At 46.4% G+C, this 124,108-nt stretch overlaps 1 protein-coding gene across 1 annotated transcript; it reads left to right on the top strand.

Annotated features, from left to right (window-relative positions):
• The first annotated feature begins 27,751 nt into the window (after positions 1-27,751).
• ncanb (neurocan b) lies at positions 27,752-120,228 on the top strand. Its single transcript, XM_018728090.2, has 15 exons — positions 27,752-28,192; positions 56,606-56,685; positions 64,165-64,557; positions 67,120-67,294; positions 70,153-70,280; positions 71,345-71,638; positions 72,164-73,057; positions 75,876-77,336; positions 87,488-87,604; positions 102,545-102,658; positions 112,211-112,369; positions 114,232-114,314; positions 114,833-114,977; positions 117,608-117,790; positions 119,764-120,228. Exons 2-15 carry the CDS (start codon positions 56,613-56,615, stop codon positions 119,883-119,885), a joined length of 4,341 nt encoding a protein of 1,446 aa, XP_018583606.2. The 5' UTR covers positions 27,752-28,192; positions 56,606-56,612; the 3' UTR covers positions 119,886-120,228.
• The last annotated feature ends 3,880 nt before the right edge of the window (positions 120,229-124,108 follow it).

Raw genomic sequence — 124,108 nt, 5'->3', positions numbered from 1 at the left:
TGCCTAGTATCCACTGAAAGTTCCTTTGGAGAAAAGCATCCAATAAATAAACGCAAATGAGATTCAGCATTTTTGAGTTTTATATACTGCGTTCTGAAAGCACTCTACAACAACTTCAAAGCAAGGCAACTTACAATGAATAAGACCATTTAAAAAAAATTCATCAATTAAAGCACAACAGATTGCATCCACTATAAATAACCGATTGTCCAATACAGGGCGCAGTGGTTCCAGATCCTCTCCTGGAAGCATAGCAATGAGGCAGAGTACACCCTGGTACAGAGGACACCAGTGCTTCGCAATCACACTCATTCACTCATACATTCACACACTTCGGGCATTTTAGAGTCACTTTCTCACCCGAAACACATCTTTGGACTGTGCAGGGAAATCACGGCACTCTGATGAAACCCGGAAGAGCACAGGTATAACATGCATACTGTATACAGGTTGAGCCAAACTCTATCCTATTCTTGATCCCACTGCCCAGGAGAACAAGGCACCCACTGCATGGCCCTGCTGCCTAGGAGCTTCGGAAAAATAACTAATTAAAAGAAAAAATCTGGTAACACTAAGGAAAGGGAAAGGGGGAAAAGGACCACACAAATTTATTCTATTTTTTTATTTTATGTTTAAATTTATTGGTGATTTTATTTTATATTTAAATTTATTGGTGACTGCGAACATGTGGGTGTTAAGCTTAGTTTTAAAGGTGTATGGAGCATTTCTGATTTCTGGGCTGTTGTGACGGAAATTTTCTTCTGCGTTTGTATGTATGCATTTATTTTATTGTTGTTGAATGAAAGTATTTTTATTTTGCATAGCAACTACTGGAACTAAAGAGAATTGACAACATGGAAACGGAACAAGGTAAAATCCAGGTGATAATTTTTCAGTAATATTGTTTGCCTGACCCTTCAGACTAGGCTTTAATGCGTTTTCAACCATTTGTTGAGTGTTAGTGAAAATGTTTTGTTGTGAGCCAAGGAAATATTGTCATCATTGTTCATTATATTCGATACACTGGCTTCTCAGCTTGTGAATACAACTGGAACTCCACTTGTTTTGGTCATAAATCCTAAGTCACTCTAACCTCTAAGTCACAATCAAAGCTTTGCAATACTGACGTTCCTTCGTTTATTTGTTGGTTAGGTTCTGTAAAAATCTTGGATGTAGCTATAATAAATAAAAATACATTGTAAGGCTTTTTGCACTGAAATTTTTGGTAACTTTGAGCGACATTCAAGTACTACAACAAACCATTTGTAGAGGTTCAAGGCAAGTCCGTAAAAGATAAATGAATAAACCGGAAATTGTCCGTATCTTCAAAAACTGTGCCATTCAGAAACACTAGGAGCCACTGAGCTTACGTTTATTAATATTTTCATCACAAACTTTTTAGTTATAGCTGACTTAATGTTAGAAGTAGAAAAATTTGCATGCTCTGAGTTCTCTCTTCTCCTGCTCCCACACAACGTACAAAATTACTTTGCATTTTTGCATTGTCTGCAACCATTTGTCCAGAGCGTAACCTGGCAACACAGGGCGCAAGGCTGGAGGGGGAGGAGACACACCCAGGATGGGACGCCAGTCCATTGCAAAGCATCCCAAGCAGGACTCAAACCGGGGCCCCACCACACAGCAGGCACAGGCCAAACCCACTGCGCCACCACACCACCACACCCCCTGCCATCATGTAGGAAATGAAAATACAAAATGAACCAATAGTCAATAGAGTGACACCCTGGACAGTATTCCAGAAGTACACACACACATTGTCTGAAGCTGCTTGTCCCATATGGGGTTGCAGGAGCCTAGCAACACAGGGGGAGGGGACCAGTCCATCACAAGGCACCCCAAGCAGGACTTGAACCCCAGACCCACCAGAGAGCAGGACCCAGTCCAACCCCCCACACCACCGCACCACCGCACCACTGCCCTCCCTTCCAGAAGTATGTTTCATTTTTTCTACATTTGTGTCTCTTCACAAAGGTACATCTACCTTTAACCTCTAGTCTTTATGCTACTCAGGGAAGAAGCAGTTGAGAGATCAGCAAGCTTTAAATGCCAGAAATCCATATTCTCTATTAAGAGGCATTGATTGATTGATTGTAAGGTTCTGATTGGTTACCCTCTTTTCTGAGTGCTGCGGATGAGGCGCTGAAAGTGTTCTGTTTAGATTGATTCCCGCTGTTGCATATGGTCTGGGCGTCAGCGTGGTTGTAAACATGTCCGTTGCTCTCCGGCGCGAAGAGCAGCTCCGGAATGAACTTCCGTCGACCAAATATGTTCCAAAATTTTATGCAGTTGAACATGCAAATGAAACGACAGAAACCTGCCCAAAATACACACGCGGTGACATTTTTCCTGGACAATGACGGAAAGCCCAATTGGGCATGAAATAGCCCAATCTGGCATCGCTGCAAGTGGCCGATAACGGTCCTTCTGGCATTGGCCTGTCATGCCAGCTTGCTTGTCTGAAGAGACTTAACACCGTGTTGAAATTCAGGTAAAGAGGCTGAGCGAAGGTGCGAGGAAGCGCGAAAGAAACGACGGCACGCCGAGCTCAGTCCGAGGAGAGTACGGGACGTTTCTGAGCGGATGCGCACAGTGGGGCGTCTCAGACCGTACTCTGCTCCGAAGGATTTTTAGCAGACAGGAGTGTTTGTGCCTACTTCCAACAATGCGAAGCAAATAAATCAATAAGTGGACAAATAAGCTTTGGCAGCGAATGCGTCATGGATTGTGGGCTGTTAGCTTGCACAAGTGTATGCCCTTAAATCTTTCTGTCTACCCACTAATCCCCCCGAAATTCTTCTGAGCCATCGCCTGTACAGAAACAATTAATCAGTCAGTCAAGATTGCGGAGCCTCATGTGTGACTAACAAGATCGCGACTGTAAGCATGAAATGATGACAAACACTTGGATACAAAGTGGGTTGCATGCTGTTTATCTGGATGCTGTAGGAGGAGAAGCCCTGCATTGTCTCCACGCGGTTCGATCCGAATGTTGCCTCATGGCCGAGTGCACTTGCTGCGAATATTCGTGGATTTTTCCGTGACGGCGCACGTTGGCGCCATCGCTCTGCGTGAGCGTGGCCCCATGAGCCCGTGAGCGTAGTGATTTGTCTTTCAGTCAAGCGTCGTGTTGCCATAGCGCTGCTGTCTTATCTCATCGTCCTCCCGTGTGCTCATCTGTTAGCGAGCCTTTCAAGAGACGCACGGTCACTGCCGCATTACTCTATCGCGGCGACCACCTTGATTGTGTTACCTTTATTAGCGCGGCGATGGTCTGCCAGTCCTCGGTGCTGCAGGGAAACGTTGAATCAGCAGCGCCAGTTGAGTGAATCTGCTTCGCTTTGCACCTAACCGCTCAACAATGTCTTTGCTACGGCTAGTAAACCCATTAAAGAAGTGGATGTCAACAAAAAAGGCGTTCAGTAGTGTGTTTGCAAAGTATGTTTGAGTCCATGCAGTTTGAATAACTGCTTTTCCATTTAGAATTGTGTTACTGTAGAGGGTATCGTAGGAACCGTGGGGGGGAAGAACAGGGCACCCAGTATATAAGTATATACTGTATTTATATAGGTCATGCATGGCGATATATCTACTAGGTAGCAGAGGGCGGTAGGTGGTGTTGTGGTTAGAACAGCTTTCTCAGAACGTACACATAAGACATTTGAATCCCATCTCCTGCTGTAACACCTATGAGCTCTACCCTAAAGGACTCTAGTAGGTAGCATGGTGGCACAGCGAGTAGCGCTGCTCTTTCACAGGGCCTGGGTGGGATGAGAGGCTATGGGTTTGATCCCCACTGTCTGTGTGGCGTTTGCATGCTCTCCCCATGTTTATGTGGGTTTGCTCTGGGTGCTCTGGTTTCTTCCCACAGTCCAAAGACATGCTGTTCAGGTTCCCCCATAGTGTGTGAGTGACAGAGAGAGCGTGTGTGTGTTTCACTGGTGTATAGATGAGTGACCCAGTGTAAGCAGTGTATCTAGCAGTGTAAGTCACCATGGTGAATAAGGTGTGTGGGCTCATAACACTACATAGAGTTCATTGGAAGTTGCTTTGGATAAAAATGTCTGCAAAATAAGTAAATGAGTTTCTCATTGTAAGCTGCATTGGATAAAAGAGTCAGTTAAATGAAGTTCAAGTCCAACTTACTGTTATCTTTTGTCTTCAAAACCAGTCTTCGGATACTTGGGCTGGAGCCTTCCGTGACAAAAACACAAGAACGGAAATGGGCCAGATGCAAACCCACAACCTTGGAGCTGTATAGCAGCGGAATTACCTGCCGAGGTACCACGCCACACTGAGCTTGGCAGCATTACAGCAGCTCTGACAGCGTTTATTTGAACACGCGCTGCACGAGAGCATGTTAACCGGGGGTATGAAGAAAAATGTTTGAATAGCCGTATTATACTGCACCTGGGTGCTATAATAAGCAAATTGGGTCATAATGTTGAAGCCTGCCTTGGCCTAGTAAACTGTTGTAAAACCTATTGCCCATATCTTGGGATTATTTCCATCCATGGTAAAACAAAGTGCTGGCCAGACACCAACAGTACAATGGTTTATTCTAGTGCTCCCTTCAGTTCTTTATGAAGTCAATGTTTGTTGAAAAATAGACTTCTTTTAAAGTTAAAGAGGCAGCGGTGGGGGCCGCTGCTCTTAGACTAGAAAAACCCAGTTTCCGCTCTCGGCTCCTGACTAAAGCATCAGATGGAAGAATAAATGTATCCTACCGTATATCCTGGGTGATACTACACTGTACCACCACAAAGGCATTTCTCTGCATTTACAAAGACCAGATTTGGATTTTGCCTGCCTCCCGATGACTGAGTGATGCAAGACTTTAACATTTACATGTATCCATTAGTAGATGATTTTCTTCAAAGTGTCTTACCATGATTATTCAGTATTTACTCAGCACTCTTCTCCAAGGGGGCTAACAGTGCTTGATACACTGCATGAATTTAGGGTAAGCAATTTGCTCGATTGTACTACAGCCAGAGGTGGGATTCAGACCCGTGACTTTTGGGTCCAGAGGCAGCAGCTTTAACTACTACACTACCAGCTAATCTCCCCATAGTGTGTTATGATAACTACTGTTAACCATTGATGTAATTGTGCCCCTATTAAAGGATTTGGTGGTAACTGAGCATGAATGGGTGTCACTTTTGGGGCTCAGGAATTCACAAAAAAAGTAACACTGAAACATTGTAAGTACATGTTTGATTTGCAATTTGATTTGGGTTTTTCATGGATGCATTACCATCACAAAGTGAGGGAACGATACTGAAATATTCATGGCACCACTATGAAAAGTTCCAGGTTCCCCCATAGTGTGTGAGTGACAGAGAGAGTGTATTTCACTGATGTATGGATGAGTGACTCAGTGTAAGTGGTGTATCTAGCAGTGTAAGTCACCGTGGTGAATAAGGTGTGTGGGCTCATAACACTACATAGGATTCAGTGGAAGTCGCTTTGGAGAAAAGCATCTGCTAAATAAATAAATGTAAATGTGACTGGGGGGGGGGGGGGGGGGGTGTAGTGTTAGTGTTGCTGCTTTGGCTCCAAGGATAGCAGGTTTGATCCCCCCTTTGTCTGTAGTACCTTTGAGCAAGGTACTTACCCTAAATTACCCAGCTATGTAAATGGGTAAATAATTGTAGCCTTAACACTGTAAGGTGCTTCGGAGAAAAGCATTGAATAAATGTGGTGTATGTTTTGTAAACCTTAAATGAACATATATTTGCCCTTGAACTTTCAAAAAATGAAAATGTGCTTTAAATGAGGTACAGTTTATCTCGTGAAGCTCAAGAAGAGTTATCCAAGCGTACAACATGCTTGGTCTCCCACCGTTACAAAGTGACACCTTGCTTGGCTTTTCAAAGTTTCCATAGATCATCAGTAACAGCATTTACTCATGGATTACAATAAGGTAGAAAGTGGAAATGAATTATGGTCAAGTTAAAGTAGGGAAAAAGCTTTTGCTTCAGAGTGTACAATGAAAAGTGGACCTTGGAAGTTGGGGGAGTCAGAACAGTAAAAATATTACTACTGAGAGCTAGATATCCCTATTATAAAGTAAGTAAGAAGGCATGTACAGTGCCGTGAAAAAGTATTTGCCCCCTCCCTGATTTTTTATTTTTTCATATTTGTCACAGTTAAATGATTGAGATCATCAAACAAATTTTAATATTACACAAAGATAACCCAAGTAAATACAAAATGCAGTTTTTAAATGATGATTTCATTTATTAGGGGAAAAAGGCTGTCCAAACCTACCTGGCCCCATGTGAAAAAGTAATTGCCCCCCCCCCCCCCGTTAAATTATGAATGAACTGTGATTAACCACATTTTTTGGAAAGCTGAGTTAAATTTCACTTGCCACACCCAGGCCTGATTACTGCCAGACCTGTTGAATCAAGAGATCACTTAAACAGGACCTGTCTAAAAGATCTCAAAAAGCAACACATCATGCTGCGATCTAAAGAAATTCAAGAACAGATGAGAAACAAAGTAATTGACATGTATCAGTCTGGAAAGGGTTACAAAGCCATTTCTAAGACTTTTGGACTCCAGCGAACCACGGTGAGAGCCATTATCCACAAATGGAGAAAACTTGGAACAGTGGTGAACCTTCCCAGGAGTGGCCGGCCTACCAAAATTACTCCAAGAGCACAACGGCGACTCATCCAGGAGCTCATAAGAGAACCCAGAACAACATCTAAAGAACTGCAGGCCTCACTCGCCTCAGTTAAGGTCAGTGTTCATAATTCAACAATAAGAAAGAGACTGGGCAAAAATGGCATCCATGGGAGAGTTCCAAGGCGAAAGCCACTGCTGACCAAAAAGAACACAAAGGCTTGTCTCACATTTGCCAAAAAACATCTTGATTATCCCCAAGACATTTGGGCAAATATTCTGTGGACTGATGAGACAAAAGTTGAACTTTTTGGAAGGTGTGCGTCCCGTTACATCTGGCAAAAAACTAAGACAGCATTTCTTAAAAAGAACATTATACCAACAGTCAAACATGGTGGTGGTAGTGTGATGGTCTGGGGCTGCTTTGCAGCTTCAGGACCTGGACGACTTGCCATAATTGATGGAACCACGAATTTTGCGCTCTACCAGAAAATCCTGAAGGAGAATGTCTGGCCATCAGTTCGTGACCTCAAGCTCAAGCGCACTTGGGTTATGCAGCAGGAAAATGATCCGAAACACACCAGCAAGTCCACCTCTGAATGGCTCAAAAAAAAACAAAATTAAGGTTTTTGAGTGGCCTAGTGAAAGTCCGGACTTAAATCCGATTGAGATGCTGTGGCATGACCTTAAACAGGCCGTTCATGCTCGAAAACCCTCCAATGTGGCTGAATTAAAACAATTCTGCAAAGAAGAGTGGACCAAAATTCCCCCACAGCGATGTGAAAAACTCATTGCCGGTTATCGCAAACGCTCGATTGCAGTTGTTGCCGCCAAGGGTGGCACAACCAGTTATTTGGTTTAGGGGGCAATTACTTTTTTCACATAGGGCCAGGTAGGTTTGGACAGCTTTTTTCCCTAAATAAATGAAATTGTCATTTAAAAACTGCATTTTGTATTTACTTGGGTTGTCTTTGTGTAATATTAAAATTTGTTTGATGATCTCAATCATTTAACTGTGATAAATATGCAAAAAATAAAAAAATCAGGAAGGGGGAAAATACTTTTTCACGGCACTGTATGTGTAAACGCGCTAAAACGTTACTTTTTACACCCACACTCACACCTCTGAGTTTTGTCACACCTGTGCATATCTGATCTCGACTGGTCATGTCAGGGTCAGAATCAACGGTGGAAAACTTGGCCTGGGATTGGAAAGCAATGACTCACGCTACATGTTTACACTCTAGGGCAACTCTGGTAACACACGCTTCTCCATTACAAATTGCTCCAACCTGCACAGCCATATCTCACTAGCATGTTGCACACATCTGTTTGGACACATTTTTGCAGCAGTACTACCAAACTTGTTGCCTAGGGTGAAGTTTTTAATATGAGGCAGAAGTCACAGCGGCCGTCAGCAGGGGTTAGCGCTCAATGGGCTGCAGGAGGTCATTCGGGGCCGAAACTTCTTGTCTGAGCACGTTTCCCTTTTTAACCCCGGGATCGACTTTGGGTAAAAGTACACACAGACTGGCTGAAACCACTTGTCCCAAGTGGGGTCGCGGCGAGCTGGAGCATAACCCGGCAACACAGGGCGCAAGGCTGGAGGGGGAGGGGACACACTGGGTGAACGAACCAGGGTGAAAAAGGCTTTATAACAGAATAGAACGCCCTAAATTTCCCATCGGCACGTATGCATTCTACAAATTACTCTAGTATGAAACACTCTTTGGCTGGCAGATGGTTCTGAAACCTCTGACTCTGGGTAATTTCAGAGGATGGCTACAGTTATGACCACAGTTATGGAGACATCATTTTGTGTATGGAGGAAAACAAATGCTTTCTGCTTTAGGTAACAATAACAGTAGCAGTAATAAGTTTTACTGCACAATATATGGTAATTTATTTAATCAATTAGAGAAAGCGTTTCGGCCCTTGTTTTTGTAAATATGTAATTATTTAAACAAATGTACCGTTTAAATACTGAATGGAATGGACTGGGTATCAATACTGGGAGCAGACAGAGAACATCTGTGTTTTCAGTGTTTGTTTCTCCTTCCCCACCAGTATCACCGGTCATAACAGGGTCATGAGTGTGCAACTGAAGGGTGACGCAAGACACGTATCCACCCGCAAATTTATTCCCGACTCAGCTGTTGTCTAGACACCCTAACGGAGGCTCTTGGTTTATCCCTGCAAATTGCATTTACAGCAATTATTGCAAAATAGCACCTCCAGTTGAAGGGGATTCATTCTCATTAGCTGTGACTGATGCGGAGAGCGACGGGACCCGGCACCTGAGCCTCTCCGCAGGCTTTGCGCTCGGCAGCGCGGCGCGCCGGGAGGTGGCGAGGAGGGAAGTTGCGAGGTGGCGATGGGGTCAGGCCGCGATGGGGTCGGGTGTATTGTTATGCAGGAGCAGAACCGCTGGAGGGGAGGAGTGAACGTGTCCACGGCCAACGCTAGTCAGCTCTTTAATCAGCAAAGACAGCTCCGTAACAGCTAGGCTGCGCAAAGGGGAAAGGCTCACCGCTGACAGCACTGCACAATTTCTGGGAAATACCATCTCAGGGCTATCACAGCCCCATCACCGTCACAGGTGCTCCGTGGCTTTCGAGTCTTATTATTTACTTGCTTAGTAAATGCTTATGTCTAAAATAACCTTGTTCTCAAGTCCAGTTTTGCTCTATAAGGTATATATAGTTTCCTCCCACCTTATTAAGGTAATTTGTTCCTGAAAAACCCTTAGCAAGGTGAATTCTCACAAACTAATTGCAGTTAGTTTCAGTGGTTAAATATATATATATATACATCTTTTTGTAAAGTTCTTACTCCAAAATACCTTACTTCTAAAATATTACCAAATCCGATTAAAATGGGCACAGTTACTTAATGCGATAGTTATTTTAACACAAGATAAGGCCCTTTATTACTCTGTAACGCTGTATGGCGGTCCGCCCGCTCTCACTCAGCTCTTCAGTAGCATTTACACACCATGCGCTTAAGAAACGCACACAAACAAAATATTTCTGCGTTCATACTCTGTGTTCATGTGTTAATTCAACACATCATGCAAAAAACACAGCAGAACAAGGCAGTAAAATCAAAAGAAATACACACAGTCCCCGAGTTACGATGGTCCGACTTACGATATTTTCGACTTTACGATGGTGTGATAGCGATAAGCATTCAGTAGAAACAATACTTATAGTTTTGAATTTCGATTTTTTCCCGGGCAAGTGATATGCGGTACGATTCTCCCTCGTGATGCTGGGCTGCGGCAGCGATCCACATCTCCCAGTCTGCCACACGGTCGCTGGTGTATACAACCCATACTCTACTGTGTTCTGTGTTGCCAACGTTTTTTTGAATACCCCCCCATGTCTACGTTGTGTTTTGTGCATCCATCATGAGTACGAAACTCCCATTTTTGTCTCCTGCTACTGGTGGGAAGAAGAAGAGGAAAGCAATTACCGTGGCAATTACTATGATTGCCCGGTATGAAGGCGGCAAGCCGGTTACGGCCATCGTACATGAACTTGGACTTTTGCAGTCGACGATCTCGACCACCTTAAAGGATAAGAAGCAATGATATTCCATAGGTTAGGTGTATTAAATGCATTTTCGACTTACCATATTTTCAACTTACGATGTCTTTATCGGAGCGTAACCCCATCGTAAGTCGGGGACTGTTTGTACATGAAAACATTGCAGATGAAGTTACACCCCCTGCACAAGTTGACATTGTTTGGATAGTCCGAACAGAATTACCAAGGTTATGAAAGGTGAAACTAGCTAACAATGGGCAATGGAATTTGAGAATTTAACGTAGCCCAAGACAAACATAATTCCAAGAAAGACCACTTGGTGGCATTAGTCTTGTGGAACTGAGTTGCTGGTCACATTCTGGCTTGTAAAGTCAAAGAAAGGTCTCTTAAGAGGAAATAGGACATTAGCTAAAATTCTTAATGAATTAGAATTCTCGTCACACGAATGGGGATATATCTCAGGGTACGACTGTATAGCTGTGCTTTAGCCTGTAGTTCAGCTCCTTTATGATTTTAAAAGTGATCAGCACTCCTCTTTAGGAGGTCAGTGTTGTAACATCCGGTAGACAACAGTGTTTAGTTCTTCCAATTGCTCTCATCGTTGTGCCAGTACACAGTCCAACATAACTCCAATATCTCTAGCCTCACTCCAGTCTGAAATGACATTTGCCCTCATGTTTTGTAAATCATTTTTCCTGATAGAAAGATGACAAGTCTTTCAGACTGGTAGCATTGCTCTGAATATAAATTTACCCTCGAGAACAAATTCGCTCACAGTCCTTGAATTCGTGCTTAATTCTCCGAGGATCATCAAATGCTGATGTCTTGAAGTTGTGGAAATTCCACACTTTCTGTTTTACCTTCCCCAAGTTTTTAGTCATAAAACAAGAGCTCGCATAAGGACATTCACTCATGATTAAATGAGTTCTTTGAGGCAGGATTTACAGCATCCTCCCGATTTGCTGAACCACTGTTGAGATTAATCCTTTTTTAACGGTGGAAATATTCACGTCTCTCTGTCAAGGTTCACCACTAACAAAAGCTATAAGCTGATGTGTGAAGGCCATGCCACACCTGCAGGACTGCAGGCTGCGTGCCGGGGTGTTTCCGGCACACCAGCACCGCGCTGTCCTATTTTCCGCTCCATGCTGTTCATTACAGACTGAGATTTATTGCCTTCCTTTGGCGTGCCTGGCATTCGCAGGGCTGTTTTCGCAGGGCTAGGTTGCCGGCAGCCACGGACCAAGCATTCGTCTTGCTCCTTGAGACAGCTTCAGTTGGCTTGCGCGGGTTATTTACGATCTCCGAAGCTGGCTGGTTCTGCGTCATCAGATCTCACCGGGTTTCACATGACCGGGCAGCCCGCACTCTATCAAAAGACAACATTTGTCTCAAATCTGGTATTAAGGTCCAACGAGCGCACATCACCGGGTCTGTAATAATTAAGCTCAATAACCTCCGCAGATGAACAGTTCTGACTTCAAAAAAATTGATTTAAAGTGTCTAATTTTCGACGTACATAAAGGGCTAAGGTAGCATCCTGAGCGTAAATAAAAAACACTGATTTACAATTACACGTCAGAACAAAGGATAAAGGTGGCCTGTTCCCTTTATGTTTTTTGCTGGATTATTTTTTGATAATACATAACAGATCTAAGAAACCGAAGCACCACGGTTTCTACTTCTGTGAACGTGATGGGAAACCAAAGTGTTAATATTGAATAAATGTGTTTATTCTTGGCTTGCATTTATGATGAACTGTTCCATTCCTTATCTTCCAATAATTTTAACATTTTTAGAAAAAAGCCATAGACGTTACTGATGAGAACATCACAGGCAAACATGTGGGAGTGAAGAGTGATCGTGCTGTTGGGCTCAGTGTTCTGCAGCCATAACCTATTTTCAGTAGGATGTCGCCGTTCATACAACAGTGCCAAAACTCCGTGCAATCCTCTGAAACAGCACATTGCTGCAGCTCACTTAGAGGCAACCACCTACACTTTCCTCATCTCAGAAACATTTGTTTGTTGGATCGAATGGAAAAATTTTAAGGTTGCATAAAAAGTCGGGGAAGGCCAAGCGCCGGCTCGCGGGTCCGGAAGGGTCGATCTCGGAGAGAGTCTTCATTTCGGCGGCTTCCGCCGCTTAGGTAACGTCTGCTTTCCCCCTCCCTGCAGTGCGACATCCATGCATTAATAACCTGTGTAATCTCCGTGCGCAGGAGAAGCATGTCTCTGTCGGCATTAGGGAGCAGCGTCTTTCTAGGCCGAAGCCCTTCCTGAGCGACGGACTCCAGCGATTTCGGTAGCTTAGCGACGCGTTCTCACTCCTTAGGCTCGCAGTGGGAGATGAGACTTGGCTGCCCATTCGCTGAATTTACATGGTGTGAAGTGATTGGATTCCCCCCGTAGTCGCGCTGGATTGTGCAGGAAAGGTGCAGAAATGTCAGCCGGATGACAAATGGGGCTGTTATCTGCATGTGTGTCTATGAAGCCGCTTGGCTGGCGTGTGATTGAAATACCTCTTTTTCTCGGGGAGGCTATCGAAAATGATTGACTGCTTTCTACTGTATTTGACACAAAGTAAAGCCCTTTGTCAGTTCTTGCGAACACCAACAGCTTTCACCGTGCACGCTGAAAATGTCTCCTGCTAAATATATAGCCGCTACAACGGCCTCTCAATGTCCCATTTACCGCACAGCTGAACGATGATAAACAGGAATATAAAACAACTGTCCGTTTCAGACGTTTTAACAGAACCCAGAAATATGCCGTCTTACCCAGAAATGACCGTCTGGCATTCGGCGGCTGTCGTCTTGTATCGAATCGCTAAAAAACAAATTAAGATCAGGGTCGGGCGGCTCCAGTGACCAAGGGCCCGTGCCTGTATTTTGGCCATTCTACGTCTTCCTTGAGAACCGCCGTTTGCTTAATGCCGTTACTGTGAGCAAATATCACTTCACCTTGACTTTTGGGTACCAGTCAACTGCCATTTGAAGGTAACAGTAAAACTGCTAGCCCTTGAGTACTAAAATAGCTCAGGCCCTGATCTAGATCCTGTACGTATCATTCCCCGAGGTACACTGAAAACAAGAGCGGGCTATTACTGCACCGCACGCTCGCGCTTGCACACATACACACACTCATCAGCGGCATAATGTATTCACTCCGGGCTATGCACCGGGAGCACTTGGTGTGCTTTTCTATTTACGTTTACCGTAGCATCGCCAATTAATCGTAATCCATGTTTGCTTTTAGCATCCTGCTGTGAGAGCTACACTTCTCTGCTTCCCTCCACAAGTGGCCTTGTGCGGAACAAAAGGACCAATCCCTTTCATTAGGTGGTAATGCATTTACATACATTTACATTCTCCCACGAAACATAAGTTTCTAATGTGAAGGTTATTGTTGCTCTGCAGTGTGTAGACAGCCCCGGCATACATTTAGAGAGTATAAAGGGGCTGACGTGCAGATATTACCGGTGTTTTTCATTAACGATTAACCGTGACCATGCGCTCTATATATGTGCGCGGATGAACGTGGATTGAAGCATTGTCCATCCACGCACTTGCAGGCGTCGCCAAACTGAAGTTGCAGACTCCAAGCTTGTCTACGATTCCAGCCGTAACCAAGGAAAAAGGCAGCTGCTCCTAAAGACAGAGCCCTTGTGCGCCGTGTTGTCCATGACGGCCTTTTCGCCGCTGCGGTGGCGGGGGGGAGGGCCCCTCGACCGATTACCGCGAAAGACGTTCCATTCAAAAGCACCTCCAGTTATGTTTTCCTTCGGGTCCATATGTCTCCCGCTGCTTTGCCTTTTGGGAAATTAAAATGCCGGTGCCAAGAAATCTGCAACGTGTTGGTGTGTGGTTGTGTCTGTATCTGTGGGAGAGTACGTTGAGCAAACAGGAGAAGAGAGAGCAAGGCAGTTAGAGTAAGTGTGTCGCTTGGAAATGTACAATTTTCCAGGAAGGGGCTAACTGCTTACATCACCGAGAAAGAGAAAGGGTCCAAGGAAATTCATGTTGGCCTCATGTCTTCTGAAAATTAGCAAGGCAAGGCGTCAGGTTCGTGAAATAGTACGTTGCGGTTGCCTCTTACGGTACCTTTAGGAATCGTGGAATTTGCAGAGTCCTGCAACTCGCATCCACCCTCAAGCTATTGTGGACAGGACACATCCCCTTTGGAGCACAAGCGCCTCTCCCTGGCCAATCCTTTGCTTTGTGTGAATTAGAGCCTTCTGCTTGCTGAGCAAAGCAAGCAAAGCCTTGGACATTACATTTATTCATTTACCCGACGCTATTCTCTAAAGCGACTTAAAATGTTAAGGCTACAATTATTTACCCAACTGTATAATTTGACTGTAGCGTTTTAGGGTAAGTGCCTTGCTCAGCAGTACTACAGGCAGAGGTGGGGATTGAATCGGGGACCTTTGGAGCCAAAGCCATTACGCTACCAGCTCTCCCGTTGTTAGTCCCCTTCTTTAAAACACACCACTTTGCAGCGCAAGTGCAACAGCCCCCTGAAAGGCAATTCATCCAGAGCTCCAAATCCTCAAAGACGGAGCCATACGCAAATAAAAAAGTGAATTATGTGAGGCAGCGTGATAAAAAAAAAAAAATCATCCGTTTTCTCGGTCGTAGGACCACCACTTTCGCCTGCAACCCGTGTAGCCGAGCAAAGCCGTCTGCGATAACACACAGAGGCAGACGAAAGGCGAAAACAATGCGTTCTGGCCATGGTTCTTTTTCCCATGCAAAAAAGTGTTCTTAAAATGCCTGAATATCATAATCTGAGAAATAAAACCTCCCGTTCTTCCCCAACGCAACCTTTTGTTACGGCTAATCCGTAATTTAATTAGCTCGGTGCCGAAGCTTTTACGTGAGCGTGAGCGTGGTGATTTCGTGGTCACCATCCTGAAGGACTCACTCCAGTGCAGACAGAGAACAAGCAACACTGGCATGCATTAGCCTTAAAATAACGCTCGAATGTGACATCCCTCCAACTGAAGACACGTAGAAATGCTGGGTTTTCAATTTGCAGTTTGTTAACTCTGATAATAGGCAGTACACGGCTTAGCGTAATTACCTAAAATGCAGGATATCTATGCATAAATGTGGCCGTGAAAAGCAAAGGTTGTGCAAGGTCATCTGAAACAAGATGATCAGTAACAATTTGTGGTTTAATTACATAGAATTCAAAGAAGGGAGTGGCGTGCAGGCTGTGCAATGTGACGCGCTGCCTACGGAGGTACGGCAGCTATGGTGTCTTTGGCGTGAGGTGCGAATGTTAAAATGTGAATTAACTCCCCTTTGTATATGTATATGGGCTCTGAAAATGATTACCTCTGGGACTCGAAAGGGGTCAAATTACTTTCACCTAGATGTTCATTTTAGAGAATACAGCGCACTCACGACTACTGCTTATATTCAAATATGCTACTTCTAACTCCTAAGCTGCATTTACGGTCTAAATATTTGTACGAATCACTGAATAAATGTATGAGTTCCTACCACGATAAATCAAGCTGTTTCCAAAGTGTTTACCGTCAGACATTCGAGGCTGAGTTTTTCTGGCCAGACCATTAAGATATGTATGGACACCTTGATTGCTTTGAACAAAACGCAGTGCATGTGCAGCGCGTGCGAATGGAGGGACGGTGCTGCTCCGCATTAAGTTGCGGGATGAGCGGGAGCTGCAGAGAGGCATTTGCAGGCAGGGGATTTTGCGGAAAGACCTCGTCTGAAACATCGGCCGGCTCTGTCTCCAGAGTGTGGAGGTGGGGGGAGGTGCGGGGAGGTGCGGGGGCGGACAACCGGAGAGAAAGCAAAGGAGAGCCAAGGGGGGATGTAGAAAAGGCGGCGCCGGGAGCACCATGGGGACGGGGCCCCAGCTGCCGCTCGGGGTGAGGTTCATTACTGGAATGGGGATGAGAAAGGAAAGAGAGAGCTGTGACTACATGAATGCAGTGGAATCCAAAATGTTGGCAGCACAACAAAGGGAGGGTGGCCTTTTGCTGTCCAGGTTATTAAAGTCCAGTTTAGGAGAACATCTATGTGTGTGTGTGTCTGTGTGCACTGTACATATATAAAACAGCACATGTAAATGAGAGGAACGAAAAAATGAATGAAAGGGAGCCATTAAACACTGATTGTTTCTGAGGGTTCTCATGTCAAAACTTCAAACATCACGCAGCGATCTGTTTCCTGGGCCCTTAAGACTTTTTAAATTTTTAAATTAATATTCCATCCTTTGATTCACGTTATTAATGCTGCCCTCTTTTTATGGTGCTCAGAAATCATTTTAAATCCATGTACATAAATATGTATGCATGTACTCCACTGATGTCTGAAGGAAGAAGCTCATTTTCTTATTTTACGGTGGCTAATATCCAACGACTGTTGCCCGTACTGTACTCTATATTAGGTAGCGTTCAACAGCTAGATGTGCACTAAGTGAGGCGATGAAAATGCAAAAAGAAACGACACGCCTCTGGTGGGACATGCTTTGGGAAAAGCTAAGAAGGGGAAATATCCTCATTCGAATCCTCTATACGTAACTGTAACGAGAAAGGCTGCACGCATTAAGACTTTGCGTTTAACCGTTTCCCGCGATACAAGAATTACTGACTCAAAAATTAAATGCGTTTGTCTTCGGGCCTTCATTTGTTCATCCGAAGCTATGCAACAGTTGAAGATCACGCGGCTGTGGTGCTGAGTCGCTCTGCTGTGTTTTTGTGATTTCTCCGCGCCCCGGGAAGAGGACTGACATTCTCAGTGCCGACAGCTCCGCATCTCCAGTGTCACTGCAAACATCTGGGCCTTAGAAGGCCACCTCATAAATTGAGTTTGACCCTTGTTTTGTACCAGTCAACCACTAGACTCTCTTTTCTCCTCACATCCTTGTTGAAATAAGAATAAAAGCAGCAAGTGAGTCACCCCCCTCCCCCCCCGCCCATCCCCAACCCCCTCGTGCCCAGGTATGCCCCGGAGGGGGACCGCAATGTGAATTGGAAGATTTTGAAGTCACGGCTGTGTTGCGGCCCCCCTCCACGCTTCGCTGTGAACAGTTTCTCCACAAAGAATGGGATTCTCAGAACAGCTTGTAGAGCAGGAAGCAGCCGTGTAAACAAAGTGTGCTTCTTATCACCAGGGCCTGGCTGGAAGCATCACCTTCTCGCTCCGTTTTCGTGCATCTAAACTGGGCCCCCGCAGAAACAACAAACACAGAGCTATTCCAGATGTACAGTAAGACCTTGTGTAATTGCGAGCACGCAACCCGGTCGCTTGCGGAGGTATCTACGAACTCGGAGCAACGTCCAGCGCGAACAAACCCGGCGGCGTGTTCGAATTAAAGATCTAAGTTCAACGTTGCCTCTACGGATGGCTTTGGATGCAATCGCACTTGAGCTCGAGCCATTACCGTTGTTGAGATTTGGCGTTCGTGTCTCCGCAGCGTTTCTTCACTGTTTACTAACACGGTAGAGCACGTTGGAACCGAGGGTGCTGTTAAGAAACAGTGCGCTGCGGAAGTACCTTGGAAACGGAAACGATGAGCGACGATGAAGAAATCTGCAGAGGGTGCGAAAACCTCGTGTGCTTTCGGCGTGCTTCGCCTGACGGTTGAGAATAATTGCTGCTGTACTAGTGCGCCGTACCTTATTGTTTGTGAGAGAAAAGAGCACATTGATTTATGAACACGCTGAGTTCCCGTCAGTCTCCTGTGTTGCGAATCCGCTACAAAAGTCATCTCTGAATTTTTTCGTACGTTTCATTTCGTTTTTACAATTTGTCACCATCTTTTTTTTTTTAATTTCACTCTATCCTTTCGCTGCTTTATAGATAACGTATCCTTCACGTTGGAGGACAATGTTGCTGTGCTGTGAAGAGAGGATCACAAGCTATAACAGATGGGGATAAAAACAGGTCTGAGAAAGTGTCGCACCTTTCATTGTCCCAGCGTGGAAGTGCATATATGACGGTTCGGTGTAACAAAGCACATGGCAGGATTTAAACTTCTGACTCCTATCAATAGAGGAGACAGATTTAGCCTCCAAGAGGCGAGCTTCATCCGGTGACCCTGCCATCTGGAATGGGAAAGCCTAGCTGTTTTGTTGCTTAATTACACGCGACCCCCACCGCTGGCCTGGGGGAGCGGGAAGGGGACTCGTCCGGGGCTGTGCCGCACACTCTGCGCGTTGGGTTTGGCAGCTCCCGGAGAACGGATCGCTTCCGCTCCTCGTCTTCCGCCTGTTTGCTGTCAACTGGTCAAGAGCACATGGCAGGGACAATCCTTATCAGGTTAGTGAACACCTACTCGCGTGCCATCAAGACATATGCGGTGTTGGGGCCCAGGGGCTTCCTCCAGTTGCTGGAAGACCCCGGGGAGAGACTCATTTCTGATGGATCCTCGGAAGCTTGGCTCCTTCCATGAGGGCGGCTGTGGGAGTACTTAGATGATCTATACTGATCAGGGCTGCGGAACATCGCGTCGCAATCTAACAGACCTGCTGCTTGGACTGAATTAAGAGCCACTTATTTATGATAAACACGTTACCAAGATGTTGATTCCTGCTGAGCAGGAGAATTTATAACTTTGTTTATGAAAAACAGCCTGCTGAGCGAAGGTCTCGTGGGGTTAAGAATTGCTATTTGTTGCAGGGCTTGTTATTTGCTTAACTGAGGCTTTTAACCAAATTGACTCACAGTTTTGCACATTTATGTGGCTGTATACATTTTAATAAAGCAATTTCAGATTAAGTTCCTTTATCAGACGTCCTGCAGCAGGATCTCTTCCTGCACTCGAACCAGAAACTCTCAAGATACGATGAGGTCGACCGCTGTGCTGTCAGCGGTGAATGTCAGTCTGTGCTGGTGATGGTAATGATCGTCGTGTGCCGTCACTTCTCTTCCTTCTCGCCACGATTTCCCGACCGGGGCGAGCAAAGAGTTACCGGCTGCGTTTTTCCTCAGCGGGAGTGACAGCCATCACTCTGGCCGTTCCGGGGCTGCAGGTCATCGGGGGAGCCCCGGACATTTGTAAAAGTCACCATGCTCGAGCGGCGGCGCGGCCCCCGCTGAGAGCGGGCCGTGCGGATGGAGAGGCGAGCCGGAAGGCCCTGGGGAGGCGACACATGCCACCGAGATGCTAAATAATTCATCGGTTCCCCTGGAAGCGGCGCGTGTCTACTTATTAAGAACTGCAAACGCAACGCAAGTACTGACTCAGGGGCTTATTGTGTGGCAACTTCAGGGAATACAAGGCAGGGGTGGGAATGAAACACTGTATCCTTCTTTGCTTTTATTTGTTTCTTAAGGTCGCTGAAATTCAAATTTAATGAAGCGACTCCCATGTGTTTGGCACCTCCATCCTGGACGCTCAGCAATGTGATTGCTGTTCCTGTGTTATGTGGTTACACGTCGGGAAGAGGTGAAGGCGCATAGTTTGGACAAAGCGAACATCAGTAAGTGTGACTCGTACGGTCGGGTCTATCGGTATCTCCCTTAAGGATTGCAAGAGGATAAATTAGAACGTTATTGTCAAGCGGCGCTTACGGTTTGGTTTTGTTCCGACCGCAGCGTGAGTTAAACCGATTTATTTTTTGAACGTCCTTCCGTCGTTGCGTCTTCCCCTTGAGACCTGTCTGACCTGCACACTAGAGGATATTTAAAACCTCCAGGGTTTGTCCATTTTAGCGCAGGCGTCTGGCCCGTCAGGAGTATAAAAAGTGAGCTGCTTCCCCCTTCGCAAAAGGATCACATACACCGGACTCCATCGGGAGGGGATTGGCAGAATGTGATCCAATTCTCCAGCCGTTACGTGGTTGAGGAACTGGACCAGAACACGGCGAGACCTGGAGTGGGTGGACGGCGTTGCTATTTTTACGCAGCCAGCGTAGAGAAGGTGTCAAAAATGTTACATCGCACAACGTAATTTACAGCTTGATTTTACAGCAGATCCAAAGGATTTAACAGGGCACCTGCTAAAGTATTTTGTAATAGCAGCTTTCTAAATTTCCGGCTCTCTGGTTTTATAGGATCCTGGTGAGTGAGTGTAGGAGAGGTGCGTAATTGCCTCTATTAAGGGATCAATTACAAGAAGACAGTCATTTGGAGCGAGAGATAAAACAAAGAATACTAACAACCCATGAGAAGGCACTAATTCTTTATGTGGCCAGCTTCACAAAGCACGTTGAAGTATTTCACCCAGCCTGGGGTGGGGGAGGGGATGTCCGGGAGACCAGAGGCATGGCTTTCCATATCTGAGCTGACAGATGCTGTTGTTAAATGTGTCTCTTTACTCGTAATAAAACCTTGCCCCGGGGGCAGGAATTATTTTGTTCTTCGTGCCCAGGTGAGATGTATCGTGTCGCTCCGAGGAGACGCTCGTTTTTGCAACGTGTCCGTCGGCACGAGTCAGAACTGTCAGTTGACACTAAATGAGTCCTTCACGTACGCAATTAAGGGCTGGAGACAAAGGGACAAACGGCGAGCAGTCCTCACCGAAGGGGTACGGTGACAGCGCACTTCTCGTCCCTATATTTATTTCGTTCCGTTTTTATTCCGCAAAAGAGCTGACAGCTGTGTGCAGGATGATAACTCAGTATATAGAAGGTAGATATTTTAAGGCTTAAACCTTTTCCTTTGATTGGTAATTCTGCTTTCATGTTCCGAGGCAGCAAAGACAGGAAACAGTAATCATTTCAAAGTGCAGGGTTCCAAAAATAACCGAAGCAAAAACACAAACATTCGATAGTATTTATAGCACTAATGGAGGATACAGCGAACCGATGGCACCAGAAGGACAATTCTAACGATTTTTTCTCTATGTTTACATTGCATGCGTGTTTCTATGTATGTGTACACTAGCGTTCAAAAGTTTGGAACCAGTCAGAAATCGTCGCGTTTTTCAAAGAATCGGTACTATCTTGAGAGATGCACAAAAGGATAAGTACATGAGAGCCTAGTTTGAGAAACAGACGCCTTACAGGTCTTCAGTTGGCTGCTTCCTTAAATAGAACGCGCCAAATACCGGTGTCATGTACCACAGCGAAAAGGTGACTCCGGGATGCTGGCTGCAGAGGCAGAGTTAGAAGAAACAGCCATATCTGAAACTGGGAAAAAAAGAAAAGTTTAAAGTAAGCAAAAGAACCCAGACGTTGGATGCTGGATGACTGGTAAAGAGTATCGATGAGTCTAAATCTTCACTGTGGTACATGACACTGGTATTTGGTGTGTGTCTCTTTTGGCACATGCCTGCTCTCTGGCGGGTCTCGGGTTCAAGTCCCACTTGCGGTGCCTTGTGATGGACTGGCATCCCGTCCAGGGCGCGTCCCCTGCGTTGCCGGGTTAGGCTCCGGCTTGCCGCGACCCCGTTCGGGACGAGCGGTTTCAGTCGATGCGTGTCTGTGTGGTCCAGTGATGACTTGTACTTTCAAATGCACAGTTATTGCTATTTTAACCTCACAGATTTTATTTTTTCCTTCAGTCGAGAGAATAAATGTACATTGGAGGAGCCGGAGACATGTAAGAATGGCCCTTCTCAGCTGAACACTATCTTGAGAAGAGAAAATCCTTAATGCCGTCCTTTATGGAGTTTACCGAAAGCTGAAAACAGTCATTTATCTGAGTATACGGCACTTAGTGTTTCATAAGACCATAGAGTTTTCTCATTTTCTGCCTATTGCTTTCAGTATTGACTCCTAGGTCATTGCGAGCGAGTTTTAAAAAAGCCGTTTTTTTTTTTCGAACGAACATGAGTTTGGGTAACAGGTCCTCCTTCTTAAAGTTAAATGCGGCTCATGTAATCGGGTGTAAAATAACCGAAAATAACCTTGGGCCCATATTCGACTTTCATATTATTTAAATTCAGATCCCTGTACGTAGTCCTGCATCCCCTCTACATTCCATGACTGCACGCAGTCCTCGTGGTCAAGCTGCCAAAGAGCTCTTGTCCACTTTGTTTTGTTTTTTCCACTCCCGCTCGTGTTGATGTAAGCGCACACGCACACAGTCACATGTGGGTTTGTTGATTGCCGTTAAGTGCCCGTGTAAGTAATTTCTTACACGGGTCAATGAGCTCCACGGTGGCTCCATGCCAGACATCTCATCTGCAGTGACCTCGTCTGCAACGAGGTGCTTGCGCGGGGTGTGCGGGGTGTGCATAGTGGGGGCGTTCGACTCCTTCGCCACCTCATCCGCTCTCACAGCCGTCCCTCTTGAGGAAATGGGCCAGAGATTGACTGCGTTCGGTCAGGAGGCTCCTTGCGTCGCCCTCAGCGCGCTCTCGTGCGCACGCCGCACGCATACTGTCCTCGCAGCCTCCCATTTGAGAAAGGAGAAGAGGCTGAGCCCTGTTTCATATTCTTGATGTGCTGCAAATTTATGATCGGAAAAGCTTTCTAGAAGGACGCCTGCAATGCAACTGATTCACATAACTATAAATGAGGCCCCGGATAATACAGGCCAGTTCAGCATTCAGGGTTAGGAGCTTCTTTTCCAGGTACTTCATCCACACTCTTCTCTGGTACACTAATAAAAGGTGAGCTGACACGTTATATGTGGATACCGCATGCAGGGAGTCAATAAATATTAGTCGATGATGCGCTTCCATGGTTTCATAACAAAACGGAGAACAACTGCAACACGGCTTCTTTCCACAATACTATTTGTAATGATTCATCATTTTGAATTACGTTTGTATTCTCTGAAGTGCAACATAGCAGACGAATGGCAGTGATAGATGCAGTAATGAGTAAGCTGGCGAAAAAGATGTCTGATATAGACCGAAAATGCCCACCTACCCAGGAATATTGCGAGGCTTTGAGAGTTCCTCAACCACGACACAGCCAGACGTGCTTGTTATTAAACTGTGGCTTCACTTATTTATATATTTCAAGAATATTCCTTATTATTAGACTGAAGAGGCACAACAGATGTTCCAGTGTACACGATGTGGCGTCAAAACACTTTACAACCATCAGATGAAAGCAGGTTGTAGTTTTCGACTTGCTAAACAGAAGTTATTTTTAAAGTGCCCATTTCAGTGTCTCTCTTGAGTTATTATTGGAAGTAGCCCCTTCTCCTCTGGGATATTTTTTTTATTCCCATTTCGTGATCCATCAGCTCATCTTTATTCTTGGTCTCATTTCTGCTGTGGAAAAGGAAAAGGGCTGAGAGACGTGCAAAAAAAGACCATAAAACGCTACACTGCAAGCGCTGTGTCTGTAATCCCTGCGGCTGCTGTCGCTTCTCAGTTAAGGACCGTAGAAAGAGCTCCGCAATATTACCGTCAGTTCATTTCGTGCCACGGTGTCACACACTTTCAGACCCTCGTTTCTCTTAGTCTTGCTTTGTCGAGTGAAAATTTGTATCAGAGCTGTACAGCATCTGCTGCCTCGCATTCTAATTTTGGCTGGTTTTTGAGGATGCGCTGTCTCGTGCTGGGGAGGTACTAGTCAAGAACAGTTGTCTATAAAACAGAACGGAAGAACGATTTCGTTTAACTTGCACTCACCCTGCTGACAGACGGTCTTCACTTTGCATTATAACGGCCACCGCGTTCATTTTCTTTCCAGTCCTTCCTAGGAAATCCATAGCCACAATACCATAATCATCTCCTTGGCCTTTCTGTAGCAGTGGTCCTCGACTCCCAGGGGGCGAGCGCGCGGTCTCTTTCTCGTTTAATGTTCATTAATAAACGTTACTCGCAAGGTTACGAATCCAAGACCTTGCTGTCATCATAAAGTACAACGCAGAGCAGAATTAGAAGGGAACTTTCCTCTAATTGTCCTTGACATCGCACACAGCAAAATTCAAACTGTCGTGCTCTGTCGGCTGCGGTGTTTGTTCAAAATTTCTAATAAACCTGAGCGCTTTTTCTACATTTGTATAAATTTCTTACCTGGAGGTACATCTGGAGCGTGAATGCATTTCTCTCATGCCAAGCTGACTTGTCTTTCAAAACAGCTGGCTGTCAACTGATCCAAGTCCCTGACTAAAGGTGCTGGTGTGTTTTTTTTTTGGTTCAAAGCCACTAAGCTTGTGAGCTTGTGCTTTGGGGCCCTGAGGCTGTTTTAGGTAGTTGTGTTATGATAATAAATGATGTCTATCCTGTCTTTGCTGAAGCACACATCAAATTCCAGACTCCTAGCTGTATTTGAGTATTGGAGGATGTGCTTCTCCTGCTTACTCTGAGAGCAAATTCCTGCAACACCACTGAGAACGTCAGCATACTAGAACTGCACTAAAACTTGTGAAGTGTGTTTTATGCCATTGTAAGACATGCTTAGTCTTCATGTTAATTTAGAAAATGTTTAACCAAAGTAATTTTATTGCACTATGCAGTTTGTTTACCTCTTTTTGTGGAGTAAAGGTGGAAAGGGTGCAGGAGTAGGTGACATAGTTCTTTGAATCCTTGCGTTGAATTTGAAGGACTTGAGTTCGATTCCATGCTGCTGCAAGACCCTTGAGCAAAGCACTCACCTAGAATTCATCCAGCTCTTTATACAATTAACTGTAAGTCACTCAATACGCACACTGTCCGAAAGCGTTTGTCCCATGCAGAGTCGCGGCCAGCCGGAGCCTAATCCGGCAACGCAGGGCACCAGGGGACACACCCAGGACGGGATGTCAGTCCATCACAAGGCACCCCAAGTGGAACTCGAACCCCAGACCCACCAGAGAGCAGGACCCAATCAAACCCGCTGCACCACTGCACCCCCCGTCACTCAATACATAAACGTGACATTATAAGTTGGTTTGGCGGAAAATGTAAACTTGAATGAATTAAAAGTAGTGATAAGCAATTGATCAAGTAGCACAGAAACTCAGTAGGTACCAGAATAGTTACCATTTGCTTGAGTGTAGGTTAGAATCCAGCTCAGGGAATGTGGACTTTTCATGTCTGCAATCCCCACACATGCATGGATAAAGTTAGTAACCACTCCTGCACTCTCCCTTTACAAGAAAACCATGCAGGTGCTCTGTGTACGATCCAACTCGATGGCAAATTCCATAATAAATGATGAGGCCCTTTCCAGAACTACATCTCCCAGAGGGCCACAGTACATTTTCATCACAGCACTTTATCATGTGAATCATCTCAATCTTTTGAAATAATAAAGAAATATCACCAGGGGCAATGTAGCAGATGATGGCAGACGTTTCTGAAATAATACTATGCGCTACAGTTGCAGAGTTTTCAGTTTTTTCATCAAACTGCCTTTTTAAATAAATATTTGATTCTGCCCATTGGCTTGTTTTATTTAATAATTACATTCCTGAACACCTTGTCACCTGCCTGAATGATTTTTTGCCTAAGACCACCTTTTGCTGTGTTTAATATTTAACACTTCTCAAATATTCTTATTCAGAGCAACCAACAGTGGGGCGTCATGTTCATCAAAATCACGGATTGAGCTTTATTGCCAAGTATGTTTACACACATACAAGGACAAAACTTCCACAGCACAGACAGCGTGACAGTGACAAGACACAGATAATAAAAAATACCATCTATACAACGCTATATTTTCAGTTTTCAGTTATAATTTTTTGCACAAAAATGCCATTGTCACAAACCCCTATACACATATAAACATGACTGTATTGCTCAAAATTACGTTCTTTAAGGTCAGTGGTGAAAACACTCAAAGTTCATCACAGTAATTCAAACAAGCAAGCAAAACACAAGGCATCATACTTCTACACAGTCCGTACCAGTGGTAAAATATTTGTAATATCGTACAGTACTGTAGAAAACTATTTCCTTTTCTTGGTTGGTTTATACAGTCTTAACTACCATGTAACCTGGACCACTAAATCTTAAATAACTGTTATTTAGTCGATGGCTTTACCCAAGGTGTGCAAAGAAGTATTTCACTGCTGCTGTCTCTGGGGTCCAGGTTTGGACAGGATGTGTTGCAAATGTCATTCTTTCTCATTTTGACCCAGTCTGACCCAGTCTGACCCTGGTTACATCTATTAACAAATACCACCGAGCTGGAGTGTCACTTGAAATTTTCATGCACTTCATTTCTAATGCTCTTCCCACAGTAAACATTCATTTTCATTTCGCTTTTACATCCGTCCAGGTACTTCAGTTGGGTCTCTAGGGAAGATGCTGACATTCAGGACCATGGACAATGACTGTACTCGCGTTTACTTGGACTGTACGGCTCTTTCAGCTCAACTCCCAGCCTTGTGACAATGTGTCGCATACTGGGGGGAGCCATAATGCAATCGGTAATGCAGAAAGGAGTTAAACACAAATGTTAGGCTGGGGGGCAGGTATTTTGGCTGTAAGAAGAGTGCAAATGTATCAGGATTGTGTTTGAGCTGATGTTGGGAAAGGGGCAAAGGTAGCAAATTAAACGAAAAATTAATCCACATATAAAATACGATTTAGGGTGGCGGTGACAGATACTGCCACGGATTGGAATGCAAATTAAATGACTTTAATCCCCAACCCCAGCCGAGCGCGAGTTTCCACTCGGGAGAATAACGCCGGGCGGCGGTGACACGCGAGGGGTTTGTCGCGAGTCTGTCACGAGGCATCCGTCCTATAGGCGTTTTAAAGCGCGTGTCAGACACCTCCCGGCGGGTACCCGCGATGTACAGCGCTGTGTGATTCCACTTCGGAGTAATTAATCCCCGTTTGTGGTCGGTTTCGAGTCGCAGAAGTAGAACCCGAAGAAGAAGAACACAGTCTGAGTGGCACTGAAGGAAGCGAGCTCCAAAGCAGATATAAAATATATCTCTATATAATATATATTCCACAGCAACGTTCTTTCTCGAAACGTTGTCAGGGCATTTATTTATCTATTTATTTGAAAAAAAAAAATAAAATATGGGGAAATAGCCCACGAAACAGTGAGGATCATGTGTCTAGTTGATCTTCCCGGGCTGCTGTAGAATAACAGTACCCGCACTAGAGTAACAAAGCGAGTGCTGTAGTACAGTTATTCCCTGCTCGCACCGAATCAACATACAGTATGACAGGCCCACATTAAATGCTTTCACTGACAGTAAAATGTTCTATCGCTTTAGATGCTGAATTAATTAAAGTAAAAACACCGCCCGGCAGCCCAGGACACACGGCTACGGTGGACTCTTTTTTCCGTCTTGGCGTCGGAGTTAGAAAAAAAATGTGAAGTTCGCACCATCCCTGATCTGTCAGCCTCACCTGAATTGTTTAATTCCCTCCCTGCCGTCTTACAGGACATTATGATGATGCGTAAATGATGCGAGCTCATTTCCCGAGCACACAGAGCACAGACAGAAGAGCGCGCTACTAAAAGTTGTGCACAAACGCACGCGATGTGTTTCAGCCGCACATTAGTTGTGCTGCTGTGCGTATTGTGCGCGTGTCATTTCCTTCCATTAATTGTACTCGAGAGGAGGAGCATTGTGGTGGGGAAGGGGAAGGGGAAGGGGAAGGGGGGGGGTGCGAAGGAGACGATTAGAGATCCCTCCCCCTCCGAGTGTAGGCGATCGCCCGTGCGCCCCCCCTCCGCCCCCCCGGTACCGCCGGTGTGAACAGAGGGGCTGAGCGGAGACGAGAGCAACCCGTCCGTCCGTCCGTCCGTCCATCCGTCTCCCAGCTCTTTTGTTCAGTAGCGCTCAGCTGCGCGCCAAGTGCACGTCGCGCTCCCGGCGTCCTGCTGCTGCTCTGCCCTCCTCCAGATCCGTGATCCTACGGAGATCCCCACTTTTTCCAAACGTGTTTCTTCTCATCTTCCTCCTGCGCCCAAATCGCACCCTTTGGGCATGTGACGCTACTTTGCCGCGGTGCTCAGTTTGACCCTCGATCGCTTCGCCTCGGCGGCGCGGCGGCGGTGGAAGCGGAGCGGTGCGGAGCGGTACGGAGCGGTACGGGGGACACCTGCGCTGAACGGCGGCCACGGCAAACACAGCGGCACCGCGCATCGGGACCGCGCACCGGGACCAGAGCGCTCCGCATTCCTCCAGACCCCACGGCTCCCCTCTGCCAAAAAAGGTGAGAGAAACAGCGGCGTGGCGCGCGGTTTCTCCCCCCGAACAGACCGTCAGAAAACGGTACTGCGACGAACATCCCGCTGCCCTCCTCCCGATGATCTGTGTGTGTTGCGTTCGGCGTTTCGTGTCCGTGTCCTTCTCCCTCTCCGAGGGATTCTGTAACGCCGTACACTCGGACGGGGTACAACACACACAATGAATGTAACACACTGACTGACTGACTGACTGACTGAGATCGATTCGATGTGTTGCCGAAAACAAAGAAAGAAACGATTCGCAGTCCGACATTCGCCGCGTAAATTACCGCGCGACCGGCGCCCTTTGGAGATTTTAACGATGGATCAGAATGATCAGTTTTCGCTTTGCTACAAGTTCAATCCATGTGTGCTTCTTTTTCGGACAGCACAGTGAGTCAGTGTAGCAGCGGGTGTTACACCCTGGTGCGCTCGCCGTGTGTAAACCTCAGTGTGGCACAAGTTCCCCGCGATGTGATGCGAATGAAGTGATGAGTGATGCGATGACTGATGATGAATGGCCGTTTGCCGTCACGCTGCTCGGTTGAGCACCTTTGTCCTTCGTGGGAAGGCTGGTCAGAAACTTGCCATCGTCTGTCCTTCTGGAACAGCCCTGTCCGTGCTTCTGAAGTAGCAGGTGGAGCTGCTCCTTTGGATTGTCATTGAAAGGTGCCTTTAATGTGGTAAAGTGCCTCATTCATACTTGTAGGATCTTACGTGCCATAGGGGCGCCTTTGTGAGGGATAGATGTGCCTGATGTGCCCTTTCAACTCCTCCCAATCCGAGTGTTTTTACATACATGTACGGTTTAGTCACGTGTGGCTAAATGTGGTTTTCCGCTGTTTGTCGGCTGCCAGGTAATTGGGTGCCGACAAGACAGTTGAAACAAAAGCGTGACAATGAATGGAAACCCCAGCTCAGACAATAGGATTAGGGAGAGTGAAGGTCTACTTAGCCAGCAGTGAGAAGCAGCCGAGAGCAGCTGAGAGGAGCCTGCTCAGTTGTTCGGCTTTACAAGGGGAATATAGGAAGAGCCAGCTGGGAAGACACACGCCAGGCTGTGTTTGTCTGATGGAGACTCCTTGACACCAGACACAGAGTGGTGAATGACAGCTGGTTTTCTTCTGCGGTGGTGCGCTGTCACGCGCGTCTTCAGGTCTGCGCGAATTTCAGAAAAAACCCAGGAGTCACAGCTCCTGTGTCAGCTGACGAAAGTGTTCCTGGAAGCTTGTGGGATTCTTCTTTCACAGGCATGCGGCGTGCTTTTGTGGAGAAGACACACACACACACACACACACACACACACACACAGAGACTGTGGCTCCTAAACACCCTGATGTTTTGGCATCATTCTCAGAAAGCATCAGGCAGACAGACCAAGGTCCTTAGTGGCATGATAGACCCAGGGGAAATTCATCAGGGATTTGGGGTTGCTGGTGGCTGAACGGTGGGGCTGCTGTGTGTATGTGAGCTGATGGAGGGGCAAGGGGAGGGGGGAAGTGGGTGCTTTTCTCTGCGGTAGCATCTACGTGTACACACTGATGCGCGAGTGTGAGCTGACTGTGACTAGAAGGCTGGCTCTGGACATCTGTGCACTTGGGCCCCTGTATACCAAGAGGCGCCAACAGGATGATGGATTCGGGGAAGGGGTGAGCGATGCAGTTGAGAGACATGGAGACAGAATATTTGAACAGCTGCATGATACATTGCATTATTTACAGATGATTTTTGTCATCCTTTAACTGAATGGTCATGTGTTGCGGGAAAGCTCTGCTCTTCCTGTCACAGATGTAAGAGTGGTACAGGACACTGGTGGCAGTGGTAGAACCGTTATAGATGAGATGTAGCCGGTCAATTGTATGCTTTTTTACGACCTCAAGTTTGCGTCAGATTTCCCCTTTTATTCAAAAATCATCCATGTGTGTGCCTAATTACTTTCCCGATGGTCTTGTCCATACATTTTTCATTCTTTTATTTTCTCCAGGAGATATATTACTGTACTCCAGTGCCATATTTCTGGAATATGTGACATGGGCAAGGGTCCAACAATGGCGAATGGAAAACGGCTTTAAAATTTAAAAAAAAAAAAAAAAAAAAAACTGACATACAGTAGGATAAATGCGCAATGTTCTTCACTTTGCCTTTTCCTGGTTCACTGCAATACATTTTAATAACAGGAATTTCTGCTCTGCTGAACACAGCTTGGCCCCAACACTTGTGGCGAGAGATATGAACAACTAACACTGGAGTCTCCTTATCAGCAGTAGTCTGAGACAGTGAAGGTTTTCAGGTAAATTGATGTTAGTCTGGGATCGCTGTATAACCAAACTATTACACTAAATTAGAAATAGATGAATTAATAACTGAATAGAGGGAGGGAATGGAGACTGGGAAATATCTTGGTGTGGTCTCTAGATGACCATTGGCTTTGGAAATCCAGCGTTAAGCCGTGCCTCCAAATGGCTGTAGGATCCTGTCTGCGAGCTTGTGACGGGGGGGGGGCGGGGGTAGGCAGCTCTGGTTTTCAAGCCCAGGGAAATGGTATCAGCACAGAGAAGCACAAGCCAATCCAATTAGAGGGTGAGAGGCCTGACGGCGGCGCACCCCGCGTCAGTGTTCACACTTGGAGTCCTGCTCTGTGACAGTCATCTAGGACAGACCAGAGGGATGCTCTCCTGCCCTAATAAAGGCAGGGCCACTGGAGGGATCATCTGAGATGATGTGCTGAGTGTATGCAGTGCTAGTGCGCTCACATAGTGCTGGCAAACAGCTTTCACCGCCCCACCACGGTGACTAAACATGTCTGCTATTGGCCATGTGCAAGAAGAGGTAACCCTTGGCAGCTGGATATACAGGGGGTTACCAAGTTCCTCTCTCAGCTTTTGAGTAGTAATTGCTTTAGAAAGTAGAAATATATTATTCAAAACCAGCTTTCCTCCATTAAATCCATAAATAAATTATGACATCTGGTATCATTTTTCTTGGTTGATTTTTACAAGGGGGTGCACAGGGTTAGCCTCACATCTGTGCTGTGCTGCTTCGCAAAACCGGCTATTTCTAGGGCCCTCTTTTTTATTTGTTTGTGTCGCATTGTATAGATGACTTCTGAAATGCCCGGTGTACTTCTGAGCGGTGTCTATAATTGAAAAGCTATTACTGCTTTATTCTAAGCCATAATGAAATGTCTAAATCAAACGGCTGGATAATTGGTGCACCGTTTTCCACTTAATATGTGTGTAGCGCCTTGCGTGTTGTGCGCTGTGTGAGGGAACACCCCGGCTGTGCCTTTCAGCACTGGACAGCTCCAGCCCACCAGGACGCACTGTGTCGGGTACCTGGCCGTGCCCCTGAAACGTATATACATTTGCATTTATTCATGTAAGGACTGCTGCCTTTTGGTCCGTAAGAGTGCAGTTTCAAATCCAACCTCCAGCTGTAGTACCCTTGAGCAAGGTACTTACCCTAAATTGCTCCAGTAAAATTACCCAGCTGTATAAATGGGTAGATAATTGTAGGTAGACTAATATTATAAGCTGCTTTGGAGAAAAGTGTCAGCTAAGCAGTTAAATGTTTATGTTACTGGCCAGTGTCTGTGGAGAGTAAAGCCTGTTTGTTTAGATCTGCACTTGTAAGAATGTTATTAGCGCATGTATTTCACCCTTATGCTTACCCTTCATTTACACCAATAAAGTAACCAGTGGTATAAATCGATTAAAAAAGCTCTTGTTTTTCTGAAAACGATGCATTACCGTAATTTACTCACCTGACACCTTTGTCCAGGTCACCTTACAATATTAGGCTGGTAGTCTAAACTGCTTACGACTGTTCACCCATTTTACGCAGCAGGATTTTTCTTTTTTTCTTTTTCACTGGAGTAACTCAGGGTATTTACCTCGCTCAAAGGTCCTACACTTTGAGTGAGGGATTCCAACCTGAGTGGTTCAGTTTCAAGGCTATGGCTCTAAAAAACTTCAGTGCTTGCTGTGTGCACCAAGTCAGAATTCGGTAGACTTGGTCTACGTCTCCGTTGACCATCTCGTCCAAAGGATGCGTTTTCTGTTGCGGCTCCCATGTTTATTTCATAGCCCCTTCGGGAAGCTGATGGCCTAAGACTGGCACTAGCGACACTCGAGCAACTAGCAGGTTTATCGGGAAAAGCACGAGGACCTTAAGTGCGTGTTACAAACAATAATTCCAGGTCCTTATTTCTGACACAGAATCGTTGAGCGAGCATACTTATTAAACAGCTGCTCTCAGAGCTGCTCGGTACAAATGAGAAGCACCGAACCCATGTCGGCAAAGTGTTTGGGCCTAGGGAAAAAATCACTCAGATTTATTAAACAATGAAAATCAGCGGCTTCCTCACCGTAATGTGATTCCTGCCAAATCCCAAGGACTTTGGTTGCGGTGCTCCTCAGTTTTTAGTCTTCCGCTTTCGTGAAATCAATCTCCCAGCGATATGAGCTATCTGCTTTTGTCGAAAGATATTAAACCCTAATGACAATCAGTTTCGCCCTCTCTCACGTAATTTCAAAGCCACGCTCTTTAACATGTTAATCAATTTTATTGAAGCTCATATTCTTGGCCTTGGCCTTGAAGTTAATTTATTTGTGTCTTTTTTGTTGCCCTCAGAATTTTTATTTAACCACCGCCCCCCGGGAAGCGATTCGGTGAAATGTGCCATTCATTTTTCCAGTGGAACACTTTGTGCACTTTTATTTTCGCGTTCACGTTTGTTCCTTTTCGACTAATCTCGGTTCAGGTACAAATTATCTCGCGTACGCGCTCATCGCGGAGCCCACGCCTGTCAGTCAGCTCAGAGCTGTAATGGGGTCCTCTCATTCTTACTGTGACTCCGTCACGTACGCAAATGTGTGGGCGCACACCAGCGGGTCATCGCCATAGAGGCTGGCCTCTTTGTCTGCACGCTCTACCTCGTTCTTCTAATCAGCTGAGCAGCTCCCTGCATTCGCTCATTAAGCAGCTCGCCGCGAGCATCCCCCGGCCTCAGCAAAGGGGTCCGCGGCGCGTTCGGGTCGGCGGGATCGCACGAGATGGACGGGCGAGTTCGAACCGGAGGCTACCTTCCGCTTGCGGTTACGCCGGAGGCCAGAATTGCCTCTTCTCCCCAGTCCCCAGAGGGCCGCCAGAGTCACCCTCTGACATCACAGGTCGGATTTAACACCGGCAGGGAAGTATGGAAAAAGTCAGATTGATTGATGGAATGTTTAAGTCTCTCAATTTTCTGAGTGCATTGGGGGTTACATGTCCTGGTGGCTGACTCTCCACTCCTTCTGTAGTCTTTAATGAGCTTTTCCATTCCACACTTCGCTGGTTTTACACTCAAAAGTGAATTGCTCACCCAAATTTCGCAAGCCATTCGGTGAGGATTAAATGCGCTGGCTATGATGAGAATAAAAATCATGGCACAAGCTGTGGCACGTAGTGTTTCTTTCGAAAAGGAAAAAAAAGAAACATTATTTCAGTCTGGGAAGGTAATTTCATTAAATATCGCTTTAAGCTAAAAGAGGCACATTTTGGATGCCAGTTATGGACATTATTTATCTCTAAACAACAAGCAACATCGGTCTTTTCATTTAAGGAGCCAGGTATGTGAAGGAAGTACAAATTAAGGTATAGCGAATGTGCTTTTTTTAAAACGAACACAGAACATCACGTTTGTGCTCTCTTTGGGTGGTGGAAATGCGCATCGTTTCACGTATGAAAACGCACACCGCGCAGGCAAAAGTGCAGAAACGGACGTGTTTTTTGACACCGCGGCTTTGCCGCATCCGCTCTTGTTTACTCGCGTTGCTTTCGAACAATTAGCGGCAACACGCAAAACTGTGTGAGCCAATTATTCTCCGTGATTCGAAATGCTGTTTCAATTTTGCTCGCCGCGTTAGGGCCAAACAGGCAGGGCTGTAACCCGTTCCTCTCCTTAATTAACTGTCGCACTATGATAAATAAAGCAAGAGAAAGTGGTGAACCTGGGAGTAAGTCAGGGGTATGCGATGATGAAGGTGCTGGGTATCTGCCGCACGCAGAGGTCATATGCACGAGAAGCCTCGGGCCGTACAGCCGTCAATGACACACAACAGGCCAAAGGGCAGCGCTTGATCGATTCTTTCCCAGCATCCTCCTCACCTCTGCCTTGAGCGGGGGGGTTGGGCAATCATCTGATATCACCAGGCTATCTTCCCTCAATCCCCTCCGTTTTAATTAAAAGGCCCGTATTCGTTTTTGCTCGGGTTATAATTAGCCTTTTCTTCGGGGGGTCCTGCGATACGGATTTGGCAGTCGCTCGCACACAGGGTCTTCGAGACGCCCCATACGAGCTGAAGACGTGCCTTGATCGGTCCTTTGCCCGCTAAGACGGATTGAGGAGCTTTTGCCGTGATGGATGCTGATACGGCTCCACACCGCTGTCAGAGAGGCAGGGATTTCGGGCTCCGCATTACCGTGGGTCCCAACACGTTGCTGGGCCGCACAGACGTGCCACGCCGGTGGCGCGGGCAGCAGCAGCCACGTCTTCCAGAGTAACGGTGACCATCGGTAGCATCGGCATCTCCGGGCAACAGCAAAACAGGTCTGACGGGAGCGGAAGCGTTCGTGCTCCGTCCCCCGTAGCACATAAACGCCGCTCATCGGCCGTCTCCATCCCAACCCCTAACAGGCGTCCCGCACGCAGCCAGTTGCTGGCCCTAATTGGCTGTCGTCGTCTGTGACCTTCATTGTTTTGACAGGGAGAACTCAAGCAAGTGCCCCTTTCACATGGCCCACACCCCCAGTAGTGTTCGCTGAAGACAGGAGGGAAGAAAATAACGAAGAGCTATTAGCCAGCGTGCTTTAACTTTTATTCTTTCCCCTGCAGTGTGGGGGGTAAGTAACCGGACTGCGATCTCTATCTCCGGGTGCGAGGGGGAGCAGCGTTGATGGAAGAGAACCCTCCACCTCCTGGCTGGAATTTATCGGAATGCCGCAGAGGTGATTACAGAAGGGCCAATTAATCTACATCACCTCCGGCGACTCCTCGGCTTTTTTCTTCTTCGCGGATATGTGTGGCTCGGGCGGAGGAGGGGCCCCGGGGAGAAAGTGCTGAAAGAGCGGTTTAACGTTTCCTGTTGGGGTGCAGGGTGCTTTTCGGTACGACAGCACGGATCGGAGGCTCTCCGTCCCAACAGGGGCAGCCGGCTCTCGATTCCTTACGCGGAAACAGTCGCGCGGGAAGTTCTCGTGCCGTTCCCTGCACCCTTACGTTTATATATGCACTGTCATTATTTGCTGGAATAGAGCCTTATTAAGTTCCTTCCTGTTATGAAAGCAGTCAGTCCCCGTGACTTTAATGCTTGACTTAAAGGTCAGAATTACCCTTAGAGTAATGTGGAATCATTTTTCTTCTGTGTTGCTGCGCAGGAAGGACGGAATATAAATAATAAAAAAAAACTAACCTAATTTAAAACTAGGAGCTACATCTATCAGCAGGACTAGTTATTTTATGAAAACGAGTCCCTCTTTTATGTGTATGCACATATCATAATACCTTTAAATATGTAGCACGGCTAGCATGCCGATTACTCGGGATGTTTTCCTTAACTACTTCCCCGCTGAAAGGCGTGTTTGCGGTAGATGCAGAGACACATGAATTTGCTTTAATGAGGCTCTGACATCACAGTTTTCCCAGATTTTCTTGAGGTTTTTGAAGATCAAGGAGGCAAATATGGCAGCATCCACAGGGAGAGATTTGTCACAGAGAAAAGAATCTGTGTTTGATGTCAGACTGTCTGTCTGACTAAATAATCGCCCGAAATTGTTTTGACTTGCAGTGCCGTCGTTCTTGATTACAGCAGCTTTTACAACCTTTAAACCAGGATCTTCCGCAATTAAAGCCGTTTCCGGTGTGTTCTGTGTGGACGCAAGTGACGACTGTGTAACTGCCACAATTATTTCTGACACCGGAGTGACATCAGACAGAAAAGCTAGAAGAGATCATTGACAGCGAGCGGTGATGGCTCCTACTCGTGGGCCATGGGCCATGATGGCACCTTGACCCCATGACGCTCTGCCCTGTGACATGTACACGTCCTCATGGGAGCAACACTTTGCTCACTTCTGCAGAGAAGAGTGGTGCTTGCTTTTTAGCGACAGGACAGAAACGTTAGGAGGTCAGCAGGGCGATGTTCTGGGGTCGCAAGGGAGCACCGTGAGCACCTCACAAGCGATGCAGTCGTCTCCCACATATGGCATGGGGGATGGTCACGACAGCACCGAGCGTGTCAGGGCGGCAGCTCTCCGTAGGGGTCCGGATGCCTCGACGCGGGCTGGCGGGGGGGGGCCGAAACGAAGCGCCGTGGTCCGTTATGCCAAGCCGACCGCCAATGCCACCCACCCGCCTTCATTGTCCAAGATGCGCGAGAGGTTGGCGTGGCCTGTTCCTCCTGCCTCTGCTCCTGCCTCAACAGCCTCCTCCGCTTCGGCCCGTTCGACACGCTGCCGTTTCTGCCGCTTTAATAAGTCCACAGGGAGGTGCACATTTCACCCCGTCTGAGGCGGATTACGCCTGCTTGTGTCAGGAGGAGCACCGGGCTCCTCTCATTAATTGCACACTATGTCTCCATCAGCTCTGCCGCCCAGCTGGGACAGTAATAAATAAATAACGGACGAGCTCCAAGTTCGCAGAAAAGAACAGGGGATCCGCGCGGTGTTCTTTTTTTTTTTTCAGTTCGCCTTCGGATTTGGCTCCTCAACGCGGTCTCTCGAAAAGGCTTTTTACTTCTGTTAATTCTTCATGTTTCATCATCCTTTTACTTTCTCTTTTGTAAGCAAGTGGGAAAAAAAGGAGCAGCCTCCGAGTAAGTTTAAAAGCCTTTGCAAGAAAACTGCAACGAGCCTTTGTGACGGTTCGCGAGACGTTCCTTAAGTAATGAATTCCCACCTTGCGGAAATTTCGGCCGTCTTCTAGCCTCAGAAAAAAGTGATCATAAGGAGAAGTAAGTGACTTAAGTGATTCGCCTGCTGGTGAACTGTGACCTTCCTTCCTTTCACCTTCTGGCCACTGTAGTTTCATTGGATTTTCCCGAGGACCTTCTTTCGACTCACTTTAATAAGGTTCCGATGATTCGGTTTTGTTCTGCTTGTAGAAGCGACCGAATTGGGGAACGATCACGTCCAACTCGTAGTTTCACGCTATCTTACCAGTGTGCCTAAGGACACGTTAAAATTTTCTTTGCTGCAAGAAAATACCGCAAAGCGAAGACTTGCCTTCTTTGCCAGCACGAACTGAAGAGCGGTATGAAAACACCAGAAGAGCCGTTATTGAACAAACATTTCATTGCACTTTGGCTCGAGCATGACGGGTTTAGATCAAAGTCTGTCACAGGGAATAAGTAAGCGGCAGCAACACACTCTAACATTGTAAGGTGTCTCCGTAAACATACGCACTCTTAAAAAACACCCACAATCATTAGTTTGTAATCCTGGCTTAATACTCTTTTCATTGGTGCTACTAATATATGTAGCTTGTATTTATTTTCAACTAATACATTTAGATTTTTCTCGACACACACAACTGAGAAATTCACTAATTGGCACATTTTCGCTCGGCGTGCAATGAGTCTTTTGACGTGTTTAATTGGAGAAATGGAACACAGAAAGGGAGCATTATTATCAACAGAGCATGTGTGCAGCAACAACGAAAACAGGGGCGACGTTCATTAAGTGTTAAAGCTAGACTGGGCCAAACAAGACACACATACATGTACGCACACGTACGGTCTTCGGGTGACTGAGAGAAGAGGCATAAACCCCTGTACTGATGAAGGAATTAAAAACAATAATACTGAAAAACACGCATTTCAGATGAGCTAGTGCTGAGGCCTTTTGGGGAGAGTTCAAGAAGATAAAGAAAATAGTTTACGCTTATCTGATTTGTGCTCCATTTGAAATCTCACTTGAGCCCGTAGGAAAATAGAGTTTTCAGGTCCGCTAAATGCGGAGAGAGGCCGCACGCCTTATGATTATGCTCAGCAGACTAATCTTTTCTCTCAAGTGCATACAAGAACAAAATTAATAGCGATGTCAATGGAAATACAGGCAGTCCCCGGATTACGAACGAGTTCCGTTTCTAAATCCGTCTTTAAATTGGATTTGTACGTAAGTCGGAACAGTTAGGTACGGTTCTTATCCAACGTCAGTTTGTAAAATGTTTGTCTTAGTATATAGTATATCATGTACCTTTCTACGGATAAAAAACATTAAAGAAACACTTCCGGATACACTAAAACATCTTAAATATAACAATACAATAATAATGATAATGATACAAAATAAAACTAAATGTAAGTACAGTTTTTATAATAGAGAGACATAGAAAGCGATAATAAATGTAACTACAGTTTTTATAATAGCAAGAGTGAAAGGAGGAGGAGAGAGAGAATGTGTGTGTGTGTGGGTATAAAAAACATTAAAGAAATTTTCCAGTGTTTGTTGGTGTTTCACCTTTTTTTTGCTTTATTATTTCCACTTTAGTTTCAGTTGTGATCGTTTTCCTTTTTTTGGATGCATCACATCACTTGCATCACATTTACGCTTTGGTGCCATGGTTACAAGGGTAAAACAACAACAAATTAAAGCCAAATGCAGTAAGACACGAAATGCTGTTAACAGCAACGTGGTCCGACTCAAAAGAAGGAAGTCTTAGTCCTACCTCGGGTTCACGCGCCCACGAGCCGATGAACCGCTGTAGACGCACAATGTTTTGACGTGCGTCGCAAAGTAGTGCCCGTTTATTACTATGAACCATTGTAAGTAACTTGAATTTTTAATATAATTGGCTTTACAGTAGGTGGTTCGTAACTACTACTTGTTCGTAAGTCGGGTGTTCGTAACCCGGGGACTGCCTGTATCAATTGTTTTTCAAAGAAATTAGTGTCAAAAGGCTGAACATAGCCATTGGGGTATTTGCACAGCACGAGCAGCACATGTCTACCACTTTAGGAGTTACTGTAACTATTTGTTACTATTATTGCTTGCATTGTAACTGTGTGCAATTGTTAGTCTAAATTATGTGAGTTTATTGGAAGCGCTTTAACACTCATCACATGGCCCTTCTATTCATTGGTGAATTTCCATGTAACTAATTCACAGAAACCTCCTTAATGTATTTTTCCACCTCACACAGCACAAAGGGACCTGAGGAGAGATACCAAGGTGGGAGCTTTGGCTGTGTAGCAGTAGGACAGGGAAGGAGCTGGTATATGAGATATTGAGAAATAACGGTTCATACTTGCACGTTGTTATGCAATACTCCTGTGCATCCACATCGAGATACTCAGATCAACTTGTGTCGAACAGTTCTGGGTGGAGAAACCACCAAAGGGGACCGTTATCGCTGCAGTTACACACACGAAGAGGTCATTTCCATAGAATTCCAGCTTGACCGGCAATCAGTCCTTGAGCAGAGTCAATATTTCAGCAAGCAGGTTGATATCCTTGCAATGAATCAAAATGTTAAGGAAGATGAAGAATGTTGCCTCTACTAATCCCTCCCTGCCTTATGGTAGCCCTCAAGCAGGGAGTGATGACAAGACTGAAGAGGCAAGGCTGGGAGATGCAAAGCTGTGAAAAATGGAGGGAAAGTATTCCACCGCAGAGAGCTCCCATACATTCATGTTTAATGCTTTTGGCCAAGCCAGAAGTTCTGATATCATTAATTCACACTTCCCGCAAGAATGAATGCGTAGTCTACTGCTAGAAAAGGGCAGAGGGAGAATAATTAAATGCACAAAGAGTTAAAGGCCATTATTTACAATCGCACTTGTTGTCAGGGAGCATTAGGCTATTAATATGAATGAATCCGCCTGGCCTCTTTTGCCACTGCAATTAATAATTATGTCCTCTTACCAACACATGCACATGTGGTCTTGTGTTCGAAGTGGCAGCAAAACACTTTAATTAGGCTGAGAGAATGAAAATTCTTCCATTCATCATGCCCGGAGTGTTCAGTGGCATTCGTCCACAAGCGGCATCATGGCGAGACAGACAGGATTTTTAGTTTTTCTTGTGACTGTTATATATTTTCCTCTTGAAAATATTTGGAGATCTGTACTGTGGCTGCATAAAACGTGAAAAAAATGTGGCAGTTTTTCCTTACTTTTGTTTCAACATTTCAAAGTGAAATTACATTTAAAGAAGGGGACTAAGGTACTGATTATATTTATATTCTCAGTTTTTGCATTACAGTTACAGCAGTACACAATCCCTACATTTACACACACACATTTTCAGAACCGCTTGTCCCATATGGGGTCGGGGGGAACCGGAGCCTAACCCGGCAACACAGGGCATAAGACTGGAGGGGGAGGGGACACACCAAGGACGGGTCGCCGGTCTGTTGCAGGGCACCCCAAGCGGGACTCGAACCCCAGACCCACTGGAGAGCAGGACCCGGTCCCACCCACTGCGCCACCGTGCCTTCTGCATCCTGCATTTACTTTAAATGTATTTGTCTGCAGTGAAAAGCAAAAGAAAAAGCAGATATTTGCGTAGTGATTCATTCGTTTCCATATTCCCATATTTGGTACATCTGGATGCTGTTGTCAATTAATTTCCTAATGGTTGTTATCATGTTGGACAGTAAATGGAGTGAAGATGTAGAGCGAATGAAGTGAAAAAAACACACATCGCTGGAACACTGCACACATTCGTGCTAAACGCTGCCCAAGTACCTTTTTTTTTTTAACCGTATTTCTGTACCGTGCTGTACTTTCAGGTGTCGCCTCTTGGGGTTGGCAGCCGTGAAAGTGAGATTACAGGCAAACAAGGTCGAACAATTAGAAGCTAAATGAAGTTTTTGCACTGAAAAAAGGCAAATCGGATCATTTGAACAACAGATTTATCAATTACATGTATAGCTCATCTACTTCACAGATGATCTGTACTAATATATTACATTAATGACATGTCTATGTTTTGCAGCATTGGGAAGCGAGAGAAAGTTATTGGAAAGGACAGTAGAGTGCACATGGACAAATAATTAATTTCTGTTCCAGCCACTGAGAGTGGGAAATATTTCTGGATTCCCACACATCATTTTAGATGGCTACTACAGGTCCTGTCATGTGGAGACAACTTCCCCCCCACCCGATTTCTTGCTCACGGCATCATGGCACGCCTGACAGAATGATAAACATGCCAGAGATTGCATCTAAATTCTGTTCCCTAATTAATTTACAGCATTATTTGAACTATCTGTTTAAATCCAATTACGCAGCTTCTTGCTGAGCTTACAAGTTGGGGGCGGTGAGAGGAAAGTGAAAAGGGGCGGGGGTTGGGGGATTCATTTTGGGCGTAGTCTGAGCCGAGCCGTTAAACGGAAAGCGCGAGGAATAGAAGTCGTGCAGATTTCGTGTTAGCAACTGGGCTCGAAACGGGCTCCGTTTCAAAGCTCCTAGATAAACGGGAGTCAAAAAAAAAAAAAAAAAACTCGCTAAAGGGAAATGAGCAATTAGCAGTAACTGACACTTCAGAGTCAGGCAGAATCATGTGCAATCCTGTTGCTGGAGCTGAGGCCTGCTACCAGCAAATGCCACCGATTCACTTTGTCTGTTCCTTCGGAATCCAGTGGGGTTTGAAGGCGCCGTTGTTCAAAAACGAGATACGACTAACACCGAGCGGCCAGAGCCGATGGCAGCGATGACGCTCATTACTGGGTGCCATCGAAGTGGGATGATTTTTTCAGGAGCACAGCAGTCTCATCCACGCTGTGTATCCCAGTAGTCTCTCCTCTGGTCTCGCCCAGTGGTCTCGCCTCTGGTCTCCCCTGCAGTCTCTCCTCCAGTCATTCTGAGACTCACCGCTTTACCTTCTCGTCTCCTTTCTGGTCTCCCCAGTGATGTCGTTTGTAGTCTCTTGAAATTTGCTTGTCTTCTTTTGCTCTCTCAAAGAGGTCCACACATCTTTTGCTTCTGACAGAAAGTCCACCTCGCTTTTCTTATTGTTTTCCGGACTGCAGGAGTTCAGAAGCTGGAGGCTGTTAGTGGATTTACGAGGCTTTGAGCTGTGTGTGAAGGAGTAAATTAAGTACCATTCCTTCTTTGTCGGAGAAGACTCTGGCGAAGACTCTGATTCCTACGAGCATTGTTCTCCCACCAAACCATCAACGAAACCCTTCCCCCCGCCTGGCCACCCTAACCCGCAACGATCTGATATTTCTCCAGTGTTGCCGGCTTGAAACATCTGCATAATTTCATGGCTCATTAAGCACTTTAAGTGTGATTATTTGAAAAGCTCACAAATTTTCAAAAGGGACGTAAGAGGAGCATAGACTGGCATCCGCAGGAAACTGCAGCGAACATTGTTCTCGTGACCGAATGATGCTTCTCTCAGGGTCCATGCCCTGTTCGGAGTCACTTTTCCTTCCTCTTTCTCAGTCCCATCGCAGAAACCCTTTACTGTCTGTCACCTTTAATAGAGAGTGTATCCACTGTCACTCAGCCACTTATTGACTTCTTCACTTTGTGATTCTTGGCTGTGTCTTTGACCCCTCTCTCTGGACCGGATCCTCCGCACATCTCGAGCCAGAAAACTAGGGAGGAATGCAGTGAAACGTCCCAGCAAATTATTGGCAAGTAGTGAAAAATACATTTTTGAAGGATACCTCTAAGTCCTCCTCATCTTCCATGGCTGTGCTGCTGTTTTCACCATGAGACTGCAGAATAAACAAAGGGGAAATACAAATAAATCCACAAGACCTAATGAGACTTGTAGAGCCCAGTGACATGTGCATAAGATATTTCTGCCCAATTATTTTCAGATGTTTAAAAACCAAGCAGCAACTTATCCTCAGCTGCATAGCAAATGAACTTAACAGCCTAGAGGTGCGTCTCAGATTTTGTTCCTGCAGACAGAGGCATTAAATCTAAACTAAGACATTTATAACATTTTTAATGAGATGGGTTTTTGCCAGACAAATCTTATACTATATCATAACTCTAATACAGTAGACATATATGATCGGAAGTGTGTTGTCAAAACAATACTTATGTAAAAGTACTGTTACTTTGAAAAAGTCATTCAAATTCACATCTAAAAATGTACTTGATTAAAAGTAAATATCGGGTCAAGAAAATACAATAACAAGTGTTCTCAGGTATCAAGTTACTTATACTAAAATTAGGCTTTTTTAGATGTTCCATAACCACAAAAAATCTTAATAGCTTTAATATCTAGTTTTAAATCATACAAACATATATTTATGTATCTCTTTTTGGTTAATTGCATCTGCTGTGCCAATTAAAGATATTGCCAATTAGACTAATCAAATAGATTCAAAATGAAAACAAAAGAGCACAGTCCGATAAACATTATTCAACATTATTTGTCTGACACCTTTATACAGGGCAACTCGTTCTGTCAGGCTGGTATTCTTAGTTGCTAGATATTATTTATACTTTTAAATAGCTGTGTAGCTTTTACTGGAGCAATGTCAGGTATGTGCAATGATCAAGGGTGCTATAGCAGGAGTCTGGATTCAAACAAATATTTTTGGATTACAGCAGCTGTAACTGCTAGAGTCCCCACTGCCCCGAAAGAATAGTTCTGTCATTCATCCTCATTTAGCTGATACCATTATCCAGCGTAATTCACAACTGGCAGGAGTGGGATTCAAACTGACAAACTTTAGGTTAGAAGTCATTATCTCTACCAGCTCTCCAAATAAGAGAGCGGAAAGAAGTGATGCTGTAAAAGGCAAGTTGATTGAGATGTTCAAAATCCAAAGAGAGGTAGAGCTGGATTAGTCACAGTCGGTCATCTGTCTTTATCCAGTCAATCTAGCTGGTTTCATAGTTCTCGATGGTTCATTTAGGACATCATAATGACACTACTTGTTCTGTGGCTAGTTTATACAATTATCTGAACGGCATTGAGTAACTTGGTCATATCACATTGCTATTCTGTTTAGAAAGCATGCAGAATCTGCTACCTAAATACACACACAGACAGACTGAAGCCACTTGTTCCAAGCAGGGTTGCAGTAAGCCAGAGCCTAACCCAGCAACACAGAGTGCAAGGCTGGAGGGGGAAGGGACACAACCAGGACAGGACGCCAGTCCATCACAGGGCACCCCACGCAAGACTTGAACCCCAGACCCACCAGGGAGTGGGACTCGCCTAAACCCACTGCATCCCCCTTTGCTATATTTATATTTATTCATTTAGCAGATGCTTTTGTCCAAGCACATCGTCTGAAACTGCTAGTCCCATGCAGGGTCGCAGGGAGCCAGAGCCTAACCCGGTAACACAGGGCACAGAGCTGGAGGGGACACAACCAGGACAGGACGTCAGTCTGTTGCAAGGCACCCCAAGCAGGACTCAAACCCCAGACCCCCCAGAGAGCAGGATTCAGTCAAACCCACTGCACCACTGCACCCCTACCTGCTTAGTGAGCGGTTATTTATAATGTATGTATTCGACTAAAAGTAAAAAGTTCCGAAGACTACTCTGAAAAGTTTGTCCAGAAACTTACTTTAGTACAAGTAACAGTGTAATTTTAACTCTTCAATACCCACCTCTGTATTTAACAAATTAGGACTGTAGTGCTTGGGAAATGCAAAGTACTTTCAACATGTTGAAGAAATACCTCAAGGGAGGGAAGATACGCTATATTTTTTTTTTTTTTCAGAACCGCTTGTCCCTTACGGGGTCACGGGGAACCGGAGCCTACCCGGTAACACAGGGCGTAAGGCCAGAGGGGGAAGGGGACACACCCAGGACGGGACGCCAGTCCGCCACAAGGCACCCCAAGCGGGACTTGAACCCCAGACCCACCGGAGAGCAGGACTGCGGTCCAACCCACTGCGCCACCGCACCCCCTGATACGCTATATTCACTGGCTAAATATACAAACCTAACCCTAAATTCAGAAAAAAGTAATTTTAAGTGCATTCTTTCATAGGTGGAGGTGTGGTGGCACAGTGGGTTTGGCTTATGCCTGCTCTTGGGTGGGTTTGAGGTTCAAGTCCTGCTTGGGGTGTCTTGTGATGGACTGGTGTCCTGTCCTGGATGTGTCCCTTACACCCTGTGTTGCCGGGTTAGGCTCCGGCTTGCCGTGACCCCACTTGGGACAAGCGGTTTCAGACAACGTGTGTGTATTTCATCGGCAGCAACGGTCAAGCAGTGGTGCCCACTTACTGGAGAAAGTGCATGCATAAGCATTCATTTTGCTGACACTTTTCTCCAAAGTAACTTACAATGTTAAGAGATATACAGTAACTGTTTACCCAGCTGGGCAATTTTTCCTGGAGCAGTTTAGGGTGAGTACTTTGCTTAAGGGTACTACAGCTGGAAGTGGGGTTTTAACCTGCAACTTGTGGGTCTAAAGGCGATAGCTGTAACCACTGCGCTATCGGCTGGTAAGCTCGATTAATTGCCGGACGATTTTTCATACTGAAGCCGCAGCCTGAGCAACAGTCTGTTCTATAAACACGTGCCTTTACTGGAAGAGCCACTCATTAACTACGCTCCTATTATGAGCAGAAAAGCTGGAAATTTATCAAGACAATAATGCAAAACGCAGGGTGATTCAGTAGTTAATAATGCAGAAATGAAACATTTTAAAGTAGTTAAGACTATATTTATTGCCTAATACCACTGTTTTAAAACAAACATTTCATTCGTTATCTACGAGCTCAGTAAAATGGTTCTGCTTTGGCAAGATAGTCACAGATGGAGGATGACTTGTGTGGGAGGCTTTACCTTGAAAGGAATTGTGAATTTATTAATGAGATAGAGAATAATAAATATGACGAGCTCTTCACATAAAAAGAGAGGACAGCCATATGTTGGCCTTCTTATTTGCCTTCTGCCCCCGTTGCAATGTTTTAATAACATGTCATTAAATTATTTTAGGCCCAGGTAAAATAACGAGTAAGAACGTGGTCTACGGACTCTTTCCGCCTAGACTGATGAACTAAATGCTGCCCTTCTAGACGATGTAAACCCTATACTGTTATTCACCCCATGAACCCAGTCTCCAAGAGTGGAATAGCCTTGTGATACTGCAGGTTAGTGGTGGAACACGACTTGTTTGTGTGTGAGGGCTGTGCAGAACAACACACCTGTCAGCGCTTGTATGACATCTCAATGCGGCACTATGACCTATAATAAAACAGGAAGGCAAGTGGGTGGGAAGGCAATTTGGTTTTTTCTCCCACACACCCTCTGTTATCTGGTTATCACAGGCAATTTTTAGCATACCCCAAAAAGGGTTCAAGACAAGACAACGAAAGTTACGCCCTCACCTTCTTCCAATCCATGTTCCATCCTGTTTCAGTCATTCCCATTTGAACCCGTCGTTCCCTCTAGGCAAACGCTTTGTCCGCATGCATTGCAGTCAGCTGTATGATCCGCACTTTTGTCCAGCATGTCTCTGCATGTCTTTCTTTTCCCCCTCATTAATCCTGGATATTTGAGAATTTACAATTGATTTTCAGTCAAATCAAACCTAATTACTGAGCAATTTTAAGTAGCTTTCTTTCCAGAACGAGGAGAACTGCAGGTTAGAAAGTGATATTTTCTATTGCCAGCCAAAAAACAAGCTGAATAAAGGACAGTTATATGTCTAGACACTTTTTTTTTCCATTCCGGTCATTAACCAGAAACTGCTCTACGAACCAGCACGTCTCCAGGTGTAAGTGCAAGACTTCTAACAGGTTACCAGTTTATTTACACGATCAGACGCTGCACATGTTTCCTGTTAGTTTGTAAGGAAACACTCAGCCTGTGTTACACTGGAGTCGCCTGCTATGTAGAAGTGGCTCTAGCACATCGACTTGGCTCATTGCTTAGCTCACTGGACCCTGTTATAGCAGAACTTTGTGCTACCCCTGAACACTTCTCAGAAATAAGATAGCTCAGTAATTCTAGCTATTATGCTGAGCTGTCAGACACTGACCCGTAACACCTCTTTTCCTGCATACCGTTACCACAGACGACACCCATGATTTGGCTGAAGGCCTGTGCGTTCTGGGGAATTTTTACCATGTGCATCGTTTCCCATCGTCTTCATATTCCATCATGCAAAGTCTATGCGCCAATGGGTTAAGACTGCTCATTGTTTATTGTTGTCATACGGGGCCGAGAGAACCGGGACGGCAGGACCCAAGTGCGGAGTCGTTCGTCTGGATTGAGGGGATAAGGAGTCGGGGACAGGCGAATGGTCGGTTGATCAACGGTCAGAGTCAGAGCGAGAATCCATGGACAAGGTGAGGGGACGAAGCAAAAGATCGGTAGGTCGGCGGTCGGCGTTTGAAAGAAGATCCGTGGATGTGGTTGGGAAACAAAGTGAAGGGACGAAAACCGGAAGACGAGAACAAAGAACAAGTGCGCACTGGTTGTCTCTGACGAGATTCTGCAAAGATATGGGAGCTGAGGAGGGTCTTTTAAAGGGTGAGCAGTTAGTCAGGTGTTGGACCAGAGTCAGGTGCTGTCGGTTGAGTTGTGGGCGTGGATGTGACAATTGTCTTGTACTTAATGCATGCTTTCCTATTTGGTAGGGAAGGAGTCACGCTAGATACTGGTGCTATGGTGCTTAACAGGCTGTAGTGCCACCGTAGACTGAAGGCAACTTCTTGAGTCACCGCAGCATATCACCCAGTCGGAGATGTTGGCCTAGTGTGGAGGACCAAGAGAACTGGATGATACATCTTGCTTTTTTCTGGCATTTGCCACGGGAATGACGTGGATCGCAAAACCTGGTAAAACACAAAAGAAGCCAGATTCCGCATACTGGCAAATATGAAGAAGGCTTACTTTTACTGCTCTGCTGATTAGCAACAGCATTCATCCAAAGCAACACACAGTCAGATCTATTTTTACGATTAAATTTACAGCAGGAAATCATGCAAAATAGCTTCCCAAGAGTACCACATGTTTGATCACATATTACATTCATCACTGTTTGCTATATGCAGAGCACTTACACACACTTTCAGAACCGCTTGTCCCATACGGGGTCGCGGGGAACCGGAGCCTACCCGGTAACACAGGGCGTAAGGCCGGAGGGGGGAAGGGGACACACCCAGGACGGGACGCCAGTCCGCCGCAAGGCACCCCAAGCAGGACTCGAACCCCACACCCACCGGAGAGCAGGACTGTGTTCCAACCCACTGCACCACCACACCCCCAGTGCAGAGCACTTAAGACACTGAAATCTTTCAGCATGTTAGGGGATCACAGTAGGTAGAATGGCCATTAACAGCACTTGGCAAATTGATTCATAGTGCAAAAAACATATATGGTATGTATATTCCTATACATATACCTATATGGTATAATACAGTACAGTACTATGCAGTAACAGTGTGCAGTAGTATATATCTTTCCATATCATACTACATGTGATGAAAAACAAAAATGTTTTTTGGGAGAACCATTTTAATACATTGACTGGTAAAAGGTGATGATCTTTAAAACATTTCTTATGCAAATTGTACCACGTGGTTGTTTTATGTTTTTTGAAAACAGTCCCTCCACTGATGGATAACTTTCTGTCAATAATACAGTAAATTTGTACACTTCTTTTGTCATTACTCCCTCAATAAGCTTTGTGTTGCCAACTCCTTTGGCTGCCATGCAGCCCAATCAAGAGCCGCCTGCACTATGTGTTCTGATACCTTTCTATCGTGGTCAACATTAAGGTTTTCAGCAATTTGTGCTTTAGTATCTCTTCTGTGGGATCGTACCAGATGGGCTAGACTTCGCTCCCCACTCTCATCAGTGAGCCTTGGGAGCCCATGACCATGTCGCCGGTTCACCGGTTGTCCTTCCTTGGGCCACTTTTGGCAGGTACTAACTACTGCATACTAGCAACACCCCCCAAAGACCTGCTGTTTTGGAGATGCTCTGACCCGGTCGTCTAGCCATCGCAATTTAGCCCTTGTCAAAGTCGCTCAGATCCTTATTCTTGACCATTTTCCCTGCTTCCAACACATGAAATTCAAGACCTGACTGTTCACTTGCTGCCTAATATATCCCAACCCTTGCCAGGTGCCATTGTAACGAGATAGTCAATGTTACTCACTTTACTGTCAGTAGTTTTAATGTTGTGGCTGATCGGTGTATGTTTTCTTTCAGTTCGTGCTGTTACTTGGACTCTGAAGTGTTCTTTCAATGCAATGGCCACCGAAAATGTAACAACTCTGGTCCTCTTTCCTCCTCCTCGCAGATTTTCAGCTTTGCCAGTCTTTTTAAACCGTTTTATGACATTTCCAGCAAGTGATTCAGGAATTTTACTTTGTATGCTGCTCTCGCATTGTGATTTTCCTTTTTTGGTGATGTCAGTTAACAGTTGCTTCTCCCAAACTTCTATCCTCATTCTCATGTTGATTTCTACCAATCACTACCAAAAAAGCTAAAAAGCTGGTGTCGATCAGTTATTCAAATTTGTTTGGGCGACTCCAATAATCGATACAATTGAAAGATTATAATAAATGCTACTTTTCTACACTTATAGTAAAAGTGCTTACCCCAATATACTGTAAATTTGTGCAGAAAATGGCATTGATTTATTTATGTGCATTGGAATTTGACAAAACATGTCAAATGTCAGCATGATAATCAGGTTTACTCTCATAAAATTTATATAGAAATCTAATCATGGGAAATGTTAGAAACGCCACTTGAAATATTGTGTCTGTATTTGTCCCGGTATTTTTGCATACTGTAATTTTTCACTGTGTCTCATTAAGGGGTGTTGAGGGTTCATTAATCCTCACCCTTTGTGTCTTTTACAGTATGTGTGTGATAACGGCTCAAAAGAGCTGCATCCCTCTCGTATGTTGCAGGTAAACCCTGCTGCCAGTTGATCGGGAACATTGTACCTCTTGCGACACACAGATACTCAGTTCCTCACTGCTAAATGCAAGAATGTGCCTCGTTCTTAAGAGCTTATTTGTGCCGAGCTCACTGCTCACATATGTTCCCTGCTTAAGAGAATGTTTCTGAGCTGGTTTAATGGGCTTTGTTTTGTGACAGAATTGATCCAGTGCTGTGCAATGGAGGCACATTGTTCTCTGTCCACAGCCTTTCTGTGGAAACAGTTGACACACATAATTCTGAACCTCCAATTACTGCAGTGGCTCAATTCTCAGAATTTGACTATGAGCATATCTATATTTTATATAGCAGCACATTCTGTCAGTGATGTGTGGCACGATTAAAACAAAGCTGCCTTTGAGCAAAGGAAACGTATTATCATGCCATGGATCCCTGGAGAAAAAAAACAATATGAAAGTTAGGTCTTATTAAAACCGCGCTCCTGGCGGGTTCCATCCACACCAGTGGCTGACTCACTTCCGTGTCTCCACCTCGCCTCGTTCCCTTTCTGCTGTTCTTTATTCATAAAATTCTGCTTGGAATGTTGAGTCTCCTCAACAGGAAACAATTCAAAGTCTTAGTCTTATCTTCCATGAAAACAGAGTAAATCAACAGTCAGCACCGCTCCTGGTCTGGGTCAGAGTGGTAAACGTAATTGTCCCATTTGCCTCCTGCTATAAAGCAGCATTGCCAGCTGTCCATGAATTTCAATGTAGATTTCATTTGAATTTTGGGGCTGGATTACAAATGAGGAATTTCTCTGTGATAATTATTGGGAGGAGAGTTGACATGGCTATTACCCCAATTAATTAAAGACCTTTTGTGATAGAGCTTGATAGCAGAGCCTAATAGAATGTACAGCCATGCATATTTAGATGATCAAACCATTTTTGTGTTCAGTCAATGACCCAGTGATTGTGTGTACCGTCCTTCTACTTCCTTTCTCATCTCCATCTTTTCCTGGAATAAGAAAAAAAGGATAATTCATACACAGAAGGGGTTCTTATATGATTGTAATGGACATTTTCAGTTCACAGAAAACAACCGAGACACACAAAGAAAATATTCAGAACTATGATTTTTGCCTACACCATGTGCTGCATTCACCACTAATGATGTAATGATAATAATGTAGAGTCTCAGTGTAACGTAGATGTGGCTCAGAATTAAAACGGGAAATTTCTCAAAGATATAGATCATGAATCTATGAGAATTTACTCACGCAAATAAATAAAATGTCATTGCTGTTATTATTATTCTATATTTAGCTGGCCCCTTTGTCCAAAGAGACTAATATAATGTGTACATTTTGCACAGCTAAAGTGATAACCTGAATGAGCTGGTTAAGAGCTCAGTGAGAATCGTGTTAAACCAGACGAGAAGTCTGAACTCTATAAGAGTCTTTTGTGCAATCTAATGTGCACTTGTGTTTATGAAATTTAAAGTACGCACAATGTCTACAGCCACCTGTCCCAAGCAGGGTCGCGGCAAGCTGGAGCCTAGCCTAGCAGCAGAGGGTGCGGGGCTGGGGAAACACCCTGGAGGGGACAACGGTCCATCGCAAGGCACTCCCAGCAGGAGTTGAACCCCTGACCCCCCACACAGCAGGCCCTGGCCAAGCCTGCTGCGCCGCTGCACCACCATGCCGCCACATACCCCCAGTTTCATCACTTGTTATGGAACTGATCAGGGATAACGAATGATTAGGTTTTGACTAACTGAAAAATATAGCTCTATTATTCATTTTAAGTAAAAACAAAAACCTTTATAAACATCTTTACTTGAATTTTCACCACTGTGCTGTTTATTTCTTGATTAACCGTAATTAGGTTTGATCTGACTGAAAATCAATTGTAAGTTCTCAAATATCCCATCTGGTTTAACTGCATCTAAATCATGTGATACATTTAATCAAAATCTCGATCAAGGCTCAGTAAGCGAGAGTACAGCTGGAACAAAAATGAGAATACTACGCAGCCTGCCGGAGCCAGGAGTGAAGATCTCAGCTGTAAACGACCAACTATTAAAAATACATTTCAGATTTACAAACCGTTGGCAACCTTTTTCGTAAATCGTTTTCACCATACATGCCAGGAGACAATGCGAGTCCAAACATGCGCCGTCCAAAAGGACATGTTGTGTTTTAGTACCAATACCAGTGACAAAATACAAAACAGATTGCTGATAACAATTAATAACGTGTGTCTCGTGATTGTCGTTGTCTGGGAACCTCGCCTCCCCGATCGAATGAGATTTCCTGTGTCCAGGCCCAGGATGAATAAATCCAAATAAGCCCATGGCCACATAATGCACCCGATGACCTCCAGCTCATGTTCCATTTTGCATACTCTCACGTTGCATATTCATATTTTTTCACAGGGTGAATAGGGCTGTCTTAATGAGTGCAGCCGGGGACCTTCACCTAGCTTGGGTCTCGCATGAGGGAATGATGCGGACATGCCGTACAAGGTCCGTGCAGAGCTGGGCTTTATTGGGAATCTTTATGGCAGCCTAAATGGGCCCTTACTGAAGTATGTATTGCTGGGCCATGAATCAAAGCTGCTCTGCCACTAACTTTGATTAACAGGAGGGCCTTAACGGCCTTGAGTCGGAAGTGGCTCAATTTATACTCTCCGTGTCCTGTAGGGAAGCCGTGGTGAAATATGGTGCGTCTGCCTTGGGAGGCTATGGGAAATAATTAAGTGATGATACGCTCCTCACACAGCCCGTGTCAGTTATGTGTTCTCCCGTGTTCCACGAGCTCTTTCCTTGGTTTCGCGTCATACCTTCTCCGCCAAGCCCACAGCCGTCAACCCGCGGTCAACCCGCCGCGGCTGCGGGAGTTCTCCTTCCGCGCCCTCGCTCTGACCTCTGTAGATGGAGTCGTGAAACACGATGTCTCCCGTGACCCGGCCTCTCGCCGTGCGTCCGTGTCATTCTCCCCGCTCCGAGGGACCGGTATCGATCCCGCCGTTCCTGCCAAGGTGCATTCGGCGAGGTGTTTAGCCGAGGCATCGGAGACAGAGCGCACGCCGTTTTCCACTTCTTCCTCTCTTTTCCGAACAGAAAACGACTGCGCTTTACAGAAAGCCGCGTTAAGATTACCGCAGATGGCAATCGGCGTATGATAAGGGTTTAGATTTGTCTGGGTTTTGCTCCATCATTTCCGTTACGCGTCGAGTAAGAAAACGAGCCCCTCGAGTTAAGTATTTGCCGCGGCTTAAGATGTCTTCGTCTCTGTCCCTGCTGCTAATGAAAAGTAGCACTGGAGGGATGCGCAGCTGCGCAGGCTGTACGCGCTTGCACCATGTACTCTGTATCGCCTTGGTCTTTAAGTAAACCCTCACTCTCACTCCCTCAACGCAGGATGGGCTCCTCCTCTCACAGCCACACTCAGGCACTGTGGTTCGATCCTCCAGCCAAGCTTCGGCCGCTGGACTCATTTCATATGTGTACTGAGCAGTACGGATAGTAGGCATAGGAGAAATGTCAAAGATGGCTCTGCTTCTTTGCCACGGAAGGAGGGCACCAGGTTCGAGACAGGCGAAAGCACACTCATCTAATTTTCCAGCAGAGAAAGAAAGTCTTTCTGTTTTGAAATGTTTCTTTTTCTTCTGGCGTAGCACCCGGTGCCGCGTTGGAAGTACATCAAACCCTCTTTGTGGTGTGCATTATCAGGGGGAAAAAGAAAAGCGCATGCACACACACACACACACACACACACACACACACACACGCACGCACGCACGCGCACACAGCTGCAGACACAGAGACGCACACAGCCACACATAAAGGTACACAGAAGCGCACATGCACATATGCGCGCTGCTTCGGAGCATGTCACGCCACATCTACACCCAGCTCACATCCTGACACATTAAAGGCAATCAGGGAGGATGAAAGCAGAGCACTGGCCGAGTGAATAAGAGAGTAATGCGGTCCACTCCAGTGTAATTGACAGCCCCCTTTCAGCAGCCTGGCATTAATGCGTCAGGGTCCTTTTTTTGCTTCTGAAACCCATCTCTTGCCTAATTGCGCCTTTCCTTGTCAATGTTCGTGCACGCACACACACACACACACACACACGCGCACACCCGCATGTCACGCACACACTCTCACACACTCACGTAGAGGGGGGCCCTTTTTATCATGCAGTTTCGTTCAAATGCAAATGGAAGGCTCCCGCAACATGAATATTCAGCAGGCTCAAGTCTGGAGAAGGACGCCCCAGCGAGGTGTTCGGGCACATATGGTGAGTCGCCGTAGTGATGCACAGCCACGCTGGCAGGGAGGACAATTTGTGTTTCTCGCGCGTTGCCTCCAAAGCATCGGGTCTCTTTTATCAGAGCCAAGCAACCCCTGACACACATTTGGACACGGGGAAATTTAAAACTGCTTAACATTCAAGTTGCTCTCATCCAAGAGGCTCCGTGATGTTGGAAATTTAAACTCATCCCACCCCCCCGTGACTTAACGTTGGCATGTGCCTTGTCACGTCCATAATTTATATGAACTGGGTCCATGCATCTGTTGAGCCTTAGAAAAGCACGCTGACATTGTCTTCGCCTTAATGCCACCCGAATGAGCACATCGCAGCCCTCTCCGAGGAAGCGTCCTGATGTCAAGGATGGCCTCGTTCGCATGCGAAGGTCTTTTCCGACGTTAAAAGCAACCGAGCGGTTGGAGAATTTATACTTAAAGCAGTGTAGCAACACAACTTTGTCCAGGAGAATTAACCACGCAAATACATAACCTGCTAGTCCAGATGTCTGTCTTGATAAAGGGAACTGCTTCTTCTTACCGTGTTGTCTGCAGGACGTAACAGTGCACTTGGCATTCCAGCTATTGGTCAATGACGGTTTTTTTTTTTTTCTTTTTTTTTTTTGCCTGTTGCCATGTCCCTTCCAGCATCTAGTCTCACCTTGAGCCTTCTTTACTACAGCGAGGTGCTCTAACTGACAGGCTGTGCGAGCGGAAGGGCTGACAGCTCCGGTAAGGAGGTTGAAGATGCTGTGGATACCGAGCGTACGGAGGACGCTGAAAACCGCACAGGTCCACCTGGGAAATCCAATTATGAGAGAAAATCCTGAGTTTCTAGGCTGCGGTGGACAATGGGATGCAGCGGAGGCAGGGTAGAGGGGCCAAAGGAGACATAAGAGGGGTCCTTGGTGTTTTTGGCCAGAAGAGCAAAGAGACAGAGAGAGAGATTGTTCTTGGAGGATACAATTATAGCAAGGTTGCAAGGGAAAGGTGATATTTAGGCATGCTGAGCACAAAGCATTTTAAACAAGAGGGGGGAGATGAGGAGAAGAACAGACACTAGAGGCGTTTTATTTCCTGGAGCTTCTACCTAAGCTGTGTCCTCGGTGCGCTAAAACAGCTGAGAAAGATCTCATGAGATCGGCCGGTTTTCACAGCCAGCGTTCATTTCTGCCTTTCAAGGACTCGTTTCTCGTCACTCTTGCATTGACGAAAGGCCCAAAATGCCGATCGCAATTTAAGCCTCTCGCTGAGCATCTCATGTTTGCACGCGGTGATGTTTTCAAAGGATAAAGGGTATTTATTACCTGCAGGCTGTAGTAATGGCTGCAGTGGGAGTGCCTTCGGTGCTTTCCACATTACGCGTTGTTCGCTGTCCCGTCCTTACCCTGCGCCGTCCTTTTGTCTTTGAGTCCGTGCATCTGCTCTCCGTACTGTAATGGACACCAGCTATCTGTGTCCAATCTCTCTGGACGTGCCTCACATTTTGCCCTGAGCAGTAGTGTCTCAAAACCAGATGCATCAATTATTTACATTGCTATTCTGCAGCCATAAGACAAGAGGCCTTTGAGAGATGGGGTCCAAGTATTATACCAACAGTGACACTTTCTCTCTCTCTCTCTCTCCCTTTCTCACATATGTGTCCATCGAAAGAGAGAGAGAGAGAGAGAGAGAGAGAAGTGCCTGGTCTTAATGAGTCTTTCAGCCTGCTGAGATTACGCTTCTTTAACAATGCAGGTCCCTGAGATACTGCATATTGCTTTGAGTTTAATTTAGGATGTGCAATTTCAGACAGCAAGCTAAGCAAAATTGCTAAGGCCTGTTTTTTTATATTTTTAATATCAGTAACTTAAGTGAATTTTAATTGATATTTGTGTGGTGAAGCTCAGTGTGGTTGTGTTTTATTTATCTGAACATTAATGTACCCAGGGATTTGTGTATAATTGTTGCCATGGGAATGTGTTGTTTGTCTGGTAATAGTTTTATCATGCTTTTTTTTTTTTTCTTTAAATTCCTGCATTGTTGGGGTATGTTTAGTCAATTTAGGATTTCAGCGTGTGCAAATATTTTTCAGGTTGAGCAAACAATTATCCTTGGTGTGGTGCGGACAGCTGTCATGACATCCAGTGTTTGTGAATTACAGCGGTACTGTAGCCAAAAGCAGTTATATTTTTCTTCAGTCTTGTCAGTCACACTGACAGTGTGACATCTTTGAAGACGGTGGAAGGAAACTCAATTCTTTGTGTTCACCTTCTCTCTCACCACAGGTCCAGGATGCTGAGTGTGATCCGTGTGTCTGGCCCACAGGCTTTCCTTGTCCTCTTTCTGCTCCACACAGTGGGACATGGTAAGTTGTGTGGCTTAATCAGAACGGCATTGAGAACCAGATTCCATCCGCATGCCCTGGATGACCATTACTGTTGTCCACTAATAATTGTATAAGTGATTGGCATGTAAGAGGGGGTAGTTAATAACTGTAAATGTATAGGGATTACTTTCATGCGATGTCATAATGGGGGGGGGGGTGCAGTGGCACGGTGGGTTTGGCCGGGGCCTGCTCTGTGGTGGGTCTGGAGTTCGAGCCCTGCTTGGGGTGCCCTGCGATGGACTGGCACCCCGTCCTGGGTGCGTCCACCCCCAGCCCCGCACCCCTCGCCACCAGGCTAGGCTCCGGCTCACCGCGACCCCGCTCAGGACAAGCGGCTGTTGACACTGTGTGTGTGTGTGTGAGAGAGAGAGAGAGAGAGAGAGAGAGAGAGAGAGTGATCATGGTGGCTTCAAAAGACACCCAGCTGCTGTGCTGGGATTGGAAGAGCGCTGTGCCTCAGCTGAGCATCTCACATGATGATTGTACCATTTGCTGTTCTCACAGCTCTCATCACATAATCCTTTTACCAGCATTACCGTTTGTATGTGTGCAGCCCGAACCTGTTTTTTGATGGAACCTGACTTTTTCCCCCTAGTTTACTTATTTTTATAGAATGCCATATTTTTTAATATTGTTACCGTGTTGGTCAGTGTGGTAAGGAGGAGCCCAGTCAAAATTCTAGAATGTGTGTTTGTTAAAGGATTTAATTCCGGAGCATGCGTAGAACATTTTCACAAAGGCACTGATTTTACGGGAAAGTGTATGTTCGCTGCTCGACATAGTAGTCGGTGTCGTTCACCGACTATAAGCCCTGCAGACCCAATGGAACGGCACTCAGCTTGTGTCTAACTTAGTCCTTGATTCCACGCAACCGCAAGGCTAAGCTGAAGCACGCGATCCAGTAGTTATCTGATGATCGTCCTCAAATTGTCTGTCAGTCTGCAGACTTTGTCTCGCTCTCTCCCAGAGAGCATGGCTAAAGCAGAAATCGGGCACTGCCTGGGAAACGCAGCCTCTGCGCCAGCCTCGATGACCCTGAAATGGCCTTGCTGGTCTTATCTGCCTAGTGCAGGGCCTAGATGGGGAACGCATGGATCTGTGCCCGCTGCCTGGCCCCGCTTGGCGCCATCTAAATACGACTGCGCGGGCCATCTGTTGCTGGAGCAGAAAGGATCGGAGGCGAACGGGGCGCCCCTCGAGGGGGAGAGGTCAGGTTCCTGTGATCCGATGGCATGGCAGCCTGCGATGAGCATGACGGGTTACTGGCGTGGCCTGGGACACTCCTTCACGATGGGAAGGTCCACTAGCATCGCTCATGTCAGCGGAAATGGCACACACACGGGGCGTACTGTACAGGCTGCACTTATTCTGCATTTCTGCACCTTTTTTTTTTTGCACCTGGATCTTTTGCCCTGTTTGACATAGCGAGGGCAGAGTGTGCCCCTGTGCCCCGAGAGATAAACGTATCATTACCAAACAGGGCGCGGGAATTAGTCACGCTGCCGGGGGCCCGAGCGCATTCTCAACACGCCAAGGTGAGCGCGCAGCCAGATCGGCCAGCCCCAGACACGATTAATATTCATTGAGCTGGGAACAGGGGGGCACGGGGAGAATGGCAGGGGAAACCCACAGGGAGGATTTCGTAGCGGAGGCCGCTAGCACGGGTTCATCGTTACTAGCTCCCGCATGGGTCCGCCTCTGGGACCACCGCTGCATCAGCACCGCCGTTTCATTCTAATCTCCCGTCCAATTCGCACCTACTTATGCGCGGGGGAAAGCGGTGAACCGAAACGGCCGTGACCCCCCACCCAGCCAGAGGCACATCCGAAGGGGCGATCCAGCGCAGCAGCTGAAACCAGCTTCCCCAGCTTCCACTTCGCACGAACCTGCCCCCTCGAGCCAGATGGAAGGCTCCACAACAATGCGTTTTGTGTCTGAAAAGAGGAACGGCCATTCAATTATCCACAGCTAAGTGGGTTTTGCCAGGCTCGCTGCGTGATTGTGGTTGCTGTGGTTTAGCATGAGGCGGCAGTGCGAGAGGGATGCTTTGGCTTAGTGGACCTGGCACTTTGGTCTCCACCTGCAAGACTATATATTAACGTCTCTTTGAGAAGTTGACGGTGGCCCTCGAAAGAAGCGCTCTGCCAGCTGCGGAACTGAGGCTGTTTCATAATCACTGCGTATTATGAAATGCTTTTTTTCGTTCCTTATCCACCCCCTTTGCTTGGTTATTGTGCGTTGGTTGCTATGGTTATTAATAGTGTGATGGGGGAGGGTAAATAAACACTTGCAGGTGACACATTCACTAGTGGCACTCACAGCCCCTACATTCATTGTATGGAACAGCAAGCCTGGGGGTCAGCGCTTCGAGTCACGACCGGGTGACTGCGTTCGCTCATTCCAGTCCTCCGTTCGATACGCCACAAAGGAAGAGTCGCGAAAGCTTGTCATTTCAGACTTACCACGGCTTGTACCATCACAAAAAAAAAACCACGAGATGGCTACAGAAATTCTGATCTGGTTATTATCAACACGCTTTGCGTACGTACTGTATGACTCCGCAAAATCATCGTAGGGTTTCTGTGACGTTGCGTCGGTGCCATATTTAGATCCGTTTGTTTAGGCGAAGGCTGAGAACAGCCTGCTTCCCTTTGCTTCATCTTGCTCTGCGATGCATACCACCCCAAATGCTGGAATCCGGCACAGAACAAAAGAAATCGTCTACTATATTGACAAGAGTAGGAGGCACTGATTGTTTTTTCTTCTGCATGGCGGGTAACTGAAGACAATAGGGTCACTATCAATAACATACCCATTACAGGTGAGGGCAGAGCAGGGAGAGCAGAAAGGAGAAATAGTCTGTCACACTGGGATTATTACTGTTGCAGTAATTAATCATGGGTATTTCTTTGTTTCCTCTGTGCATTTTCCGCTCGAGGTAGGTTACGATTCAGAACGGCAGCAGTTCTTTTCCAAATGGCCAAACAAAGGAGACCGTCTGCGCAACACAGCTGACAACGGTGGTAGTCGGAGGCGCCCATGTGATCCGTCTCAGGAAAGAAACAATCTGTCCGTTTCCCTTTCCCGGTGGCCCCCGGCTTGCCCAAGAACCGCGCTTTCTGTCATTTTCTCTGGTCGCCCCCCTCACACTTCCCCACACCGCAGGTTATGCTTATTGCATCTCATTTCAAAAAAAAAAAAAAAAAAAAGATTAAAAAAATACCCAGGCAGGTTTTCAAACAAAGACGGGTCTCTGGAGGGTTATGCTTGTAAAAACATTTCCATCTAAATGCAGATTTGCTATTTCTGGTGTGATGGGGCCATGCTGCTTAGATTCATTATTTAACCATGTGGGAATAAAGCCATTTTTCCCTGTTTCTCTGTAGACCATCTTTTTCCAAAAAGCATCTTGAATTGTTTTTATTTTCTGTTTGGTGTTGAAAACTGAATAGTTGTAGAAAGAAATACAATAGGGGAGAGCAGAGGTTAAAAGCAGAAAATGAAGCCGATGCGTGGACAGGTGACAAAAGCAGAGGGGAATTCGGTGCCGTGTATTTCAAGTCTGCTTTGATGTACTGTCCACTTGCTGTCCTGCCAGGGGACTACGAGCAATGCGAATGCGATAAAGGTTATTGAAACAGTTTTCGCCTGTGTCTGCTGTGGCGAGGGACACAGGGAAGAGGGGTGCCGATATTCATTATGAGACGATTCGAAAGAAATCACCGCGTACTGCGAGGGTGCCACCAAACGTCCCTTTTTTGCTGGCGACCGCATGGGCGTGAAATTGTGTGGCACGACGCCACGCGGCGGGTAAACCGAAGAGGGGAGGCGGAGGTTTCCAGCAACGGACACATCCGGCGCTCCCTCATCTCAGCATCATTTACCACCCCATGTCTGGGGCAGGAGGTTTTGCAGGAGTTGTGGGTGGAGGGTTCCAGGAAGATGGCGTTTGAAACCTTTCAGGTTCCATTCACGTAATTCCGGTGGACAGCGCTCGCCTCTCGGCGTCTACTTTTTTATTCACTTGAAAACTGGGCCTCTTTCAAAAAGTGACTTCAAGCAACTGCAGGCTTAAAAAAAAAGCCTTTTATCTAAATCTCGCCTTTCATTTTTACTGGTTGTACCTGCAAGAGAAGTAAACTTACAGTAGAGAGCCAGGCCTAAGGCTCTTCTATTTCCATCTAATGCTATTGTGGACTATAAAGTCCATCCGCTGTTAAGCTTTTGTAAAAGTATGTCGCAGAGCGAAACTGCACAGCCCATCGCTGCTGAACAAATGCTTGATCTGCCACAGCGTCAAACACTGAATTTCCTTTGAGACCGGAAACGCTCACAATTTCTTTCCTGTCATCGTCGTCGAGCGAAACGCCACCTACGGCTATCCGTCATCAACTGAATTTTATAGTATAACTTTTACAGATGGTTTCCAAAGAGGGACGATATATTTTTTATAGTGTTGTCATTAACTGTCACTTTAAACCCAACTGCATCTTACAGTACATCCCGAGGTCTATATTACACCTCTCAAGTGCGAAGCCTGTGAACATAACTCTTCCTGCATGAATAATATACTTCATATCAGTATTCTGAACATGCGCTGTATTAGCCGCGCGAACAACTCAAGTGCTGCGACAAAGAATAGACGTTAACGTCGAGTGCCAAACATTTCTTTGTTTCACGGCAAAGTGTGGCTCTCAGAGCAGCAGTACGCTCTTCTCCCTGGATGAGCTCTACAGGGTGATTGGCACCGCACCATCTGCACTGTGCACGCTCTCAGCATTTCAGACCCGAAAAGGTGTGACGGATGTGTGTTTACTATTTTAAGGATGCATATTTTTTTCTGTGGCGTATAGGGCGGAAAACACCGTGGGCATTTGGTTGCAAGGTTTTTTTTCTTTTTCTGTTTCGCCCTGCCTTGTGGAGCTTTGGTTGACCCTCGACTGGTGCAACTGTTGAGTTCAAACTAAACGTTTTTACTGACCGTTCACCGTAATTTCATTCTTTATCTACCCGATGCCTTTCCGAGGCAAGCCCGGTGATAACTGGAAACAGGGGATCCACACTGCAATGCACACACACACACACGGTGCGCTTAAGTTCCTCAACCTAACCCCGACCCTGACCAGATAGGATCTGGTCCCGGAACAAAGCTGAGATTTTAAGAAAAGTACAAGGATTGGAAATTTAAATACAGGGGAGGGTTGGGATGCTGGGGGGACGGAAAAGGATAAAAACGTAGCGCTTTGCTCTTGTGGTGCCGCTTCCGTACCCGTAAGTTCATTACTATGTAGAACGACTCAAGCGCAGGAAAAAATCGACTGCGACTTCCTCCCGACGCAAAAAGAAATGTAATGAATTAAAACTGACTGCGTCACGCTGAAAGATGGAGAATTTTAAACATTGGCAGGCAGCAGGTGTTTAAAAAAAAACTGAGCATGATGAAAATAGATCAATAAATTCATTTTCATGCTTTCAGGGAGAATGTCAGTGCCTTCGATTTTTTCTTACATGCTGTGTCACTCATATTGGCCTGAAATTAGATTTCATACTTCCTGTATGAGGGAAAAAATATGATTTAAGCACACTTTTCCCCCGGTTCCACTCAGATGATATCTCTAATAAATCTCAGTGCTTTTATTAATAGGCCCTTTTTGGGGAGGAGCCGCACACTGTGCGATACCCTGACAGAAGGGATATGGAGCAGGCTTTTGCTTTCAGCCCCGAAGGAGAATGACTTAGTGCCAGTGGTGAGCGCAGGCGCACACGGTGGCCTTCATCGCCGCCTCCACAGCCTGCCTCATAATTCACACAGGCTAATGAGTTTGCTATGACTTTCCCTAAAAACTGAGAAATTACAGGACGGAGAAAAGGAGCCGGTTGTTCCAAAGCCTTACCCGTCTAAACATGCGCTGTTGAAAGCGAAAAAAGGCCTCCAGAGAGGGGTGTGACACGAAAATATAAAGGCTTCAGCTGCTTCCCAGACTATAACGCTTATTTCTTATTATACCGTGAGAATGAAAAGAAGAAACGAAAGTCTTGTGTTAATCAAGCCTTAACCCCCAGCACTTGCGTCCACAGATGCTGGAATGCTTTAAGCCATTTTAATGGAAAACGTTGACGCACCACGGAAGGACGAGGAGATCTTTATGTTCGCGTCCTAAAACCTATTCATGCATCCAAATTCTTACGTTTTTTTTTACTTCGAAGGTCCAGCCTGCGACAACACAATTGTTCCTTGCTCAGCCTTTTGTTGGGGGGGATAATAAATGTACAACTCATCAGCCTGTTTCACATAATGTAATAAATCCTACAAGTGCATGATGCGGAGTTGAGATGTTTTGCCATACAATGCATGGGAGTCTGTCTTACCATCTTTTTACCTTTATCACTATGCACTTCCACTGCTTCTGTTTGCAGTTGGTTATCTACCTGTTCCGATAGCTAATGGAATAATGAGCCGTGGCACAAAAATAAACACGAAGAGTTGTCGTTTCAGCTATGTGGAACTAATAGGTAGTCCGCGCAGACATCTGACAAAACTCATTTTAATAAGCTATCTGGTTCACGCCATTATAGCTCTCCATGGTAAAATGTTAATTACAGACATTTGTTAGATTTGTTTAATTATGTTATACTGAAAGATAGAATGGCGAAGATCAATAAGCGTTCTTATGACTGTAATTTGTAGATTTTTAAATACTTAGGTTTGTTAAATGACCTAACCCTCATTTATCACAACTACATAAAAAAAAGGTCATTAGAAACCCACACTGGTAAAAACAATAGTGATACTAATTGTTTTATCCTGAAGTAATTAGGTCCTCTTTTGGAAATGAACAGGATGTTCGAGAAGTATTTAAAAACAGCTCCTTACATTTATTCGTGCTTTTCTCCAAAGTGGCTTACAACTTTACACACACACATCATCTGAAACCGCTTGTCCCATACGGGGTCGCGGGGGAACCGGAGCCTAACCCGGCAACACGGGGCACAAGGCCGGAGGGGGAGGGGACACACCCGGGACGGGATGCCGGTCCGTTACAAGGCACCCCAAGCAGGACTCGATCCCCAGACCCACTGGAGAGTAGGACCTGGTCCATATAATTATTCACCCATTTATACAGCTGGGTAATTTTTAACTGGAGCAATTTAGAGTAAGTACCTTGCTCAGGGGTATCAGAGCTGGAGGTGGGGATCAAACCTCCAACCTTTGAGTTGAAAGGCAACAGCTCTTACCATTATGCATCCAGCTGCCCCTGTTTTTACATGTATTTAAACTTTAGGGGTACTTGTGTTTAAATGTTAGGGGTACCTTGCTGAAGAACCTATTGCTTTTCTAACTGCAGGAATAATACTCTTCTGCTTGTGAAACTGTACCACCTTTTGGTCTCATGGATGGTTGCAGGTTTCTCTTGGTGAGTGCTCTCATCATCTACATCTTCTACCTACTCTTCACAGGTACGAGCAGGGCAGACACCCTGGTAAACATGCGCAAAGTGACACACCAGGTCGTCCACGAGCCGCTCGCAGGCACTGCCTTCCTCCCATGCGTCTTCACTTTGCGCCCCAGCCCTACCCATGAGCCGCCCCGCATCAAGTGGACCAAGATCTGGGGACAGAGAGGAACTGACGGGGTCCAACAAGAGCAGACGGTGCTTGTGGCGAAGGACAACGTCATCAAGGTGAAGAAGGCCTTCCAAGGCCGTGTCACTCTGCCTGGATATCCAGACAACCGCTACAATGCCACCCTGGCCCTGAATGGCCTGCGCTCCAGTGACTCTGGCATGTATCGATGTGAGGTGGTGGTGGGAATTAACGACGAAGAGGACACGGTGCCCCTGGTGGTGTCGGGTAAGGGCCTTGCTCATTGTCACTATGTAACGGCTATTATCTCTTCAGTGCAGAGATTTTGAATTGCTGCCTACATTGGCAGCAGTAGGCCTCAAATGTCATGATGATTTCTGTGAGTTTGCTCCCTCGCATTCCGTTCCATTTCTGGAAGTTTATTTCATCATAGACATTGCTGTAATCATACTCATTGTAGTCTCCTGTAAGTTTTTCAGGTCATTTGCTGTTTGTAGTCATTAGGAAATTGAAAAATAGTCCACGCTAATAAGACCTCTAGAGATGAGGAACACTCCATTCGCGCTTGTTGTCAGAATCCTCGCACACTATCATTGTTAGGTACTAAAAAATGAAACTGGGATGAGACAAAGGGCACAACATGGTACTATTGCACCATGTTTTACTTTGCGTTTCTCTTCTCCCTGAAACCTTATACAAATGTGATATATCCTCTAATTCAAAATCAGTTTTTTTCACAAGATTTCACAATTGGATTTAAGTTTATTCATTTTAAAAGACACTTTTCTCCAAAGTGATGTCAAAAAACCAGAAAGCCAGAAAGCTCTAGATGCAGACACATGATTCTAAAGTGCAGTCAGTTTGTCTCATACCACCATACAAACCAGTATACATTACACAATTTGCTGCATATAGGGTTTTTTCTGGAAGCAGTTTTGAGTGAGTGAGGTCGGCCCTTCCACCGCATTGGAGGCAGACCTAAAAACCTTGCTGCTTTTGACTTTAGACCTTTAGTGTTTGGTCTTAAGTTTGGTCACGAAGCAGCCAGAGGTGGAGGGGCATCGCAATGCAGTTGGAGCATAGGGAGGAGCAAATTCCAGGTCAAAATATCCTGTCCAGGATATTAACTGCAAATGTATTGGGCAGTTTCGGATACTGTAGGCAAACTGCAAATCATTGTAGTTCAAAATATCTGAAATGGTCAAAATGACAATACAAAACTGATAACAACAGGTCTCATCTGAGACATTAGAACGTTAAGAATATTAAAATGTTGCTCTGTCAGTCTCTAATCGACATAGATGTCCGATTCCCAAGCGTACTGTGTCATGTTGCTCATGTTGAGAACCTAACTCCTTGCTTGAGACACACCGCCCCCTTGCATGGTGAATCGATTAACAGGTGATAAAAGCCCTCCTTCACAGGGGAAATCCATTAATAAAATGTCTGCAAGTGATCTCAAGGGCTTAGCCTTAATTGCAAGCACTGGGGCATCGCCGACAACAGCACTCCCACTTCAGTTTGTGGACTCCCTCGCGTAAATGAGCCAGTGTCAATCTGTTGGATGAGATCAATATATCAATATATTGGAACCTGGCGCAATTTAATTTTGTTTTCTTTTTACTTTCTGCTGAAAACTGTATTTCGTTTTCCAGTTGCAGCTCACATTTTGTCTACATATCCCCCGTTACAGCCCTGTCATTGATTTCTGCTGATGGCTCCCTTGTAATATGTATTGTCAAATTTGATTACCTATTGATCCAGTTCAGTAAAAGGTGTACAGTCTGACTGGATTCATTTACGATCAAAAAATACAAAGCACATGAGGAAAATATCTGGACATTTGCTGTTTTACTTTCCATAAATATTTTCTTTCATCTCATATTCCCTATATTCTGCATCATAGTGTTAAATCTGGAAAAACAGTCACTCCGAAGAGTGTTTGATGAAGAGACACACATAAACGTTTATTTTAAGCTAATGAATTGTACGCACATTTGTTACCATTTACATTATTAGGTAGTGCAATTAAGTGTCTTAGAATAATACTTGGGGCATTACTTGGCTTACTTGGGTGTAAATCCCACATTTTGAAGAAAATTAAAACCAGTGTGCTTGGAAGAGATGGAAGAAAGCCAAAATGCATCGAAAGATCCAAGCCTGTAATGCTGCAAAAGCTGTGGCTGGAAAGAAAAACTGCAGTTTGGATTTTTTCCCTAAAGAGAAATAGAATGAAAAGTCTTGAGCTCCAGTCAGAGAAACTGGCACCTTCTTATTCCTCAATGGGGATTCAAAGAAGATAGTTGATGTTTGAAAGATTTTTCTGACCAGTTGCTTTTAGGCTGTATTTTTTCCAAGGATAAAGTATGGCTTCCCGAGAGGTAGCTCTGGTCACGGAGGATTAAGGTCGTGGCAGAGCATCGTGGAATCAACAGAAATCCTGTCCTCTCTTCACTCAACCCACAAGGTCAAGACGGAAGTCAGTAGATCTGACTTGGGAAGTTTATCGTGGTTTTTTTTTTTTATTTCGCTTTTTTGTTTTGTTTATTAGTCCCACTACTACTTTATTGACTTTTACAAAACCCAGTGTTCAGAATTGTTGAAATTATTTATTCCTTCTTCACATCAGTCCTCTTGGAATATACTGAAATGTTTAGACTGATTTCCAGATTTCACTTTCTTACAGAAGTTGTGGGAAACATTCAAACAAGGCTGAGTCATACTGTATTTTTGAATTTGAACATGAGGGTCAGCTTCCTTTCACTTTTCACTGTTCTCTTACGAGGCTATCTGTGTGTGTATCAATCTGACCTTTGGTCTTTTTCTCAGGTGTGGTGTTCCACTACCGTGCACCCCATGACCGTTATGCCCTCTCCTTCTTGGATGCCCAGCGTGTTTGCCTCGAGAACTCAGCTGTCATCGCTACACCCACACAATTGCAAGCCACTTTTGATGATGGCTATGACAACTGTGATGCAGGCTGGCTATCTGACCAGACCGTCAGGTAAGTCAGACACTGTCCAGGTTCCTCATATAGCAATCAGGTTGTAAAAGTTTCAAATGTTGACCTTCTTAATAAAATGGTCTTTCTCATGAGTGCATTAAGACAAATTTATGATACATTTTACATTATACTGTAAACACATCGTATCTATTTAATATCCCTCTGGGCATGTTTGCTTTTCGGATATATCTAGATGATTTACAGTTTGACATAGTGTTTTGTTGCTAAGTGGATGCTTTGTTCCAAAGATCCTTTTCCTATTTTGAACAATTTATATTGATTAGAAAAAGGCACAAGCTTCTCAAGTACAACAAGCACAATTATTTCCTGAGGATCTGCTCATAAAGTAAATTCTTGTTAACGTTGTTCATTACCATTCATTTAAATCTGAACAATAGTTGATGCGTTCCTGATCCGCAAAAGACTCACCCGTTTTTTTCACGAGACGTGCAACACCCCTGCCTGATCTTTTAAACATGGAGAAAATCTAAATTAAAACCAAGTCCAAAACAAAAGAACTGCCCTAGATGCCTTTAAATCCAGGCTTAAGACCCACATGTTCATCTTATTTCTGTTTCATCATGGTTTATATCACTGTTATTTTCTTTTTTTTGTGTTGTTCTTGGGCAACACAGTGGCACAGCAGGTGCCTCAAAGCTCTTGAATTGTGGCTTCAAGCTTGGATTGTACTTTGTGTGTATTTCATATGTTCGTTCCATGTTCGCATGGTTTCTTTCCATACTTCAATGACATGTGTTTTAGGTGAATTGGTAACTCAGAATTTCCTGTAATGTGTGTATGTATGTATGAATGAATGAATGAATGAATGAGTGTGTGTGTGGCTGCCCTGAGAAGGACTGGTGCCCTATGCGTCATGGTGTACCCAGCTTTATGTTGCCATACATATGAGGTTCTGAACCAGCATATTGGACAAGCAGTTATTAATTCTGGATTCTGTGGATCTTTTATTGTGGTAATAATGATTTAATTTAAATGTTGGGGTTTATGGTAAGTTGCTTTAAAGTTGTAACCAATACATCTTCTTTATTGCTTTGAAAAGCAGCTTTTACATGCGCTGTACAAATTAAAGATGACGATAACAATTATAATTAATATTCACACACAATGTCTGAAACCGCTTGTTCCGAATGGGGTTGCGGTGAACTGCAGCCTAAACCAGTAACGCAGGGCGCAAGGGGGAAGGGACACACCCAGGACGGGACGCCAGTCTGTCACAAGGCACCCCAAGCAGGACTCGAACCCCAGACCCACCAGAGAGCAGGACCTGGCCAAACCTGCTGCACCACCGCACCCCCCATTTTTAATATTATTATTAAATATTCTTAATATTATCATTATTGTCCTTGTTTTTAGAAGTTTTTTGCTATAGGGCTCAGTGTTAATGTAGATGACTACAGTTCTGAGATTTCTGAAAGAAGCTTCCCAGGAGCCACGTGGCTGTCTGACAACTGACATGCTCAAGAGAAGCATGTGGGTATTTGTATTGACTCTGTGTGGTGCTTGAGGTCACCAAGGCATGTATTCTGAATTTAAATTTCTGTTCTTGTAAGCCATTTCTCATAAGTGAGATTTGACAGCTGGTTATGTTATTAAGTTTATTGTTAAATAAACTACATGTAAATATACCGTACTATCTTAAAAATCTATTTCTTCGAAGTACTTTCAAGCATACCAGAGATATTCTTGGGGGTATACCACAGATTTCCTGTTTTGGGTGGATTTAATTGGTTAAATTTTTCTATGTTTACAATGTACTGTATATAGTAAAATTAAGTATACTAATGTTTACCGTTATTTAATTTTTTGGTGCTTCAGCAGAAGTACCCTTGCTGGCAGTGGTATGAAAGCAATAATAAATAATTTAGTATTATTTTGTGGTAAATGATGTAGTTTTAAAAAAAATATTATATTAACTCACCACTTACAAGCAGGTCTTCACAGGGTATTTTTAAAGTGGTTCCCATTTTCTGTACCATTTAGATAATTTTGTCCATCTATTGTTGTCAAGATTTTGACATTTATTTAATTGTCAAAGTGGTTGTAGAGATTATTATCACTTATTGAATTACTTCTACAAAGTCAAATGCATTTTTTTTAAGGTACCACATTATAAATCGAGCATCAGACTTGAGCTGGACTAAGAACCACAGATTGAGAGGAAAATGAAGGTTACAAAGCATTAATCTGAAAAGGCAACAATTTTTCATGCATTTGTGACTTCAGTTAAAAGGACATTGAGCAAGATTGTGTCATGAGGACCTGAGTGTTGCTCTGTGGATGGTAAAACCTGAAAGAGCTTGTCCTTTATTATATGTTTTCTTTAAAACTTTCAGTTTAGAGTTTGCAATTTTCCTTGTTGTGCACTTTCAAACAATTTGTTTGAGTAGGCAATAAAATGAAAAAAAAAGTAATTAAAGCAATTCAGAAAGGATGTAGTTAAGGAAATGGACTTTGTTTGCCAGTTAAAGTCCTCTCACTGTTATTTTTGTAGCATCTTTGTGCAAGGTACATACCCTGATTTGCTCTAATAAAAATACCCAGCGATATAAATAGGTGGAATTATGTAAATTGCTTTGAGAGTCGGCTAAGCAACAAATTTGTAGTAATATTAAATCCTATAATAGTGTATGTGGAGGGTGTGCAATCGTTCACTTTATCCTTCACATGTTAAATGACCTAATGCTCTCAATCAGCCTTAAAACTTCTTCTTTTAGTCAGTCAAAATCTTGCTTTGCTCTAATTCTTCATTTGAGTTGGATATAATCTGGATTCAATATTTTTTCTTTACAGCTCTGAGATTGGAGGAATGTCATGATTTCTTTGGCTTCTCTCTGCAGGTATCCAATACAGTTACCAAGGCCTGGTTGCTATGGAGATAGGGAGGACTCACCTGGTGTGAGGAATTATGGCAGCAGGGCCCCAGAGGAGCTGTTTGATGTTTACTGCTATGCCGAGCAACTGAAAGGTATCCTTCCTCGAGTGTAATTTAGATGTGCAGGGACATCCAAGGCTTCATTACTGTTCAGGTGAACATTAAAGGGCCTTATGAAATTTTTGCTTAAGAGAAGAAGAAGGCATAACCCAAGCACCCCAGTTTCTATCTCATTTACAGCAAGTAGGTCAGTACTGTTTAGTCTCATCTGAGTAATTTCCAGCCATATGGGTTCACAGGTACAGAGGTTGTTCCAGATTGGTATCTAGTTAATTTCATTCTTATTTGCATAAATGTCACACAGTATGGTAATGGTACTACTCTGGCTGTTAACCAAAAAAATGTAACATCTCAAAGTTTGTTAGATTCTTCAGTTGTGTTCAGTCTATAGATAGATAGATAGATAGATAGATAGATAGATAGATAGACCCATGAATTGAAAAGTGAGGGCAAATAGCTTAAGTGCCTTAGCCAGCTACAGAGCATTTCTTGGTATGGACTGAATTTTTCAGCCCAGACCCTGTTTTGTGTCTGGCTGGTATTGTAAACCAGTTGTAACCCAGCAAAGCAACTGACATTGACTATGAGATGCAAGCAGTAGGGATGTCTACCTCAACTTTCAAGTGCATAGCTTGAAAGTCAGTTGCCAGTGGTTACCAGTGGACAGGACCGATTCACTGCTCTCACTACTGAAACCTCTGTTATGGTACTGGATGGTTCGTAGTGAGGAGAGGGAGGGTGGAGCTGACAGGTGAGTTAGAAGAGCACACATCCATTTGCTTCCACCCTCAGGCGGATTCAAGGCTGATGTGTGCAGTGAAGCGCGAGAAACGTGAAATTGGTCTCTACTAAATTGGAGAGAAATTTGAGAAAAAATAGAAAGGTGCATTTTATCCTTCTCTTTTTTGACCTCCTTTAAATTGATTGGGATACTGCTAGCTGTATGTGAATCGTGATGTGTGGACTACTCCGAGGGCACAGAGCACATTAAGCTGAAACGCCCACCTCTTTCAAAGCCATACTGCTGCCCTTTGGCTTTTCTGCTGCTCCCTCGCATCTAACGGCTTCTTTTACTTTCCCAAACTCATATCCTCCAGGTGAGGTGTTCCATGCCTCAGTTCCAGAGAAGCTCAGCCTGGCCCAAGCCTTTACTCACTGCCAGTCCTTGGGTGCTCAGCTGGCCACAGCCGGGCAGCTTTACCTGGCCTGGCAAGCAGGACTTGACCGCTGTGACCCAGGGTGGCTGGCGGATGGCAGTGTACGCTATCCTATCAACCAGCCACGACGCAACTGCGGGGGGGACGAGCCCGGAGTCCGTACAGTTTATCAGAATCCCAATCGCACTGGATTCCCAGACACAACCTCCCTGTTTGATGCTTTCTGCTACAGAGGTGCCAGATCTGCTTACTTTATATTTACCTTTTTTGTTTGCTTTTTTAAACCCTCTTGTATTTCAACTTTACCCTGTCTTAAGTTTACCCTTCAGTCAGGCTGTGTTGTCTCAAGGTTCTTGTTCCTTATTAATTCTTTTTTTAAAAAAAAAGATATTAGTCACTATCTGCTGTGATTGTTTACATAATCATACTTATAGTGTAGTGAGGTTGAATGTTGTAATAAATAATTTAATTATTACTACAATTCAACAAGACTTTTGATTAAAATAAAAACTGGCTTTTAAATTCATTTAGAATAGCTTTAAATTTTTTTGCCAAAATGACTAAATACTTAAAAAGAAATTTTTAAGTTATGCTAAGTCTATGAAAATGCCATTGTAGGGTAGACTAGTAGAAGTAACTTTTGCTTGAGAACATTCGTACTTTATTTTAAATGTTAAAGTTATTATATAAAGCAAATGTGTACATGCAAATATAATCAAATAAATGGTAATCATCTTCTTATTATCATTTAAATTGTAGAAAAATCAACAGGAAATCCATCAGTACAAGCTGTGGGGCTTCTTCAGTCCCGAATACACTCTGTGAATGAATCTTCAAGCACCAGGCAGAACTCAGACCTGAGACAGAGCTCTAAAGAAAGTGAAACATTCACTCTACCTGGGCCCCAGCCCTCCAGCTGGACTGACCCAACGAACTTGGAGAAGGAAGGGACCAACTCCAGCACTGGCAGTGAGTCTTCTGAGATCTCAGAGGAGCATGTGGTGATTCACCTTGGACCAGGGGAGACCCCCGTGACCTGGGAGGAACAGCCAGATGCAGAGGCAAGCAGCCCTCGGGAGGCCTCAGTTCCCAAGATCACCACACTGGACGTGTCTGACGTGGAGCACCAGGGTAGCCTTGGGGACTCTGCCAAGGAGGAAGAAGCAAGTGAGGAGTCTGACAGGCTTTTGGGATCCTCTTTTCCTTTGCTGTCCTCTGCTCCCACTCCTACAGTTAAGAGCCAGGTCAACAGCACCATACTATCGAACATTGTGAACTCACTCATAAAACCATGGTGGTATGTCACAAGCTCTCCTAAGACCGAAGTTAAAGTCACACCATCAAGCCCAACACAAGCAAGCTTACTGGAGACTCAGGAGCTGATGGCAACTGGAAGAGGTAATCCAACAGGGGTAAAGAGTGAAACCATCAAAAGGGGTTCCAACAATGCTATACTAGAGTATTTCGAGGAACAGGAGTCCCACAAAACCTCCAGTGGTGACCCAGTGGGCATAGAAGAGGAACTTTCTCAGCGGGAAAGGGAAATCATCTCCAAGCCAAAGCAAAGTGATCAAACTGCAAAGGCGAACCACATGAATCCAATGAAAAGCCCAACCGAGTCTCCTACAGCTCTTCAGGCAGTCTCCTCAGGCGGTAAGTGCTTTTTTATGCTTTTTTGCATTTCCTCCTGTGGTTATTTTTGAACCCATTTAATGTCTGGTCTTCGAGAAGGAATTTGTAGTTATTACTGATTTGATTAAACTGTGCAATGTGCACACAGAAGAAATTGCAAAAAAGACAAATAAAGGTGATCACTTAAGCCAAAAATATGGCACAGATCTAATTGCCAGAAAAGTTCTGTTCAGATTTGTGTGAGTTTGTGAATTGCCACGTACCTCGGACAAGGGAAGCATCGCTTGCTCTGTTTCGTTTTTAAAGTCAGAATGAAATTAAATTTGACACTGTATGTGGGTGCTTTCTCATTAAGTCATTTTAAGGGTGAATTCAACTTAGAGCCAAGAAGAGCATAAAGCATGCTACTGGTCTGACTTAATTTCTCCTCAATCAGCAATCTGTGAGTTTTGAAAACTGCTGAAGTGAGTGGGCACGTGATGATGGAATGAGATTTTTCTGATTTTATTAAATCAGGCACAAAAACTGTGGAATATGGAGTAGAGCAACACCAATGCCGAAGCCAGGTAGTGGAAGAACACGGAGGAGGGCGGGGGAGTTGTGAGCAGAGAACATTTAGGTTGGACTTAAGCCGATGCTAGTTCACCAGGAAAAGCTACAGAAAAAAAGATGGCGATAAGAGGGCAGTGGCAGAGGTGGCACAGGCCACGGTAAAGGGGCCATCCCCTGTTTGCTTTCGTGGCTTAAAATTAGAGTCAATACCTTAGACATCTCCGTCAGTGTGAAAGATCAAAGGGCTCCATTCCATCATCAGGTCTGTACTTACATGTCCACAAGTGAGAAAGGGAAAAATGAACCAATAAAGCACTAGGGCCGGCAGCCAGGTGTGAAAAATGACTGAGGTTATAATTCAATGAGGGTTGTCCTTTTTCCTCCCCTGAGCTTCATTAATACAAATATAATCCCCAAACCAAATTCCACCTGAGGCATTAATGTTTAACGCCGGGTGAAAATCTAGCTTTAGTCGATATACATTATTCAAGGCCACCTCCAATTAAAGCGCTGCTTTGTGGTTTTTTTGCCTTGGCACCCGTGTTTTGTCGTCCACCCTAATTAGAGTTCCCATTTTTAAATGGATGCTGTTACTTGTCTAAGTGTCCATATATAAAAGGCACAAAAAAAGACAAAAACAAGGCGCGCTTGAGGGTCCCTTTTAAAGCTACTTTCATGAGAAAGTCATCCCATGAATGCGCTCCTTTAAACTGGAAACAGCTGTCAGAAAAATTTTATTGCATACTGTGAGATGCATATTCCAAGTATTAAGTCCAAAGAGTGATTTCCTGTCAATCACTTTGGTAGAGGAGGCCCCGTTATGACGGCACGCCAGGGGATACTGCTCACTGTATGTGAATCATGATGTCTGGACCTGAGAGCTCAGTGAGACACAGAGCACATTAAGCTCTGAAACTGATGCTACAGTAGAATGTGTGCCTTGGAGAGACCCAGCTTTCTTTTCATCCACCTCTCTACCTGTATGATCTTGCTAAAGATGAAGGTTTCGTTATAAGCTGTTGAATAGCACTTGTGTTGAATAAAAACACTAAAGTATGGATTCGCATGTTTGGGTATCACCAGCTATATAAGCTCTTCATTGTAACTGTGGCCACCCTGGATGGTGCATTATTGCATTATTACCTAAGCCGCTGTTTCAAATGCACATTAAACATAGCAAGAGATGCCCATAAGAGAGCAAAGCAAGGACTGAGTGCTGAATAATTTACTTACGGTTTAATATTTAATGTCGAGGTACATATTTGTGTGTGTGTGTGTGTGTGTGTGTGTGTGTGTGTGTGTGTGTGTGTGTGTGTGTGTGTGTGAGTGCTTGTGTGTGTGTGTGTGTGTGAGTGCTTGTGTGTATGTTTCTTTAACAGCTCTTTGTTCTGCATCTCACGGCATGATGTAAGCTAGTGCAGCTTCCCACGGCGCCAGAGTCCAGCCGTCTTCAGCAGCTGGAGTTCAACCACAGGGCTTCTCCAGCGCTGCGTGCCAAAGACAGTGCTCAAAAACAACAGCACAAAAATTAAAATGCCCATACTCCTCAAGTTATGACACGAGCATACAATTTGTCAGTCAATAGAAAAATCACCCGTTTGAAATAGAAAAGCATGAAGTAAAGAGAAAAAGCCCAAAAGGCTGTTAGCAAAAGAAGCATTTAATTGATATGGGAAGGGTTTCCTTTTGCATGGCGAGGACTCTGAGGGAAAAGCCTGATGAGGAACATCGGTCTGGGGTCTCGTCATTCCAGTAGTACTGGGAATGAATTATTTACACAGGTTCAGTCGGAATTCCAGTAAGCTGTGGCTTTGAGTTTGTTTTGCTCTGAACACACAAATACATAATGAGCTTTCCCAGGGACAAACATATCCACTTTTCATTACTTTAGTTTTTTAAAAATTGTGCTTTGTAAACAAATAAGTGAATAGTTTGTTTATAAAGTGGTGACCAAATGGACATACGCATACATTCGCTCATATGTGGACACAAAGGTATAAAAATCAACTATAGATTTTTTAAACATTCTATGGCTAGCAGTGGGGGGTGGTGCAGCGGGTTTGGCTGGGGCCTACTTTCTGGGGGGTTTGGGGTTCGAGTCCTGCTTGGGGTGCCTTCCAGCAGAGTGGTGTCCTGTGTGGGGTTTGTCCCCTTCAGCCTTGTGCCCTGTGTTGCTGGGTTAGGCTCGGGACAAGCGGTTGCACACATTGTGTGTGGTCAGTGTGTTAAGTATTTAATCAAAGTCATCACTTTCTCTTACTAATCAAAGTATGTTGTCTCCCTTCAGGTACAGTTGCTTCAGTTCATACAGATAAACAGAATCCAACTGGAACCAGTGGTGAGTTATCCAGCTCCTTCAGTACCAGAAGTGGGCTGGTCTTCAGCACTGTACCAAGTCATCAGGATTCTTGGCCACTGGTGTCCACACAGGAATCCAAGCAAGGCTCTCTAGACCTTATTGGAGATCACACAACTGTCTCGGAGATGTTGTCAACAGACAGACCCAAAGAAGATAGCCCAGCAAATACCAGCAGTCCCCACACATCTGGGCCATTTGATGCTGCACTGGGAACATCAGGAGAGCTGCCCAGGTTAATGGAAAGCTCCAGTGTACCTAATGAACAGGGTGACTCTTCTGAGGGGGTTCCCAAAACTATGGAAGCAAAGGCTGGGGTTGTCGAGCTTTTGGTTCTACCCTCCTCTAAAGACAACCCAGAAAACTACTCTGGGGAGGGGAAAGATCAGGAGGAAGGAGTTGGTTACCCTCTTCCTAGAGATCCGTTCCCAAACTATGTGTCATCTCGACCAACTTCAGGAAGCCTTTCTTTTGAAACAGACCATGAGGCTGAAGGAAGCGGGGAACCGGATCTTCTCGGCAGAGAAGACAGCTCTGACAGTCACATGATCTCTTCCTCCTCCTCAAAACTACTTCCTTCCATGATGGCCAGCTCTGAACCCACTGACAGCCAGACAGTTGCTCAGCCTACTACTGAAAGACAGTGGCAGATGGAAGACCAGCCGACTACACTACCTTCTGATGTCACTGATTCAGTGGGACAACAACAGCAGACAGAAGAAGTCTCTGAAGTTGCCACCACAGTCACAAGAGGAGAAGCCATCTTTGAGGTTGTATCCTCTGAAGACCCAAGAACCACTTTTCCCAGTAAGGACAGTACAAATGAACACAGAGTGCTTGCCACTGACACTTACTATATGCAAGTAACCTCCACACCAAACACTTGGCCTGCCACAAGGGTTCCTGTCACAGTTGAGCTCCTGACAACCACTGGAACCATAATGGCAAACTTAGAGACTACAGAAGAGCCTGAATCAATGGAGAAAGATCTTGAAATGGACCCTTTTTCAGAAAATATCACTGAATCTACTGAAGATCCCACTGGCTCATTGACACCAACAGAGAAGGTAACATTTGGTACCACTGAGCCTGAGCAACAAACAATGGTACCTGATTTGGATCCTGAGGGAACCCCCACTGCCTCTACTCCAGTGCTACCAGCCAAGCCCACCTCAGGCCCTGGGGAGATCAGTCAAGAAGTTGAGCCTCGATCCACAAGCTCTCAGTCTTCTACTGTGAGCCAGGACAGAACAGCTCCCAAAAACAACTCCACTCCAACCACTGATGGATCTCTCCTCTGGATCTCTGGAGTCCAGACCTCCAGCAGTACAGTAGATGAGGGTCTGCTCAGTCCTGAACTCAACTGGCACAATTCCACCAACACCTCAGCAGGTACGTTTATTGCTGGGTAGTCTAAATATTCTTAGACTTCTTTATTCTCACTTTTCCTTAGTGTGGTGGTAGTCTTTCAAGCGTAGGTCTGTATTGCATTGCTCCTTAATTTGTCAGCAGGAGAAATGTCTGTTCATTGTCTGAAATGGAAAATGCCTGTGTGATGCACTTAACATGTCAGGGGATGTACAATGAGGGCAGCTCTGAAAAGTCTAAGTCCCGAATGAATCTGTGCTGGTGGTGGCAGGCAGACATACACTGTAATTGACCACAGGCTATGACGCCCCCCCCCACCCCCTTGCCTACAGTAGTGCAACAGATTAGTCTAAGATTAGACTCCCTGTTAACAAGTTAATTCTTATCACTGGGCCAGTTCTAAGTGAACTTATACTGTAATTTTCTGACTATAGTTGGGCTGTATCTAAGATTTTCTTCTTCACAAACATATTTCCTTTATGATTCTCCATTTTTTGGGCAATGTTGTGGTAATATTGTGCATAAACTTTGCGCACTTCTGATGCACAAAGTAGCTGGGCTGCGAAATACTGAGAACTTCATGAAAAGCTGTTTCAGCTACGAACCACCAGGCTTACAGGTTGAATTAAACAGACACGGGAAAGGGGGAATTTGGAGTCGGACTCAGTCGAATCTTAATAAGAGTCTTGTGGTATTTTCATGCAAATGAAATGTAGTGTTAGGAAACACACACCTTTTCTTGTCAAAAATCCCATTAGTCCTATGCGTGTTGGACAATTAAGTGTTCACCCACATCTAAAACAGTCCTCCCTAGCCTGCACTGAACCAACTCCAAACTGCAAGCAGCTCTGCAAGCGACGCCATCCATCGATGCAAACAACTAAGTGCAGAGTTAATGAAAAGCCTGGTCTGCTTTGGCCAAGGAGGGTCTCTGTTTGCCTTCCCCACCAGCGCCGGAGGAAGTCCATAAGCCTCTTTAATCAATGATCAGCTTCTATAGTGGCCTCTGCAATGAGATGCTCCCAAGAGCCCGTTTAGACGTTACATGCCTGCTCTTTGAAGAATGACCCTTCTCCCAGCAGTCGTGATAAAGGCGTCAGGACTGCAGGTCCCCTTAATTAGCTGCATATCACGTCGAGGGGAGATGAGGTGCTATGTCATCACTGTCCCTTCTCCGCCACTGTGCCTGCTGACATGCCCCCTAGCAACACACACACAGACACACACACACACACACACACACACAAACAGGACCATGCATCCACACGGTCCTGACTGCAAAAATTGTAGCACAGCTGGAGTCCACAGAGAGTACGCAGCTGTGGACTGAATTACCGCACATCAAATGCGCACAATAATAATGTTCTTGAGCTGATCTATCATAGTTAAACATTACTGGAATACAGTATAAGTAAATAAAACGCTGCAGCATGTCACTGTTTTTCCATTATACAAACCCGTATGAACTGTAATATATTAAATTTGGCACTTTCTTCAGTATATTTGGTGTTCATTTCTTTGTGAAAGTATCTCTAATATCAATTGTTATAAATACATAAATAAATAAATGCATTCATATATTTTCTTGCATGTCATGAAATATGCACATATATATGTATGTAAACATATACACACACACACATATTTTTTTTGTATTTCTGCTGACTTGCGGTCACCATACTAGCAACAGGCATGGTCTTGATGGCTTTTGGATTAAATGGTTCTGAAGAACTGACCTTTCAGGAAAGTCTGCAATAAACCACAAATTGCCTACTTTCCAGATCATGACACTGTGTCACCTAAATGACAAACTGGTCTGTCCAAAGGTAGGGTGAGTGGAGAATTTTGAGGAATGTCTTACGTGGAGAGATGCATTACGGTGCATTTAACTGCTCGCATAGATTCTTGAGTCTTATGTGGGTTTTATCTCAAAACGTAGCACCTGAGACTCCTAGTTTATTGTCAGAAAACAGGGCCTGTCCCTTGAGAGAATGCGCCCAGAAGATTTTCTCTGTACCACGGTGGGAATATAGGAAGAGGTGTATGAATTGGCTTATGTTTTGAAGTGTCCGACTGTTATCACACACCACCAATGAAATTTTGAGTCTGATGTCTGGAAGGAGGACTATCCGACCATCTGTCCAGTTATTGATTATTTTGCTCTTTTTTCCCTTTTGAAAGTCTGCCTGTTTATTTCTCTGAAAACTGTTTTTTTTTTTTTTTTTGTCCTGCAAGCTCTGCTATGTCTACCCGCCTACTAAAATTTCGACAGGATCCTTTTCTGCTGTGTGCCACAATAGGCCAGAATCAATATGTGGTTCTTACCACGCAAAAAATTAGACGAGTTATGTCTATAAAGACTTATTAATTTGCATTAGCGGTGTAACGTCCTCATGAATTCCACCATCGTTCTTCCTAGATACTCAGGATTCAGTTATTAAAGGAAATCCAGGATTCCGTATAAAAATAGTACCGACCTCAATGTCATCGCTTAACTTTTCGTGCATAAATGGCATTTGTTAAACTGCTGCCCAGGGGCAGCTGTGCTCTGTGGCAGTTTAGAGTAAATAATATTACATTGACTATTCTGCGCTTCTTCCTTTGTGTGTGTGTAACCGGGGGAGAAGAGAGAGCTGCCAGCTCCAAGGAGCAGAAAATGAGCTTTACTTCGATGCACCAAACATTCTCTTGGGGTTATTTGCATAGGCTCAAGGCAAAATGGAAGGTTATTCACATTCCGAATCGTTTAACCTTTGTTGTGTACTTCCTCACGTTGAGAAAGTATGAAGATAAAACTTTCACAATACCGCACAAGCCTGGGCACCTGAAATATTAAAACAAACCATTATATATAAGATTAATTTGAATAAAGCCTGTTTTCTGCTCTTTGGAGCTGGGATCTTGCTTCCCTTCTGGCTACACAGACATGAGGAGTATTTATTTTTATCTGAATTTTTGTTTTTCTGGTGCATAATATTAAGCGTATATGTTATTCACCTGCAGTGCATACATATTTTAGTCCTCAGCACTTGTCTCCATAAACCCTGAACCATAAAGGAGTTCGGTAGAAGACTATTCTTCCGCTGTTTCCATGCACGAGCGTTAATTTGAGAATAGCAGGGCTTTAACTCTTCTCTAGGTTCCTTTTCTTACCATAACTATGACCTAGATTTATGTACCTTTTGCAAAGGTAATTCCCCTGCACGGACAAAGCCATTTATCCTCAGGAAATAAGGTTTTGTGCCATACCAGCAAGGCATGCTAAAACTGAAACCGTCTCCAAGAACGTTCCAGTTCACGTTCCTTGTTTAGTTCAGTCATTTCGGAGGCAAGTGTTCGCACCTGAGTTACTATGTCTCAGGTTTTCGAGTTCGGGAGAACTGTGGAAAACGCACGCGAGAAATAACGGCCAGAAACCTTTGCTTTTCTCCCTTGTTTTCTCGTGCATTTGTCAAGAGTTTTAATCAGGCAACACACGTCTGTAGGTAATATAACAGTAAAATGCTTGGATTTGCAGCCTCAAGGTTTTTGGTTTAAGGCCCACATCCCGCTACGTGTAAAGTGCCTTTGAGAAAGGTACTTGACTCTGATTTCCTCCAGTAATATCTGGAGTTTCCAGCTGCATAAATAGGTTAAACGCTGTAAGCTGCTTCACGCAAAAATGTCCGCAAGGCAATAATTTAATAATAATGTTAATTAGTAGCATTAGGCTAATGAGCCTAACGGTCAAAATAATTGGCTTGTAAGTAACACGATGTTCGTTCAGGGAGACGCCGTGCAGACCTTGGGCTGTGCCGTACGTCCTCCTCCTAAACAACATGATGTCACCCTTGCTGTTTTGTGCAGCGCCTCACATTTTTAAGACAAGTGCCCTTTTATAACCCATGTATCTGCTCCGTGCCATACAACATAGGCAGGGAGCCAACAAGCTGACTTCTCAGTAATATGACACTCGGTATAGGATCCCACTTGTCTCCACAATATGATATCCTGAGCCGCCCTGACCCGCACAGCCCCAGGAACAAAGTAGTCAAGGTGTTCGGTGCGATCTAATTAAGTGGAGGGAATCGGGTTTCCGGTGTGACTGGAGCAGTGAGTTTGACAGAAGAATAGAGCAGCAGCAGCAGCAGCAGGGCGAAAAGACCGGTGGCTAAACTCGGGGCTCCTTATCTTTAAAGACGGGCCGGGCCGACGGCGATTATGGCGCCGAGATGGAAATGGCCATCCGCGCTGAGCTGGATTCATCGCTCAGCTCCTCGCGGGGTTCGCTGTAGAGCGCAGGTTCAAGGGTGTTGGAGGAGAAGGCGGCGGGCTGGGTGGGGGAGCGTGGAGGAGTGCGTGGAGGCGAGGAAGACCGATCCGTTCGCTTGTGACGCCCCCAGGCCTGCTCTGCTTTGCCATGCCTATTAGCAGGACTGTCGAGAGCTCTGGAGATGCCAACAGCAACAAGGCCGGGTGGATGAAAGGCCTCTCTCTGCCTCGCCTCACCTCGCCTCGCTTGCCACCACGGCGACACGGAGGCGCTCAACCTGAGCTGCACATTTTCCTTTTGAAAAAGACTCCTGACTCCCGTATACCACACGCTTAATATTCCCCCTGTTTCCCTTTTTCCGATTTTTATTGAGAACGCTGTTTTCTTCAGCGCTGTCTCCAGTTTTACGCTGCACAGCACTCAAAGTCTTCAGCTCGAGCTGCTCTCCCACTCCAGCCTGTGATATTCGTCAGTGCTTTTTCTCATCACCGGGGCTGGAAAAAAACGAAGGCAAGTTCAAAAGCAGACTCCTGGTAATGAAGGGTTATTACTTTTCAAATGCAAGCTGCTGGGACAAGCGCTATTTATCTGAGCTCACTTCTAAGACTCCGAGTGCCCTCGTATCTGAGGGGGATTTTTTCGTCTCTAGTCTTTCGTCTGCGTTCTGCCATCTCGCTTTGTTTCTGCCACGGGCGCATCCCGGCCCTGTGAAGGAACGCCACGTGTTCCTGCCCCTAGGAGTAACGTGCTGAGTCGGGCCACTCGCTGCACCGCTACGGCCGGGCTCACGTGTCTCCCTTTCGTTGAGGCCGCTATTGGAGGCGCCAATGGAAAGTTTTACCTTTGACTCATGGTCATGTCTGGAAATAGATTCCAAGCGCTCCGAAGGAAATATACCCGTGATCTCATTCATTTTTAATGCCAGTTTGTGTCATTCGGCCTGCCAGTCTAGAGGTGTAATGTCCTGCACAAGGATAGATTTAATGGACATTATCCTTGCTATAAATATTCATTAGCATGTTTTTTGTATGGCTTTCTTAATTATCATTTCTTTGTTTCTTTACAAAGTATTAGGAAGGCAATAAGATTTGTCTTTGTTTAATTAATTCCGATGACTTTAAGTTTCCTTATGTAGAAGTTCCCTTATCTTGTGTTATTATTAGAATCCTTTGTCCCATTTCCAGTGTAAGGTGCTTAATTGGATTTATCCAGCCATTTGTGTCAGCAGTATTAGTAATTATGAGCTATTTGTTTCACAAAGACAATTACTTCGGAGCAAAAGGAACATGAATTAAAATTAATTAAAACTGCAGTGTACAACGGCTTTTTTCAGCAGAGACTGGGCTGCAGAAACGGTTAACTATGCATCACAATTCAATGGCCTTGAATTACACACCCATTGAGTAGCCAACAGCTGGTTAAGTTCTGGGTGAAATGAGGTCATTATGTGGCAGCTGTGTAATATACACATAAACAGACTAATGCCTGTTGAGATATAGTTCTCACTGAAATTGGGTTGTTATGTATAGCAAAGTGCAGTTACACATCAAAGGGAATAAGAAGAACATCTCACCGTCCGTTTCGTCCAACGTCTGCTTCGGCCAACGGTCTTTTCTCCACACTTAGGTTTGGTCCTTAACACGCATGAAGGCATGCAGAGAATTTTGAGAGCAATAAAGGTGGCAGATGAGGACGACAGAGGTGCCATCGATCACACGTAGCACCGGACCTGGCGTTTGCCTTGCAACGGCGTGACGCTACTTGCTGCTCTGTCCTCAGCCCAGTTGGCCGAGCTGCTCGCAAACACCGTTCCGAGGCCACATCTCCGCTGCAGTCACCCTGAGGGAACCGCAAGAGCAACTCCGTTACAGACAGCTGAACCACAAGTGCAGCCTCTTCATGCATTCTAACGTCTTGAGTTAGACAGGCACCCAAGGGGTTGAGTCAGGGCAAGAAGAACCAGAATCCACATGGGCCTATAAGACTTCCATAATTCTTCTCTGGTTTCGAAGGATTGAATTCTAGTCAGTGTAGCAGAAACTATGGGTCCTAGTTGGACTCTTCAATCAACGTTATTCTGCGAAGGTAAACTGGGCCGGGTTGCAGGCACTCAGTTTTGCTGGGCTCCAAACTAATTTTACAGTCCCGGGTTGGTCCGCGGTTCTCACCTGCGCTCATTTTCGGATCAGTCACAGCAGCTCGAGTACCCGTTTCAGCACATTTGGTATCACATCCCTCCTCTCCTTGCATTGTCACTGTTGACATGTACACCTGGATTTCATTTTTAGCTCCATGAATAAGTGCCAGCCTAGACAGAAGTGATACAAAGGGACAAAATGTGCTGGTGTCAGAGTGAACGTGGCTTGGGGTACTTTTCTCTTTCTGGTAGTGCTTTGTGAAGTCACTAAAGCTTTGAACTCATGGAGTGCTTGAATATTTCAGCCTGGATGCTTACATTTCAATCGGAAGTTCTGCACAGAGACTAGACTTTGCACATCGTCCCCTTTGAATATTCCCGGTCCTCGGCGCCCGAATGCTGTTACAGTTTAACCTCACCGGGTTGCTCAGGGGTTTGTGTTGTGGAGCATATGCTGAAAATACTGTGCTTATCCCTTTCTGGGACCTTCTCCATTACTGGGGCAATAGCTTATCTGGCTTGTAGAGATGTGTTTGAAAAAGAAAATGCATGATCCTTGTCTCCAGGAACCTATTACAAGGCTCAGTAATTCTTGGAATGATGGAGCAGAGAGATGGTAGAGACCAACTGTGTGTGTGTGTGTGTGTGTGTGTGTGTGTGTGTGTGTGTATATGGGAAAGTTTTGTTCACAGACTTAGGCAAAAAGTACAAGAAGCATTTGACTGCTCAGTAAGTTATTCGCTACCACAGTAATAAAGAGTACTAGAAAAAACAAATACTCCACCTCCAAAACTGAGCTGCAAACGCTGTTTCCTGGGGGAGAGCAGGAGTAACCCCAGCGGGGCGCCGCAGGGCTGAGCGCGAGTCGTACAGGCCTGCACTGAACCCCACTGGAGACGTGATGCATCCCATTCCCTCCTCCCAACGCCTCCCCCGTCCCCCTCACCTCACCCCCACTGGAAGCACACTGGAGGCCTCATCGGTATCCAGCACACACACACCCAGTGAAGACGGGCACAGAAGGAAGCGAACCGCTGTCCCGCAGAGTCACTGTGCGCATTCTTATCCGAGGAGGAGAAAAACTAAGATAAGCGCTATGGGTGCGGAGGCCCTCGAGCGCCTCGCGCAGCTGAGCCGTGCATATGGAGAGAGAACTGGAGACGTGTGGAGATGGGGAAGGAAGGGGGGGGAGTTGCCACTATTTTAAGAGTGAACTGTAGTTAATCTTAAGCTGGGAGCACAAGGCAGAAACACCCTTATAACCTGTGTGATAGCAGCGGTGTGAGCCGGCCCTTACCCTCATCTCTGTCTCTTCTCTTATTCCCCCCTCTCTCTCTCTCTCTCTCTTACATGCATGCTTTATCTCTTATTTGCTCTCTTTTGCACACCCTCCGTCACATTGTCTGATTTTTTTCAATGAAAAGGAGACTCAAGAACGATGGCTTGATGCGGCTAAACAGAATGAACGGAATGCCTGCTTTTTTAGGCTGAGTTCTATGCAATAGCTCTATAGAATGTACACAAAGGGTTGTGTTTGCCTCCCTCCGTGAATGTCTGGTATGAGTGTGTTTTTTTAAAGTCGTCCCCAGCAGCCGCCTCTATGTTCACAGATGACAAAGGAACAGAACCCCGTTTGTGCATAATAATGTGTGACTAACTGACTGAGAAGTAAATCAGTGTCCCTTCACTGGGTGGCCGGCCCCAGTCTGAGCGGGGTCACGGCGAGCCGGAGCCTGACTCGGCAACACACAGCACAAGGCTGGAGGGGGAGGGGACACACCCAGGACAAGCATTAAATTTTTTTTTTTTTTTAAATCATTATGAAAAGTGTTGGTGCAGCTGGAGAGTTTGTATCTTGATGTCTTCTGATCACTTTCACTAAACTGGATTAGGTGATCAAATCTTTTTACTGTAAGCCATAAATGAAAATGTCCCCCAGCCAGTCTCCGGCATGTGTTTGAACAAGTCATAAGTGAAACTGTAGTTTTTGTGTAGCGCACCATTAATGACATTCTCTAGAAAGGCACTGGATTTCAGTCATTTCTCTTGTCCTATGAGTAACACAGTGTATTGCTGAACCTCTAGGAATTCTACTTCCTCTTCTCCAAAGCAGCTTAGAGTTATTTACCTGTTTAAACAGCCAGGTGACTTTAGTGGAGCAGTTCAGGGTAAGTACCTTGTGTAGGGCTACTACAGCCAAAGGTGGGATTTGAACATGCAACCACAAGGTCCAAAGGCAGCTGCTCCAACCACAGCTCTACCAGTTTTGCTGTCTGGAATGAAGTGTGACTCTAGTGCATGTAAAATGTGTTCTGACAGCATCAACTAATTCTACCCTAAAGGTCAAAGTGTACTATTATTAATAACCTTTTGGGTTGATCAGCAATTCTTGTAAAAACGCAAAGTGCTCACAGACTTACCTGTGTTGGGTGCGATCTATACCAGAAAGAAAAAAATCAGGAGTAAAGTCAAGTCCTTTACATTTAACTCATCACATTGGGTATATTTAGCTCACAAACACTCTTGTAAAATAATTATTTCTTTAGAAGGGGGTGCAGTGGGTTGGACTGGGTCCTGCTGTCCAGGGGGTTTGGGGTTCGAGTCCCGCTTGGGGTACCTTGCAATGGACTGGCGTCCCGTCCTGGGTGTGTCCCCTCCCCCTCTGGCCTTAGGCCCTGTGTTACCGGGTTGGCTCCGGTTCCCCGTGACCCTGTATGGGACAAGCGGTTCAGAAAATGTGTGTGTGTTTCTCTACATTGTGGGACATATGTTTAAGAAAGAATAGTGTGGCACGGGCCGGTCATAACGGAACGCATCCAATCTCTGCGGTGATCGCATTTGGTCCTTATTTCTTCCTTCCCCGTTGTGAGTATTACTTGGCCATGTTCTGTACACTTTTTGCAGCTGGTTTATCTGTGGTGCAAAATGCAGCCTCTCAGGAAATTGCACATATTGCCACACGTTCACAACAGCTTTGAGTACCCCAGTCTCCACATGCTGTTCCCTAGCATATGGTGAGTTTGTCTCACACGCCTCATATTACTCAATAAGGCACATTTTATAATATGGCCAAATACAGTGTATTTTATGCATTATCGAATTATGTCTTAAACCGTAAATCTGTTGCTAGTGGATCGTAAAATAGTACTTAATCGCTTTCTCAATGCATAAAAATGTAATGCATCATCTTTGTAAATGTGCCTTCGCAAAAGTTGGGCTGATTGTAGCACAATCTGTTCTATCGCACCGTTTGTCCTCAAAGAAAGTTTTCTCTGCCTCTGAAAAAATTATGTGTACGTAACATTAGACAGCACAGTAATGTACGAAATGAAGAGGTCCCTTCTCTGACTTTGACTGCATAATGATCTCATTATTTACAAGGGCCATCTCATGAGCGGAACAGAGCGGTTTGCATTGTCCTTCCTCACCGTGCATCCATCTCAATGAGCTATGGGCCATCAGCGCGCCTTCCTATCTGTCAGTTTGTTGAAAGTCATGCAGATGGGTTTTGGTTCATCCACCTTCTCCGTGGTCATGTAAGGGATGGGCCGTTAAAGGGCGGCGCTCTTCGCTCTTTCACTCTTCCTTCTCTTCGGTCACATCTTTACTTTACTAGCGGATGAGCAGCAGATGACAGCGGCCTCTCTCCGTGTTTATGCGGACGAACGCTCCAGCCAAGCTGGTGCCACACGGGGTCTTCTCGCAAGCATGTGTATGAGGTGAACCTTTCCTGGGCTGCTGGGTTTACAGCTGACATGCTCTGTGCTGGTGTCCCCCACTCCGCAGCTGAGGACGACCCCTGTCAGACCAACCCCTGCCTGCACGGAGGGAACTGCTTGTCCGAGGGGAAAGGCTACAGCTGTTACTGTCCGCAAGGCTACTCTGGGGAGAGCTGCGAGATTGGTGAGGCATAATCAAGGGTCAGGGGTCAGAGGGCATTGGGCTAAGAGCCCGCCTGGGTGCACTTTGGCTGCAAAACCCTCGTCTCCCTTTTCATTGAGGTGTGTAAATTGTTATCCTGATAATCACCACCATCATTACCATCATTACATATTTGTTTGTCAGTCATAAATGTAAAATATTACTCTTAAGTAGAATAAAGGCAGCACTGATCACATCGCTACTGCATTTCTCTCTATATACACTACACACACATGCACTGATTTCCATCCCCGGAGTTAAACAGGGTAAGAATGGTCTGCAAAGTAATTGATCTGTGAACGGCTGTAAAGCGGTTCTAACTCAAAAAACACGCCATCCCATTTCCCGTATCTTCTTGCCGCCCCTTTTAACCGGTTCACACTTGTACCACGATATGGTATCTCTTCTCTTGCTCTGACAGCCTTCGCAGCCAAGATTTAAAAAAAAATGTGCATGTGCTTTGATGCTACATGGCAGCTCCAAAACTGACAAGAATAATCCTGCCAGACCTGCCCGATGAGATCATTTTCAATGTCGCATCAGTCATTCCTGGCATAAAGTTTAATGCCCGAGCCGCCTGCAATTTTCAAGTTCGTTTCACATTTCAGCACCCCGGAGAGATGTTGATGCACACCAGGCGTCAAGTGTTATGGTAATTTAATTTAATAATCCACCGAAGTTGGGTTGTCATAGCAGTGAAGCGACTTGTGGGTCATTTAGAGAGCGTGGAGGATTTTAAAACTCACACTGTGAGTTTGAGGGTGATACTAGAGTCACAAACGGCGAAATCGAGGTACCTTGTACTTTCCGGTTTAAATTAAACCTTGACTTGATTCTCCGCTCACAATTTTCCTTCACGTTTTTATGATATTTTGCAGCGTATGCAATCTGTAAAAGCCAAAATGAAACGCCCTGATTGAGCGGTGTAGCCTGAATCTCTGCACCGGAAGATGGTGCTGCTCTGGGAAAACAAGGGTTTGAGTGACACGATGAATATTGAGGAGGTCGCTGCAGGTACCTGGCATTGCCGCTTCTTCAGCTGGGCAGGGAGGGTCACCTTTTCTTGCAGCTGACAGGCTGGAGATGGAAGGAGTGATGCTGTAGTGTCTGATTTGTTTGTGGTTTCGAGTCTTGTATTCCTGCCATGTGAAATTAGTATGGAGCAGACGGGAGGTGAGGGAGCACGTGGGACGGGAGGTGAAGCAGAGCGGGAGGAGGAATACTACATACTGCATTTTCTGCCCAAGGATCAGGTGAAGAGGGTGAAAGAGGGTGTGTATATGCGAAGCTTCTGTGTTTTTCCGGTCTGTTGGGCAGAAGAAATGCTTAACGTGCGCTAGGCAGGAGCTACATCGAATGTGGAGCCGTGCAGAAGTGCAAATAGGAGGAGATGAGCATCGCTCACTGGACACCAGCTGTTGTCACGAGGAGGTCAGGGAGGTCAGAGATGCTTCACAAACAGGTCAGAGGTGAAGAACTCCATCACACAGGAGACAATGGGCTGGAAGACGAGGGTCGAGAGGCCAAGAAAGGGTTCCCTTACAAGTGTGATCGTTAAACACACTTTGTTAAACTCCTCCGCTTTCGTACAGAGTGGAACTTATAAAGGCTAAATAAATATGCGTTTCACATTTTATTACAAGAAATCCTGCTTTTTGGGGGTTAACGGGATCAGAACGAGTAGTGAGGTGTGAAATTAGTTGGAGAGCTTTAAAAATCTTTTAAGCATGTTTAAGATCTGTATGATACTCTGAGTATCAGTGCGCTGCTATATTTCTATTGTGTTATCCATAAATCATGCAAAACAAGGATGGTTTTTGTGACCCACATTGACACTACAGACGTTTTGTCTTGGGACAGTCTGTCATTATTCTGTTTCAATTACTTATTTCCGGTTTTTGGATGGGGAGGGGGGGGTGCGGTGGCGCAGCTGGCTTGGCTGGGTCCTGCCCTCTGGCAGGTCTGGGGTTCGAGTCCCACTTGGGGTGCCTTGTGATGGACTGCTGTCTTGTCCTGGGTGTGTCCCCTCCCCTCCCCTCCAGCCTTATGCCCTGTGTTGTTGGGTTGGGATCCAGCTTGCCGTGACCCCACTTGCGACAGACAGCTTCAGCCATTGCGTGTGTGTGGTGTTGTATTATTTCTCTGTGCTGTAGACATGAAACCCTTTGCAGGCCTGCTGTTGCTCCCATGGCTACTCTGGCTGACGCCAATGAGTCGTCCACACATCTTTGAATCGTGACCGCAGTGGACCGCACTAGTCTTGTACTGGTTGTAGTGTGAAAATCCTGTTTTCTCCATTGTCCTTTGAGGAATGTGATGGTTTAGGCGGAATAGGTGTGTTGAAGTGAGAATCCCCTGGAAGCCAGTCGCTGGGACTAAAGTTGTATTTGCAATTATTTCTGGGGGAAAAAAAAGTGTTTAGGATCCTTGCATAATGCATTAAGGACGGTCCATGTTTCTGCGCTGAGGGAATGAAACATTCATGAGGAACAGAAGCTCACACCGACCCCGAGGGCAGAAACGCAGGCGGAGGGAAGGTGCGGCGGGTGTGGGAGCGCACCTGGAAACGGGGCTGCAGGCGGCCGCACTAAGACGGCTGCAGGGAGAGAGGTCGGAGGGCGTCTTCGTACCGCGATCTCCATCTCCGTTACCGCACTGCTCAGACGCTGCAGCGCTGCCTGACCTTTGTAAGAAGCTCAGCCGTCGGACACGGCAGGCTCCAAACACCGCGCCCGATCCTCCCCTCTGACAAAGATACAGGATGGGGGATACGTATAGGAAGGCGCTTCTTCTCTTGTGTTTTACTCAGCAGAACGAGATTTTGCCCTTCGGTGTCGCTCCGGTAAAGGTTGAGTGCGAGAGGAACCTGTGTGCCTTTATCCCCCGTACTGTACGAGGGATTTCGGTCACACGGAGATGCACAGATACACAGAGCATACTAAGCGCTTACGAGGGGGGGAAAAATCCTGAGCACGGGATGCCTGTTTGGCCTCCCAGCACAAATACCCACAGAACTGCAAATAAACATGGAGAAGGGAGATAAATAAGCGTAAACAGAAGTAAGGAGGTAAATGTGCGCACACCTGTTTGGTATTCTTCACAGCACAAAGGCAGGTTAGGGAACGCGAGGCAGAGACACCGGCGTCTCCCAGCCATGCATGGATAATGAAGAAATTACGGTGCCCCGCCTAGTGGGCTGCATTGCCGCTGCTCCGCTCACTTACCTGGCACCTGAGAAAGAGCAGCTCTGCCGCACGGGTGCGACACCGTCTTCCGGCCCACGATGCCAACGTCCTCCCTCCACAGAGGCCTTCTGACCCCGGAGAGGAAAGCGCAGCCACGTCGGGGGGTTGAGTTGGGGTGCCATCGCTGCATTGCATCGGGGCATGAGGACATCATTTGTGCATGGAGTTGAGTGCATGCGGGTTCCCTTGATTGCAGCTCGGAGCTAAGCCCCCCCACCACCCGACACCTTCCCCAAAAACAAAAAAAGACATTAGGTAAAGGCTCGAAAAAATGCCACTTGCTTCAGACATTGTTTTGGTAAACTTGATAAAAAAGCCTCATGCGGATGTATCAGCACACCCCGAACTTCCGTTTATAATACGGATGTACCTGGCGCTATTGATTTCGGTTGTTAAGGGATTTTTTTTTTTTTTTGTTCCTGTCCTTATCTTCTGTGCTCCCTTCTTTCTCATTCCAAGCAAATAGTCCCGCTCTCCCTCGCTCGCCGTCTCTCCCTCTCCATTTCCCTCTCTCTCGCTCCCGCTCGCCACTCCTGTTCTTCTCTTTTCCCCTTCAGCTTGTTATTTGGTACAGAGCTTGTATGGAAATCGCTCTGCACTGCAGAGACAGGGGTGAGAGCAGCCCTGCAGCCCGCTGGCCTTTTTGTCAAGTACCACGTTTTGCTCACAGATGCGGACATCACAGCGACTAACCTCTCTCTTTCTGCCTTTCTCTCCCTCTCTCTCACCCCCCCCCCCGCACAAACTCACACGCACTGCTCTGTATTTTGGACTGGGGGAGCCGTGCTCTCGGCAGGGTCCAGCTGGCACGCGATCCAGATTTTTGGACACGTCAAAACGATGCGAGCTGGACTCGCGCTTTTTCTGCTTTTTTAGAGCACACAGAGTATATTGCCCTTTCGTGTCATGGCCTTTCCGTGGAGGCTAGATTGCTTATATCTCCATGAGGACATCAAAGCTGGGGAGCAGAGGGAGTGGAAGGTGGCGGTAAAATACAGCGATCTGCTGATTCAGTGCACATTACGAATGCAGTTTATTCATGCTATGGAACAAAAGCTATTTAGCAACGTTGGCTAAATGAAAAGTTGTGATTTAAAAACTGCCCTCCCGAATTCACGCAGGGAGATGGAGCAGAAGGGTGTGAAAAGCAGGGTTATACATATTTCTCTCGTGGCAACTTAAGCGATAGCCCTGCGCGTGGGCAGAGACACTGCAACACTGAGCGCTGGTCGCCGGGTGACTGATAGCCAGGTTCGCATGCCGTCCCGTTCATTAGGACAGATGATTGGCTCCGCCCGCCCTGCACGCTCCATTAATTCAGCCCTTGGCGCCAGTGCAGACTCGTCTCCACTCGCCACATTTTTGCAGCATGCCACACACCCCCCGCTCGACTCCCTAGTCATTACCATCTTCCCTGGTCTCACAATCCACCTGGAGGCATGCTGTCAGCACTGAAGGTATAGGAGGATAGTGGCATCCAGGTGTAAAACCCCCACTACTTCTTGCTGGGGACAATGAGCTGCTCTGGAATATGCCAGAATATATCATCTGCTGCCATTCCCCAAGATGTCAGGGACCAGTGCCAAGTGTTCTTTGTGCACGCTGGGAACAAACACCACCTGCAAGGTGCACTGATTCGGCTCATGCAGCACACACAGTACACACAGTACACACACAGTGCACACAGTGCACACAGTGCAGATGCCCCTTTACTTGTGATGATTTGACTTACGATTTTTCAAAGTTACGATAGCACCATAGCGATACCCATTTGGTAGAATCCATCCTTTGAATTTTGAATTTCGATCCGTTCCCGCCCTCGAGATATGCGGTACGATACTCCCTCCTGATGCTGAGCGATGGCAGCGAGCCGCAGCATCCGCTCGACCACGCTCGCCAAAGAGTGTAAACAATACTGTATTGAAAACCTTTTTTTATTTTGTGTTTTCGCATCCCAGCATGTCTGCTGAACGCCCATGTGTGTCTCCTGCTTAAATCTGCCCAGCCGTAGGCTACGGTCAATGTCCTGTGCACGTTGAAGGTCGGCTAGGCTAGGCTATGATGCTCGCTAGGTGCGGTACCGTATTCTTTTTCCGCTTACGATTTTTCAACTCACGATGGGTTTATCAGAACATAACCCCATCGTTAGTTGAGAAGCATCTGTACACACGCACAGCTGCCATATACGTTATCGCAGAGCGTTTGGTCACGTGTGCTTTTGCAGTGTCGTTGTTGGTGTGTTGTGTTGCACTTGTGAGTACGTGCTTGTTTCCACTCTCTTTTCGGACAGTCGGGTTGAGCATCCTGCCTTCGGTGTAACCCTTGAGAATGGAGAGGAAGTGCTCTTATCTCCCTGACAGTGGTTTGTGATCGAGGGAGTGGATGTGGAACACCAGGGGGCGGGGGCAAGGGGAGGCCTTCTTCTTGCCGCAGTCCTGTCATAAATCACGCCAACAGGGGCTCGCGGAGTGTTGCCTGAGCCAAGAGCGGGGCAGATGGAGACGGTGAACCGTTCCCACTTGACTCGTGAGTGGTTCAGACAGCAAAACGACACTGTGACACACAGTGATTGCGTACGGCGGAATTTTTTGGCCCGCTTGCGGGCGATTTTTCTTTACCATTTTATTACTTACGGTGTTATTTACATTATATTTACATGCATTATTTATCAGCTGAGGCTTTTATCTCAAGTGTCCGACACTTTTTCCCATTAATACAGCTAACACAGTTTGTTGTTTTACTGGAGTAATTCAGGGTACGTACCTTTCTCGAGGATACAACGCAAAACCCTCTCCTTGGACTTGGCTAAGCGGCTGCTTCATAGTTAGACCGTATCCTTAATCGTGACATTACCTGGTGCCCAGCGGTAGCACAATAGCAGAGGCAAAAATTAACTTAAGGTTGAGACAATGCAAGAAATAATACTGTCACGTCCACGCCCACAACACAAGCGACAACACCTGACTCTGCACTAGTTCCTGAGTAATCACTCACCCTATGAAGACCCTCTCCAGCTCCCGTACCGTTGCGGAATCTCGTTTGGGACAACCGCCCTTCCTCACGTTACTTCGCACACACACTTGCTCTATTCTCTGTTCACAATCTCTGGTTTTTTGACTCTTTGCTTCGTTTTCCGACCACGTCCACGGATCCTCGTTCCCGGCCCGTTCGCCGATCGACCGACCCTTCGCCCGTCCCTGGTTTTGAGAACTTGCCTCTTCCCTCAACTTCAGACGAACAACGCCGCACTTGGGTTCAGCCGTCCCGGCTCCCTGTGCTCCGCGTGACAAATACATTGGCACAAATTAAAGAGCATGACTGGGAACTGTTTCGGCGTGGATCAGGAACTGGGGACTCCCAGCCATGTACAACTGCTCTTTAGCCAAATGGTCTCTTGCTGTGCTCATCTCTGTCCTGCTTGATGACAAGCGCAAAGCCCACTGTCACTATAACCATGTTTCCTCTGAGCAAACCAGACCTGCATTGTGGAACACGAAGAAATTGCTTGGAATCCTTAGGTTTCCTGTCAAAGAAGGGCACAGTCAGAGACCAAGGACAGCAACCTCCTTTACAGCAAACAATTTCTCCAGTGTGTACTAATTCAGAATCCGAAGTGTGTCATTAATACTTAAAGGAGGAGAGAACTTTTAAATCTCTGTTTTTCCCGAACAGATCGGCTCCGTATAAATATTGCAGTATTTGTGTACTCTGGACCATAATTCATTCCGAGCGCACCTCTGGAGGACCCTGTTGTGGATTATGTCGATAATGGCAAGATTATGCTGAAAGAGGGTACAGGGGAATCTGAGATTCGCACAGGCACCCCGACTCTTCCGTGCCTAGCTGCTCTGCTGTAGTGGAGAAAAATGATGCCGACGTGAGCGACAGAAGGTCAGACTTGCCAGGAATGAGTTCCGGGATGGCTCCTCGTGAGCCTGCCGGTTGGCCAACGGGGCTGACAGCTATGGGATGGAGGGAGACTTCTGCTCCGTATCCCTCAGTTTTTACAAAAGATGGAAAACAAACAGCACCTTGCTCAACCGCTTTGTCCCATGCTGAGAGACAAACAGCGTCAGCCAGTCAAACTTCTTGGCCTTTGAATAGCGATGTCTTTCTATATTAGGACTCTGGTGCCGCTGGGTGCTCTCCGACGGCCCCTGCCTCTTCACAGTCTGTCAGAAACAGAAACCCACCCAACTACTGCCTTCTCGGTCAGGGGCTCTTAAGTTCCAAGCTCACAAGGTGGCTGCGGAGCCGAACACAACACGTTGCCCTCCGCTGTGTCGGTACCTCCGTTTTTCACCCCGATCCTATAGGCATCAGTAGCCATCAAGTTGTTTTTGTTACCAGAATAGGTCCTATTGATCCAGGGACATTCAGGTGATTTTGACAAGTGGTGCTTTAATGGAAGTGTATCGGTCTTTGAGGAGAGAAGAGCAAGGAGTCTTTTAAATTTCCACGATGATTTATCAAGCGGGCTCTATCGGGCGTCGTCTTCCGATGCCGCAGCAAAGAGGTCCGCCGATCGCAAGGTTTCAAATGTCTTGCTTTTTGTCTGTTTCACATCAGCCAGCGTGGGGCTCTGTCTAAAGACTGAGTCGGCAGTGCTGGGCCACAACCCCTCCTCCTCCCCAGTCTGTCATCTCACCTTGCGTTCACACATTTCATTATAAAAACATCTCCTTGTTGGCTTTCAGCTGTTCACGGACATCCCCATAAGTGATCGAAATGGGGTTTCGGCTAAAAGCGGCACCGTTTAGTATGGCGCGGAGGGCCCCTTTCGTGCCTGACATCGCGGCACGTCGTGAGCACTTGTCAGTACTCGTGACTGGCGGTGTCGGAGACGACACAAAAGGCCGCGCTGTGTGGCTGTTTGCTTACTCAGCCTCTTGTTCTAGGGCAAACATACCGTTCATTGTCGCAGCCTCAGCCCCGCTATGTTAAGTAAATGTTCGATGGGCTTTTGTGTTTTGTTGCTTCCTCGGGTCGTTAACAAGGATGTGTGGAATGCGAGCAATTATGCGGGGCTTCTGTCTCCTCCCCCGAACAGACCTTCTCCCCTCCGCAATCCATAAAGCACTTTTTTTATTGAAAAGGCACAGCTATTCACATTTTGCCAGAGCAATTACAGCGAAGACAATCAGCAGCAAGTTGACGTGCATTCCCTTGAAAGGGTGTAATTTATCCTTCCGACATTAAATGGTAAAAAACGAAGCTGGGCATGGGACACAGTTTTGCTTTCCCACTAATGCCTGGTGCCTGCGTGCCTTCGGTCCCAACTTTCTTTACTGAAGGTCTCTTTCTGAAAACGCTGGGACTCTCCTGCTGTGCTGAGGGCGTTTCCAGGGTTTCTTCCCTTTACAACAATCATGAATAGGGCAGCTGGTTTAGATCTGTCGAAGGTATGCAGTAGAATCACTACAATAAAGCCAAAAGGTGCTTAAATCCCCAAACATTTTCCTATTCTGTTTCATAACCATTTATACATTTATTCATTAGCCCCAAACCTTTTTTCTATAAACACCATGCTAAACCTCTCCGTAAACTGAAATTAGTTCTATCCCGCCCCCCTAGCTCCAAAATACATGTCAACTGCTGGATTTACATTTATTTATTTAGCAGACACTTTCTCCAAAGCAACTTACAATGGATACTATGTAGTTTTATCAGCCCACACACATTATTCACCAAGGTGACTTACACTGCTAGATACACTACTTAGAATGGGTCACTCATCCACACATCAGCAGAACACACACACTCTCTCTGTCACTCGCACACTATGGGGAACCTGAAGAGCATGTCTTTGGACTGTGGGAGGAAACCAGAGCACCTGGAAGAAACCGACACAGACAAAGGGAGAACATGCAGACTCCACAAAAACTGAGCAAGGATCAAACCCACATCCTCTCACACCACCCAGGCACTGTGAGACAGCAGCGCTACTCATTGTGCCACCACACTGCCCCAAACACACACACACACATACACACACACACATTTTCAGAACCGCTTGTCCCATATGGGGTCGCGGGGAACCGGAGCCTACCCGGCAACACAGGGCGTAAGGCCGGAGGGGGAGGGGACACACCCAGGACGGGACACCAGTCCGTCGCAAGGCACCCCAAGCGGGACTCGAACCCCAGACCCACCGGAGAGCAGGACCTGGTCCACGCCACCACGCCACCCCTGCCCCAAACAAATCACTCAAATTCCTCCAAAGTGACTTACAATGTTTACCTAGTTATTCATAGAGATGGGTAGTTTTACTAGAGTATTTTAGGGTAAGTACCTCATGTAAGTGAATTGCAGCCAGAGGTAGGATTCAAACCTGCGAGTCCAAAAGCAGCAGCTGTTACTGCTATGCTACCAGTTGTCCCTTAGGGTTAGGGATCAAGTTGCCGGTTCCTCTGTGGGTCACAGATGTTTACAAGGACTTGTTAGGAGCTGTGACTTCAGGTTGGGTTGTAAGTTCCTAGTGCTAGTATAGGCTCTGGTGTTGTACCTTTGAGAAAGGTACTCCACTGGCTGCAGCCAGCTGTATAAATTAGTAGTTTTGCAAAAGGTAACCAATGAAATTATTATGATACAAGAAGAAGAAGAAGAAGAAGAAGAAGAAGAACAACAACAACAACAACAACAACAACAAAGAAGACAATAATAATGAGTCCAAAATCTTATGAACACCCAAGTAACATTTCTTAGGAAGAGATTTTCGTAGAAACTAGCATGGCCTGTTTCTGTGATCAGTCATAAGAGTCAGTAGGTCTGCAATATTGCACCATGACACATATTTCCTCCCAGCCTTCAGAAATAGAAGTCAGACATTCCATGATAGACAGGAGGTATCCAAGAGTATGTTACTTTGACATTGTATCCTCGCCATCCTCATATGCCTGTCACATCCACGCCCACATCTCAAATGACAACACCTGACTCTGCTCCAGCACCAGATTAACCACTCACCCTTTAAAAGACCCTCCTCAGCTCCCATACCTTTGCGGAATCTTGTCAGAGACAACCGCCCTTCCTTGTGACTCCTCGCTCATCTCCAGTTCTCAGTTCACGTTCTCCGGTTGTTGATCCTTCGCTTTGTTTCTCGACCACGTCCACGGATCTTCGTTTCAACTCCGATCGCCGTTCGACCGACTCTTCGCTTCGTCTCCTGACTTCGCCCGTGGATTCCCACTCTGACCCCGACCGCCGATCGACCGACCCTCCGCCTGTCCCCGATACCGAGAGCAACTTGCCTGATCCTCTGAATCCAGACGAACGACCCCGCACTTGGGTCCTTCCGTGCCGTTTCATCGTGACAATGCCTTAGTCGAAGTGAAAACCTCATCCATTTATACAACTGCAGATATTTATGATGTAAGACGGCTGCAGTGTCCTGTGTAAGACTCCCGATTCCAAAATGCATAACCTTAACCACTTCGCCCCAAGCTGCCCTTTTGCTTTTCACTTCTTATCAAATGAAGGGGACTCTGTCTGTGCCTCACATGCAGTCTGTGTTTGTTAAGTACCAGCTGAGTCCCAGAGCCCAGGAAAACCAATAAAACTTACTCTGTTATGATTCTTTTGTGCTTTGCGTTAAAAAATATATCACTCAAGGGTAATATTGTTTTTTTTTTTTTTCTCTGTTACCCCCCTCGCCCCCCCCCCTCGCCTTAATTTGGTGGGAAACTTCATGAAAATTCATTGCCGTGATGCTGTAGTAAGAAATGGGTTTTTGGCTTTCCTCAGTCCCAGTTTACAAATAGTCTTGTGACAGCTGAAATTGAAAGCATAAATCTGAGCAGTGTCACTCTGAAATGTGGATGTGATGAAGTTACAGAGGAGACAGGTCCATGCAGCAGAAGTACCATCCGGCTGCTCAAACAATTAAGTGGATTGAGCCTTGTTTTACAGCCTTTATACACATTTAGTCCATTTCAGTCAATCAAAATTTGTTTGGAACAGCATTTTTTACACAAAGCACTTTGCTAAGATTTTTTTTTTTTCACCGAACTGAAAGCCAGAAAGGAATCCAAGCCGATGCTGTATAAAATGTCAAAATAATGCTTTTGACCCATCACTGGAAGGCAATCAAATTCTTACAGTTGAAGACACAAAACAAAATACCTGTGCTGAGCTTCCATGCAACACTGAGCAGAAGTATATTTAAATATGAGTAATGTATAACCGTGCAGGCCTAATGAAAGAGCGACTTCAGCAGTAAAGTACTCCTGATTTATGCAACAGTCCAACAGCGGATATTCTCAGTTCAAGGTGTGCTTTAAGAGTTTCTTACGATGCTGACTAAAGTAGAACAGAATGAGGAAAAACTCCTCATGCTTTTAGGGAATAAATATCTGCTCATTTCAAGACCACCTCAATTAGTCCTCCTTGTCTGAAAGCCCAGATGAATTGATGTGATGTAATATCTTCTTTGTGAGACTTGGGTCTCAGTCACTTTAAGAAAAACAAGGGTGGTGTTTGTGATTACTTTCCACAGGGGACACTTTTGAAGCCAAAGTTTTCAAAGATGTTTAGACTTTCCATATTGTTTTTAATATTTAATATGTGTTAGTAATAAATGTCCCAGTGAGACAGATAGTTAGATGCTTTTAGATATGTGGAAGAGGCATGATAGAGCAGTACAGTCAGTGATGACTGCTTTCTGTATGTCACAGGTTCTAAGGAGTTTGACAGCTGCAGACATCTGTTTAATTCGAGATGTCTGCAGTCTTCCTTGTGCTCTTCATTGTCAGGCTTTTTCCAGATTTAGACTGTGCTCTATTTCTAGATGAAAGAAGGTAAGGTCTTTTTCTCTTCCCTAGCTCTGGTCCTGTCACAACGGCTTCAGATCTTCCTTAAAGCACCTTCTGTGATGTATGGCAGTCCACATGCCAGCTCTTCAACGACAAGACTGCTGTGCTGTAGAACTTGTCACCTTTGCATTCTGGAGTGGTGTCAGAGATACTGTCCCTCCGAGGCCAATGTTTAGCACAGCTGGACTCCAAAATACTGTTATTCTTTAATATTTACATTTATTTAGCAGATGCTTTTCTCCAAAGCAGCTTCCAATGAACTCTATGTAGTGTCATCAACCCAGACACATTATTCACCGTGGTGACTCACGATGCTCGATACACTACTTACAGTGGGTCACTCATCCATTCATCAGTGGAACACACACACTCTCCCTCTGTCACTCACACACTATGGGGAACCTGAACAGCATGTCTTTGGACTGTGGAAGGAAACCAGAGCACCATGCCACTGTGCTGCAGTTATTAAAATATCAGTATTTTATTGTTTGTGTATGATATTTATTGTTATATTACAGTTATTGTATATTTACAGGTGGTCCCCGATTTACAATGCTTCGACTTGCGATTTTTTCGACTTTATGATGGTGAGCTGGCAATAGACATTCAGTAGAAATTGTACTTCGAATTTTTAATTTTGATTTTTTCCTGGGCAAGCGATTTGCGGAACGATACTCTCTCACGGGCAGGGGGTGCGGTGGCGCAGTGGGTTGGACCGCAGTCCTGCTCTCCGGTGGGTCTGGGGTTCAAGTCCCGCTTGGGGTGCCTTGCGGCGGACTGGCGTCCCGTCCTGGGTGTGTCCCCTTCCCCCTCTGGCCTTTCGCCCTGTGTTGCCGGGTAGGCTCCGGTTCCCCGTGACCCCGTAAGGGACAAGCGGTTCTGATAATGTGTGTGTGTGTGTGTACTCTCTCACGGTGCTGGGCAGCGACAGTGATCCGCATCTCGTGTATTAAGTGTATTAAATGCATTTTCGACTTAGGATATTTTTGACTTATGATGTGTTTCAGGGAATGTAACCCCATCGTAAATCGGGGACCACCTGTATCTGATGCAACCTTTAATTTATACTCATTTTTACTCATTTACTTGTTTACAGCTGGATATTTTGGAGCTTGGTTGCATAGAGAGTAAAGCTGATGCCTCAAAGCTCCTGAGCAGCTTGGTGGGTGTGTTTTTGTCCAGCACAGTTTATAAGGAGCTTGTGTGTTTTCCTCACGTAGGCACCCCATAGACACCCATGGAAGAAAGTAATACTGAACCTCTTCTGATCCCTGCCTTACCTACAGCACCTTCTCACTGGCTGCAATGAGTCAGACTCAACTTGATTGCATCGATCCATCGATCCATCCATCTTTCCATTTTAGGGAGCGATTCAGGTTAAGTGCCTCGCTCAAGGGTACTACGGTAAAGATTCACATGGGACTAGAGCAAACTTTTGGTGACTGTATCTGCTGCCCTGTGCTAATTCGGACAGCTTTGGTCCGTTTTCACGAGTTTAAACGTACTGTTGGCTACTTTTTTAGAATAGCGCCGCAGGTCAAATGTCATATTGCCTGTTGCTTTTCGAGACCCCAGTTCACCAGGTCTGATTATAGAAGTGTGACTCACAGATGTGTTAATTATCCAGCAGAAGTGGACTAGTGTAGCATGACGCTCTATGGGCTTTAGCCGTGAAATGCCCCTCTTCTGGTTCTGACTGTCCTCACTGCTTTCTCGCTGCCATTATTCTTTGAGTCCTCCTGCGTCTTCTGAGAGTGGAGACCTAACTTAAGGTGAGGGAGCTGAAAGCTCTCAAAATGCCTAATGCGTGTGCTCTGCTAAGGGTTTTGGGAGAAGGGGGTAGCTTCAGAGATTCCTGCCAGGGTTTGAAGACATCTGTGGCCCAGTCACTTGTCCTCATTCGACTGATGTCGGATAAAGGTAGACAGGTTCCTGGCCTTGGCCACTGTGGAATTACGCGATACACCATCCTCCATCTCTGACTGTGGGAAAATCTCTACTTCTGCTCATCGTTCCTCTCCTGTATGTTGCGGTGTGGTAAAGAGGTGCATGTACCATGTGCGTGTGAACAGGCACTCGCTAAAAGCCCATTAATCCAAGCAGCAGGGAATCGTGATCCTCCAGGTTTGAGGAATCTTTAAACTTATGTTTGCCATAAACCACCCTGCTACCCTTTTGCCTGGACTCAGGAGAGGCCCTCAGATGGTTCGAAGGCAAAGCATTCTGGGATGCCGGCTGTGATTCTAATTGATTTTGCCCTCCAGTCCATATCAGCTGAGAAATATAGTTAAAACATCTGAGGGAGATGGAGGACTCCTTTATTAGCAAGGAGGAGATCTATGGCCTCTGTTGCTTCTTTGTGTGGAAGTTTGGAATCAGCTTTCGGTTGGTGGAAGTATTTTGTTCAATGGAGTGCTCGGGTGCATATGCAGATTAGCCACTGCAGGGACTCCAGTGAAAAAGTTGTATGGACACATTATGTTTGCATAAAACACCTTTAAACCCTTTAGCTGGTATCTCAGTTGTTGGCCGGAGAGACCTTCCTCCTCTAGGATGTGTTCGGCTAAACCTTCCAGCTGAATCTGAAATAGGTGTTTAGAAGGCCTCACTAAGATCAGCAAACCTCAGCCATTGCTCTTGTAATCCATGCACTGAATGAAATAATCAATGTTTTAAGTGGGACATTTCATAAAATTGCACCGTGGGCAGTGTTTTATTCAAAAACATCAATCTCCTTAATGGTAAAATGTGGAATGCATCACCTTGCAAGGTGAAAATGAATAAAATAAAGACATTGAATACGAGATGCATTAAAACTCACACCCTTCTTCTGTGCTGTCCCTGTGTGTCTTTCTGTGTTGGTCCAGATATTGATGACTGCCAGTCAAACCCATGTCAGAATGGAGGCACCTGCATCGACGAGATCGATTCCTTTGTCTGTCTGTGTCTTCCCAGTTACGGAGGAGTCACATGTGAGAAAGGTAAACAAACAATAACACCCTGCTGCTTTGCCACGGCAACTCCAGGGACAAAGGGAAATGCGAAAAAGACACAAGAGAAGTAAGAACACCTGCACTCTGCTGAACTCTACAAATCATAGTCCTTTCAGTACATGAGTGATACCAGTCTTTGTCAAGGAAACACTCAGTAACTGCTAATGGGTTCTGGCTGTATGAGTCTGGAGTAAATAACCATCAAGGCTTCTAGCAGTTGAACGGTTACCGCAGGATTTAAAGTGTTTCTTTGTTCAGCCTGCCTCAACTGCCGCAAAAACAGGCACTTGAAATAAACAAAGTGCTCAGTCCGTGAAGAAATACACAGGACCAGAGCAGCTTATTGTTTTCCAGGATACAACGTACAGGTCTTTGAATGGTGTGAGGGGATCGTGCTGAGATGGGCCATATCTCACTGGCATTCTGTGGCTCTCCACCAGGGCCCTATTTCTTTCCCTCGCCAGCCTTGCAGTATGCCCTATAAAGTAAATACTATGGTCCTAAAAGCCTCTTTGCATTCACAGTCTAGAGAGGTGTGGTGTAGCAGCGAGGACCTTGTTATTGATCTCATGCCAACTAAAGTTTGAAAAAGGGAGAAATCGCTCTACATACCTACTGGAAGTAAGCAGGTGACAATAGGTAGTGGCGGTGACCTAACAGAACCCTCCAAAGTCTTCCTTCAGTTTCCCCAAAAAGGTACAAGTAGGGGGTGCATGCAAATAAACATGACATGTGAGATTTGGAAAGGAAATAGAGTAATAGTCAAAAGACTTGTTGAATCTACCTTTTTCTTTGAGACATTTGCTTAACAGCTTTGAGAAGCTAACCAGAGGCCATGTCTTTCCAACTCATCTGCAGCAGTTCCCAGAGATGCAGAACTCTTGTGGGTTCATTTGCTTTCCCTCTTCTGTCCAGTTCGTCCCATACCAGTATTGCCCAGGCGTACTCGTGCGTTTAACCGGTGACGTGCGTGCTTCCTCTCGGATCGGGACCGGACCCCTCGCGATTATGGTGGCCAGATGGGCAAAGAAAGACAAGGGTTGTGAAGATGCTAAGTTCAAAGACACCCCAGCATCTTCACAATCCTCATGGGCCAGTAGGCTCTGGTCCCCATTGACTGTTGCCCTTACTGTTTAATAAGTGAGGGAATGCACTATTAAAGACGCATGTGAGAAAATGTGTGCGAACCTCCACTCTGGTGCAAAACTCTCCATGGTTTAATGAAGCTGCACTTTGAAAATCAAAATACTTAACTCTGTGGTTTGATTGCAATATTAGATTGTCACAGGAGCCGAGTTTATGTATTCAAAGCAAATCACTGTAATTTTCTTAAAAGAAATTAAAGGAGAGTGTGGTTCCAGCTAAGTCAATATTTTCCTTGCCTATTCCCTTGTGAAAGAGAGCTCTGTGTTGCCCACGTTTTCAGTTTTCTAATGCTTGTCCTCGCCTAGACAGCTTGTTTCTGCAGAGACTGCTGGAGCTCTTAATAGGTTTATTCAGTAAACCTGTCAAGTAGCCGTAACGCATAACCTAATGTGGCTGGAAAGAATTCAACACATATGGGAAGCGGGGAAATGAAAACCCATTGGGGCGGTCCTCCCACTTTCATCAGCATCAAATGCTGGTCTGCTACGTTTCCAAGAAAACACTTCAGCAGCTGCTTTCGGTTGGGATATGTTCGAATCACTCGGTCAATGAATTAATCAACACCTTTTGATGCCTTTGTAACAGGAACATTAATTTATTTATACACTAGCTAGTCCCCCTGTTCCTTAACTGCTTGCTTCGGTGTTTTTTAAATGTTCATTCAAATCGTACAGGTATTTTTCAGCGACATGGTTTAGACTGATATCTGTTTTACCACCCGACACACCATTGGCAGTCTCTGTTTTCTGCACTGATCTTTGTGCATCCCGATATATAAAGCTTTTGGCCATGGTGTCACTGTCCGCAAATTACATTTTCTGCACTGCTGCAACTCTTGTCTTTCATAAGACCAAAGACAGGAAACTTCCCGTTTGCTAAAAATGAGTTCAGCATCTACCATGACACCCCCCCTCCGAAACACAGAAATAGGTTGATGGGAAATAGGGTTTTGGTATCCAAAATTATGATATCTGCACACACAGCATATATGTGTATAGCGTATAGTGCAGGGGGTGCGGCAGCATAGCGGGTTTGACCAAGTCCCACTCTCTGCGGGTTCCGGGGTTCGAGACCTGCTTGGGGTGCCTTGCAACAGACTGGTATCCCACCCTAGGTGTGTCCCCTCCCCATCCAGCCTTACGCCCTGTGTTGCCGGGTTAAGCTCCGCTTCGCCAGGACAAGTGATTTCAAACTGTGTGTATACTGCAGCACTCCTTTCAGGTTTATTCGATGTCAGGAAATAGGAATAGAAACTGTGCGGCTTTGCTCTTCCTTATTGTTATTACACGTATATGAAAAATGGTCATGGTCTTTTTTTAAACGTCTCCATTATTCAGTCAGACTTATTTTAATCAGATCTAATACTGCCCTTATGAAATCGGCTGCTAACTAAACCAGTTTATTGCTGGTTTATATTAATTAAGAGCTCTACAACACATATTAATCCACTTGTGCCATTTAAGACACAGTCATCGTATCTTTGGTATCTTTGGCCCCATATTTAAGGTTTTAAAAACAAATAAAGGAGCATTGAAATAAATTAATAAGTGGAGAATGACCTAAATATTGGCTCTGAGGTTACTAATACCACCTCTGATGATCTCGGTAGACATGCTGACTTATACCCTAGGACATCTGGTAGTGTAGAGAGGTTAGTGCTACTGCCTTTGCATCCAAAGGTTGCAGGTTTGATCTCTGCCTCTGGCTGTAGGACCCTTGAGCAAGGTACTCACCCTAAATTGCTCCAGTAAAATTACTCAGCTGTCTAAATGGGTAAATAATTATAACCTTAACATTTTAAGTTGCCTTGGAGAAATGTACCCAGGCTGGTGGTAAGAGTTTCACTCAGGTTGAGGTTTTGGACAGTGCAACACCGAACCTTTAAAGTATTGTGGCTGTCAGTAACTGTTGGACAAGTGATCATGGGGGCCAGGAAAAGAGCCCCATCACCATCAGGTGAAGCCGGACACATGAGTTCACTAGCGAGGTGCGAGTGACTGAAGGACGTTGTCAGCCTGCTCATTCACTCCCTAAGTGGCAGCCGCTGTCGTTTGACTCAGCAGAAAACGCTGTTGAATTATTCTGGTTCCTTCTGATGCTATTAAACATGATGAAGATTTACTGACTATAAATGGATGTCTACATTTTTAGACTCGCTGTAGCTCCTTCCGAGGCCACGGCGGCGCAGCGGGCTTGGCCGGGTTCCGCTCTCTGCCGGGTCTGGGGTTTGAGTCCCGCTTGGGGTGCCGTGCAGCGGACCGGCGTCCCGTCCTGGGTGCGTCCCCTCCCCCTCGCGCCCTGCGTTGCCGGGTTAGGCTCCAGCTCGCCACGACCCCGCTCAAGACAAGCAGCTGTTGACAATGGATGGATGTTTTCTGTCCAGCTACCATTTGACAGGGCAGCTTCTTGTGTAATGCTTTGAGGTGCTGTCTTTAAACCGCAAGGCTTTGGCTCAAATCCCACCACCAGGTGTAGCAGCCTTGAGCAACACACTAACTCTAAATTGCCCAGATGTATAAATAGGCAAATAATTACAAGCTGCTTTAGAGAAAAGCATCAGATGAATCTGAATTCTCCAAATCGTTTAGGGGGAAAAAGGCCTCTTGCGTTAATGCAAAGGGGTTACACGTTTGCTTTTCTCACAATTTCTAATCAAAGATGTTCCCTGATTTAAATCCTGTCCTCTGCGTCTGCGTTGATGCCGCATTGTTGTGTGGTGCCGAAGCAGCAGATGGAGCTGAGAGAAAGAAGGAAGTGACTGCGGGGGGAAACCTTCCCAGCAGCACTGTGGATCCATGAGGGGCGTGTCGCCCGCCCAGCTCACTGAGCACCCCCTCCCCCTCATTGCGGACCACCCCTAATTGCCTCTGCTAACAGAGCTCCCAGCGGCAGCCTGCAGGTTTCCTAGAAGAGCCGCGAGGACGAAGGCATCCGTCCTGTCGGCCTGAATCGGCCTTAACAAGCAGCTGCTCGTTTCAGTCGTGCAGGGCTGGTTTGGGGGGGGACTCTAACTGCAGAGGCCAAGGAAGACAGACCGTCCCCCACCACCACTCCCCACACGATCTCTTCCTCCTTCATTCCTTCTCTACTTTCCTCTCTCACTCCCAGCATGTCTGTCGTTCACAATCAGATATCTGCCACTGTCCTGTCCATTGTTCCGCCGCTGTTCCGCTGCAGCGCTGTGCGGAAATGTCAGGTCTCCAGGTAATGAGATGGAACAAGGCACACGGTCATTTATAATCCGCTCTGATTGGATTTTTTTTTTTTGCGGCGTCCACCAAATTCTCTTTTTCGAAGCGCTCGTCATTATCGCCTCCATATTTTTCCCTCCTTAAGCCAATGCGAAGGCTGTGATGTTCCAGTTCTCAGTCTAGTCAATAGCGCAGCAGCGAGACTGTTGACAATTTTATTGGCAGGCTCAAAGTGCAAAAAGAGTGGAGCTGTGGAAATCAGGGCTTAAAGCCACAGCAAGAAAAAATATTAGTCATATAAGGATAAATCCCCTAGCTGTGGACTTGCATGTATTTGTCAGAGATGTTTACTTATTCTTTTCAAACCCACGCAGCCTGGATCTGTCAATGATTTTGCACACTCACCATTTTGCGTCAAAGGCACTTCGGAAAAAATATCAGCGCTACTTGTTTAAATTTTGGGGAAGAAAAGGGAATTGCTGCTGGAACTTGGAACCATCCCAGCTGAGACTGATTTTCAGCATAGCTGTGTGTCTTTATTCATCCTCTATGTTCTTTGTTCTGAAATTCGCTCAAACGCCGTTGACAGCCGTCGGTCCCAATGGAGGGTCGCAGCGATCCGAAGTGCTGGACACATTGGCCTGGAGACGGAACGCACCCTGGGCAGGACGGCAGTCCATCCCAGTGCAATCGCACGCATTCCCGCACGCATTCGCATGGCAGAGGCGACGGAGATTTTCTAACTCTCCTGAAACGCGTTTCTATGAACTGTGGGAGAAAACACACATGAACGCAGGGAGAGCATGGAAATTGCCGGATCCAAATATACGTCGAAACACGGAGCCCAGGCAATTCGAGGGAGCAGCACCATTTCTCGTGTCACCATACTGCTGTGTGCTAAAACTGTTCTGTAAGTATGAACAGAACAGGTGCGGAACGAAGGACCGCAGAGAAGGGCTGCAGTCTATATTCGGCCGTAGGCCTGTAGTCTCGGGTGATACGGTCATCTTGCGCACGCTTGTTTCCATGGCAATGCCCATGAGAACGAGGGGAACAAGCTGCCAGTTTGAAACCTGGCGTTAGGCCTTCCCGTCATGCACCTTGACATACTGTCCAGGCACTGTGCCATCACTTGGACAGTAGGTATCACTAGAAAGCTGGACACGTGTCTAAGAAAGGTTGCCAGTTCAAATCCGCAGAGAAGGGGATTCTGCGGTAATATCCTTGAGCCGGGTGCTTAATCTTAGATGCTTCAGCAAATATCCAGCTTTATTAAGGTGCAGAGCCTAAAATGTAAGCTATTTAAATCACTTTTGCGTCTAGTAAGTGGCTATTTTATGTAATATGGCATAAGCCCACAGCGTCTCGTAAAGGTCCGGCACCCTGGGTGCGCTTCTCCGTTAAACAGCCCACGCTGCATAAAAACTTGCTTATGTTTCATGTTGTCATAGTGCTGCAGCCATTGTGAAAGAAGCCCAGTATATTTTTTAAAAAATGGCCTGTTCTTATCCTTTGGATCATGGTTCATCTGCTATGGGCTTTCAGAATCATGCCAGTCTAGAGCATTTGGTGAATACTGAAATAGTAGAAGTGCGATGGACTGGCGGCCCATCCAGGGTGTGCCCTACTTGGTTTTGCACCCTGTGCTTACTGGGTGGGCTCTGGACCGCCAGGACTCTGAATTGGACAAGCACTTGAGGGAAGTGAGAGAGTGTAGGGAGGAATTCAAAGCAGTCATGCATACACATTTCGCCAAAGTAGGTGCTCAGCAGGGTGGAATTACTGCATGTGAACAGATGGGGGGAAAGGATATGTAAATATATATGGTCATGTGAAATTTCAGAATATTGTTTTTAACGGGGGGAGTGCGGTGGTGCAGCGGGTTTGACCGGGTCCTGCTCTCTGGTGGGTTTGGGGTTTGAGTCCCGCTTGGGGTGCCTTGTGATGGACTGGCGTCCCATCCTGGGTGTGTCCCCTCCCTCTCTGGCCTTGCGCTCTGTGTTGCTGGGTTAGGCTCCGGTTCGCTGTGACCCTGCTCAGGATGAGTGGCTTTGTGTGTGTGTGTGTGTTTTTAATAACAAGCTATGTTCAGTCAGTATGGTCACCGACAGGGACCAAAACCTCAACGTTACTCAGTACTTAATGGTCTATGTGGGACCATTCGTTATATTTCTATAAAGCGCTGGAAGACATATGAAGGCGTCAGGGTATTAAGGTGTTCTGATTGTGCCCGGTGCAGGATGTAGTGTCAACGTCGACTGGGGTCTTTGCATCAGAGATGGTGTAGGGAAGACCAGCAGTGATTCTTTACCATGTTTGGGTGTGTGACGTTCTGGTTGTGTCAATCCTGACTGCACTTATTTCTCCAGTTTGTTCATTGGATGATTTGCAGTGTGAAGAGCAACCCCTCCCCCCCCCCCAAAGCAAAAAGTTGGGGACCCCAGATTTGATGGACATACCGTATGCGTCAACTCATCTGGATCAATAAGTACGGAGACTGAACTGAGACATCTGAAACTGGGTTTAGAATGAGAGAAAAAAGTTGTAAATAACAGAAAAAATGCTCCACCATGTGCTTCAAAGAGACCACATTTATTCCACGTTCCTGCAGTTCAAGGGTGTCAGAAGGTCCCTGCAGGCCCCTACAGAACATGGGGTTTTCAGGAAGGCTCACACTTGGTCACTTGCTTTGAAACAAGGAGCGAGCCATTATGTGAGCCCAGGAGGTGTCTGCTACTCAATCTCACCAGCCGCTGTGGAGCCCAAGGTTCAACACGGCACTCGATGTATGGATGGGAATGCAGATTGCTGTAGAAGGGTGAGGCGCCCGCATGGCTGCCGTCATCTAGTGCCCCGACAACCCTGCTGCAGTCCCTCGTCGCCCACACACACACACACACACACCACCCACTCATTCTCTGGACCCTGAAGGGAGGGGAGGGAGAAGGGAAATACAGATGCTCTCTCCACGCATACAGCACAGAAGCATCTAGACCTTGAAGAAGGCTGCGAGGAGGTGGAGGAGAGCACTGATGTTACCCTTTTGATTGGTTTTAAAGCACCTGAGTCAATGAGGGAGGCAGAGAGCAATTTGCGCCCTGGTGCTTCCATCTCATATTGTGTGTAAAATAGAGCTCACACACACTTCTGCTGCCGCAGAAAGAGCAGCAGGGCCGGATGCCAGAGGTGTCGGTGGTTCTGCTCGTTGCCCGTGCTGGTGCTTCCCTCCTCTGGAGGAGAGCCTGAGGTCGCGTGGTGTTTCCGGAGCGCTTTGGCTTCTCGTCCCGTCGGCACGCTGACTGGTCTCTGTTCTCCAGCACCGTTTTCCTGCTCAGATTACACCATAGATGCCGTACCTCCCAGGGTCCTTCACAGCGAACGTACACCGCACTTCGTGTCTCTCACGCGTTCCTCAACATCGGCGTCTTTCTCGGCTTTTCTTGTCCTTCCCTCATCACATTCGCGTAAAGTCCGTCGGCAAATAGCACGTGGATGCAGTCTCTCGCGAACGCCATCCTTCTCGCAGTGTTCGCATTCCGTCCCTCACAGATAAACTGTGCAAACGTCATCCCCCGCAGACAGCGTCTCTCAGTCGTACAGCATCCGTCATAGGGCAGCCTACTATTATATACAGGGTGGTCAGAGAAAAAGTGAAATAATTGTGCGATATTCTCTGTGCAAAATACCGAGAGGTGCAATATGGAAAGCACTGTGCGTTATCTATTTATTCATCCGCTTGTTTATTCTTTTTCCTTGTCTCTCACATCCTCGCCCATTGCCCGTATTGTGTAGTACGCTTTTGTCCTTGAGGGATAGAGCTGCTGTGATGCAAGACAAATTTCAGAGAAACCTGGCAATTAAGCTCAATCCTATCGTGCAGTATCATGATCAGCATCCCTTGAAAGGTTTTTTATGACCTTTATTTAACTGATGCCATCATCCGATGCCGTTGTTACAACCTTCCGTACTCTCGGAGCACAGCAGGCCATGGCAGGTTCGGGAAGCGACCAGGTGACAGGGTTCTGCTTTTGGATTTTCATGAAAACATAAGACAAGCAGCATAGCTAAGATGAGCGGAGACACGAAAAAGAGCATCTGTCTGTGATCGACGCTCGGCGATGCCCCTCCGTTCGGTACACCTCGGCGACTTTCCTCCATCCATCGGACCGCTGAAATACCGTGGCCGCGCCTGACGCTCGCCTCTTCGTTAGGTGCGGCCAGCGATCCGGGGGGTGGGCATGCTGCATGCCACAGTACTCTACCGCTTACAGTGGTTTACCTCTTCATGTAACTGGGTGACTTTTAGTGCATCAGTGGCGAAGAAGTACCTTGATCAGGAGCAGGGCACCCAGAGAGGGGTTCGATCCCAAGCATTTGAATGGAATGTGTTGGTGGTAACTACAAAAGCTCCTTTTAAAAGAGAGGCACAAGACAGTGGTTCTTCACACGAGATCTTGGCGACTCCCAATCTGCTCTTCCCCACAACCCCTCTCTCCTCTTCTGCTCTGACTGTCTTCCTCCAGCTCTCAGTCCTTCCACTCCTGCTGCTCCCTCCCTCCTCCTGCTTGTCTTGTTAATTCCCTCTCGCCGCCCTCCTGCTCATCTCCCTCAAATATCCTCCGCTCGTGGCACGAGGGGCCCCAGTCCGCCGCGTTCGCACTGGCCAATTTATTTGTGTCACTTTGGATTTTCAGGGGTGCGGAAATCGCCATCCGTCCTGACCCGAAAGCCGGGGATTGGGTGGGGTTGGGGGGGAGCCAGGCTGCGGTGCAAGAGAGATATAGCCCCACTTCCCCTCAGCCCTCTGTGGTGCCCGTCTCCCCCGTGGCTCAGTTGAGATATACCGAGACCCAGGGGAGGGAGGGAGGGAGAGAGACACTCGGCTCTGCTGACAGGGATTTGACAGGGTTTAATTAGCGCAGGACCAGTGCGGCGAAAACCGTTCCTCTGGATTGTTGTCATCTGAGCGGATTAAAACGCTTCTCATAGAGCTAAGCTCTTTCTCATAATGTTGGCAGACGAGGATTAGGGGGGCGGAAGGGGACCGAGCATCACGAGGCAGAGGGAGTCGAAGCAGGACCGCATGTCGGGAGGCGAGCGTCGGTCGCAGCGCGGGGGCCGCGAACAACATACGGCCGGCGCTGGACGGGTGACGAGCCAAGTGTGTCTTTCACTGTCCCTTTACCCTCCCCTCCATGCGCAGACACCGAGGGCTGCGAACACAACTGGAGGAAGTTCCACGGCCACTGCTACAGGCACTTCACGCACCGACACACCTGGGAGGACGCCGAGAAAGACTGCCGCGAGCACAGGGGTCACCTAGCCAGCATCCACTCGCCTCAGGAGCAGGACTTCCTCAACGGTGAGTTCGACGCCCCCGCAGAATTCAGCTTCATTCACGGCAACGTACGGTGCTAGAAATACCACATTGCGGTCCCTGCATTCCTTTCGCCGCATCACGCCTGGAAGCGGACAACGTGACGCACTCGCTCGTTCGCGCCGAGGCCAGTCGGGAGTCTCCGGTTCTCCTGAAACTCGTGTCCTTGGATTGCGGGAGGAAACCAGAGCACCCCGAGGAAGCCCTTGCCGAATCCACGTGGGCTGAGGCCACATCCAATCTCAGAGCCCAGGCTTTGCGAGATCCCAGCGCCTCCCGCTGCGCCACCACGTCGCCGCTATGCTAGACCTTACATAAGAGAGTGATATACCGCCTGGGAAAACCTCTGATTTCACCCTCAGGGTCTGAAAGATAGCAAAACAATAAGAGAAGTAAAACAACAAATAAAAAAGCACCTTTCTGGAAACTTTTTCATTTTTCACTCTCTGATGTTCGGCGTGTGTTTTCTTATTCATTACTCATTTGATTTCTCTTGTCCCGCGGCAATGCTGCTGTAGCACTTGAGCGGTGTACCAGACAGCAGCGGAGCAGGTTAGAGGTTTATAGAGAACAGCACAGGCTAGACTGCAAAGCGGTTTGGAGGCGCCCGTGTTCAGCACAGAGCATCAGTACCCTCGCAGCATGGAATATTTTGGTGAACCTCAGGGCGCGGAACGCACTGGAACACAGGACAAGAGCGACGAACGTGACACTCGAACGTCTCCGGTGAGGTTCGGTATAATGTAGGGTGGGTGTGTTGGAACGAAGACGCAGAGGCAAGTGACCTAAATGCACATTTTTGTTTTGGGAGGTACCAATATAGCACGAGCGCTACTTTAGTCATGCTCAAGATGGAATATTCCTGCGGTCGATACCAACTGGTAAATCAGCTTAGCGATCCAAGTATCCCTAAGTTTTTTCCAGAAATACTTGCATGTTGTAGTCATTATACTATTTTTTTCCCCAAAAAAGGCTGTTTAATTGTCTTGAAAATGGTTGTCTCCACCCCTATGATAAACGGAGCGAAGCCATTAGGAAGATTAATGTGGCCTATAATGATGTTAATCAGTTACATGATGACTGAGATTCCATTACTCAACAGAAAATTCTCATGGAAGCGTTACAGTGATAGCAGTCGGCTTCTCAAGGTGTTTTTCTGTTTTTTTTTTTTTTCCTTTTCGTTTTTTCTTAACTTCACCTACAAGCTGCGGTGAAACAATAAATACAAGACAAGTCTTCAAATCTAGAGACAGCCATGGCAGTAAATAAGAGGCAAATGTGCTTCCTCTATCAGCGTTGAGCTTACAGTTATACTGTATTATTATCCAATGCAATATTAATGAGATTATAATAATTCTATTATTACATATTAATACAAATGTTTTAATGCAGATTAAACATTTTTCCCGGAATAATTTTGACAGATGCAGGTTCCCTGAAAAAACTAATTTCTACAGTGGCCCTCACACTACGGCTGCAGTCTGCAAAGAGAGGAATATCACTTCTTAATGTTTTGCGTGAGACACAGCCTCATGTCGAGTGTAAATTAGTGTAAATTGGTCTGTTTGTGCGGTGGCGCAGTGGGTTGGACCACAATCCTGCTCTCCAGTGGGTCTGGGGTTCGAGTCCCGCTTGGGGTGCCTTGCGACGGACTGGTGTCCTGTCCTGGGTGTGTCCCCTCCCTCTCCAGCCTTACGCCCTGAGTTGCCGGGTTAGGCTCCGGTTCCCTGTGACCCCGTATGGGACAAGCGGTTCTGAAAATGTGTGTGTGTGTGTGTGTGTGGTCCATTTGCCTATGCAGCATTAGCATGCGGTTTGTACAAGGTTCCATGTGGCTGTCTCCTCAGGCCTGAGCCATGAGAATACCTGGATTGGACTGAATGACCGCACGGTGGAGGAGGACTTCCAGTGGACAGACAACATGGCACTGGTAGGTGTCGTCCTCCTCGCCTGCTCCACTGGAACGTGGAAAACGACGAGCTTGTCTTTAAACATCAAGACCCATGATGACATTATTGTTTTTACCAAAGGCTGAACGCACTGCTTTCTGTAGCTGAGCACCAACTTGACATGGACGTACCGTATATTCTAACTGCTTTTCTAGCCCGGCACCCTGAGGACACGGGTTTGAATCCGTGCTCCTTGACTGGCTTGAAAACTCATTGAGAAAATCTTTTAATGCGATGAAATGAAGACACCGTTTTCTGGTAGTTTTTTTAAGCTTCCTTAGGTCCCTGCACCTTATTTAATACATGGGTTGTTTAAAATGACTTGCCAAGTTTGCAGTTCTGTCATTAAAAAGTGGGTGTTTGGGGAGCGCGTCTTCCGCTGGAATATAAAAGGAGCACCCCTTCCGTTCCTGGAACCTGCTGCCTGATGATGGGTCCAGCTCCGTAACCCGTGTGCAGCGTGCTGCCCCCCCCCTCAAATCCATCTCTCTCCCTGCAGCAATATGAGAACTGGAGAGAGAACCAGCCAGACAACTTCTTTGCAGGCGGTGAGGACTGCGTGGTGATGATCGCCCATGAGAACGGCAAGTGGAACGACGTACCCTGCAACTACAACTTGCCCTACATCTGCAAGAAGGGCACAGGTGAGGAGGACGAGCGGTCTCCCGAGGGAGGAAGGCCATTTTAGCCCATGTGATACAGCCCTGGATTTTGCGACCTCTGCCGTTTGTCCCGTTCTTCTTTCTCATTGAGTCCGCTTCACCCGCAGCTCTATGGCTACGGGCCCAGACAGGCAAACATCTCACGACCCTAAAGGTCCTCACTGGCTTCTCTTCTGGGTTTCCGACCTCCTTCGCTTAGCCAGCGAGGGAGGTGACAGCTCACGGGAGCACGTACGACACCAGCCTGAGGTGTTAGGCTTTTAACGGGCCATGTTTGTAACATGGAGACTTTGTGTGAGTAGCGGCTGCGTTTGTCCGGTAACTGCAGGGTAATTTTTACTGGGGCAATTTAGAGTAAGCAGCTCACTCGAGGGTACTAATGCAGAAAGAGAGATTCAAACCTGTGTCCTCGGGCTGCCAGACAGCAGATTTAAATACCACGCCGCTCGCTCCACGTTCGTGCCCCTAAGTGCAGATGGTCATCGGCTCCTTTGAGACGTCGGTCTTTCAGCTCGCTCATTGTGGAAGCGATTCGTCGGGGATGTCACGTTCACTCTAATCCGAGCGTTCGAGTCGGACTCTGCTCCAGACACCCGCTGGACTTGCTCTAGACACAGCCTCTGTTGCGAAGCGCAGAAGTGAGTCACACCGGCGAGGAAGATGAGCCTCGATAGAGACATCTGTCTGTCATTGAGAGCCCTCTCTTCCCGATCCCTAATGAGGCCCTCCCAAAAAACGGGCTGCGCTCAGATCCAGACACGCTCCCCCTGCGGCTCCCCTCCGCTGCAGCGGAGCCGGGCCAGCTGTCGGCCCTCCCCTGGGACATCTGTCTGCTACCGAGGGCGGCTGCCACCTGCCACTGCTTCGCCCACCCCCACGCAGCCGCCGGCCTGCGCCAAGGCGCCCTGCTTTGTGGGAGCTCCTTGTTGGATGCACGCTGGGGGTCACATGCAAAGGAGGGGCTCGCGCAACGGTGTGTCTGTAGGTCCGCTTCGCGTTTGCCTCTCAACGGGAATCATTTGGTCCCTTTGTGGCCGGAGCGCCCAAAGAACACCATCTGGAGACGGGAATTAAAAGTTATGAGCCGTGTCTGCGGTCCTGAATCGCCCACAAGCCGCAAGTCGCAAGCGGCCGCTGCCGAAAAGTATACCGGCCGTGCGCCGCGACGTTGCATGGGTGTGTGTGAAGCCGCAAATGCAGATAGCTCACTGTAACTGTGCCGCTGTGTGAGCGATGCTTTTGGGCCTTGAACTCCCATTGTCTCCGCGGCGACAGAGTGACGTTTAAGCTGTTTAACACATAGCATGAGAGGTGTGAGGCCGCCAGCCCTCGGCAGGGTGTGCTTCGGTAGCTTCAGAGCCGGGCTGCGTTTCTGCACCGCGATCACTCGTGATTTATGGCTCAATTCTTCAGCCAGCTGATCAGCCTTGTGCCCCTTCTATCCTCCCATAACTCGTATCGATCCAATTAACAGCCCCAGAGGCCTCTGCTGCTGGTGGTACCTTGTTCTCCGCTGGGCAGGCAGAGTGACAGCGTAGCGTGTGGAACCGCCAGTCAGCCTTGCCGTATCGGTGCGGCCAACATTGCCGGAAGGAGACCGAAGCGACGAAAGCCGTGGAAGTTGGGAGACTCACGAATCCCGACAAGAACACGTCGATATAAGAGCGTCGGTCCGGTGTTCGGAGGTGTTCCGGGATCAATAGCCGTGGCGAGTGCTGTTTGCTTGTGGGACTTCCTACGCGTACTTGTAAACGCTTGACGGCGTGATGCGTTCCCATCAGGCGCCTGCTGCTACGATCCTGCACTCGACGGGCTCTCTAAGTCTCCTGTGCGGTGGCCCTTCGACTGGGGCCTTCTCGACATCCCGAACCCCCTAGACTGGCATCTGACTACCCAAAGATCAATCTGCCGCTAAATTCCCACGATTAGTCGCCACGGCAGACACACTTTGGGGGGGTTCTCTTCAGGATTAATTTGACTGCAAATGTGGCATGAAATCTGACTCCAGGATTAATGGCATAGGTTTCCCATCCAGACTGATAAAGAGAGACTAATTTAGAGTGGGCGGGGCTTTTGCGTCCTCAGCCCGGTGCAGATTTGCCTCTTCGGGCTCCTGGGACTAATAGGCTGTCACGGAATCCATTATTATTCACTGTGGAGCCGGTACTTTCAGCACACAAAGGAACGGGCTGGCTGTGCCTACAGGGTTTGTCTTTGTCTGAAGAGACGCAGTCAAACAGGATCCATTAGTCATTAGCAAGGGCGCCATCTAGGGAAGGAGCGCCGAGCAGCACCGCACACCAGCCGGCGAGCGTACCCCCCTCCCCTCCGCAAGTTAAAGAGCTGTTCTAATGCCATTTCCATAAGAAGAGCATATAGTGATGTGAACCGACTGCTCTAGTGCAAGTAAGTTGTGACATGCAGTGAACGTGTGCATTTTAAAGGGCGGGTGCTCGGTGTGTTCAGTGTGCGCCTCCTTGGCCCGTGTGTGCAGGACCCCTAAGCTCCTGTATGGTGTACAGGGAGGGAGCCAGGGCACGAGAGCAGTTTTACACCTGTAAACCTCCGAATGTGTCCAAAGTGGTCGTACCCATCGTGTCTCTCCTCTCCAGTGCTGTGCGGAACGCCCCCGTTGGTGGAGAATGCCTTCCTGATCGGCCGCAAGCGCTCGCACTACGACATCCATTCTGTGGTGCGCTACCAGTGCGCTGACGGCTACCTCCAGCGCCACGTCCCCACAGCCAAGTGCCGTGCCAACGGGAAGTGGGACCGGCCCAAGATCATCTGTACAAAATGTGAGTGATGGGCGGTGCTGACAAACACCCGTGGGGGTAAAATACGAGTTGCAGGGAGTTTTCAGTTTTACCCACTTATGTAACAGAAGGTGAGGTCCATGCTGGAGGTTAACAGTAAACCCCTCCGAGACCTGAACCAGGAAGGTTGTGGCAATACTGTAAGTTTAATTCTCTCTGCTGCTCCACCTATTGCATAATGTGGGGAGCAGGGGGGTCCCTTCTAAATAATCTTTGAAGAACTTTTTGAAGCGCGTGGCTATTCAATATTTAAAAGTCTATTTATAAAGTAATGCCAGTTAAAATTTTAGCTTGTTTATCCAGAAATAATTTGAATAAAGAAAATTTAAGGAAGCGGCACATTCAGAACATATTTGTGTGTGTAACACACACATTCATCATGTGGGTAAGGTTGAAGGTGTGAACACGGCAACAATCGCCATTCGACAAGCAAACGGCATAATCGGCCCGTCTTACCAGAGTTCAGACACTTCAACACTTTGACCAAAGCTGTCAGTGTCACAAAGCACCAACTTTGCACCCCTATTGTGGGATATGAGAAAAGGGCTCAGATCCTAAGAGCTATTAAAGGACAGAATTTAAAGTGGACACTTGGTGCCGAGCAGCTCAAGCTGTTCGCTTCATGGACTTGCGGAGAGATGCAGTGAGAACCACTGATGTAACAGCAAGGTGTCAGAAGAGTTACACTGTAATATCTTGAAATGCAGTATTAGTATATCATTTACATTTTTTCACTTAGTAGACACTTTTGTCCAAAGCAACTTCCAATGAACTCTATGTAGTGTTACTAGGCCACACACCTTATTCACCATGGTGACTTACACTGCTAGATACACTATTTACACTGGGTCACTCATCCGTACATCAGTAGAACACACTCTCTCTGTGTCACTCACACGCTATAGGGTGACCCAAACAGAATGTCTTTGGACTGTAGGAGGAAACCAGAGCACCCAGAGGAAACCCACACAGGAAGAACATACAAACTCCACACAGACTGAGCAGGATTGAACCCACATTCTCTTGCACCACCGAGGCACTGTTAGACAGCAGTGCTACTCGCTGTGCCACTGTGCCACATCATCACATTAGTGCACAACTAGTGAAGCAGGAATATTAAAAGTAAACTGGTGCTGCATAGATTTCATCTCATGTGCAATTTGGATAGAAAATAAAGAACTCGTGTGGAATGTAGCGATGAGCTCGCTCCTCAATCGATCGTGACCCGGAGCGTCTCACCGGTGAAGCGAAGAAAGGGCCGCGCTCACCAGGCCATCTCGACCGACTGCTTCAGCAGCATCACCTTGGGCTCGGTTGAGTGCCTGCGGGCTGTTGGCTTCAAGCAGAAAGAGAAGGGCTGCCTTTTCTGCTGCACGACCCCGTGGTGTTGCTGGACACGCTCCTGCTGAATGCAGAACAGATGACTCTCCGAAGCGGAGCTGCAGTAGGTTCCGCCGCTACTCTCCCCAGGCTTGCGTGCAGGGAGGTGTGTGCCTTGGAGAAGTGCACACACACTGCTTCAAAGCACCCCAGCCAGCAAAACCAGAAAATACTACACTGGAAAACAAGTCTACGGAAAACTAAGTACCACATTCAGTCAGGTGATACTGGTTCACCGTGTCTTGAAATGAAGTGGAAAAACTTTGCTGTCACTGGAATATTAGATCCAAAGTCCTTCATACGAGGTCTTATTCCCGACAGAATTTCAACAGTTCTGGAAACACTGAAGGAGAGAAATTGATGTACGATTGTGAAGGGAGAATTTATTGAATTCTTAGAGCAGGTGGGTCTTTAGCCCGTGGCAAAACAAAGTAAATGACGTGTTCTTGTTCCAAGGGGCCGCGGGAGGACAGGAACGATCTCGAAACGTGCACTGCTGTGTGCGCACAACGAAATGCAGCTGTGATTTTTTTTTTGTTTTTCTCTTAAGCTCTGTCCCCTTTGTCCTCTTGCAGCTCGCAGATCCCACCGCTACCGGCGCCACCACCACAAGTCCCAGCGGCAGCGCCGAAAGCACAAGAAGCACGGCGGGGCAGGAGGTCACAGGGGTGAGGAGGAGGGCCACGGCCACTTCTGAACCAAATCGCCGCGGTCCTCCGGAGCCCTGGTCCTCGCTCTGCTCCGGACCCCCGGTCTCAGATCGTAGAGCCGGGCTGACAGTCCTACTTGACTGTGAGGCTTGGAAGGCCACTACCAGGCCTGACCGGGACAACAGCAAGCCCTCTCCTCTCATCCGCCCTCATTTCTCTCCCTCATTTCTATTTGTATTCCGACTCTTTTCAAGGGATCACTTGTTTGTCTCATCGTGAAAATTCCCGCTTTTCCTTTGGTCGTGCGCTTTTTGTACCATCGTTTTTCTTAAGGCGTCGAGCGTTTCATTAATTGTAGGGGACGGAGTTTAGTAAGCGAATAATTAAATATCCCGATTCACGTAAATCAACACTCAATTGCTCAAAAATGCTTGCATTTTGCATTCACTGTACTTCATAGGAACAAAGGCTTGGTTGTTCAGAAAGTGTTGGCGCTCCTCAGTGCAATAGCTTTTGGTTTATACTCAACATATTTTGTGTCCAAGCAGTTTTATCTCCTCAGCTCAGAAAGGCTTTTCCAGCACTTCTTTTCATTTGACCGGGGAAGTGTTTCGAGTTCTAAGTTGGATGCTCCAGTCTGTCTGTTCCATTGTGTTTTTTCACAGCAAACAAGAAGCTAGATGTGCATGGATTCCAGAATCGAAGGCCACTTTCAGTCTGTCGGATATTTGCTTATTGTTATCTCATCCAAAGAGCCACAGTGAGCCACACACACACTCTCGCTGGTAGAATACATGTTCCACAAATGTGCTAATGGCCACTTTCAAATCGGTCCATACTCCTCTTCCAAGAGTAATGGGAAGAAACCCTCTGCAGTTTGACTTTGTGCTACATGTTGGGGTTTAAAGACTTCTAACAAATCCGCTCTCAAGCTTCAGCAACCTTGCTTTGCCTCAGCTCCCTCACTCTATTTCTTGCCTGCGTTTCGGTATTGATGGTTTGTTTGTCCTCAAGGTTGGGGGTGTGTACTACTCGTACCGCGGTGCAGAAACTGTGCTGTCAGCTGCTGAGGATCCCAAACCTTAATTGCGTAGCTTCGACACTGCATAAAACAGCCTGGCGATGAAGCCTTTCTGGCAGATGCTGAATTATACGAGTTCCTCCGATAAAAAGGGGGCAGCAAAGCAGACACGGTGACTCGGAGCAGCGATTCACCTGGTCTTAGTCAAGGTACCGAACAGATGCTCCAACAGCAGCGGGGCGTATGGCGAGAGGCAAGTGAATCTGGTATGACTCTCAGGCGGTTGTCAAGGCTCAAAGGTTGATGTAGTTTGCAGAGAGTTGCGTGGAAAGCAATAGAGCGAGGGAAAATGTCTACAATATGCCCATGGCTTTCTTTCAAGACAAAGGGGATGGTGCTCTTCGATTTTCCTAGTACATATCTCTTTTTAAGGTGGGTTGAAATAGTTGACACGGGTGAAGAGAGCCTAGTTGCCTCATCTGTCACAGCTGGACAGAGGAGGCTCTGCTCTTTACCGATTCACTGCCTTGCTGCTGGCTTTCTATGAAATAAAGAAAGAACAAGGCAAACACACTGTCTAAACTCTAACCTTCATGCAGCAGTTAAGGAACAAGCGAGCTATCGTCACAGCGTTTGTCACTCACCGGGAGGAAAAGAGTATAGACGAACAGAAGGAGATCCAAGGGGACCTTCTTCCCATGACTGGAGACGTTTCATTTGTCCACCAGGCCTTCATTAGCTGGATCATACAATCAACAAAACATTGGTCATAGCTGTGGTTTTATTTGATGATGCCATGGTGGAGATGCTATGGATCACCCCGGCCGGCACTTGCCCGTCACAGTAACGCTGCAGGCTGTGTTTGACAAAACGCAAAAAACTGTCATCACTTCTCATTAGCTGATCAGTTCATCGGCTCTGCAGAGGCTCATCCGCAAGGCCCAGCAGAGGACCTAGCCTGAAGGCAAAGACAGGGTGCAGCCCAGTTCTGCTGTCAATACTGAGCTGTAATAAGACTAATCCCTCAGTTAGCCATTGCTTGCAGTCGCTAACCAACTCTGCAAATAGGCCTTCCTGTGAGACATCCTCTAGATATTAAAGGTGAAGGCTAATTTTTCCTTTGCCAGTCGTCGCGTCATCCATGTCGGCTGCGGATGCGCCGGGATGCTTCGCGGCCGCCCCCCTCTGGGCGGAGACGCCGATGCCAGTGAGCCTCTGAGCTCTGCTCCTTTGCAGTCTTTTCACATGTGTGCCGCTTCCTCGAGCTGTCTGGCTGCGGTCCCTGAAGGTAGACAGACGGCGCTAGACGGGCCAGCCTAATTGCTGGCCCTAATTAGGAAGATGAGCCGCTAAATAGGACTTGCTCACAGCCCCCGGCAAGACTTCAAAAAGAGCCGCAGCTCTCCCGGGGGCAAGCCTCTGTTTTCAAACCGCGAAGGAACAGTATCAACACAGTTCAGGGTTCAATTTATAAGCCGTGGGTCAAAGTGAATCGAGAACAGATTTCTTATTACCATTTAATGGCTGTTTAACTGGGCATGTATACATCAGATATCTTAGTGTGTTTCTACTTATTCTGTCAACTGAAATAGAGCACAATGACGGGCATAATCCCAGTGCGAAATGTGTAATGGTATTTAGGGGGGGCGTGACTTTTTCAAAGGTTTTATTCCTGCCAAAAGAGCGTAACGGAATAACGGACACCGAGAAGCACAAGTTGGCGTGTTGGCATTTGACCCGGACTTCTCTTATATAAAAGAGTTGACCCTGGTGTGAGAGGCAGGACAGGGATGAGGAAGGGAGCAGAGCAAAGCCACATTAATGCCTTGCCCTCTGTTCCGTATTGGCTTCACGTTAGTGCTGCACCTCCATCAATGAATGGAAATAGTGCTCATTTCCAGGAAGTTTTCACCGGCTTTCCAGCATGACAAAGAGGAGATCAGAGGGGCTCCCAAGCAGCTTAGTGTGGAGGAATCACCTAAGCACAAGCTCAGCCCCAAAGAGCTTTGAACCACTCTTGTCATCTACTAGCTTCGCCCAGGAGCTCTGTGGCAGCAGGGTAATTGGCGCCCTTGCGTTGTGCAGAGTACACCTCACGCTGACCTGGATCCCACAGCTGGTACTGTGTGCAGTGCTCCTCGGGGAAGTGCCATTGCCTGTGCTGTGAACCACCTGCGGTTAGAGATGCATCACACCTGCTGTGTCCCCTTCTCTCCCTGCAGTATGACAACATGGCCTTGCGGCAGATAGTTCGGGCCGATTTGAGACAAAAAAGATTTAACGCCTCTCCCATCCGATACCCTAGTTGGCGCTCCGAAGGTCATAGTTTTAAACATCACGTGTCATTTACATAGGAGCTTCCTGTACGCAGAGGTCCCGTACATAGACGAGTTGAACGTGAACTTGCGGGACGAGCGTGTTAGTGTCGATCCTGCCGAAAGTTGACCGTAGCGCCGGGGGTTGCGCTGGTCTGTTGGATGCACGTGACTTGCTGGCAGTCAGTTGCAGTCGCTTTGCTCCGCCACTCTTCTCTTGGCTCTCCGGCACAGCACCATGTGACCGGCTGTGTGAATAAACAAGCGCACTGGCATGGGCGTGCAGCGGAGGGGCACGTGCCAGCTGTCTTCTGCTCGCTGGCAAGCACGTAGACAGAAAGCCAAGTGTGACACAGAAGTAGAAAACGGCCCAAATTCAGTTGAAAACCAAAGGGAGAGCAAAACGGACGGATTGGCCCGACAGGCTCGGGTACGGAATCACGCTGGGTTAGAACACAGAAGCAAGCGAGCGTCCCGACTCCCCCCGTATCACGTAGTTCTTCCAACGGCTGCTTTCGGTACCTGGCCTCTATCCCGCCGCACTTTTCCCTGTCACTCCTTCACTTTCTCCCACGTGCCCCTCGCCACCGGGAGTTACGCTGCTCTGGCAGATTATCTCCACACCGGGGTCCCACGCCTCTCGCCTCCATCTCATTACAAATGGCCTTTTGTCCCAGCTGGGGCCCAAGATGACAGCACTCAGAATGGAAAGCCCTGGGGCCAGGGGCAAAAGGAGGGGGGGTCTGGGGCCTGCAGAGCCTCCAGCAATGTGGGGCTCTCCTTCCGGGCCTAGAAAGACCCGTCTGCTTAAATGAGATCAGATGAGACCGGCGTTTAGAAGGTCCTCCTTTCTGCTCATGTTCCTGCTCCCATACAGGGAGTTCAGCCCCACACGCTCAGCCTCTGCCGGAAGGCAGTGTGAGCGTGACACCCG

The sequence above is a fragment of the Scleropages formosus genome, chromosome 9 (genome assembly GCF_900964775.1).
Source record: "Scleropages formosus chromosome 9, fSclFor1.1, whole genome shotgun sequence".
NCBI classification, from domain to species: domain Eukaryota; kingdom Metazoa; phylum Chordata; class Actinopteri; order Osteoglossiformes; family Osteoglossidae; genus Scleropages; species Scleropages formosus.
Note: the sequence above shows the minus strand (reverse complement) of the source record. Positions and strands in the feature narration are given on the sequence as shown.

Excerpts from the sequence above, each read along its gene's own strand:
- ncanb (XM_018728090.2), top strand. The coding sequence starts at position 56,613 with ATGCTGAGTGTGATCCGTGTGTCTGGCCCACAGGCTTTCCTTGTCCTC. Across the intron at positions 87,605-102,544 it reads TGGGGAGAGCTGCGAGATTG|ATATTGATGACTGCCAGTCA; the intron begins GTGAGGCATAAT and ends GTGTTGGTCCAG. Across the intron at positions 114,315-114,832 it reads GGACAGACAACATGGCACTG|CAATATGAGAACTGGAGAGA; the intron begins GTAGGTGTCGTC and ends CTCTCCCTGCAG.